The sequence below is a fragment of the Podarcis gaigeae genome, assembly GCF_964106915.1.
Source record: "Podarcis gaigeae genome assembly, chromosome: Z".
Taxonomy (NCBI): Eukaryota; Metazoa; Chordata; class Lepidosauria; order Squamata; family Lacertidae; genus Podarcis; species Podarcis gaigeae.
The window spans coordinates 20,186,736-20,330,351 of record NC_139691.1 but is presented as its reverse complement, the minus strand read 5'-3'; the positions used below and the strand labels follow the sequence as shown (position 1 = coordinate 20,330,351).

The 143,616-nt window shown below is 44.1% G+C and overlaps 5 protein-coding genes across 12 annotated transcripts; 1 reads left to right on the top strand and 4 right to left on the bottom strand.

The window, feature by feature from the left end:
* Positions 1–34,837: 34,837 nt before the first annotated feature.
* Positions 34,838–49,892, bottom strand: EDA2R (ectodysplasin A2 receptor). 8 transcript variants are annotated; one of them, XM_083722368.1, is made up of 9 exons: positions 49,782–49,892; positions 48,027–48,150; positions 45,657–45,767; positions 43,994–44,172; positions 43,180–43,265; positions 41,986–42,150; positions 40,256–40,402; positions 38,671–38,753; positions 34,838–35,393 (listed from the first exon to the last, which is right to left on the bottom strand). In XM_083722368.1, exons 2-9 carry the CDS (start codon positions 48,072–48,074, stop codon positions 35,307–35,309), a joined length of 906 nt encoding a protein of 301 aa, XP_083578494.1. In that variant the 5' UTR covers positions 48,075–48,150; positions 49,782–49,892; the 3' UTR covers positions 34,838–35,306. The 8 variants fall into 8 exon arrangements, with proteins under 8 accessions (XP_083578494.1, XP_083578490.1, XP_083578493.1 ...); XM_083722364.1 differs by having other exon boundaries at positions 38,242–38,753; positions 49,782–49,883; XM_083722367.1 differs by having other exon boundaries at positions 49,661–49,853.
* A 2,083-nt stretch (positions 49,893–51,975) lies between these two features.
* On the bottom strand, positions 51,976–60,520 carry LOC310836656 (uncharacterized protein). The gene is made up of 2 exons (XM_083722295.1): positions 60,396–60,520; positions 51,976–55,450 (listed from the first exon to the last, which is right to left on the bottom strand). The coding sequence occupies exons 1-2, from the start codon at positions 60,400–60,402 to the stop codon at positions 53,628–53,630; spliced, it is 1,830 nt and encodes a 609-aa protein (XP_083578421.1). The 5' UTR covers positions 60,403–60,520; the 3' UTR covers positions 51,976–53,627.
* A 2,384-nt stretch (positions 60,521–62,904) lies between these two features.
* YIPF6 (Yip1 domain family member 6) lies at positions 62,905–71,309 on the bottom strand. Its single transcript, XM_083722558.1, has 7 exons — positions 71,198–71,309; positions 69,772–69,900; positions 69,002–69,080; positions 68,420–68,462; positions 67,443–67,568; positions 65,621–65,778; positions 62,905–64,627 (listed from the first exon to the last, which is right to left on the bottom strand). Exons 1-7 carry the CDS (start codon positions 71,252–71,254, stop codon positions 64,512–64,514), a joined length of 708 nt encoding a protein of 235 aa, XP_083578684.1. The 5' UTR covers positions 71,255–71,309; the 3' UTR covers positions 62,905–64,511.
* Positions 71,310–71,402: 93 nt separating this feature from the next.
* On the top strand, positions 71,403–97,787 carry LOC310836709 (diacylglycerol O-acyltransferase 2-like). Its single transcript, XM_083722434.1, has 9 exons — positions 71,403–71,747; positions 74,925–76,119; positions 84,927–85,055; positions 86,432–86,539; positions 88,421–88,491; positions 89,239–89,443; positions 90,793–90,967; positions 93,444–93,646; positions 95,025–97,787. The coding sequence occupies exons 2-9, from the start codon at positions 76,080–76,082 to the stop codon at positions 95,177–95,179; spliced, it is 1,086 nt and encodes a 361-aa protein (XP_083578560.1). The 5' UTR covers positions 71,403–71,747; positions 74,925–76,079; the 3' UTR covers positions 95,180–97,787.
* Positions 97,788–100,271: 2,484 nt separating this feature from the next.
* On the bottom strand, positions 100,272–104,280 carry P2RY4 (pyrimidinergic receptor P2Y4). Its single transcript, XM_083721082.1, has 2 exons — positions 104,226–104,280; positions 100,272–102,224 (listed from the first exon to the last, which is right to left on the bottom strand). The coding sequence occupies exon 2, from the start codon at positions 102,219–102,221 to the stop codon at positions 101,166–101,168; it is 1,056 nt and encodes a 351-aa protein (XP_083577208.1). The 5' UTR covers positions 102,222–102,224; positions 104,226–104,280; the 3' UTR covers positions 100,272–101,165.
* Between the last annotated feature and the right edge of the window lie 39,336 nt (positions 104,281–143,616).

Here is a 143,616-nt window from a genome sequence, read left to right as displayed (position 1 = left end):
GCATCAATGGAAGTCCATTGCCCAGATCAAGGGAAGTGATAGCCTTGGCCAGACCCCATCTGGAGTTGTGTTCAGTTTTGGACACCCCATTTCAGAAGGACATTGACAAGCTGGGACCTGTGCAGTGGAGAGCAACCAGGATGATGAAGGGTACAAAAACCAAGACTTGTGAGGCATGGGGTGGAAAGGGGGGTGGAAGAGATGACTGAGGGCTCATCTGCACATCCTTACATGCTATATTTTCTAGGCACAGATCCAGAATTGCCAGGTCCAAGCAGAGCCCCCCCCCTTATTTATTTATTAAATTTGTATACCACCTTTCATGCGAAGATCTCAGAGCAGTTCACAGCTTTCCCCTGGAAAACCCTTTTTTAAAAAAACAACAACCAACAACTGCCGAATCATAAAAAAAACAGCAATCCATGGAAAAATTGGTTTCTGTTTGCTCTGATTCAGTGGTCAAATGGTTTTCTGCAGAAAGTGCAAAAGGAAAGAAATCTTAAATCTGTGCCTACAAATGGGGTACAAAAGGAAGTGTGGTTGAGTCCTAAGAGGTGACATGAGAGCCACATGGGCTGCCATATGGAAGATGGAGCAAGCTTGTTTTCTGATGCTGACTTGGGAGGACCCAAGTCAATGGGTTCAAATAATGAGAAAGAAGATTCCAACTAACCATTAGGAAGGACTTTCTGATGGTAAGAACTGTTTGATGGTAGAATGAATGAACTCAGAAAGTGGTGGACTCTCCTTCCTTGGAGGTTTTCAAGAAGAGGACACCTGTCAGGAATTCTTCGGCTCTAATCTGGCATTGCAAGGGGTTGCACTAGATGACCCTTGGGGACCCTTCCAACTCCACAGTTTTATAAGTTTATGATCTGTTGGAAGCAGCCATAGATCAGTGTACATCCCCACTCAGGCTGCGGCTGGAAACTTATTGCCTTGCCAAACAGAACAAAAAGAATAATTGATTGGGACAGTCGCAGAATCTTATGAGCATCCTAAATAACATGACTTGGACATCTGAAGAGGGAGAGGGAGTTCAAAGGCATTTGGGCATAACCACATGTGATGCTGTGAGGAGTCTGAGAGAGGAGCCAAAAGAGCATTAACTTTGGGCTACTATTTCTGAGTCTTGGAGCGCTGCAGAGTTTCTGGTGCTAATGAATAGCCCATGTGCACATTCTTCCTTATGGTGGTTTCCGTGCTTGGTTGACCAGCGCTCCTCACTCCTCCGCCACCCTTTTCATATAAATAGCATGTTTCCAAAAGCCCAGTAGACATGAAAGGACGCATTTTACTATAAAACTTTAGAGGAGCCTGCTGGATTGGCCCTTCTCGTCCATCATCCTGTTCTCACAGTGACTGAACAGCTGTCTTAATGGGAAGGCCAAAAGCAAGAGCCCTCTCCCTGCCTGTGGTTTCCAGCAACTGGTCTTCAGAAGCATTGCGGCCTCAAACGTTGGAGGCAGAGCACAGCCATCCTGGCTGTTAGCCATAGATAGCCTTCTCCATGAATTTGTCAAATCCTCTTTCAAAGCCTTCCAAGTTGATGGCTGCTGCTGTATCCTAAGGGAGCGATTTCCATAGTTCAACTCTGCATTGTGTGAAGAATTCCTGCCTTTGTCGTTTCCTGGCCTCAATTTCTCACTTGGGTGAGAAGAGGTAGCACAGCTTAGATTATAAACATCACGCCAAAGCTCTCTGCAAATGCTTGGAAGAGGCTACACATGAAGAGGAGTGGTTAATTCCTTTGCTGCAAGAAGTCCTTGTTCTCATATGCGACAGAATTTCTATGGGAGTGAATTTTGTCTTGTCAAAGGGATGTTAATCGAAGGCAAAGTCTCCTACACCCAGAGACAGTTGTAGGGAGATAATTGGCTTAAGCAATGGACCTCTTTACATTTGATATCACCTCCTTTGCGATATCTCCTGTGATCCCTCTGTGCCCATGAGAAGACTCCGGCCCTACCAGTTTTAACACTCTGTGCTCAAGAATGAAAAACTAGCTTGAACATCCTTTTTGTTGCAGGATCACTTCACATAATTGCTTTGGTAATAATGACTTCCAGTCTGTCTGAAATATACTCTGTCATATCCCCTAAATCATATTAAATGGACCCATTATGTTTGTTGATTTTATAAACAATTTCCTTTCAGTATAACTATTCAAACTGCATTATTAACTAAGACATTAACTGAAACTCTAACAATCTTGCATACTTTATAATGTTAACAGTAGAACTCATGGACATCCAGTGAAGCTGAGTGTTGGAAGATTTGGGATGGATAAAAGAAAGTCCTTCTTCATGCAGAACATAGTTAAAGTATGGAACTCATTTTTAAGGAGGCCACAATGGCAAACTTGGAGGGCTTTAGAAGAGGAAAAGACAAATTCATGTCTTTGTCCATGGAGTTTTCTTGGCAGGGATACTGGAGTGGCTTGCCGTTTCCTGCTCCAGGTGGATCACGTTTGGTCAAAGCTCTCCACTATGACCTGTTCATCTTGGTGCTCTGCTCGGCATAGTTCATAGCTTCTCTGAGTTATTCAAGCCCCTTCGCCATAGCAAGGCAGTGATCCATGAAGGGGTATTATTTATTATGGTGCTGGAGGAGACTTGAGAGTCCCATGGACTGCAAGAAGATCAAACCTATCCATTCTTAAGGAAATCAGCCCTGAGTGCTCACTGGAAGGACAGATCCTGAAGCTGAGGCTCCAATACTTTGACCACCTCATGAGAAGAGAAGACTCCCTGTAAAAGACCCTGATGTTGGGAAAGATGGAGGGCACAGAGGACGAGATGGTTGGACAGTGTTCTTGAAGCTACCAGCATGAGTTTGACCAAACTTTGGGAGGCAGTGGAAGACAGGAGTGCCTGGCGTGCTCTGGTCCATGGGGTCACGAAGAGTCGGACACGACTAAATGACTAAACAACAACAAGAAGACAAATTCATGGAGGTGCATAAGGCTATTGATGGCTACACTCAGAGGCAGCAGTGCTTCTGAATACCAGTTGCTGGAGACCACAGGAGAGGAGAAAGGATCTTGCGCTATGATTCTGCTTGCTGGCTTCCTGCAGCCATCTGTTCAGCTACTGTGAGAACAGGATGCTGTACCAGATGGACCATTGGCCTGATCCAGCAGGCATTATGTTCTTAATCTGGATCCAGATTGGCATGAATATAGAGAAAGATTATCAAGTGTGTGTAAGAGAGGAAACACACATGAGAGCAAAAGAGGAGTGTGTCAAGGTTCAGACTGACTCAGAGATCTGATTCCTCCCCAAATACAGCATGGTATCTTCACTTCTGATCCATCTCCTCCCTTCCAACTACCACTGTCTGAGCTGCTTTTTTATAAAGGTTTGCTTAAACATTTTCTTCAACTGCTCGGATATAATATCCCAAAAACTCTTAATTATTTTGCAACCCCAACACATGTGAAACAGTGTCCCTTCTACCTGTTTACACCTCCAGCAAGTGTTAGATATCAATTTGTACATTTTGGATAGTTTGCTGGGAGTTATATACCACCTGCATAACATCTTCAAAAGATTTTCCTTTAGTGTATAACAGGCTGTATATTTCCATGTTTTGTTCCATAATCTTTCCCATGCCGATAATTGGATGCTTTTACCAAAATCTTTTGCCCACTTAATCATTACCTCTTTCACCTCCTCATCTTTCACCTCCCATTCTGAAAGGAGTCTATACAAACTAGAAATTATTCTTTTCTTGTTTTGTATTAGATTATCTTTTTTTTATTCTTCCACTGCAAAACCTTTTTTGTTGTCTATCCTAAATATCTCTACTCATTGATGATATTGTAGCCAGCCTGTCAGGTGATGTTTTATTTCCTCGTATTTTTTTTTACTTTCAGTTTTTTATCTTCTTCTAAGAGGCTTTTATATGTAGCCCAATTTGTATCCATATTTTTTCTTTTCACTGCAATCGCCTCCAAAGGGGAAAGCCACCAGGAGGTTCTGGGTTCTAATAGATCTTTATATTTTCCCCCATGCCTTATATAGTGGCTTCCTTATGACATGATTTAGGAAGCCTCTGTGAATTTTTACTTTCTTATGTCCCAGGTATGCATGCCACCCAAAACAATTATCGAAACCTTCCAGATCAAGTAGGTCTGAGTTCTGTAGTGTCATCCAATCTTTTAACCAACTTAAACAAGCCGATTCGTAATAAAGTTTCAGGTCTGCCAGTGCAAGTCCTCCTCTGTCTTTGCTATCTATTAATAATTTATGTTTAATTCTCAGTTTTTTGTATTGCCAAATAAAATTTGAAAGGCCTTTCTCCCAAGACTTGAAACATCCTGACACCTCAATCACTGGAATCATCTGAAACAAAAACATCATTTTAGAGAGAACATTCATTTTTATTGTGAATATTCTCCCCCAGAGTGCTAATTTCAGCCTATTCCATATTTCTAGGTCCCTTTTTTATTTCTTTCCATATTTTTTGCATAATTATCATTAAATAAATTGATGCTTTTATTTGTTAACCAAATTCCCTCATTTTTATCCTTATTAACTATTATAAGTCCCGAAATTATTCACAGTTCTTCTTTCTCTTGTGCAGACATATTTTTTTTTGCTAATGTTTTGGTTTTATTTTGGTTTATTTTAAATCCTGCCGCCTTTCTGAATTCAGAAAATCTATCTAATATTTTTAATATGCTTTCTGCCAAATTTTCAGTGGATATTATGAAATCATCCGCAAAGGCTTTTATTTTGAATGATTTTCTTCCTACTACTATTCCTTTTATCCCTGGATCTTTCCTTATTGCAATCGCTAATGATTCTAACACCATAATAAACAGTAGCGGTGACAAAGGGCAACCTTGCTTAGTCCCTTACCTAATGTTGAACTCTTCTGTTATTTCATTATTAATGATCAATTTTGCTCTCTGATTTTGGTATAGTGCCTCAATGCCTCTGCTGAAGGTTTTCCCAGAGCCCATAATTTCTATATATTTTTTCATATAACTCCAGGATATATTGTCAAAGGCCTTTTCGGCATCCACAAGCATAAAAATTGCTTTTTTGTCTGTTCTTGTCTGAAGATATTCTAAAAGATCTATTATATTTCTTGCATTGTTGTACATACTGTATGTCTACCTGGCAAGAAGCCTGCTTTGTCTTTATTTATTATCTCATTAAGTGTTCTTTTTAATCTGTTGGCTAGAATGTCTGCAATTATTTTGTAATCATTCTTTGGTAATGATATTGGTCTATAATTTTTGATTAGCATTGGATCTGTTCCTTGTTTGGGGATCAAAGTAATAAAGGCCTCTTCCTATGACTCAGGTAATTTCCTGTTATTTAAAATTTCATTCATAGTTGTTTTTACTGGACCTGCCAATACTTCTTCTAATTTCTTATAGTACACTGCAGATAATCCATCTGGACCTGGTGACTTCCCTATTTTTGCTTTGGAGATTGATTGTTGGATCTCCATTGTTGTTATTGGAGAATTTAGCTGTTCAATTTTTTCATTTGCTATCTTCGGTAGTCTATTTTGTAATATGCATCTTTCCATCTCCTTCTGGTCTTCCTCTTATGCCAGATATAAATTCCTATAATAATTTGTAATTTTTCCCAGTATATCTTTAGGTTCCTCTATTACTTTTCCTCCATCTAGCAGTCTTATCCTTTTGTTTTTTCTTTAATTGCCAGGCAAGCATTCTGCCTGGTTTGTTGGCAAATTCAAAATTTCTGTTTTAGCATCTTTATCTTCTGTTCTATTTCATAATTTAAGATCATGGAGAGTTGCATCTGTAGCATTTTGATATTTTGTTTTGGTACCTCATTTTTCACGGTTTTTTACTAATTCCTTTTCATTTTCACTTAACCCTTTCCTAATGCGTTTCATTTCCTTTCCTTTCTCTCTTCTCTGAATTATGCTTTGTAGGATTAATAATAATAATATAGATGGGTGGGGTATAAATAATAAATTATATCATCATCATCACATTCCTATTGTCTGTTCTCAATTTCCCTTGGCTATCTCTGGAGGAGAGGACCCAAACCAATGGATTCAAATTACAAGAAAGGAGATTTTGACTAAACACCAGGAAGAATTTTCTGAGGGCAAGAGCCATTTGACAATGGAATGGACTCCCTTGGAAGGTGGTGGACTGTCCTTCCTTGGATGTTTTTAAGTGGAAGTTGGGTGGCCCTCTGTCAGGGAATCTTTAGCTGTGATTCCTGCATTGCAGGAAAAAATGGGACTACATGAGCCTTGGGGGTCCCAACCTTACAGTTCTGTATCTTTCAAAATCTCAATGTCAGTTCCTTCTGAAGCATCTCCTGTGTCGCAGCCAGTTCTAATGTTGCCTCTTGTACCTTTTTAAATTCCGTAAGTTCTTTTTTATTTTTTCTTGACCTTTCCTGATCTCTTTACAGTCACTCTGATTTTTTTCCAATGCTTCTTCCTGTTTAGAGGTTTTAATTTTCAATTCCTTCATATCTGTGTCTAGTTCCTTACTTTTATCAGATATGCTTTTAATCTGCTTGAGAGATCCATTATCACTTTGTAATTCTGTTCAGTCTTATTCCCCATTAAATCTAATTTTTTATCTAGAGCTTTAATATTATCATTTATATCTCTTTTCATCCCTAAAATGAAATCCTTAAGATCTGTGTTAGGGTCAGTCTCTATGGCCGAAGCGCTTCTTGATTGTATTCCAGGTACTGCAAAGGTTGTTTCCATTGACGCCTGTAGCTTCTTTGTTGCCATGTTGCAATCCCCATGAATCTTAATTTAATATTATTTTCTACTCTTTATATTTTCCCTAAGTATAGATTCTATAATTTACCTTATTATTTTTCCAATTGAGGGGAAATTGTGAGGATTTCAGCTCCTCACTATTTCATTCTATTTCTAGGGCAGGTTTCTTTTTCTCTCTACTTTTAATTGATTTTCCCTTTTCTTTCTTTCCCCTACTTCTCCCTATTCCTGTCTGTAACCACCCTTCTCTTCCTTTTCTAACCCTTTCCTTTTCCCTTTCCTCTCTTTGTCAAAATTTCCCAGTTATACAACCACTTTCTTTGACCAGTCAGTATAATACAAGTTAAACAGTAAAAGTTATAGAAGGAAGCAAACCAAAGTCCATTTAAGGTGTAAGTTTTTATTTTTCCCACCAGATGGCACTGTTTGTACGATGCTTCTGTTAACTCAGTCCTCCTTTCAGTATTTCTGTCTCAGTCGTTTCCTGCTTAACGCTCCTCCTTTTCCTTCCATCCGCTCCACTTGTCACAGCATGAGGGTATTTGCACCATGAATCATCATTTTATTGTGCACCATTTTTACTGTTTTCTGTCCCCTTCTCCTCTCTCTTAAAAACCACTTTATACTCTGTTATTTCCTCAGCCACCAGCTTTCCTCCCTCCTTCAGGTAGTTCACCACAAGTTTCTCCCACCTTTCAGAAGGCTGATAGTCATACAGTTTATATTATGAAGATGGCAGTAAAGGTTACTTTCCTTCTGCCTCTTCACCGATCTTGTCCACAACGTTGTAACTCCTTATTATCCTTCTCCTTCTCTCCCACCATCTGGAATAAATGCAACAAAATCTCAGCCTGTCCTTCCCTCCGCTCCCATTGACATGAAGATGTGTTCAGTAAGCTCAGTGTCTTACTCTGCATTCTGTGACTCACAAATTCTTAATTAATACCTTGTTGTTGTTGTTGTTGTTGTTTAGTCATGTCTGACTCTTCGTGACCCCATGGACCAGAGCACGCCAGGCACCCCTGTCTTCCACTGCCTCCCGCAGCTTGGTCAGACTCATGAACACTGTCCAACCATCTTGTCCTCTGTCGTCCCCTTCTCCTTGTGCCCTCCATCTTTCCCAACATCAGGGTCTTTTCCAGGGAGTCTTCTCTTCCCATGAGGTGGCCAAAGTATTGGAGCCTCAGCTTCAGGATCTGTCCTTCCAGTGAGCACTCAGGGCTGATTTCCTTAAGAATAGACATGTTTGATCTTCTTGCAGTCCATGGGACTCTCAAGAGTCTCCTCCAGCACCATAATTCAAAAGCATAAATTCTTCCGCTATCAGCCTTCTTAGTAGTCCAGCTCTCACTTCCATACATCACTACTGGGAAAATCATAGCTTTAACTATACGGACCTTCGTCGGCAAGGTGATGGCTGTGCTTTTTAAGATGCTGTCTAGGTTTCTCCCAAGAAGCAGGCGTCTTTTAATTTTGTGACAGCTGTCACCATCTGCAGTGATCATGGAGCCCAAGAAAGTAAAATCTCTCATTGCCTCCATTTCTTCCCCTTCTATTTGCCAGGTGGTGATGGGACCAGTGGCCATGATCTTAGTTTTTTAGCTTCCGAATTGTTAGCCAAGTGCTGCACGTACCTTCTTTGAAGTTATTTTTGTTTTGCTGTTTGACTGTCTTATTGTTTTAGTCTCAAATTGTGGAAAAATCTGCAACTTGGCTGTTCAGGGCTCAAAGCATCTCATAGAAATGGAAGGCTCCGTTTTTTGCGCTGAGATTCTGCCTTTCTCTCCATCACCTTACAAAGTGCAGGCACAGCTAGGAAGCCTTTGGTTCAGTCAAAGCTCAGAACCCCTTCCTGAACCTTTTTAGGGGGCTGCGTCACCTTAGCTCCCTCCTTATACCCCTTTCTATGATCTAGTCATCCTGCTGAGCTCACTGGACGAACTCACAACCTCATCGCAGCCACGACAAACCAGATGCCTGAGAGAGAGTTACTTACTTACTTACTTATTTCATAAAACTTATACCTCGCTTGGTTGCTAAAAATACCCCCCCCACACACAAAGCAGTTTATAAAATATAAAGTGATGTTATAAAAAAAAATATAAGAAAGGAAAGGCACTGGGCCCAGATGGACTATCAGCTTCTTTTTACAGTGGTACCTCGCGTTAAGTACTTAATTTGTTCCAGAGGTCCGTACTTAACCTGAAACTGTTCTTAACCTGAAGCACCACTTTAGCTAATGGGGCCTCCTGCTGCTGCCGCGCCACCGGAGCACGATTTCTGTTCTCATCTTGAAGCAAAGTTCTTAACCTGAAGCACTATTTCTGGGTTAGCGGAGTCTGTAACCTGAAGCGTATGTAACCTGAAGCATATGTAACCCGGGGTACCACTGTATAAGTCTTTTGAAGATGAACTTTTACAGCTCTTGCAACTGACAATGAATGTTTTGACTTTTAAAAAAAATTATTGACCTTTTTTTTTTAATTGAATAATGGCTGTAAGTTATTTACAGAGTTTGAAAAGGATTCTACAGGATTTTATTTATCATTATCAAGGTAGATTCTTGCTTAAAAGACAGTTAAGAGATAATGTCAGAAATGTGATAGATATTTTGGAATATCTGAATTACAGTGGTGCCCCGCAAGACGAATGCCTCGCAAGACGGAAAACTCACTAGACGAAAGGGTTTTCCATTTTATGAGCTGCTTCGCAAGACGAATTTCCCTATGGGCTTGCTTCGCAAGACGAAAACGTCTTGCAAGTTTGTTTCCTTTTACTTAACACTGTTAATACAGTTGCGACTTGACTTCAAGGAGCAACTAATAGAACGCAGTGTACATAGTAGCCTTTTTTGAGGTTTTTAAAGACTTTGGTGATTTTTGAAGCTTTTCCAAAACTTCTTTTGCAGCCATTTGGTAAGTTAAGCTTTTAAAACTTTTTTTGGGGGGGGGTTGGATTTTGGGTTGGGATGTTTGGAATTCAAGGACTTGGTGTTGGGGGGGGGGGTTTGCAAGAATCTGGAAGCTTGTGTTTTTTTCTGCATTTTTATGATTTTCTGTGACCATTGGGGCACTCTGCTGTTTTTTTAAAAAAATTCTGGATTTGAATTTCTGTGTGCTGGGTGGCTGGGGGAACAGTTGGGGAGGGGTTTGCAAGAATCTGGAAGCTTGTTTTTTTTATCTGCATTTTTATGATTTTCTGTGACCATTGGGCCACTCTGCTTTTTTTAAAAAAAATTCTGGATTTGAATTTCTGTGTGCTGGGCGGCTGGGGGAACAGTTGGGGAGGGGTTTGCAAGAATCTGGAAGCTTGTTTCCCCCCCTGTATTTTTATGATTTTCTGTGACCATTGGGCCACTCTGCTGTTTGTAAAAAAAAATTCTGGGTTTGAATTTTGAAATGCTCTTTACAGTATGTGTGACTTTAAAGAGCACTTAATAAACTCTTGTTGTACCAAATTTGGCTTTGTTTGGACTTTTTTTGACCATAGGAACGCATTAATTGATTTTCAATGCATTCCTATGGGATTTCGTGCTTTGCAAGACAAAAAATTCGCTAGACGAAAAAATTCACAGAACGAATTAATTTCGTCTTGCGAGGCACCACTGTACCATAATGAGAGACAAGCTCCGTTGATTATTTTGCATGCAGCAAATGCATTTGACAATGTGAACTGGGTATTTCTGTTTGAAGTCTTGAAATAAATGAATTTTGGAGATTATTTTTATTGAATGGGTAAAATCAATTTATACATCACAGGCAGCCCAAATAATTGTTAATGGATAATTGACAAAACCTTGTGAGATACAGAAGGAGAAAAGGCATTGTCATTGTCCTTGCTCCTTTTTATTTTGGTCTTGGAAGTTTTGCTTAGAGACATTAGAAAAGATGAAATAATTCTGGGGGTAGAGAATAAAAAAGAAACTTAAACTTTTGGGCCTTGTCTGGTGATTTGATGATGGTTTTGGAAAATCTACTACGGGGAACATAGAACATAGACTTATGGATAAATTAAATGAGTTTGATACATTGATACATTAGCAGGTTTCAATGTCAATCAGTAGAAAATGGAAATGTTAACAAAGGATATGACATTAGAATATCAAAAGCTTTTGAGATGTTTTGAAGACATGCTTTCAAACTGAGAAAAAAATAAAATATTTGAGAATTATCATGACAAATGTGAATTATATATTGTTTCAGAACATCTTAAGACATAGCATGGAAGGACTTATTATTACCTACTACTGAAGGATGGTTGTTGAAATGAATGGATTTGGCTGAGATGGCAACGTTGATGTGTTTAATTAGAGAAAAATCACTGCTGACATTTATTAATGATTGGAAATTGCTTATGGACTTTATGTACAAAAAAGGAAAATGAGCTTGTGGTATTTGGGTTTGAAGACTGAAAATAGATTGGTTTGTGGAAAGTACAGTAGAAGACTTGGATGCTATCAGTGGCAGAGCTTCATGCTTCATGCTCTGGCACTGGGGGGTGGAGAGCAGGTGGGGTGGGGCTAGTGTGCATCCTGGGGGAGGGGCGCCCTGCCCGCAGGGGCATGACACGCGTCCTGGGGGCGTGGTGCGCTGCCTGAGGGGGTGGGGCGCCCAACATGGGCGGGGGGGCAGCCATGATGGCACCCTGCTGGGATCACGCTGCCGGGGGCAGTGCGCTTCCCCCCCACTCCTCTTCTTCTGTCAGTGGATGCTATTATGGAGCAAGGATTTGCATAAGTCTATAAAACTGATACAGTATGTGGAAATTGGAAGTCTTTTCTTTTTCTTTCTTTTCTTTTAGTTGTTATCTTTTTAAAAAGTTTGGTATCTGATGTTAACTTTTGTATGTTGCTTTTCCTTTCTTTGTTTTGTTAAGCTTTAATAAAAATAGCCTTCTAAAAAACAAAACCACACACACAAAATAACCTTGCCCAAGAAGAGGAGATTGGCAACTGGTTAGATTTTTTTGAATCAAGAGAGGGTTTCTGGAGTGTGTGTGTGTGTTTGTGTTGTGTTCTATTGATTTTCAGTTACAAACAAATTGGATATAGAAAATAAGATAAAAGATAATAACATCAGCAATAAAAACAAGTTAGAGTACAGACCCATCACAAAAAGGGGAGAAAATATAAAAGAAGCAATCCCAGTTGTCATTCATTGAGCATACAGTAGCCAGATGAAAGTGTCATTCCACAATGTTCTGTGTGTTGAGGGTGGAAGGAAACCATGCTCAACAGAGTGTGCATATTTAATAAAAATATACCATGTTGCATAAAGATTTGTACTTTTCTTTCCAGTATGATGCTCTCATTGTAAGACTAGTAATTTGTCCATAAGTATGTCAAAGAATAATTTTAACGAAAAGGTAATATTAGGTCTGGATAGTTTTTTCTAGAATTGAGCAACAAAGCCATCTGGGCCAGGTGCTTTATGAATGACCGCTCTCCACATCAAACGGAGGGCACCCTTTGCATGCAGCATCCCTGATCCTATGTGACTCCCAGCAGAGCACTCCTGGACCATCTCCCCAAGTCGCGAACCTTGAGGTTCCCACCAAACCTCAGTTGAAATAACCAATCGCGACTGGGGAGGCGGAGCAAGGGGAGCTGACCAGGTAAGGGTAGGACTCTTTAAGCATAAAAGGGGGTAGAGCCTACCTGGGAGCTCTCAGTCGGCTGCTGTTAAAGGACCAGGAAGGAATTTTCCCTGCATTGGCAGGTTTCGCCTTTCCAGTAGCAAAACGTCACAACTTTGGCAGTTTTAGGCCTTGGGCGGAATCCTTTAGTCTTTCTTCCCTAAATGGGGAGGGGGGAGGCGTGAAGTGGTGACACACGTGCCCCCTGCACCGGTGATTCCAGGGTTCCCTGTTAAAGGGGGTTGTGTTGAGGGGAGTCACTGGCCATATGCTGAAAGGTTGACAGTGCACTCCGCTGTGTTGCGGTGAAATGGGGAATGGGTTTGTGGGCTCTGCTTAAACATACCGTATTTTTTGCTCTATAGGATGAACTTTTTCCCCTCCAGAAATGAAGGGGGAAAGTGTGTGCGTCCTATGGAGTGAATGCAGGCTTTCGCTGAAGCCTGGAGAGCGAGAGGGGTCAGTGCGCACCAACCCCTCTCGCGTTCCAAGTTTCAGGAAGCTATCCGCAAGCCTGTGGAGCCCAGTGGGAACTCCCGCCGGGCTCCGCAGGCTTGCGGATAGCTGCCTGCAGCCGAAGCTCGGGGAGCATGGCGCTGTGCACCCCGGGCTTCGGGCAGCTCTCCGCAGGCACCCCGCCGCCCTGTGGAGGCTTGAAAGACTTTCCCTGAAAGCAGGGCTTCCCACCACCAGCAGCCCCACAAGCTTGGGGGGCAGCGGCAAGGCCTGCTCTTGAATGCACCTTGAACGCACCTTGTTTTTGAGGGGGGAAACAAGAAAGATTTCCCCCCCTATTCTCCCCCTCCTATGGTCCGGTGCGTCCAATAGAGTGAAAAATACGGTACGTCTTCCAGACCCAGCCCAATCCCCAGACAGATTGGTTAGCCCTGATGTTCTCCAGATCCCTGGCTGGGTACTGGGAGGGATAAATGCCCAATGCCTAAGCTAAGGTCTTGTTACATCTGAAAGTTTAATAAAGTTGTGGCCAATTTTAATCCCATAACACATTGTCAGGAGTCATTATTCCACCCGGGGGCCACCTGGGGTCTTGGGATCTCCGCCTGGGCATGCAAATTTCATACATTTGATCCCAACTTCTATTTCTTCTAAAGTGAAAGGCCAGTCTAGATATTCTTTATGACGTGGAGTAAGTTTTTGGTATTTGAATAATATTTTAAAACTCTTTAAGTCCTTCTTTCTAGATTTGGTGACTTTGCTTTATATAGTCTGGAATAGAAAAACTGAAATTCACTGAGGATCTCAGGGTGTTTAAAGATCTTTTTATCCTTTTGCCTTTTAAGAGATTTTATTGTTCTCTCCGTTTGTTTTTTATGCAATTGTCAAGCCAATAGAGACAGGTTTTTATTATTAAATTCAAAGAAACAGGGGCATGATCAAAGACATTTAGTTTTGTTCTCCTCTCCCTCTTTTCTTTATTTGGTGCCATCCTACCTCTTCAAAATCACTGATTTTTCTGCTGTCTCCTGCTCTTTTTTGGGTTTAGAACCTGGGTGGCGCTGTGGGTTAAGCCACAGAGCCTAGGACTTGCTGATCAGAAGGTCAGCGGTTCGAATCCCCCTGACGGGGTGAGCTCCCATTGCTTGGTCCCTGTTCCTGCCAACCTAGCAGTTCGAAAGCACGTCAAAGTGCAAGTAGATAAATAGGTACCGCTCCGGCGGGAAGGTAAACAGCATTTCCGTGCACTGCTCTGGTTCTCCAGAAGCGGCTCCCTCAGCCGATAAAGCAAGATGAGCGCTGCAACCCCAGAGTTGGCCACGACTGGACCTAATGGTCAGGGGTCCCTTTACCTTTACCTTTAAGCAATACCCCAACCCAAGAGTCATTTCAGCGGCCTCATCTTTTGTAGCTGGAGTAAATTAGGGTCCTGTATAAAGGTTTTTAGCCAGTCTGTTCTTGGTGGGGGGCCCTAAAAAATTTTTCCCACAGGGGCCCAAACCTGCTCTCAGACACCCAACTCTCCATATGCTCCTGAACTCTCTTTTTGCCTTTTGCCATATGTCCCATATGAGGAACGCTTTATCTCAGTGTTCTCCTGTCAGTTTCCCCCAGGTATTACCCATTACACTAGAAACATGATGGCCACAACTGATGACAGCATTCCAGCTGAATAACTAAGCCAACCTTGCCTATTTCCACAAAGAGTCACTTGCGTCGATCCTGGAATGCTCCCATCTGCCATGCAGCCTCTTTGCAAGCAAACCAAAATTAGTTCTCGGAATCTTTCTGTCTGTTGCCTTCTAAAGATAATCATATTAAATACCTGCCATATTGCATCATATGAATAAGAATTTGCCGGTCACTTCCTTGAAGAGGATGGGAAAAAAATAGAGAAGCACCTTTAGGACTGCAGCCATAAGTGCATAAGAAGAGTCTGCTGGATCAGGCCAGTGGCCCACCTAATCCCGATTCCTCTTCTCACAGTGGGAAACTTGCAAGCAGGATTCAAGCACAAGAGCACTCTCCTGTGGTTCTCAGCATGAAGTATTCAGAAGCATTGCTGGTTCTGAGTGTGGAGGCAGAGCAGAACGATAATCTATATTGTCATTGTCCCATACAGAACAACGAAATTAAAAAATCTACACCAGACATTCAAAAACCAACAAGCCTGCTATCCCAGCCTGGTTAGCCCCCTAAAAACTCTGATACCCCATAATTAAATACAATATACTCCCATAGAGACTACCTTACACTGTGTTTAAAACCAAAATCGCATTTGAATAGAAACTGTTTCTCAGGTGGCTAGTCCTAGTCTTTATAACCCTGTACCTTCTTCCAGAAGGCAGAAGCTGAAAGAAATCATTTCCGGGGTGCGCACTATCCTGCACTATCTCTGCAGCTTTCTTATGGCACCTGGAAGCATAGATTTGATCCAAGGTGGGAAGAGTGCACCCAATTATTCTCTCTGCAGTCTTTACAACGCTGGACAGTATTGTTTTCCCCCTGACCATGCAGCTCCCAAACCACACACAGAGACCATAAGTTAATACACTCTCAACAGTACAATAGCTATTATCAGTTGATAGCCCTCTCCTCTTCTATGAATTGTTCAATCTTCTTTTAGAGCAGTCTAGGTCATTGGCCATCACTGCCTCTTGTGGGAATGAGTTCCATGGTCTAACTCTGTGCTATGTGAAGGAGGATTCTCTTTTAGCTGTCCTGAATCTTCATTGGATGTCCATGAGTTATGAGAGGGGGAGAAAAACTTTTTTCCTATCCACTTTCCTCATGCCACATATAATCTTATAAATTTCTATCATGTCACTACTCACTAACCTTTGTTCTAAGGAATTGGGATGATATTACCATATGTGGTGGCACAAGATTTCTGGGCAAAAGGCCTTTCAAACTCTCTTCCATAGTGCAACAAATTATCCCTCCAGACCAGGGTCCAGCACTGCTTTTCCTCTTTCAAGAAATCATGCAGAACCAAACTATCCACCTATCAACAGTGGCTAGGTTGGAACTGGGCCAGAACTGAAGATCTTATTTCTACCTCACCTTAAAGGATGGTGAAATAGGATGTGACAGTTGGCTGTTATAAAAAATAAAATAAAAATTACAGAGCATAATAGACAAATTAGGGTTTATCCACAATTACCTTTCATCTGCTCATTGCAGGCACAGTCCACCATTTCATAGAATTGTAGAGTTGTAAGGGACCCCGAGGGTCATCTACTCCAACCCCTTGCAATGTGGGAATCTCAACTAAAGCATCTTTGATAGATGGCCGTCCAACCTAGACTTAGAAACCTTAAATGAAGGCAAGTCCACCACCTCTTGAGGGAATCCATTCCACTCTAATAGCTCTTACAGTCAGAAAGTTCTTACTGATGTTTAATCAAAATTTCATTTCTTGTAATTTGGATCCATTGGTTTGAATCCTACCCTCTGGAGCAGAAGGAAACAAGCTTGCTCCATCTTCCATGTGACAGCCCTTTAGATAATTGAAGGTGGCTATCATATTTCCTCTCAGTCCCCTCTTTTCCAGCCTAAACATACCCGGCTCCCTCAACCATTCATCATAAGGCTTGGTTTCCAGACCCTTGATCATCTTAGCTGCCTTCCTCTGCACATGTTCCAGCTTGTCAGTATCCTTCTTAAATTGTGGTGCCCAGAATTGGACACAGTATTCCAGGTGTGGTCTAACCAAGACAGGAAAAAGTGATACTATCACCTCCCTTGATCGGGACACTATACGTCTGTTGATGCAGCCTAGAACAGCATTAGCCTTTTTTGCTCATGCATCACACTTTTGACTCATTGTAAGCCTGTGGTCTACTAAGACCCCTAGATCCTTTCCTAGGTTTTCCTCATCTTCCATTTGTGCAGCTGTTTTTTCCTGCCTAAGTGTAGAACCCTACATCTGTCCCTGCTGAATTTTATTCTTGTAGTGCCAAACTAAGTCCACAGTTAAGTTATGACACATGTGCCTTGCATGTAATATTTTTAACTTGAAAAATTAATGATGATGATGGTGATCATCTATTTTCTTCAATCAGCTTCACAGCCAGTGGTGGTTTTCTTTTTTTAAAGACCTGCCTTAAAAGGACTACTTGGTTTGTCCCGGTAAGTTGCATCCCGATTCCTCTGAAGGGCAGAGAGGACTTGCAGTGGCTCATCAGAGGCCTTGGTCTCCCATGAACAACCTGAGCAAACTCTGTGACCCTGATGAAAGTTGTGTGCTTTGATCCTCTATTATGAAGCTTGTGCTTGCTCACTCGTGAAAAGAACAAAGGAGTCATTCTGTTTGCCTTTTCTTTTCTTTTCTTTTCTTTCTTTTCTGCTCCAACAGAAACATAACCTGGAATATACATGGCGGTTGAAATTAATTTCATATCAGAAGCAAAAACAAACACTAAACTCAGCTTATTAAAGGTGAAATTAAATGAGTTATGGGGTAGGGTGAAAAACCTGCCTCTTGATGTCAGGCAGGCACCTTTGCTGGATCGGGAAGTTTATAGAGAGTTTTAATCTGTTTTTTGTTTATAGGAATTTCAACTTTTCAAACATGTTAAATTATTGTTGTTGGGGTTTTTTGCTGACAGTATTACCTTTTTTGTAAATTGCTTTCAGGGTGTGTGAGTTGGTTTTCTTGTAACAACTTTAGTGGTATGTAAATTTTATGAAGTAAATTAAATAAATATTCAACTGCTTGGCTCAGAATAAGGCAAATCCATTTGCTTCAAGTGAATAGAATTGCCCAGCCCAGATTCCTCCACCCAAGAAATATGGAAAACACCACCTGCATCCATCTTCCCGTTCATCTTCCTTGCAAATATTCCCAGTTTTCTTAGCTGTCCTTTGAAAAAGGGATCCATCTCACCTTGCCCAGCAAGACATTCTGCATACCCAGGCAACACAATATTATAGTGTGTGTGTGTGTGTGTGTGTGTGTGTGTGTGTGTGTGTTGCAGTTGGGGACCTGCCCAGCCAGAGTTCAATCCTGATTAATTACAATAAGAAACTTGCCCATTCCTGTTCATTTGTTTATGGTTTTCTTTCTTTTTTACTGGAACGAACAGGGACCACTGCAGAAAGAGCTCAGATTAGTTTGGCCAAGTTTGCCTTCAGAGATCCAAGACATTCAGCTTTTGACATTTGAAGCATCCAACTTCAGAAATTCTTCTTTTTCCAGACTATTGGGATACAAAAGAACAGGATATTGGAGAGGGCCAATTGTATTTTTTTATTATTATTACATCTCTAGCCCAACATTTTTCTCCAAGGAGCTCAAGGTGGTATAATACATGGTTCTCCCCTTCCCCATTTAATCCCCACAACTACCCTGTGAGGTAGGCTAGGTTGAGAGTGAGTGACTGACCCAAAGTCACCCAGTGAGCTTCATGCCCATGTGGGATTTGAAACCTGGTCTCTCCCAGGTCCTAGTTCAACAATCTCACCACAACACTACACTGGCACTCAAGCAATTAAGAAAGGGCAATAGCATGGGTGGGTGGAAGTCACATCATGTGGATCTGGCCCACATACAGACATTTGGCCATAGCTCAGGAAATCTGTTCACCCTTGAATTATACTTGGGTTTACGGATACTCTTGGCCAGCAGGGGTGTATGTGCAAGGAGGTCGGGGGAGAAGCAGCTTTTGCCAAGGAAATGCATCTTCCCTGCCCAAAATAAATCAAATAAATTAAGAGCGTTTGGACAGATATCCTTTTTTCTTTTTAAGTCTTTCCATTTTCAGATTGAAATGTTGACTTCTCCCCCTTCTCAGACTTCTTAGAATAACCAGGATTCCTTCTTTACTCCCCCACAAAAACAACAAACACAGATGTGGAGAGTCTTATTAAGTGGTGGGGAAGTCCAGAGCATCAGCTTCAAGGTGTGCACTGGTCATGCCAAGGGAAGGAATAGTCCCACTCTCTTCTGCCTTGACACACCACACCCAGAGTACTGTGTCCAGTTCTGGGTGCCACAATTTAAGAAGGCTTAGAAGACGCCCCTTATTGTGTTCTAAGTTCAAAATGAGAGATTCTTCACAAGCCTGGATAAGAAATATGCAAGAGAAAGATGAAGAGCAATTTAGCCTGGAAAAGAGGAGACTGAGAGGAGATATGATAGCCATCTTCAAATATCTAAAGGGCTGTCACATGGAAGAGGGAACTTGCTTGTTTTCTCCTGCTCTGGAAAGTAGGACTCGAACCAACAGCTTCAAGTTACAAGAAAGGAGGTTCTGACTAAGCATCAGGAATAACTTTCTGACAGTAATAGCTGTTTGGCAATGGAACGGACTCCCTTGGGAGGTGGTGGACTCTCCTTCCTTGGAGGTTTTTAAGCAGAGGTTGGATGGCCATCTGTCATGGATTCCTGCATTGCAGGGGGTGGACTAGAAGACCCTTGGGTAGGGTTGCCATATTTCAAAAAGTAAAAAACAGGAGACCCTGAAAGTTGTTGAGGTTTTTAAAGTAAAATCTAGGCATTTTTGGCATTATTTAACCTCTGTTGCTGGTTTTCCAGCACATTGGAACGATTTCCAAAAAAATAATCCAGGATGCCATTTTCAGAGGCAAATACCAGGACATGTCCTGGAAAATCAGGACATACGGCAGCCCTACCTTGGGTCTCTCTAGGATTCTATGAATTCGGGGTTTTTGAAAGAGTTGTGTCAGAAGTTCCAAGCTGTGCATTTAGTAACCATCTATACTTTCTGCCACTAGAGGGGAAGAGGAGGAGGAGGAGGAGTTTGGACTTGATATTTCACCTTTCACTCCCCTTAAGGAGTCTCGAAGCGGCTAACAATCTCCTTCCCCTTCATCCCCCACAACAAACTGTGAGGTGAGTGAGGCTGAGAGACTTCAGAGAAGTGTGACTAGCCCAAGGTCACCCAGCAGCTGCATGTGGAGGAGCAGGGAAGTGAACCTGATTCACCAGATTGCGAGTCCACTGCTCTTAACCACAAGTTGCAGCTCTGAAGCCAACAATGGCCTAAAAACAAGTTGCAGGCATTTCATCCCAGTTCAGTTAAGTGGGCAGACACCATTCCTTGAACAGAGGCAGATTCTTACAAGGTTGATTGGCTCACTGTTCAATAGTGTGCTTGAGTCTGAGGGTGTGCTTATGGTCCAGGCAGCTGTCGTCCTTTGCCTTCATCAGGCAGTACTGCAGGCAGTTGATTTGGGCAGAGGAAACAAAACCCATGGAGTGGAGAGAGAGGAAAAGGAATCATATAATTGTGGGGATGGAAGGGACCCCCAATAGTCCTCTAGTCCAGCCCTCTGCACTTCAGAAATCCCAAGACAGGTGGTGGAGGTGATTCTGGAGGAGTGGAATGAAGCCATGGAGAGATGGAGAGACATCTTAATTTGGGAGCATTAGAGCTGAGAGAGAAAGGGCTCTGTGTACAACTCAGAGTAAATTTAGAGGGAAAAGCTATCAAATCCCTGGCACTTTTCATGGGGGAAAATGGAAGAAGCATAAATGGAAGCAGTAATTTTTAAAGACAAGGACAAAGAAACATGGAAAACACAAGAGGAAATGGGAACAGAAGATACAGCACTGGATGCAAATTAATGGATACATAACAAGAAAAGAGCTATGGAATAATATCTCAATATATGATCACAGAGGAGAGACTCTTATATAGACAAAGTCAGCAAGACTTACTGTTGTTTAATATGGTGAGATGGTTGTTCAAGTTATTGGAGGCAAAGGTATTTGTTTGATTAAAAAAAAAAGCAATTGCTGACATTTATTCAGTGCTATTTTTCTAGAAAATGAGGTGCCAGATCTCAACATGAATACCTCCCTCATTCTCTTAGAATGGCAATGGCTCCCACCTGATAGGTGCCATACTCCCACTTCAGAAGTGCTGGAACTGAGTTCCTGTGAGTCCCCCCTGAAAAAGCCCTGCATTTATTAATAACAATAATTAGAGAACCCTTTTGGACTTTTTGTGTGAAAAGGAAAATGAATGAATTTGAGACATTTGGCTTTGAAGATTGAGAAAATAGAACAGTTGGATGTCATTCTAGAGTGAATATTTTGTATAATTTCTTTTATGTAACTTACAGACAGAAAACCAAAAGTCATTTTTATTTTTCCTTTCTTCTTTCTTTCTTTTCTTTTGTTTCCTTCTTGTTAGCTTCTTTTTCGCCCCCTTTTCTTTTGTTTTCTGTTGTTGTTGTTGCTTTCCTTTAGTATCCTCTGCTTTGGGCCTTTATTGGGGTTAAGGATTACACACACATGAAGGTGGTTTGATGGTTGGTAGAAAGGCCCTGAGTAAGAGGCAGGGAAAGGAAGACTTCCCAAGGTGAGAGACCAGGAGCAGAAAGGGAAGCTCCCAGGTGAGTGCTGGGAGGTTTCACCACTTTCTGTGTGAGAAAAAGGTGAAAAGCTACCTTTGACAGAGGGCTGTGCATTTCCTTTTCCCTTATTCTCTCCACTTTTGTTTTTGTTTAGATTAGTTTATTTTGTTGTATTGGACTGTATTATGAAAAAGTTTTAATAAAATCTTATTTTAGAAAAAGGAAGAGCGTTCTTAGAGTGAGAGGGCTTGGAAGGTGGTACACTCTCCTTTTTTGGAGACTATTATAGAGGGTGGATCTCTCACGGATTCTTTAGCTGTGATTCCTGCATTTCAGGGCATTGAACTAGATGATCCTTTGGGTTACCTTCCAACTCTACAATTCTATGATTCTATATTTTAGGGTAAGTGGCTGCTTGGTATAGACAATAGGCAATTGACATTCATTCATTCCCCAAAAAATTCAAGGAGTTCAAGGCAGTATTCATGGTTCTCCACCCCCATTATCTTCACTACACCCCTGTGAGATAGGTTAGGCTGAGGACCTCTCTGGCAGCAACTGGACCAAAGTCACCCAGTTAACTTAGTGACCAAGTGGGGATTTGAACCCTGGTCTCTCTGAGCTTCTAAGTCCCATGCTCTAGCTACTATGCCACACTGGATTAGGAATCAGCCTTGCTGTGGGGAAGGTAACTGGGGAGCTGCCCTGCCCCCTGTAAGGGCAGGGCTCCACTAGCAAAGTGCAGATTCACCTGCCAACAGGTAAATGACTAGTCCCCTTTGGCAGTTTCACATCAAGCAGGAATTAGCTCTAGAAGGTGGAATGGAAGGGATCTTAAGAACAAAAGAGAAGAGCCTTGCTGGATCAGACCAATGGCCCATCCAGTCCAGCATCCTGTTCTTCCAATGGCCAACCACATGGCCATGATGGGAAACTCTCAAGCAGGATCTGAGCATAACAGTGCTCTCCCTTCCTGCGGTTCCCAGCATTGCTGCCTCCACTGTCAATGCAGAACATAGCCATCATAGCTGGTAGCCATCAATAGCCCTACACTTGATGAATTTGTCCAGTCCTCTTTTTAAGTCATCCATCTTGGTGCCCATCACTGTTTCCTGTGTGAGCAAGTGCCACTCTGCACATGTATAAGTCCTTTAAAAAATTTAGCCCAAATTCTAATGTTCATCTCCATTGGATGCCCATGAGTTTTGAAGTTATGAGAGAGGGGGAGAAAACTTTATCTGCTTTTCTCCATGCTGGGCATTATTTTATAATCATCTATCATTCCACCTCTTACTTGCCTTTTCTCTAAGATTAAAGGTCTCCTTTCCTCATGGGGGAGTCGTTCCATCACTTTGATTAGTTGCCCTTTTTCTGAACCTTTTCCAACTCTACAATATCCTATGCTACCTTCTTATCTCTACAGCTGCAAGATGACAAGCTATACTTGCTGAGAACTTAATCCACTCCTGCTTTGGATGTGTCTGACCCACTAGCAGCTTGAACAGGCAGAGACAATGTGAAAGGGGTGCAGGGCTGGTGGTGGGGGGAAAAGCTGCTCTGGGTCAGCCAACCTCCATAGTCCTTTTAGATCACACTGATGAAAACAGAGGCCAAAAGTTGCTATTGGGAGGAGACAACTTATCTGCCTCTGATGTTAGCTCCAACTGGCTATTTTCTGGCTTTGGAACAAAATTCTCCATAATAGTTTTCTACTTGAAACAAGCCACTGCCTTCACTGCGTAGGGGTAAGGCTTTCAAAGTGAGCTGCCACCCTCTGCTGGCTTCATTCTCTTTCCTTCTTTCCTTCTTCATCCAGGGGGAATTGGCATGGATCCTACAAATATTCCTGTTCTCCTTACTCCCTTGTGGGCCAAGAAAACAAAGAGAAGCACCCCTGCATCCAGCATGTTGCATTTCAGATTAAGTCTGAAGCCTTATTCACACCTGCTTCTTTGTGGTTCAGATCCTGCTTCCTTTTAAATGTTTATCCCAGCTGTAAAGCAAAGAGGAATATTAACATGCCTGCCTATTCAATGCCTCACTGCTCAGTCAGTCATCAGTGCAAAGAGCTGTTATGTACCACCCCAATCTCTGAGCTGCAAGAGACTCCAAGTGTTCCAGGTACTTATCCAGGTTCAGTTTTCTTGGAATGAAAGTTAGCAGAGGCCACAGCAGAGGCCACAGTGTCTTTAGGAAATATGATTTTATTTGCACACATATACAGCCTGAGCAGAAGTTCTCCACTAGTCACAGCTTTGGATCCAGCACAGAGCAAGCAGGTCTCAGTGTCTTCAGCTTCCAGCCTGCTTCCAGCTTGGCTTACACACACAACACTGGCTTCTGTTTTCTGACCTAGGAGCTAGGTGAGGGGGGTGGAGGAAAGACCCACCCATCAGCATAGAGGACTCCATTGCATGGTTGCATCTCTTGCAGCCCAGATCATTCTTTTGGGATGCCATGAGGACACGTCAGTGGCCAGCTAAGGCCATTTTCTTACAAAGTTCTGACTAGTTCAGCAACCTCCTCTATTTGAGTCTAACCTCTACTGCGTATAGGCCCCCAAGAAATGGAAGTGTCTCAGCGCATCATCCAGACTGAACCCCCCCCCCCCCACAAAACCTACGACAGTATATTTCACTGAGCAATGTAAGATATTGTGGAAGGATGTGTGGATCCAGAATTGGCCTCCACAGTCACTTACAGACTCCTTGTTAAAACTGTGTTTATGGAAGACAAACTTGCTCGGCTACGAGTGATCTCCGAAGAAGAAGAAGAAGAAGAAGAGTCTTCACAGAATGGGCTGTACACTGAACGGCTGCATAAAGAGATATAATTATTCTATTATAGTCTTGGCAGGCCTCTTCAATGCATAAGTGGGAAGAGATGATAAGTGGATAGTTGGCACCTTAGGGGTAGAGGAGGAGGATCTTGAATTGCTCTCCTATTGAGGGGCTGATAAATCAATCCAGCTGCAACACAGCTGTTCAAGGCTCCTTTTAATTCTGTTCCAAATCATAACCTGGCAAGGCGCCTGAAGACAGTGATGGTGGTTTCCCCCCTCTATTCTCTGGCCCCCCAATTCAAATCACTGCCACAGATTGTCACTTATCCGCCTGTTTTGGGTTGTCACTTATCCGCCTGTTTTGGGTTGGCAGGTTTTTTGAACTTTGATTGAAAAATGGCAAAGCTTCAAAGGAGATCTTCAGACCTTTCAGCATCATTGCAACAAATACTTTTAACATTTTAAAATCTAAAGCTTGGGAAGTTAGGTTGAAAAGTTTACAATAGGACATTAGAAGAGTACTGCTGAATTAGGCCAATGGCCCCACCTAGTCCAGCATCCTGTTTTCACAGGAGCCAACCAGATGCCCCAATGGAAACCCACAAACAGGACCTGAGCACAAGAGCCCTCTCACCTTCTGTGGCTTCCAGCAACTGTTATTTGGAACTGTGGAGGATAGAGCATAACCATTGTTGCTAATAGCCATTGATAGCCCTCTACTCCATGAATTTCTCTATTATTATTATTATTTTTTAAAGCTATCTAGGTTGGTGACCATCACTGCGCCTACTGTGGGAGTGAGTTCCAGAGTTTAACTATGTGCTGCATGAAGAAAAACTTTATTTTACCTGATGGGTTTTGATTTGATCAGGACATCCTTGAAGGACAAAAGGGACAGCAATAATACTGAATTAATAATTTAGTAATATGAATTAAGAGAGAGAGAGAGAGAGAGAGAGAGAGAGAGAGAGAGATACCCCATTAAAAACATCTGCGGTCCTTCTTTTTGGTCCCGCTAGAGTATACTGTTGCATCAAATGATACAACAATTCTCTGGGAGCTATCAAGTATATTGCAGCCCTTACTTGCAAACATTTCAGATTATGCTTGGCAGAAGTATTTCTATACCATTTTCTAGTTTTGACTCCAAATCCCAGAGTCTAACCAACAATTTCTTGCATCTTGGCCAAGAAGTGAAAGTTTACTCTCTTGTTTCAAAGTTCAGAGCTAGTGGCCACATCATAATAGCATAAGAACAGCCCTGCTGGATCAGACCAATGCTCCATCAAATTCAGCATCCTGTTCTCCAGCAGTGGCCACCTAGGTTCAGATGAACACCCTGTAACAACTCTACTCAAAAGGGCACAGGTGATTAGTCTAGCCTTGAGAGATAAAGATGAGCTGCATTCATGACGTGAGCCAGGCTGGTGTTCATCACAGTCACGGCTGTGAAGAAATAATGCAGCAAGTCCTTCATTGTAGGGGGTTGGAGTAGATGACTCCCAGGGTCCCTTCCAACTCTATAATTCTCTAATTCTCCAATAATAATGGTGATGATGCAGGTTGAGCTGTCTGTCCCCCTACAAACTCTCTCACACACACTCAAGCTTGATCACAGATTCTTTAGCTCTGATGATATGACCCTTGGGAGTCCTGTCCAACCCTACAGTTTTATGATTCTAAGCCAGCTCACTGAGTCACCACAGGGGGGCCTTGACCTGGTTTTAAGAATCCTCAGCACAGATGCCTGGTGTCACTGGAGCAGCCTGTAAAGTCAAGCAGCTTGTGAGGCATGTCACGAGAGATTGGTCCTGTGGCAAGTATCTGTGCTTAGGACTATGACATTTCTCCAGAGAAACTTTCCACTTGATTTATCTCTCTGTTGAAGCCCAAGTGCAAACAATAGTCAATGCCAAATGTAAAAAGAAGATTTAGAGCAATCTTTAGTCACCCTCTGCTGGCAAAAGGGATGAAATACATCTTGCCCGGAAAACAAGTTTGTTTAGATGGACTCATTTCCTTCAATTCTTCTCTCTCTCTCTGTCTCTCTCTCTCTCTCTCTCTCCTTCGTAAATATTTTATTAATTTTCAAGAAAACAGAAAACAATACAGAGCTGAAATGGAGCAATTTTTGTTCATAAAACAGCGTTATTTAGTGTTGGTATGGTACAATATAATGTTGAAACGTTCTCACTCTTTCCAAAAGCGTTCCACTTTTCCAGAATAATCCAGTTAAATTTAAGCCATTTTCTTTTATGCAAAAAGCATTTTTCATGCCATAGGAAGCAAAGTGAGTTTATAGATCATGATTTACAAGAACAAACACATATATCTATGTTATGCATTGTTGTTGTTTAGTCGTTTAGTTTTGTCCGACTGTTCGTGACCCCATGGACCAGAGCACGCCAGGCACCCCTGTCTTCCACTGCCTACCACAGCTTGGTCAGACTCATGTTTGTCGCTTCAAGAACACTGTCCAAACATCTCGTCCTCTGTTGTCCCCTTCTCCTTGTGCCCTCCATCTTTCCCAACATCAGGGTCTTTTCCAGGGAGGTGGCCAAAGTATTGGAGCCTCAGCTTCATGATCTGTCCTTCCAGTGAGCACCCAGGGCTAATTTCCTTAAGAATGGATGCGTTTGATCTTCTTGCAGTCCATGGGACTCTCAAGAGTCTCCTCCAGCACCATAATTCAAAAGCATCAATTCTTCCGCTATCAGCCTTCTTAGTAGTCCAGCTCTCACTTCCATACATCACTACTGGGAAAACCATAGCTTTAACTATACGGACCTTCGTCGGCAAGGTGATGGCTCTGCTTTTTAATATGCTGTCTAGGTTTGCCATCACCTTTCTCCCAAGGAGCAGGCGTCTTTTAATTTCATGACTGCTGTCACCATCTGCAGAGATCAAGGAGCCCAAGAAAGTAAAATCTCTCACTGCGTCCAATTCTTCCCCTTCTATTTGCCAGGAGGTGATGGGACCAGTGGCCACGATCTTCTTTTTTTGATGTTGAGCTTCAGACCATATTTTGCGCTCTCCTCTTTCACCCTCATTAAAAGGTTCTTTAATTCCTCCTCACTTTCCACCATCAAGGTTGTGTCATCTGCATATCTGAGGTTGTTGATATTTCTTCCAGCAATCTTGATTCCGGCTAGGGATTCATCCAGCCCAGCCTTTCACATGATGAATTCTGCATATAAGTTAAATAAGCAGGGAGACAATATACAGCCTTGCTGTACTCCTTTCCCAGTTTTGAACCAATCAGTTGTTCCATATCCAGTTCTAATTGTAGCTTCTTGTCCCACATAGAGATTTCTCAGGAGACAGATGAGATGATCAGGCACTCCCATTTCTTTAAGAACTTGCCATAGTTTGCTGTGTTCGACACAGTCAAAGGCTTTTGCATGTGTCCATGTGTAGAGTCGTCTCTTCTGTTGTTGGAAGAGTGTTTGTGATGACCAGCATGTTCTCTTGACAGAACTCTATTAGCCTTTGCACTGCTTCGTTTTGATCTCCAAGGCCAAACTTGCCAGTTGTTCCTTTTATCTCTTGATTCCCTACTTTAGCATTCCAATCCCCTATAATGAGAAGAACATCCTTCTTTGGTGTCACTTCTATAAGGTCTTATAAGTCTTCATAGAATTGGTCAATTTCAGTTTCTTCAGCACCAGTAGTTGGTGCATAAACTTGGATTACTGTGATGTTAAAAGGTCTGCCTTGGATTCGTATCAAGATCATTCTATCATTTTTGAGATTGCATCCCAGTACAGCTTTCACCACTCTTTTGTTGACTATGAGGGCCACTCCATTTCTTTTACAGGTTTCTTGCCCACAGTAGTAGATATGATAGTCATCCGAACTGAATTCGCCCATTCCCGTCCATTTTAGTTCACTGATGCCCAGGATGTCAATATTTATTCTTGCCATCTCATTTTTGACCACCTCCAACTTACCCAGGTTCATGGTTCTTACATTCCAGGTTCCTATGCAATATTTTTCTTTACAGCATTGGACTTTCCTTTCGCTTCCATGCATATCGGCAACTGAGCGTCCTTTTGGGTTTGGCCCAGCCACTTCATCAGCTCTGGATCTACTTGTACTTGTCCTCCGCTCTTCCCCAGTAGCGTGTTGGACACCTTCCGACCTGAGGGGCTCATCTTCCAGCGTCATAACTTTTATATGCCTGTTGTCTTTGTCCATGGAGTTTTCTTGGCAGGGATACTGGAGTGGCTTGCTGGTTCCTCCTCCAGGTGGGTCAAAACGTTTGGTCAAAACTCTCCACTATGACCTGTTCATCTTGGTCAAAACTCTCCACTATGACCTGTTCATCTTGGGTGCCCTGCTTGGCATAGTTCATAGCTTCTCTGAGTTATTCAAGCCCCTTCGCCACAGCAAGGCAGTGATCCATGAAGGGGATGTTATGCATTAAATCTATGCAAATGAAGAAAAGAAGGCAAAAAGGTAAAAATTGCCTTAGTGATCTATGCTGTTTGCATAACTTATTTATGCTGTTGGCCCCCTTATTTCAGGCATTATGAAGGCACAGTATGACAAGAAAACAATGTAATGTTATACCACAATGAATTACAGATTTGTACATGGTAGATGTTGTCTCTGTTGCTAATTTATAAATGAATCCCAGGCTGTAATAAATTTGTTCGTTTCAGAAATGCCATGTAGCACCCTCAGTTTCTGTGTTAGTTTTTCAATAAAAATTATAAACCACTCATTATTACAACAATGCCACAGTTCCACTATTCAGAGCCTTACACTGTTTAGCAGCCATCAGCAGGTATCCTATTATTTTCTTATCTTTAAGATCTGTGTTCAAGTCAGCAAAGGTATTGAGAAGTGCCAGTTGATTGCCTGTGATGTTATATTCCTGATCTCCCCCAAAACCAAGGTCTAAAACTATTGCACATGGGGGCAAGCCCACCATAGATAGTATTAAGATCTTGTGTAGTAAGCAAACTGGTGTGAAGTACCAGCTCAAGCATGCATATTCATTGGAGATGGTGGCCATGGGTGGCTTATGTCCACAGACAGCTTTCCGGGTCATGTGGCCAGCATGACTAAACTGCTTCTGGCGCAACGGAACACCGTGACAGAAACCAGAGCGAACGGAAACGCCATTCACCTTCCCACTGCAGTGGTACCTATTTATCTACTTGCACTTTGTGCTTTTGAACTACTAGTTTGGCAGGAGCTGGGACAGAGCAACGGGAGCTCACCCCGCTGTGCAGATTGAAACCACTGACCTTTTGATTGGCAACCCAACAGCACCACCCACATACATTTTACCTTATTTTTACAAGTATATGATATTGAGTCCTCAGACACCAAATAAAGACACATACCCCTCTCAACCATTCCTGAGAAGGCTTGTTTCAGACTTTTGATCATCTTGGTTGCCTTCCTCTGCAGACATTCCAGCTTGTCAATATCCTTCTTAAATTGTGGCACCCAGAACTGGACATAGGACTCCAGCTGTGGTCTGACCAAGGCAGTACTATGACTTCCCTTGAAGTGGACCCTAGACTTCTGTTGATGCAGCCTAGAATAGCATTAGGTTTTTTTTTTTTTTTTTGCTGCTGCATCAGATTTTGGCTAATGTTCAGCTTGTGGTCTACCAAAGCACCTAGATCCTTTCCACATGTCCTCCTGACAAGCCACGTGTCCCCTGTCCTATATTTGTGCAGCTGGTTCTTCCTGACTAAGTGCAGAATCATAGAATTATGCCTACTGAAATTGTTAATGATTTTCTAGAGTTTCCATCTGGGCTGAAATTACTTAAAAGCATCCCTCTTCTCTAGCTTACTTTAACATTTTATTCAGCTATGCAGCTTTAATTTAACAAAGAGATCAGTCTCAGGGTGTACCTGAGTAGACAATTCAGAAATGTAATATGACTGTTAATTTGCTTTGATAAACCCGCATATCTGAAATTACCCCTTTGGGAATTTTGTTTTCAAGAGGATCTGTTTCTATGTGACGGCTAGCAGTTCAGCTTGTGCATTTATTTAAAACTGAACACCGAGTGCTTCATTTAAAAATGAATCCATGAAATTAATATTGATCCAACCAAAGCAAACACAAGCACTGTGTGACAAGTTCAAGAATCTGAGCTTCTGAGTTAATTTGCTTCAATAAAGATTGACTTGAAGGGATTCTCTCTTCCATTCAAGTCAATTAGGGTGATGAAATTAGTTTTAGTTGAATCTCTGGGGCCAGAAACCTCAAAAGTTTCAAAAGAAATAAAAGCACGGATTTACTAATGAAGCCTTGTTGGAGCCTGCTGTAATTTCAAGGAGCAGGGTCTAATAGAATCATAGAATTGTAGAGTCAGAAGCGACACCCCAGGGTCATCTAATCCAATCCCCAGCCATGCTGGGGTATCCTTGGGTTATGTACTGAGTTGAATAGGATCCAAAATGCAGCAGTCTGATTGGTCCTAGAACAATAGGATCCAAAATGCAGCAGTCTGATTGGTCCTAGAACAATGCAGCAGTATGATTGGTCTGCAGGAGCCACCCTATCCAGCTCCAGAGGGAAGTGAATCCACAACCTGATTGGCCTACAGGAGAAATCCGGAATTAACCAATCACGTGCAGCCCATTGTGTAAATAATGTATATATAGCAGATACTTTGGGGAAACTTTCATTCCTCCTCACCACTATGAGCTGAATAAAGAGCATAAAATCCACTCCTTGACAGGTGATCATCCAGCCTCCATTTAAAAACCTCCAAGGAGGAACAGCCCACCACTTTCTAAGGTTATCAGTTCCAGTATCAAATGGCTCAGTCTGCCTTTAAAATATCAATTGCTCTTCACAGAGAACTCTGGGAATTGTAAGCTCTGCAAGGGAAACAGGGCATCTCCTAACAATTCTCAATACCCTTACCAAATTCCAGCTCCTAGGATTCTTTGGGGGAAGCTGTGGCTGTTTAAAGTGGTGTCATAGTGCTTTAAGTGTATGGTGCAGCTGCTGTATACCGTGGGCCGGTTGTGTGTCACTTGAGAACAATGCTGTTGAAAACAGCCACGTAAGCTTCTGTTCTGTGCTGGTTTGCTCACTTACAGAGCCAACAGTGTCATGTGGTGGTTAAAGAGTGTTCAGCTAAGAGCTGGGAGAGCAGGGTTCAAATCCCCCTACTCAGCCACGAAGCTCACTGCGTGTGACCTTGGTCCAGTCACTGCCTCTCAGCCTAACCTCCCTTGCAGGGTTATTGTGGGGATTAAATGAGGAGGTGGAGAAACATGCATGCCACCTGGAGCTTCTTGGAGGAAAAATGCCAGGTAGAAGTGCAGTAGATAAATCCAATCAGCTCTTCATTTTGGGGTTTGTGTGGAATGAAAAATTATTGGAGAACATATTTTAAATCCACACACTACAAACTGTGACCTGTTAGACAGGCATGGAAGAGGCTTCCAGCATTCTGGCATTTGCACCAGGTTGCAATGGGTATTTAGTTTGTCCTATGGGGGAAAAGATCTTTTGAATCCAGAAACCCTGTCCTCGTTCCTTCTCAACCATAGCAGCTGGAGCAAAATCTGCTTCAAGATTTATAAATCTATAAAAAGCAGTACATTTTTTTTAAATATACCCCTTGCAATGCAGGAATCACAGCTGGAGAATCCCTGACAGATGGTGATCTGACCTCTGCTTAAAAATCTCCAGGGAAGGAGAGGAAAGGGAAAGTGAACAAGAATCTGTCAGATCTTAACTTGCAAAAATGTATAAAACAAAAAATAAGGAATGTTGGAAATGTAAAGAAAAGGAGGGGAATTTCGATCATATGTGGTGGACTTGCAGTAAAGTGAAAGCTTACTGGGAAATGATATATAATGAGTTAAAGAAATTGTACAAGAGTACATTTGTTTAAAACCCAGAAGCGTTCCTATTAGGTATAGTAGGTGAAGAAATCCCAAAGAGAGATCAAAAACTGTTTATGTATGCAACTAGGGCAGCAAGGACTCTTTTAGCCCAAAAATGGAAACAAGAAGAAATACCAACGGTTGAAGAGTGGCAGACGAGGATGATGGAATATGCAGAATTGGCGAAGCTGACTGGGAAAATTTGAAACCAGCATGATAAAGCTTTCTGAAAGGACGTGGGTAAATTTGTACAATATTTGAACGACAAGCAAACAATTAACAACACTAGCAGGATTGATCTAAAAGACTTGTAATGATTATGATTCATACCTTCTTATATTTATGTAAAAATGTGACAATTGAAATGATGAAAGATAAGCAGGAAAAAATACAAATGCTATGACACAGAGAGGAAATATGGTAACCATGAAGTGGGCGGGAGGGATGTTGAACAGCTCGTAAGAGCAAAATTTAATGTGGAAAATAAGGGTGTATTTAAATATTACAAAATGGAAAACTAATAATTGTTATATATTTTTAAAAAGAATCTGTCAGATCTCAGTCACCATCTGATTTCAGCATCCATTGCCAAATTACTTGTTTGGGAGTGACACTAACTGTGACCATGCACATTCCTACCACACCCACACATCCACATTCAGGTCATTGAATCATTCACACAAAATACAGTGGTACCTCGGGTTAAGTACTTAATTCGTTCTGGAGGTCCATTCTTAACCTGAAACTGTTCTTAACTTGAAGCACCACTTTAGCTAAAGGGGTCTCCTGCTGTTGCTGCGCCGCTGGAGCACGATTTCTGTTCTCATTCTGAAGCAAAGATCTTAACCCGAGGTACTACCGGTATTTCTGGGTTAGTGGAGTCTGTAACCTGAAGGGTACGTAACCTGAAGTGTTATGTAACCCGAGGTACCACTGTAGTCATATTTGGGATGAAACATTACTGTTCTATACAATATGGGGTTGCTGGAAAAGAGAAGTAGGGAGAGAGGGAGGTAAAAAAAAATTACATTGTATATGTGCAAAGCTTTTGTGTCAGCATCACGTAGACAGGTATTTTATTTTGCTGGCACTGCGAAAGTACAGAGGGCCCAAGGCATGGTTGGTTGCAGACACCTACCCAGCCCTATTGAAATCAGTTGGAGTTACTTCCAAGTAAAAAACCACAGGCTGCCCACAACCTTTGAGAAGAGAACATTTCCACAGTACAGAGATAATCACTTCACAAAAGGACCTGCTTTTAACTTCTCTTTCTTGAAGAAGAGGGTAATTCTTTGTGGACCCTATATTTGCAATTGCACAGTTCAATATGCACATACACCATGCTAAAGCGTGGTGTTGATAATGCCAAGGTTGCAAGTTCGGTCCCTGTATTGGACAGTTGCATATTCCTGGTCCCTTCCAACTCTACAACTCTCTGATTCTATGGGCAAGTTTACAGGGGATGTAGATGAGGATACTAGAACAGGCCATCTTTTTCAGAGTGAACCTCAGTGCTTGGAGACAGCAGTTTGCAGGGATAGCTTAAAAGGCATGGGCTTGGGGTGCAAATTTAATTGCATACATGTGTGTGACAGGGTTGTGGTGGTGCGAGGAGATGGTCAGAGAAAGCTGGCTGTGATATGGTCCTGTCAAGATACTGGGAGCAGGGGGAGCAGCCAGGCTGGTCTTGTGCCATCCTTGAGTCTGGATTATTTGCTTCTTCCTGGTGCAAATTAGCCAGATGACTCCAATTAAGCTTCATGGCATCAGGGGCCCACTTCTGATCTTATTCTTTATCCTATGGTTTTAAATCTGAGGGGCATTGCAAGGGATTGAGGAAATACTCTGAGGACATGTATCAATCAATAGGAGTATGATATTGAAGCTGGAAGGCTTCCTAAAAATGAACAGCATTGATCGTGCATTATAATATATGAACCTTACCATAAGATTGCATTTCTGGTTCTGAGGCAAGGTATAGTTTCCATCTCTCTTAATCAATACAACAATTAGGGGATTCAACTAAAACAAGTAGAGGATTTATCTTTGCCCTTTGGGGATTTTTTTTTAAGGGGGGTATTATTGTTTCCAGAATCCCAGTAAATGAACCAACCAGTAAAATGAGAGTGCAGATCCTGTACAAACAGTGGAATGAATTGGATGAACAGTAAACACTTAAGACATTACAATATACACCGATATATTTTGCAAATCCCTTTTTTAAAAAGTGCCACAGAATTGCACATACACAGCTGAATTTATAAAAGAAAATGGCAACGGCAAAGATACTCTGAAACTACGGCCTTTGATCTTGTCTACAGCTGCCAAGAATCTACTTTGTACCTAAGGTGCCAAGAAACAAAAATGTAATGCCTTGCCAATGGAGATCTGGTTGAGCCAAAGCTGCTGTTCAGTTTTAACCAGTGCTCCCCCCCCCCCCGGGGGAACGCATACCCCTAAACATTTTGTGAATCTAAGCTTGGCCTCATTGAGGGGCAGTATTTCAATATGAGTAGGAAAATGAGAGTACCCCTAAACACTTTCTTTGTAAATTTCTCAACAGGCTTTCCTAAACGTTTTTAGCTGGCACCAAAAAGAGTAGGTAGGGAATTCTCAAGATGCTGCCACACTAAAATATTTTTTGAAGGGAGGGTGGAAATAAGGGGAAGTGCTCCCCTGCTCAGAAAAGCACCCCAAGGTGGTTTGAGCATGTTCGATGGCCACAGATTGTTGACTGACTGTATTTGGGGGAGAGGAACAAAAACTGAAGGGTGGGGAAGTGGTTGGAGCCCTGAATAGAAGTATTACACACTGCAACGTTTTGCTGCAGGTGCTCCTTATTGGAGATTTAATCATTTATTATCATCCCACCTTTCCTCCAGGGAGATCAGTGTACATGGTTCTCCCCCTCCTCATTTAATCATCACAACTACCGTGTGAGGCAGCTTAGGCCCAGAGTGAGTGACTGGCACCCAAGGCCACCCAGTGAACTGTCGCACAGCGGTAAATTAATCAACGCAGAGTCTTCTTCATAAACAGAATTAAACTTTACTGAAGAAAATTAACTTGTTCATAAACAGCATAGTTAAAGAGCATACACAGAGTGCTCATAGTAGCTATCTGACTCTTCACAGAGGTGTAGTCTTAACTACTGATTAACTAGAGTCCTGGAGCCACTCTTGTCTGCCTTAGATTTACATTCACAGTAACACATTACAACAACAGCACAGTTACTACACTGGGCCTGCCTGCAAACAGGCTAAAATTTATAGAATGAGTGATCCTGTAGATAAATTACAATGATTCAGCAGTTTGCTTTTAACAATTATCAGTTTTCAGGCTTGAATGATTGTGTAGGCCTTGCGTTACTTATTCTGCTCTCAAGAACCTTTGTCTCATGACTTGAGCCTCATGTCCAAGTGGAGAATTCAGCCCTGGTCTTTCCTAGGTCCTAGTATGACATACTGACTCTGATGTCACATTGGAGCACAACTGGACTACTGCTTCAGCTGGCAAATGGTGCACACTTCTTCACCTTGTGTGGCATCGTCAGTCTTGACTCCGAGGTTCCAAACATCACTCTCCTGATAAGGGGAAAAATAAACAAATCAGCTAGTAGGAAATACTTGCAGGGCAATCTTGTCAACATCACTCTGTCAGCACTAGGGGTGGGCAAATCTTTCTTTTTTTGTTTCATTCTGTTTCCTCTTTATTCCAAGTTCAGTTCTCAACACTTTGAATGTTTGTGTATATACACACACACGCCCCTCAGGAAAACTCAAGTGTTTTAGTGCAACTTCTTCCCATTATTCCCATTTCTATATGACTAACACACGTTCTTGCAGAACAATTTCCTCTTAGTACAATGAATTTTTGCACCTGACTTTCACCAATACACACAATTTTATTCATGATTTATGCTGGTATGTGCTTTTTTGCACACATCACTTGGCTAGAGAAGTCCAGGTTTTGGAGGATGGCTGTCTCAGTTTTGAAACCTGTGTGTGAGGCAGGTTTAAATCAAGTTTCTCCTCTGTCCCTAGTCAGCATCCATTCTTACAGAGGCAGAGTGGGTGCCATGTGGCACCTGTAGGAGTGGGAAATCAGGAGCAGGCTTGCTTCCCAAAACACTTCTGTATGTGCCTAACCCAACTGACATTCATAGTGTTAACAGGTATAGTGACTGAGATGCTCACAGAAGTGTAGAGTCATCTAGTCCAAGCTCCTGCAAAGTTGCTTATATGCTGTTCAGCTTTGGACCATTATTTGCTTTGAGCACAACTTTAGAAAAGTGGCAAAGAAGTATTTAAGTACTATATGAAGGCCATACCCGCTAAGAACTAATGTATGTGCACGATCACCTTACACCATGTACACCCGCTCAATCCAGTTAACAGTCGAGCATTCTAAAACTAAAGTGGTGATTTTGGGGAAGAAGAGAAAACCTCACAGATGGAGTTTGGACAATAATTCCATTGAACAACAATGCTATTATAAATACCTGGGCTTGGGTTTTAATTCAAAACTGTCCTGGAAGCCACACCTCCTCGCAGCTAAACTGAAATCCTCTCACTTGATTCATTCTTTATTACGGTTTGCAGAGGTCAGGGGCGGGAGTTTAGTTGCCCCCACAGTTAAGGTATTTCAAAAGAAGATTGTGCCACAATTATTGCACGGTGCAGAGATTTGGGGATATAGATATAGTAATGTCTTCCCGTTAGAAGTGGTGCAGAAAGGTATACCTGCCCCCTTTTTAAGATCTGAAGCAGGGCTAATTTCCTTACAAACCAGTGTGCATGTAGCGCTAGCCCTATTCTGGCTGAAGTTGGCTAGCATGAGTAATACTAGGCTCCCTAAAAAATGCTTCCTAGAGCAATTGCAATCTATGCCCCAAAGCTCTTGAGCAAACTCTGTCAATAAGAGTCTCCATTATTATGGGTTTAATGTGGACTCCCTATCAAATTTTACCTCTAACAGAGTCAAACAACTCATCAAAGAAAATTTTTATTTAGTCTCTAAATGGAGGGACCTTCATTCACTGTCCCAGATGTCATATTCATCCTGGTATCCAATATATAAAACATATTTTGGGCTGGAGCAATACTTTATTAATCTCATGCTGGCACTACTTAGAAAAGCATTTACAGCTTTGTGTTTTCAGTGTATGCCCTCCGCATATCTAAAGGGAAGATTTAATAACACCCCTGTGTACCAAAGACTCTGCATCTGTGAGTTGGGAGATGTGGGGGATATTCAACAGTATTTGTTATGATGCTCTTTATATACATCCCCTAGAAAAAAAAAATCCTTGATTACATTCTTTGTTCTCTCTCCAACCGACCTCCCCTTGAGCAAATATCTATTTTGCTGGCTGGCAATAACATATTTATTACTGCACAGGTTGCAAAATTTGCCTTGGCTGCAAGTAAGCTGTGAGCTTAGCACCAATACAAGTATCATTAGGGGAAGTGAGAAGTAGAGTGTTTAACATATGTAAATATGATTTTTGCATTATTGCATGTTTGATTTGCTGTTGTTGCCGTTCAGTTTTAAATTATTTGTATCCTACACATTGTGACCAATTGTAATGGCTTATAGCTTTTAGCAATAAAGATTTCATTCATTCACCCACGCAGCCATTGTCATTTGCAGAACCAGAACTGTTACAGGTGCCACAAAATACTTCTCTGCATTTCCCAGAAATCTATCCTTTTGTGTGCCAACATCTACACTTCAGAACTCCCTGCTTATTTACATCAAGCAGGTACTAATAGAAACATTTTTGTTTACACAAGCCTACCCTGATGTGCAGAATGCCAAGATGAGCTTTAATCTGGATTTCATTTTATCACTGATTATTTTCGATATTATTTTTAAACTGTAAGGTAAAGATAAAGGGGACCCTTGACCATTAGGTTCAGTTGTGACCGACTCTGGGGTTGCGGAGCTCATCTTGCTTTATTGGCTGAGGGAGCCAGCATACAGCTTCCGGGTCATGTGGCCAGCATGACTAAGCCGCTTCTGGCGAACCAGAGCAGCGCACGGAAACACCATTTACCTTCCCTCTGGAGTGGTATCTATTTATCTACTTGCACTTTGACGTGCTTTCAAACTGCTAGGTTGGCAGGAGCAGGCACCGAGCAACGGGAGCTCACCCTGTCACGGGGATTCAACCGCCGACCTTCTGATCAGCAAGTCCTAGGCTCTGTGGTTTAACCCACAGCGCCACCCGCATCTCTTTTTTTAAACTGTATTTACCAGTAATCTCTCTTTTATTCTTTTCGTAAACAATTTCGGTTTTTTACAGTCAAGTAGCCTATAGAAATCTGCACATCAAAACAGCCAGAATAATATTAATAATAAAAAAGGGCAGCCCCTTATTTTCCCTTCTATAGTTTTTTGCTCAAGAGCAGAGAAAGTTGGGTGACTAACCGGCTGCTCCCTGCTTTCAACTGTAAGGTTTTGGAAGGATGAAAAAGATTGAGGAGAGAGCCAAGCCTCTGCTTCTCGGCAGACAGGACATTCAGCAGTTGTAGGGTTCAGCTCCAGCCCACTGCTGCTCCCTGCCTCAGCAGCCCCTTCCCCACGGTGATTCTCTTCTCTTATGGTGGCCAGGATGTCAGCCTGGGTGGAGAGGTTCTGCAGGTCCAGCTCCGTACACTCCACGGGGGCATGAGGCCAGTGGTGTAGCCTCTCCGTGGCACATGAGGAGACAGGGGCCACTGGAGGGCCACTGGGGGCTGCACCACAGTCCTGTCTAAGGTCTGTCAAGGAATAGTCGCTGTAGCCAGAGTCCCTGAAAAAGAGCTGGTGCTCCGCAACGCTCCTGCCCAGAGGAGCTTGGTTGCTGGCAGGAATCACCTGAGCAAAGTCCCGGTCGGGCTCCTGGAAGGGGCAGTGAACCCCAGGAACTCTTGAGACAAAGTGGACAGCTTCAGCCAGACCTTAAAAAATCAGGGGGAGGGGAAAAGAGACAATTTAAGAACATGGAGCAAGATGTTGTTTAGAATTATAGAACTGTAAGGTTGGGACCCCGAAGGCTCATGTAGTCCCATTTTTTCCTGCAATGCAGGAATCACAGCTAAAGATTCCCTGACAGAGGGCCACCCAACTCCCACTTAAAAACATCCAAGGAAGGACAGTCCACCACCTTCCAAGGGAGTCCATTTCATTGTCAAATGGCTCTTGCCCTCAGAAAATTCTTCCTGGTGTTTAGTCAAAATCTCCTTTCTTGTAATTTGAATCCATTGGTTTGCATGCTCTCCTCCAGAGCAAGAGGAAATAAGCTTGCTCCCTCTCCCATGCGGCAGCTCGTCAGGTATTTGAATATGGCTTTCATAAATGCTGTTGAAATTAGGACCCCACCCCCCTCTGCAAATCTCTCAATTTAAAGGCACTGGTTTCCTACAGCCACCTCTCCCTGGTCTCCCAGGAAAGGGAAGAGGAGAAGGTAAATCACCTCATGGATCTCTATGTAGCTAATTCCTCCTCCCAACACCAATGGATTTTCCCTCTGCCTTCCCAAATTGGCAACAGTCTCATCTGTACCTTTGCAAATAAAAAAAAAAAGCTATTCAAAGCAATGGGTCTTCCTGATCATGCTTCCCTTTCCTTGAGTTTCTTCTAATCCAGGGGTACACAAACTGCAACCCCCGGGCAAGATTTTTCTGGACTACAACTCCCATCAGCCCCAGCCAGCATAGCATGTGGTCAGGGATGATAGGAGGTGTAGTCCAACAACATCTGGAGGGCCGCAGGTTGTGCACCCCTGTTCCAAACTAAGAAGGCCAAATTGCTGTTGACTTCTCTCGCAGGCTGTCATTTGCATCTCACCCTCATGATCCTGCTGATATTTTGGTCATAAGAGCCCTGCTGGATCAAGCCAATGGCCCATCTAGTCCAGTGTCCTGTCCTCACAGTGGATGCCGCAAAGAGAAACTCACAAGCAGTCCCTGAGCACAAGAAGCCTTTCCTCTCTTGCAGCTTCCAGCAACTGGAATTCAGAAGCACTGCTGCCTGCAACTGTAGCAGCAGAGCACAGCCATCATGGCTAGTAGCCATTGATAGCCTTCTCCTCCTCCATGAATTTGCCCAATCCTTTTTTTAAAACCATCCAAGTTGGTGACCACCATTGCCTTCTGTGGCAGGGAGTTCCAAAGTTCAACTGTGTAGCATGAAGAAGCCCCTTTTCTTTTATCTGTCCTGAATCTTCAAACATTCAGCTACATTGGATGTCCGAAAGTTCTATTGTTAAGCATGCTAGATTCCTGTGTTTGAATAAGATCCTAAGTATTTGGATACATGAACTATATTGCTTAAAGAAGCGGAGACGGAGAGACAGACAGACAGAGAGAGAGAGAGAGAGAGAGAGAGAGAGATGGAGAAACCACAATTCCTTCACCGCCCGCCCCCTCTGGGCCTCAGAGCATCACCATTAGAGTATTACCTTCCTGTGGCCTTTGCCAAGGACTCAAACGCTTGATGGCTACAGAGAAGGAGTTGGACAGGAACGTGCGGCAAGGGAAGCCAGCAGACATGGCAGAATCTTGAAATGTCCCCTCCTGGTCAGATAAATCCTGACTACTGTGGAACGCTTGAAAGATAAAAAAGATACAGAGGAAAAACACTGTCAACACACACACCTAGTCATCAGCGATGTAAGGAATAAAAAAAAACAGGAATATCAGTCTTGCAAGTAAGTCTTCATACACTGAGAAACTGATACTACATAGCCAGGGACATGGGTGGTGCTGTGGTCTAAACCACTGAGCTTCTTGGGCTTGCCGATCAGAAGGTTGGCGGTTCGAATCCGCATGACAGAGTGAGCTCCCATTGCTCTGTCCCAGCTCCTGCCCACCTAGCAGTTCGAAAGCACACCAGTGCAAGTAGCTAAATAGGTACTGCTGTGGCAGGAAGGTAAATGGCATTTCCGTGTGCTCTGGTTTCCGTCACGGTGTTCCGTTGCACCAGAAGCAGTTTAGTCATGCTGGCCACATGACCCAGAAAGCTGCCTGGACAAATGCCGGCTCCCTCAGCCTGAAGCAAGGTGAGCACCACACCTCATAGTCACCTTTGGCTGGACTTAACTGTCCAGGAGTCCTTTACCTTTTTACCTTGACTACATAGCCATGATGTGAGTCAGTGTACTGTGGTGGATACAGCACTGGGCTAGGACTTTTGAATCCCCACTCGGCCATATGAAGGCCACTGGGTGAGACTTTTGGGTCCAATTGCTGTTTCTCTGTGTCTAACCTACCTCACAGGGTTGTTGGATTAAGTGAGGAGGAAGGAGAACTGCATGTGCCACCTTAAGCTCCATGGAGAAAAGGGTGGGATATAAATTCAGTAAATAAAACAAATGTGTGTTTTATTAATCCCACCTGACCACATTCTGACTATCCACAGAGCTTGTCAAAAAAGGAAAAGAACTAGTCCAGTTATTATTGTGATTGGTAATTAATTACCTATTATAAAGTAAGGACATATGTAACTTAGGACAACCTAGCACCTTTCTTTTATTACAACTCAGTTATTATTACATAATAAGAAAAGCACTGCTCAAACTATAGAAAGCACTTCACAATTAGCATTTTCATTTTTACAACAGCCCAACATGATATGCACCTATTATACCCATTTTTGCAAATGTGGAAACTGAGGACAAAAAGCAGTAACTTGCACCAAGCATCCAGAGGGGAGGTGCAAAGAATAGGTCCTCTGGGTCCCAATAGCCTGCTAGCTACTCTCCATTCTACCTGCTCACACCACACTTAGGAGGTTTAAAGAGCCCTGGGGTAAGAGACACAATTATGGGGCTGTCTAGGATGGTGCAGAAAAGTGGGGAAGGGTGTAGTCAGCAGCAAGAAATGCCAAATGAAGTGGAGAAAGCAATAGAACATATTCTGTAGAAGTGAAAAAAACTCTTGAGAGGTGAGACCTCTCAGCAGGACCAGTGAACCACATCAGTGGCCCATCTCACCCAGCATCCTGTTCTCACAGTGGCCAATGAGATGCCCCTAAAAGGAAGCCCACAAGCAGGACCTGAGCACAAGGGGACCCTCCCCACCCTCCTGCTATTCAGAAGCATGACTGCCTCTGACTGTGGAGGCAGAGCCACCATGGCTAGCAGCCACTGGAAAGGAAGGGGGTAAGAGTTTCTGCACAGGACTGACTCACCATGCTGGCAGTGGTTCTTCCAGATCCGTTTGCAGTAGAGGATGGTGACGGTCACCAGTGCCAACCCAGTGATGATAAACGTGGTGAGGGTCAGCACCACAAAGAGCAGGTCCTGAGTAGCAGGTATGGGATACTTCACCGGCACTACGCTCTCTCCAGAGTCGCCTGCAGACACATCAGTGAGGAATGAACAGCCACAGATGCTTCAGTATGCTCATTAGTAAGGTCACAGATCCCAGTTGCCCTTCAGTAAGCATATTGGCTGGCCAGGAAATGCAAAAAGGGGGGGGGGCTGCATCTTTCCAGACTGCAAAACTGAAATTCGTTGCAGCCCTCCATCTCAGAAGGTTTGCAGAAAACAAAACATTGAAGGAATTGGCAGGGCCACCCAGCAGGAGATGAGCTTCTTTACTTCAGGGTGCATTAATCTGCAGGCATGAGGAGCCGGCGGCAAAAAACCCTTTCAGTGAGGACATGTGTTGCTTCTATGGGTCAACAGCTGCTAAAAGCTCCAAGCTCCATCTATGGAACTCCTTGCACTGACGGGGACAAGGGAGAGTTAGGGCCCAATAAAGTGCAACGTACTGTGTGGCGTAGTGGTTAGAGTGTCAGACTAGGACCTGGGAAAAGACCAGGTTTCATATCCCACACTTGGCCATGAAACTCACTGTGTGAGACGTTGGGGGTCAGTCACTGCTTCTCAGACTAAGCTACCTCACAGGGCTGTGGTGGGGATTTCATAAGAGAACTGTCTATACACCACCTTGAGCTCTTTGGAGAAAAAGATGGGATATAGAAATACAACAAGTAACCTGAAAATAGATAGGGCTTCTAAAGCAACGCTGTTATAATTTTACACAAGTAGAAACTGTGGTCTTGGATACAGCAAAAATAGCTTGCGAGAGGGTAATGGTCTGAGTCAGGTTTCCAGGGGCATGATTTATAGTCTCAGTGAAACTTCAGTGATTTCTTCGCTTGACCAGCAGAATAAGTTATGCAAAATGTGAAATTTTAAATACATGCATAAATTGATACAGATTGTAGAATCTTGCGTTCCCTGCCCCCACCCCCTTAGTATGGAACTTCTTTCTTTTAAAGCATTTCCCCCCTCGCTGCTGCAGTTGAAACAGTTCTAGAATGAAGTGGCATGATGAAATTGCAATCTGATGGGCAAAAGACCTAGCAGGTACTTACAGTCTAGCTCAGAGGAGGGGGTCCGCCTTGTGCAAGGAATGCATTCCTGAGCCCTGAGCCCTCCAATTTGAGTTTTCCTGTAGAAACTGTCAAGAGGAAGAAAAATGGAGCAGACAAGTTATGAGAGCCATATGTACCAAAAGAACCTGAGTAACAGAGGATGCTCTGTGCAGTGGTCATTAGCTCAAAGCCGCCATTGCTGCTGTTTAAGTATTTTTCCAACACTGGCTCTCTGTGTCCCTCAACACTGCGGTGCGAAGGACCAATCCATGCACTCAAATTGTTCCCAATGCACAATTACTACATCCTATGCTGGGTGAATCAATTGGACGAATGCTTCACCATGCACCCAGTTCATGTTCAGTTGCACCAAAACACAAACCAGTGGACAGAGCTACTCTGATGAGAACCTTTTATTTATTTCATAAAGTTTATACACTAAAACAACCACCTCAAAGCAATTCACAAAGAGAACAATATAATTATCTTCAAAAAAACAACTCTTTCAAACATTTAGAAGATAAAAATAAGCAATTAACAAAAAACAAACAAAAAACCCCCACCAACGGTTTAAAACAGACATCAACTTTTTAAGCATCTGGACATTTTGCCTAAACAAAAATGTTTTCAGCAGCTGTTGAAAAGAGTACAGTGAAGGTGTCCCTCTGATGTCAACAGGCAAGGAGTTCCAGTGTTGGTGCTGCTGCACTAAAAGATTGAATTCTTACAAATGTGAAATGGGTATTATGTGGCACTTGTAAGATTGCCAGTTCCACAGGTCCTGTGTTGCTCTTGGAGTTCACCTTGTACTTACCCGGGGAAACACTCTCCACAGGCTGCATTCAAGATGGAGGAGCAGTTGTGTCTCTGGATCCGGTTGAGGAGACTGCATGAGACGCAGGGCTTGCAGCCAAGGTGGCTCAAGTTGTTCTTGAACCTCTTGGGCGGGCATGGAACACAATGGGCACTTCCCCCTTCACCATAACCACACTCCTGTCGAAACACAGGAACAAAGCCATTGACTATAGCTGCAGCCTGAGACCTTGTCCCCCCCCCCCACCAAAAAAGAGCCAGATGAAATGCCACAGGCAGAAGGTTTGTCATCCTTTTCTAAGTTGTTTTTTCCCCTTCTTCTTAACTATCAGTTTCTAAAATACATATAAAAAGCAATCCCCATGTACCTACTGCTATCCAATAAAAATTCAATAATTATACAATGTAAATGACACGGTTAAACACAGTTTGTAAATAGATCCGAATTCATTGCATCCGTTAGGGGTCTTCTACCTGAACCGGTATGGCATAGTGGTTAGATTGCTAGACTAGGACCTGGGACACCAGGGATCAAATGCTACCTCAGCCTGGAAGCTCACGGAATGGCCTTAGGAGCTAGTCACTGCCTCCCAGACTATGCCACCTCAAAACATTGTTATGGGGATTAAATGGGGAGAAGTAGTACGTAAACCGCCTTGGGCTCTTTGGAGGAAAGGTGGGATACAAATGTAAATAAATAAATAAAAATAGTAATAGTAACAACAACAACAACAACAACAACAACAACGGTTCCATTTAACAGATTACACCAGTAATAGAAAGTAGAAACTTTGTTCTTCCTGCTGAATGCAGCTCTAATAATCCAGACCTGCATTTCCTCTAAGGACATGATTTAATTTCTACCCATTTGCAAAGCTAAGGTGAGGGTGAAGGAATGGGTTTCTGTGTAGCAAGTTTAAAACTGACTCAACCCCCCCCCCTTTTGTTCTTTCAAAAGGGAGCATTTTAAAATGCGTAAAACTTGAGCTGTTGAGCAAAAGCAAAATAAGGACACAATTGCATAAACAAGCTCTCTTCTTTATCAGTCACAGCAAGGGATGACCCTGACTCTTTAGGGGAGCAAAGAAAACACGTCAATACTTTATCTTATGTGCTCACCACAAAATACGTAGGGACCGATGTCCAGGAAAAGAAACCCATTCCTTCAAGGGAATGCCTCTGTATAAGCCAGTGTGATTTATAGATCTGTGGACTCCACTTATGTGGGTTCCCAGCAGCTGTTCCTATTCCAATCAAATAAGAGCTGTCTCCAATATTGTAACTGGAGTGATCAATTGAAAAAAATCTTCTACACCAGGAATCTCTAACCGGCATCCCACAGCCAGTGGTGTAATGTGTGTGTGGTGGGGGGGGCATGGTCCCAGACACAAAATTCTGAGGGGGTGCAACCAGGCACTCCCACAGGGATATCTGCCCCACCCTGGTGGGTGGCAGAACAACTCAGGCCCATGGGGAGCTGGGCTCCATCTTTTGTGGGTAGGTGGTGCGGTGCAGCACAGCCTCACTTGGCTCCAGTGAGATGGAGCACTCTGGCACCGACTTGCCCGTCCCAGGTGCTGGCAACCCACACTATGCTGCTGCCCAGAGCGGAGGGGGCCAAGCCCAGAAGGTATTATTGATAGCCCTGAACAGCTTCAGATTACCTTGGAAGGCTCCGTTCCAGGACCACATTTCAGACAAGGGCTGCATCTCCCCTGATCGTCCAGGTACTCATCCTGTTGGCATTTGAGTGGGTTCGCAGGCAACTGTGGTACCTGTCAGAAGGAAAAGAGGTCTGCATTAACTTGCATCTGTCCTTAGCTTAAGGTTGTGATCTTTCCCAGGGACCTGGATGATTGTACAAAACAAAAACCAGCACAACAATCCTTTTTTCTTAGGGCTTAACTTCCTAAACTCCCAACGTGCCTCTGCTTGAACACACAGAAACTTTCAAATCACTGCAAGAGACACCTTTTGGTGCATAATGATGGAAACCCCACAACCATGGTACTGCTGAATATCAGTTATTTGGAGACCTGCAAAAGGGGCACTTTATACACGTCCTGCCTTCAAGAACACCCAGTTCATTAAGTGCATAAGAAGACCCCTGCTGGATCAGGCCATGACTCATCTAGTCCAGCATCTGGTCCTCAGTGGCCAACCAGATGCCAAAATGGGAAGCCCACAAGCAGGAAACGAGCATGAGCCCTTTCTCCTCCCGTGGTTTCCATCAACTGGTATTCAGAAGCATTGCTGTCTCCAGCTGTGGTGGCAGAGCAGAGCCATCATGGCTATTAACCACCGATAGTCTTCTCCCTCCAGAAGCTTGACTAATCCTCTTTTAAAACCATCCAAGTTTGTGGCCATCACCGGCTCCTAGGGGACTGAGTTCCATAGTTTCACTATGTGCTGAATGAAAAGAGACTTCCGTTTATCTGTCCTGAATCTTCCAACATTCAGTTGCATTGGATGCTCAAGAATTCTAGAGTTATGAGAGAGAGAGAGAACTTTTCTCCATGCCATGTACCATTTTATAAACTTCAATCATGTCCCCTCTTACAGTCATACCTCGGGTTGAAGTAGCTTCAGGTTAAGCATTTTTGGATTGTGCTCCGCGGCGACCCAGAAGTAATGGAGCACGTTACTTCCAGGTTTTGCCGCTCGTGCATGCGCAGATGCTCAAAATTACACCACATGCATGCGTGGAAGCGGCAAATCATGACCCGCAGACGCACGGAAGCGGGTTGCGTTTGCTTCAGGATGTGAACGGGGCTCCGGAACGGATCCTGTTTGCATCCAGAGGAAATAATAATAATAATAATAATTTTATTATTTATACTCCGCCCATCTGGCAGGGCCTCCCCAGCCACTCTGGGCGGCTTCAAAAAAATATTAAAATATTGTAATACATCAAGCATTAAAAGCTTCCCTAAACAGGGCTGCCTTCAGATGTCTTCTAAAAGTCTGGTAGTTGTTGTTCTCTTTGACATCTGGTGGGAGGGTGTTCCACAGGGAGGGCACCACTACCGAGAAGGCCCTCTGCCTGGTTCCCTGTAACTTGGCTTCTCGCAGTGAGGGAACCGCCAGAAGGCCCCTGGAGCTGGACCTCAGTGTCCGGGTAGAACGATGGGGGTGGAGACGTTCCTTCAGATATACCACTATACTTGCCTTTTCTCCAAACTGAAAGGTCCCCAACACAGCAACCTTTCCTCCCAGGGGAGTCGCTCCACCCCCTTTGGTTGCCCTTTTTTTGAACCATCTCTACCATATCCTTTTTAGGTGAGGCAACTGGCACTGTACAGAGCATTTCAAATGTGATCCCACAGTATATTTGTATAAGATTTGTGATACTGGAAGTTTTGTTTTTTTCATGGCTTTTTGTAATGATGTTTCCCTTTTCCATGGCCGCCACACCCTGGGTTGACACTGCCTCTGAGCCTAACCTACATTGCAGGGCTGTTGTGAGGATATGAAATTTATATACTGCCCTCCATTACAGGATCACAGAGTGGTTTAATGTTTAAAGACACGAAAATACATGGCATGATAACAAACCAAAGGCTTGGGATAAGAGGAATAAATGAGGGAACAGGGGGTATCATGAACTCCTCCTTGAGCTCCTTAGGAGGAAAATATGGGATATAAAAGTACTCATCCCCATCATCCTCCTAGTAAATTTTTAATACATTTGCAGTGCAATCCAATGCATGTCCATTCAGAAGTAAGTTCCACTGTGTTTAAATGGGACTTATTCCCAGGGTTGTTGTGTTGTTGTTGTTTTTTTTTTGGGGGGGGGGGAGATTATAGCACCACAACCTTATTTTGGCTTTTCAGGAGCTTATCACCTCTGAAACGATATTCTAGCCCACTGATAGCTTTAGCTCTTATGAATTTCTCCAATCATTAGAGGCTGTGCTCTGTAACTCCCATAATGAAGATTTAGATATAATCCTCCAACACTTGCCCTCCCCTCAGCTTGACAGCTCAAGAGAGTTTTATGCAAAGGAGCAGATAACAATGGAGAAGATTCTTACATTGATAACACACGCCACCATAAGCATTAGCCACACTTCCTTCATCATCTCAAACCCAGCAGTTCCTCAGTCAGAAATGCAGCTGGCCAGGCACCCTTGTGAACTTCGTTCCTTAGGATCTAAACTATGAAAGAAAGAAAAAGGGGAAAGAGTAGGGGGAAAATTAAGAATTAAGGTTTTTCCCAGACAGGATGATCCCCCCCCCCAAAAAAAAGTCTCTTGCACCCTGAGATACAAAGCAACTTTGTTGTGACAAACAACTTTCAGCATCACAAATAGCTGTGCCATTCTTAATCCCTGCTCAAATTTTAGTTAGCAAGTCTCAACAAATGAAACTGATCTGTATAAAATGTAACTTGAAAAGAGACGTTGCACATACTTTTGTAAACCAAGAACTCTTTAATAGAAATACATTTTAAAAAAATTAGTTAGCAAGCCAGGAAGGAGCAAAGCATGCATTGGTTGCATTTTTTAAATTTAGGTGAAGGTCACAGTTTAAATAAAACCACGCGTATTACTGCAGATAAGGAGAAATTGTTTAGTTCTCAGTCACTACCAATCTAGATATCAATCTACAGTGCATGATATAGTATTACAATCATGGCCTTGAGGATTTATCTCATATTTTTCCTGTGACATGTTGTTACGAATTTATTGTCCAGCCTTCACCCAAGGTCCCAGGGTAGGTCACAACAGGAAAATGCAGTATTCATTTGGAATATTGGTACTGAAAGTGTTTGGCAGACAGCCTAATTTGGAGGGGTGTGGATTCCATAAACTTTAAGTTTCCAAAGGGTCTAGTAAAAAAACCTTGATGCTACATCATGCTTTTTCTGGTATAATCTCCCTGTTTTCCTTTTCTAATAATTTTAAAACATCAATAAAATTTACGTTTAAAAAAATATTTAAAACGGTTTTTAAAAACTAGCAATCACAAAAATTGTCCGATTCTAAAAATAATAGTGGCTCTGCTTCCGTGGCTTCCAAATTCGTGATGTGCGCTTTTGTTGTCAACTAAACCCCACCACCTGTCATTCCAGGATCCGACCTGTCGGGTTCAAAGAGCCAGAAAGCCAATAAATTCCCTGGAATGAAAGATTAAGCCCCTCTCCTCCACCGACTCAACGCTGCAAGCCCGGGCTTGCCCAGCAGCCCAGCCTCTGGGAGTCCACGTGGACCCGCTTCATCTCCCCTTCGCCTGGCTGCCCTCCAAGCCTGTAGCTCAGGGCTCGATTCCCGAAGAAGCCTGGCCGGGCTCCCAGCTTTAGGAGGCAGGGGCGGGATACATTTCTTAAAAAGTGAGGGATGTAGAGAAGGCTCCTTTCTCCGTCCCTTTTTTCTTTCCTGCATTGCACGGGGTTGTCTATTTGGTCTTTGGGTCCCTTCGAACTGTTCATTTCTATGATTCTATGAAAGCAGTTCCTGCCTGCCCGCAACTCCGCTCCCTCCCCATACTTCTCCGGCTTGTTTTCCCCGTCTAGAAACCGGGAAAGCCAAAAACTCCCGTCTCTCCTTCCCACGCGAAGACAGGCAGGCAGGCTGTGGCGATATGCCTAGACGCGCCCGACGGGGCCTCAGCCAGAGCACTGTGCACACGTTCTCTAAACCCGCGGGCGTCCTCCGGACCCGATTACCTGGGGACACGCAGGACGAGCGAGTCAGCCCTCGGAGTCAAACCGAACCAACCCCAAGGCAGAGACTGAAGGTGGTGCGGCGAAGTTCCCCAGGCGCACACCTGTCAGACTGAACGTTTACCTGAACAGCAGCGAAGGATATATCTCTGGTCTGCTGCATCCCGCGGCGGAGACAAATAGAGAGAGACTGCCCTCCCATTGGCTGACGGCTGAGCCGCTATACGGAGTGCGCTTCCCGAGGGGTGGGGCTTACCGACCAATCAATGGAAGGCGAAGAGGCGAGATAAGAGAAGCCGCTCTCCCATTGGCTGTTGCCCAAGCGCTATGCTGATTGAGCTTCCCGAGGGGCGTGGTTTACCGTGCACACACTGTAAGGATAAGCTCGCTTGGTTCTTTATTATTTTATTCTTATTATTAAATTTTTATTGAATACAAAAAAAATCAAATAAGAAAAGAAAGAAAGAAACAAATTTCATACATATACACATGAGTAGAATTATTTATACATCTATAAAGCAATATTCAAAAAGAAGAGGAAGAAAGGAAAAAAAGAAAAGAAGTAAAAAATAGAAATTTAGAAAATAGAAAAATGTTCACCATAAACAACAATTTCAGATCTATAAAGGTAAAGGGACCCCTGACCATTAGGTCCAGTTGTGGCCGACTCTGAGATTGCGGCGTACAGCTTCAAGGTCTTGTGGCCAGCAGGACTAAGCCGCTTCTGGTGAACCAGAGCAGCGCACGGAAACGCCATTTATCTTCCCACTGGAGCAGTACCTATTTATCTACTTTCACTTTGATGTGCTTTCGAACTGCTAGGTGTGCAGGAGCAGGGACCGAGCAATGGGAGCTCACCCCATCATGGGGATTCGAACCGCCGACCTTCTGATTGGCAAGCCCAAGAGGCTCAGTGGTTTAGACCACAGCGCCACCCGCGTCCCTTTTTTAAACTGTATTTACCTGTAATCTCTCTTTTACTCTTTTCGTAAACAATATCGCTTTTTTACAGTCAAGTGGCCTATAGAAATCTGCACATCAAAACAGACAGAATAATATTAATAATAAAAAAGGGCAGCCCCTTATTTTCCCTTCTATAGTTTTTTGCTCAAGAGCAGAGAAAGTTGGGTGACTAACCGGCTGCTCCCTGCTTTCAACTGTAAGGTTTTGGAAGCATGAAAAAGATTGAGGAGAGAGCCAAGCCTCTGTTTCTCGGCAGGCAGGACATTCAGGAGTTGTGGGGTTCAGCTCCAGCCCACTGCTGCTCCCTGCCTGAGCAGCCCCTTCCTCACGGTGATTCTCTTCTCTTATGGTGGCCAAGATGTCAGCCTGGGTGGAGAGGTTCTGCAGGTCCAGCTCCGTACACTCCACGGGGGCATGAGGCCAGTGGTGTAGCCTCTCCGTGGCACATGAGGAGACAGGGGCCACTGGAGGGCCACTGGGGGCTGCACCACAGTCCTTACCTGCTAGCTATTGATATATGCAATGGATAGGCACGGCTTCCACACAGGAAGATTCCTCTAGCAGTACACTTTTATGAGTGCCACATAATATTCAATATGCACTTGTAAAAAAGTGATAGTTTTGCGCAGCAGCACCTACAACTTTTGAACTCCCTGCCTATTGTCATCAGGCAGTCACCTCCACTGCGCTCTTTCCATTTCTGTTTAGGCAAACCTGCCCAGATCTGTAGAATGCTGACAAGTGTTATGATCCAATTTTTAGCTTATCATTTATTTTAATTATTTTCTGAATGTTTTAAATAGTTTCTTTTAACTATTTTTACTGATAATTTTGTTGTTTTATTCTTTTTGTAATCTGCTTTGAAGGTTTTTTTGGTGTTTTTTTTTGCAATGGAGTGGTGTATGAATTTTACAAAATAAATCCCTAGCAGAAAATAACCAAGCTAGGAAAGCAGACAGTGTGTCAAGACAGTGAATCTCTATGCTACCAGTATACGTGTACCTTAGAGCAGCAAAGGCAGTTTTGCTAATGCTGTGTATAGGTGGGTGAGCAAATAAGTTGAAAAAGAACAGAAAAGCTCCATTTGATTCCCCCCACCCTTCCCCAGGGCTGGACATCCTGGCACATGTCAGGGATCCATGACACAACTGCCCCTGAGAAGAGGGTGACTTGACCTTTCAAAGTCCAGATGCTGATGCAACTGTCCTTCTGTATCCTTGGGATGTCCCTGGCGTTGCATCAGCTGAATGACATTTTGCATCCCGTTTTCTGACAAATGCCAGAATTTTGTTTTAACGGTAAAATTGTCCCAGGACAAAATTTGAAAGGGCAAAGGAGAAAACATAGAGGCAAGATAGTTGTGAGCAAAACTGGAAGTCATTTATTGATGACTGTGGAGTTCCATTAGTTCCACAAAGAAGAGGAGGGTAGGGGGTTGAATTACTCTAATAAAAAATAAGAATATTTACAATAGAAGAACCTTAACCTATAAATCTTAAGCAGAAAACTTGTTCCTCTAGCAGTGCCCCCCACCCCCCGTTTGTGTGTAATAAAGAGAGAGCTCAAACCAACTTTGGAAAGCAACCAAGGGATACTTAGAAGTTGGGGGTTGAGCAATCCCTAACTGGAGCATGACCTGATTCAGTTATTTTCCAGATTATGGACTCCATAATTAAGATGCTGTGTGACCTGCATATAATCGATACAACAATATGCATTAATGCATCTCAGTAAAACAAGTAAACACAGACACTTTGCTTGCATGATCTCCAAAGGTCAATTAAGCCTCACTAGCTCGGCCAGCAGGAGTTGCCGGAATATGGCTTAGTGGCACCTTCCCCACCATTTCCACTCCACTTTGGCACGTGGCACTTCATATCACAGCCCATAATAACCTCCCCCTTCCTGAGTACGTCTACTTTTTCTAGTTTGTTTTTCAGAAACCCTTGTTGTTGGCTGTTAGGGAGGAGATGGAACATAGTAAGCAGAGATTACACTTTGTCACTAAGGACCAGCACCTCAAATAGACAGCCTTGGGCCAAAATAACCACCTCCTATCTAAATGTTGGGGATTCTGACCTGTCCACTGCACCCCAAACCCTGGATGTTTCAGTGTCCTATCTACTGATTTGTTTATTTATTGCAATGCACTTTCAGAAGCAAAAGGGGAGCTGGCTTTCATCACCTGAGGGCTGCCTTGACCCTTGTTTGTTTAGGAACTGTTTGTGAGTTCATTTAGACCTAGGGAGGTTTACTGTAAGGCATCAGCTGCTGTAAACAGAAGTGTGATTCCAACAGTTTTGTTAATGATTGACGGCACTTTTCTTTCCACTTCCTACCTGCAAAATTCCAGCAGATGACTGTAAAGAAGACCATCAACACAACTTTGTCCCTTGCAGAGGATCAGGAATGGTACCCCTAACAATGAGTACCTAACAATGAGTACCCCTGTTGGACCCCAGGGGGTGGGGGCACCTATTCTGTTCCAGACAAGTGCAGAGCAATGGTGAAGGAACAACAGGAATGAGAAGAGGTTGCTAGGATGAGACATTCTGCAAAAGAAATCACTGGTTTCTTGCCACCTTAACTGTGCTTTCTCACACTTGTAAATTAGTCTCTCGTAATTGGAGAACAATGGCAGCCTCATGGGTAGCTAGCCTTATAAGATGTCAGTCTTGATGCAGCATTGGCTGAAAGGGATAGGCCACAAATTGGGAAACTTTCAGGTTGGTGGATATTTTATGTCTTCTTTCCCTTTGGAGTGAGATGGTCAGATCTTGGGAACTGCTGCTGCAGCTGCTGCTACCCACCCCAAAGACTTTTTTGAGGTTTTTCTCCCTGGGGATGTTAATTTGCAACATCCCTTACATCGTCCGTCCATCCAACATTAATGGAAGTCTCTTTTAATCTGTTCATGTGTGCGTTGGGTCCAAAGATCTGGATAACATTCAGTTCCTGTCCACTTCTTAGTTGTTGTCCAAGGATATGATAGATCACCAAAGCATTTCTAAGAGCTCTCAGGATAGCACATGTTAAAACTGGGCACAATAATTTTGCATATGTCTAAAAGATCATCTTCCTCCTCTTTTCCCATATCCAAAAGTCCCTTCCTGAGGCTGGAGTTTCCCTCAGCTTTTCTCTCCCTCACCTCCTCAGCACATTGCTGCTCTTCCATTACTGGTAGTGACTCTTCTGGGCTTCCTGGGGTCCTCCTCTGTGTGATAAGCTTTGGATCTTTCTGTGGTGAAGACACAGATTGCCCAGGTAGCGCAGGCTTCACTAGCTTCATTGCAAGTGGGTAGACATTGCAGAGCCACCAAGGGTTTTCAGCTGGGGTGGCTAGCTGGATCGGGGGATCAGGTCCTTCTGTGGGGACACTGGACTGCACTACCCACTCCCTAGCTTGGCAAACCCCAGGAGATGATGGCGCTCCTTCAGAGGAAGTGGATGTCCCCAGCCGATTCCACACAGAGGTTGGAGGTTTTGCAGGTGACAAATCTGCCTGCTGCCTTGTCAGTGGGGCGGGTGCTGGAGATGACTTTGACAGGGGGGAGGGTGCTGGTGGTGACCCTGGCAATGGAGTGGCTGCCAGCTTTGGCAGGGGCTTTGGCAAGGCGGTGGACACTCGCCTTAGCGGAGCCAGGGGGGCCAGCCTGAGCTTATGTGATATCTTCGGCATAGGTCTTTCCAATGTGGCCTCTGTCTTTGCAAAACTGCTGTTGGCAGAATTTAGTGGAGAGATGTTTTTAGCAGGCATGGAGATAATGTGCTTCTTCTTGCCCAGGGGATGGAAGACTTGCACAGACTTTTTAGCAGGCATGGAGATTATGTGCCTCTTCTTGCCCAGGGGATGGAAGACTTGCACAGACTCTATCATCTGCAAAGCCAGGTTGGTTCTGGGGACTGCCTTTGAGGGCACATCATTCTTTTCTCCCTTTACCCCAGCCAGGTTCCTTTTAGCTTGGGCCTTCTCTCTACTCTTAGTTTCTCCAAGATTTCCCCCCAGCTTGGAATCATTGTTTGCTGTCTTGGATTTGCTGCTGTTCAGCATTTCCTCACTCATTCTTAAAGCTTCCTGCTGGAGCCCAATGGTTTTTGCCTTCCCCTTTCTCAGAAAGTCTTGGCAAGGCATCTTTCTCTCCTCCTTGCATTTCTCTTCCTGGCTTTTCTGGCTGGGATGGCTTCCTCGAGAGCACTTGGCGCTCAGCCCTTGTTGAAGACGCTGGGAAGAGCCGCACGCCTCCAACTCTAGACTTGTTCTGGGGAAATTTCCCACCAGTTTGTCTTCAGTCAAAATGGCCTTCCTCTTCCCCTTTATGTTAGAAAACGTAGAGTCTGGCGCCTTTGACACCACAGACTTTGGATCAGTGTTCCGGCTCTTTCCAAATCCCTCTTTCCTCAGTTCTGGCTCTGCAGAGATCCTGAGGAAATGACTTGAGGGCTGTCCTGCCAATGTATCCACACACATTCCCTTGGCTCCTGTAACACTAGGAACCTTGCTATCATCTTTGATTTGCCCCTCACTCTGCTGTTGGTTTTTACTGGCTTTGTCACATTTAGGTCTTGCCTCCTGCCTTACAGTTGCTGTGGCTAACACCTGGTCGCTTCCTGGGGCTTCCCTGGATGTCCCCTCACTTGCCTCGTTGGAACCCAGAGGTGTGGAAAGACATTCTGGAAAGAGCGGCTCAAAGGATGCAACCAGGTTATTGATCTCAGGGCAGTCACTGAAGAGATCATCTGGCAGATGGAACAAACCCCCAAGGTGGCTTCCTTCAGCTGCCAACTGAGGGTTATGTGATTGGTCCCCCTCATGTGTCTGAGTGGCTACCACTGAAAGAAAGACAAAAGGAAGATACATTAGAAGATATAAATAGCCATCTCCTCTTCTATGACTTGGTCTAATCCTCTTTTTCCATTTTTTTAAAATTATTATGCAATAGAGTCATAGCAAAGAAAATAACATAGCACCAAGCCCATGGTGTCATCTTACATGGTCTAAATAAATAAATAAATAAATAAATAAATAAATTTTATTTATACCCCACCCATCTGGCTGGGTTTCCCCAGTCACTCTGGGCAGCTTCCAGCAAATAACAAAATACAATAAGTCACCAATACAAACTACATAACCAAACGGAACAATTTCCACATAAAAATAAAGATACAAAAATTAATACAGTGGTACCTCAGGTTACATACGCTTCAGGTTACAGACTCCGCTAACCCAGAAATAGTACCTCAGGTTAAGAACTTTGCTTCAGGATGAGAACAGAAATCGTGCTCCGGCGGCGCGGCAGCAGCGGGGGCCCCATTAGCTAAAGTGGTGCTTCAGGTTAAGAACAGTTTCAGGTTAAGAACAGACCTCCGGAACGAATTAAGTACTTAACCTGAGGTACCACTGTATAAGTAATATCAATTAATATCAGTAACAACAGCAAAAACTCCCAACAAAACTTCCCTCAAAATACCCCAGTCCTTGCTGGACAGCAGCCACGGCAGCAGTCCTTATGAGGCCTGTCAGGTGCTGCCCTGGGCCAGCTGGAGAGTGGCAGGACCGGGGCCCTCAGGTACTCAGCATTGGCAGTCCATATAGGTTCTCCACAGACAGGTTGTGAGGCTGCTGAAAGAGCTTTCCTTTCTTTTCCCCTTATGTATGAAAAAAGGGAGACCAGGTTTCATCAAAGGTATTTTCCTTTATAACCCCATCTAATCCTCTTTTAAAGCCATCCAAGTGGACGTAGGTGGCGCTGTGGGTTAAAGCCTCAGCGCCTAGGACTTGCCGATCGAAAGGTCGACGGTTCGAATCCCTGCGGCGGGGTGCGCTCCCGCTGCTCGGTCCCAGCGCCTGCCAACCTAGCAGTTCGAAAGCACCTCCGGGTGCAAGTAGATAAATAGGGACCGCTTACCAGCGGGAAGGTAAATGGCGTTTCCGTGTGCGGCTCTGGCTCGCCAGAGCAGCGATGTCACGCTGGCCACGTGAAGTGTCTCCGGACGGCGCTGGCCCCTGGCCTCTTAAGTGAGATGGGCGCACAACCCCAGAGCCTGTCAAGACTGGCCCGTACGGGCAGGGGTACCTTTACCTTTTACCTTAAGTTGGTGGCCATCACTGCCTCCTGTGGGAGCAAGTTCTACAGCTTTAACAATGCACTGCATGAATAAACCCTTTCTTTTATCTGTACTGAATCATCCCACATTCATCGCATGTCCACGAGTGTTATGAAAGAGTGAGGGAAACTTCTCTGTGTTCACCTTCTCCATGCCGTGCATCATTTCAGAAACTTTTATCATGTCACCTTTTCCTTATCTTTTCTCTAAACTAAAAAGTCCCAAATGCAGCAACTTTGCCTCATGGGGGAGTCGCTCCACCCCCTCAATCATTTCCAAACCTTTTCCAACTCTTTTCTGAGCTGAGGTGACCAGAGCAGTTGCACAGTATTCCAAATGGGGTCGCACACAACAGATTTGTATAGTGGCATTATGTGCCCTGTACTTACTAAATTTTGGAAGAAAGTGCTGGACTGTATAACTATGTGTGCAGAAAAAGTTAAAACTTTCAGCGGATAATATTCTTTTGAACCATATTGTACAGAAATGAACAACAGGACAAAGGAAATGGATTCTACGCACCCTGGTGGCGGCCAACAGACTGATATTGATTAATTTGTGGTCAGGGGCTACATATCTTCCAGACCCTTGATCATCTTGGTTGCCTTCCTCTGCACACCTTCCAGCTTGTCAATATCCTTCTTAAATTGTGGCACCCAGAACTACACACAATTTAGGAGGGTTCTCACCAAAGCAGAATAGAGTGGTACTATGACTTCCCTTGATCTGGACACTATATTTCTCTTGATGCAGCCTAGAATAGCCTTAGCATTTATTTATTTTTATTTTTTGCTACTGCATCACACTGTTGACTCTTATTAAACTTGTGGCCTACTAAAGACCCCTAGATCCTTTTCACATGGGTAAGCCAGGTGTCCCCCATGTTGTATATTTGTGCATCTGGTTATCCCTGCCTAATTGTAGAACCTTACATTTGTCCCTCTTGGAATCATTCTGTTAGTTTCGGTCCAGTTTTTCAATCTGTTAACATCATCTTGAATTCCCAATTCTGCCTTCTGTGGCATTAGTTTGGCGATGACACCCAGTCTGGTGTCATCTACAAATTAGATGAGCATCCCCTCAATTCCTTCATCCAAGTCATTTATAAAGACCTTGAACAACAGTTTGTTGCTGCATCTTTTTTTTTTTTTTAAGATTCCCAACAGCAGCTTCATAATCTTACCACTTTTACTTTCAACCACTCGTTACTGTATACAAATAATGGCTGATAACTTTGCTAGAATATAGGCTACTAAAAAGAATGGCAACCTCATCTATAGATGTAACAGCCACCCCAGTTTTAGATCCCTTCTACACAGGCTACTAGTAGAGAGATAGTATATGGAAACCTTTAAGATTCTGTACGTCCTCTCTGGAAATAATGAATACATGTCTATTCTTCTAAAGATGTAACAAAACAGGTGATCTGGTCTTCAGAGCAGTTATGCATCTCTCTCCCTCCCACCCCCCCACACCCCATCATTCATATATACATCTATATCACTATAAACACTATGTTACACAAAGGGAGAAGTATATATACACACAGACACTGCATTTGGGTTTAAATGAATCCATTGCTTTTTGCAGTCTGATCGTATGCATGTTTACTCAGAAGCAAGCCCTACAGAAGCAAGTCTACAGTTGCAAGCACAGCCGAGTTCAGTGGCACTTTTTCCCAGGTAAGCATAATAGGGGTGCAGCATCCTTAATTTATAAGCTTATTTTTGCTACATGTGAAGAAGATTGGTTATAAAAAGAACTGCAGCAGCAAACTTCCTTTTTGCAGCGTTTGCAAAATGTGTTCATCTCCCACCACCACCCTGCTGGAAAAGTACCAATCCCACTTTGCTAAAGGGTCAGGCTAACCCTGCGCTATTCCCTATACCTTTCGCTGTTTACCTAAAAAAGTGGGGAGATGCCTCTCCGTTCCTTTGCTCATCATGGTGTCTGCTCATTATGGTTCGAGGCAGGAAATGAAAAAAGAGGTTGGGAAGAGCATCACATGCAAACTGGCAATTGTTTATGTGCCATTTCTCTCCCCTTGCAACTTTATCAAGAGAAAGGCGGGACTGAGAGAAATGGGAGGCAGATCAGACAAAAAAAGGGAGGCAGCTCAGCTTAAAATGAAACTATTCTCTCCAAGTAGCAGCAGATTGAAGTCTGCAATCTCCTCCTTTCTCTAGAGCAGAAGCATTTGTTCCTCATCCATTGCTTTGTGCGGCCTGATCCTATGGATGTTTACTCAGAAGTAAGCCTGCAGAATTCAAGAGGGTCTTACTTCCAAGCAAGAGTGGCTAAGTTAAAACCTGATCACTTAAGGCCAGTTCTACAGCTTGGTTTTGCTACACATGAAGATGATTGGTTATAATAAGAATTGCAGCAGCAAACTCCCTTTTGGTAGCATTTTTGCTGGTTCAAGATCAGCTTCATGGCTCAGCAAGGATTTGAACCCTGGTCTCTCCCAGGTCCTAGCCCACTCTTCTAACCACTACAATCCTACTGGCTCTAGGTGCATTCCAAAGTGTAGGTACTGCAACACTAAAAGATGAAGCTCCTACGAAGACAGAATGGCGATTATGTGGCACTCATAAGAATGTCCGTTCCAAAGATTGAAGTGGCTGAGTGGGCACAGATGGTCCAAGTTGAGCTGGGAGGCAAACTGGTCCCAAGAAATGTACACTGAGGGCTCAAATCAAGTCAGCAACCGAAAGAGGGGCACCCATGGAAACTGCGGTTGTATGAACTGGTTTGCCACCATCACAGTATAACCCCCAAGATTCTACGCCGTCAGAGAATGTTATGATGCAGAAGAGGATGCAAAGCAATGGGCAGTTGGGCTATTGGATCAGTGAGTGCCAAAGTAGCTGGTAGTGGGCCCTGAGAGTGGTGGGAACCTGAATCAAACTCCTCTTCTTCTTTTTGCCTGTTCTACAAATGCACATTGGCTCTTGTGCAAAATGAAATAAACCCACACGTTTGAAAGTACTTATGACCTAGTGGGAACATCTATTGCCCACCAAAATCCATGGAATAGGCCTTAGGGATGGCTAACCTCAGCACTGTTGGCTGTCCCTAGGACTTAGTAAAGGTAAAGAGACCCATGACCATTAGGTCCAGTCATGAGCGGTGCTCATCTCGCTTTATTGGCCGAGGGAGCCGACGTTTGTCCGCAGACAGCTTCCGGCTCATGTGGCCAGCATGACAAAGCTGCTTCTGGCAAACCAGAGCAGCACACGGAAACACTATTTACCTTCCCACCTGAGCGGTATCTATTTATCTACTTGCAGTTTGACATGCTTTCAAACTGCTAGGTTGGCAGGAGCAGGGACCGAGCAACGGCAGCTCACCCCATCACAGGGAATTCGAACCACCGACCTTCTGATCGGCAAGTACTAGGCTCTGTGGTTTAATCCACAGCGCCACCGCGTCCCTACCCTAGGACTTAGCTGTGACTAATTTGGGTAGATTGTGCCCTTCAGCTTTTGAACCAAAACCTCTTTTCTCTTGTCTATCCCAGTTTCCATGTATGCAGGTATAAGTTGCCCTAAGACTTCACCTGTTCCCTAGATGCAAACCCTCAATCTCACTGCTTGCTTCTCAGATTCTCTCTACCCCCCTGGGACAATGGAGAGTCCCTTCTAAGCACCTAGATAACACTATTTCCTACCTGCCATGATGACAAGAGGATGTTCCCTTTATACAGGGGTGAAACTGGATTGTGGGTCATTAGGCTTGTCTCACCAGTGCTTACCAAGGAAGCGTCCGGTAAGGAGTAGACAACGGAATTATGATGAAGCAAAAAAAAAAAAAAAAAAAAAAAAAAAGTTTGTTGCTATCTCTATGGCAACCCTGCAGATGCTGAGTAAGGGGCCAGGAGAATCTTAGAATCAGAATTGGATGATGGAAGATGATGTCATTCAGAAGGCTGAAGAGTGGGCCGGAGCTTAGGGTGGGGGGAGTGTGATCGGACTACCCTACACACTAGGCCATTCTTCTTTGCAGGCTCCTTGGGAAGTCCTTTGTCTTCAGCCTGATTTAAGACGGCATTGGGGAATGGGACTGAGAATTTGTACGCACAGTTGTGTGAATTCTCCTTTGGGTTTTGTCTGAAGGGAAGACCAGCATGTGGCATATATTAAGTGCCAACTCCACGTCAGGTTCAGGTGCTAGGTACAGTCGGATCCAGCTTTATGTAGCTGTGTAGTTATTCCATGTTATCTTTTGGTTTCTGTGTTGCAAGGAGAGGATTCCCATTACAAGAATCCAGCTGTGCTGTGAATTGCAAGGTCTCGAGTTCAAATGTCCCAACACAGATTCACTAGATAGCCTCTGAAAAGGCCACTTTTTCAGGCTGTACTTTTTTCAGTCTGCTGCATGGGCTGGGGCAAGATTAGAAGATAATCTTTGCTCAAATGTGGGGAGCACCCTGGAGAGCCCTCTTTGGGATCGGGGTGGGTCTCCTCAGTGTTGTTTTGTTGAGGCTGCTCAGCTGCTGACACGCAGGGAAGTTTTCTTGAGCAGCCTTAACAAGCCTCTGGCTCATGGCCCACTTTCTGTCAGTTTTTTCTTTTTTCCACAGGATTTCACTCATGATCAACGTGAAATTCCTGCCTAAAAGACAATTAATTGAATCTTGGTGGACATGTGAAAAAGCTAAAAACTATTGAATACAAATACCTACACTGATACGGAGGATTTTGAAGGGCAATTTTCGTGCTGGGACTTAGATAAACAATTAGAAAGAGACTATGGATCTTTATTTCAATACACGGTCACAATGGTAAGTCATATGCACAAAGATGGAAAGATTCATCATTACCTACAGCGGAGGAATGGTTGTTGAAATTACTGGACTTAGTTGGGATGGTGGAATTCATGTTTGCTCAGAGAAAAATAATTGTCTACATTTACTAGACTGGAAACTTCTTTTAGACTTTGTGTAAAATAGAAAATGAACTTACATGGGTTTGATAATTGAAGAAAATATTGGTTTATAGAAAGTGGAATTTGGGGTGTTATCTTGGAGTGGATGCTTCCAACCATTTTTTAGATATAGCTGACAGACGAAGAATCAAAAGCGCTCTCATCTTTCTTTTTTTAGTTTTTATTTGGATTAGTTTTTTATATATTTGATTCAAAAATATATTGCATATTCTTTTGTGTATTCTTTTTGAAATTTCAGTAAGAAAATAAAAATTATTAGCACACAGAACTTGCATGTTCATTTAAAACTTCCTTGACTCAAACCATTAAAGTAGGCTTTTTTCTTCTGCTTTCCCTTCCTTTCTTCTTGAAGGCAGAAAGCAGTTAAAGCATCAAATGTAAATTTCCACCAGCAGTTCCATATCTTTTTGTTATAAATCATAAGGCTCAGAAATAATTAAGGGAGACTTTTGTAGATCCCATGCCCATTAGGGCTCTTACACGGCTTTGGGACCTAGGTGCTGATTCCTCAGCTCGCAAATCACTTAACCCCCATCAGAATTCCCAAGAGCTGACAGCTTTTCGGCCTCTTGAAACAGAAAATGGCTTTTTCAGAACCTCCCATTCACTCTTTTTTCCAGAGTAAATTCAATCGCCAAGACTTATGTCTGGCTGTCATCATTCACCATGTAATGATCTCCACTGGCAGCTCACCAACAAGACATTCAATTCACCATGTTCCTCCTCCAACATGCTCCACAACTGAAATATCTTCATTCTGTCTGAAAAACACTTTGTACATGTTATGTACTGAGTTGACTAGGATCCAAAATGCAGCAGTCTGATTGGTCCTAGAACAATGCAGCAGTATGACTGGTCCACAGGAGCCACCCAATCCAGCTCCAGGTGGAAGTGAATCCATAACCTGATTGGCCTACAGGAGAATCCCGGAATTAGACAATCACGTGCAGCCCATTGTGTAAATAATGTATATAAAGCAGATATCGTGGGGGAACTTCCATTCCCCCTCACCACTATGAGCTGAATAAAGAGCATGAAATCCACTCTCGACTCTCGAGTATATTTCAGTACACCTCAGTCATGTTGTTTGTTCTAGGAATCATGGTCCTTAAAAGACAGAACCTTGCCCCTGATTTGGGAGTGTTGGTACAAAGATCTACATTTGAAAATGAAAGCAGTTTTTGTTTTGTTTTTACTCAGCAGACTTTGGGACACAGAATAGATTCCAAACACCTCTTTCAGCATTTTATTTATAAAAGTTTGCAATTAAAACAATTTACACCTTTTGCTCCCCAACTGAAGCGTGCATACACACACACACGCCAGCAGTGAGCTATACACAAGACTGGAGTTACAATTAAGATGGGTAGAGATTTCTTTTCCTGCCTCCAGCAAATGGCAAGACAGCAGGCAGAGGAAAACATGGATCATATATTTAGTGTTTTTGGATAACATGTTTTTGGATAACAGGTTTATTAAGGCAAATGACAAAAAATAAAATAAAAACTGCTCTAAATGGAGATGGGATGTGGGAACTGCTTGCCCCACATCCCTACTTCTCAACCAAGGGGAAATGCAAAGAAGAAGAAGAAGAAGAAGAAGAAGAAGAAGAAGAAGAAGAAGAAGAAGAAGAAACCAGTCTCCCACAAGCTGTGTTCTGAATGCTGAAGTCCTGACATATTAAAAGGTATTTAACACCACTTGGATCACTTGGGACATAAGACTGGGCAGCTTTCCCCTGTCAATTTCTGACTTGTTAGCCACCACACACACACACACACACACACACACACAGAGAGAGAGAGAGAGAGAGAGAGAGAGAGAGAGAAAGGAAGGGAGGGAGGGAGGGAGGGAGGGAGGGAAAAGCATACTGATATTATTTGCTTATTTTTTCTGTCCCTTGTCCACAAGATTGTTAACAGTTAACTTGAGTTCTGCTGGAAGGTCAATAGTGGGTTTTCTTTTGCAGTTAGAAAAAGTATAATCTGTCCAATAAATTGCAAGTAACACATGGTACTCCCAACACAATGTAACCTCTAGACAGCATAATTCAAGCATTCTTTTCAGAAGTCACTTCAAAATATATTTGCATTTCAAGAGAGATAATTCCCTGTACGGAAGGAACCACTAGGCTTGCATCACAGCTCCACAAAGAATTAGGAGCGGCAGGGGCAAATCTATCATGGACGTGCTAAGACCACACAAACAAGCCTTTGCTAAACTAACATCCTCCAGATGTTGCTGGACTACAATATCCATCAGACCCAGTGAGCATGCCTGTGCTGGTAGGGGATGATGGGAGGTGTAGTCCTATAGTCTCTGGAGGCAACAAGGTGTGTCATGGTTGGCATAAACTATTGCATCACTTTGCTTAACTTCAATGGAACACTCTCCTAGCATTCTCCCATCAACAAATAACAAGCATTTGAAAATGTCCTGATGTACAGAAGACAAAGCGCCAAGTGTTCTGATAAGCTGGTTAAGGATGGGTATCTTTTGCTATCTGCCTTTATCAACAGCTTTGATGGATCGAGACAGGATTTCTACTTTCTTATGCATCAGCAGCATTCTTCAAAAAGGGCAACAATACCCTTTCGTGGGTATTTACAAGAGTAAGAGTAAGCAGACAGACATCAGTTGCATTCTCAGAGGAATCAGAAACACAAAAGGGACCTTCAGCACACTCCTGGAGACCAGTCCTGCCTTTGTCCAACACACAGCATAAATACAGGTAGATAAATTAGAGGGCAACGTTGGGGAAAGCCAGCAACTGAGAGGCTTAACAGAGACAGAAGCCACCTTCATTCAGCTTTGGGGTCTCTCCACTGATTTTGTGTCACTATGGGGCAAAGGTGAGGATCATCCAGCTGATGACGAAATAGAAAAGGAAGATGGGGTAGACTGCCAAGGCTTTGCGATTTGGGGGCTGGCTGTCTGCCAGGAAAGCGGTGGATGCTGAAAAGAAAGAGAAGGAATATTTAGAATATACACTAACAGATGAAAAAGCAGAAAATTGTGGCTGTATCCAAAGCAGCCCCAGCAACACCTACATTTATTCTGTGTCCCACATGCACCCCAAAATCTTCCCAGGAGGACACCTCCCAACCCTCCAGAGCTTATGTGAAGGTGTGCAATGGGGAGCAGAGGGGACAGGAAAGTTCCGTTCCACTGTCACATATCCCTTGCATTAATGGAACGGGAACACTGGACACCAACCTAAAATTTTAGATTGCATCTTAAAAACATAAGAGTCTGCTGGATCAGGCCAGGGTCTCATCTAGTTCAGCATCCTGTTTGCAGAGTGGCCATCCAGATGCCTGTGGAGACCCTCAAGCAGTATCTGAGTACAAGAGCAACTCTCCCCCTCCTGTGGTTTCCAGCAACTGCTGTTCAGAAGCGTTGCTGCCTCTGACTGTGGAGGTAAAGCATAGCCATCATGGCTAGTAACCATGACTAGTCAATAGCCTTCTCCTCATCCATGAATTTGTCGAATCCTCTTATAAAGGTATCTAGGTTGATGGCCATCACTGCCTCTTGTGGGAGTGAGTTCCATAGTTTAACTCTGAACTCTGAGATGGAAGGACTTCCTTTTCTCTGTCCTGAATCTCCCAACATTCAGCTTCACTGGATGTCCATGAGTGTTACGAGGGAGAAAAACTTTTCTCTATTTGCTTTCTCCATGCATTAGACCACAGAATGCCAGAGTCAAACATGCTACCAGCTGAACGAAATGCTAACCTGAAGAAAATGTGGGGGGTGGGCATCATTGCCACACAGACGAGCTCCACTTCTTCTGTAATGTTTTTAAGCAGCTCTCTCCTAGCTACTTACTGACAGTGCTGGACAAATCAAAGATATGAATTGGAGGACGCAACCCTGCTGAGCTCATGGGGGGTTTTGCAGACAGGGCTGAAAAGGTTCCAGACTGCACTTCCTTCTCAAACATACCTAGCGTGGACCAGGCAAACATGGCCACCACGACTAAGAGACGCACAATGAAGCCAGGAGTATCAGAGCTTGCTAGTAGGACAAGCCTGCAGACCAGGAGAGCCACCGTCAAGGGGAGGATGCAGTAACCCAGGACACAGAGGCTCTGAAAAAAAGATCTTGGGAAGGAAGAAACAGCATTAAATTCTGTGTGGGTGGGGGGAAGAGAAAGGGCAGGTGTATTGCACTCACTTCTGGAGCACAGATGGTCAGCTTCTGGATTCTGGTCTCCAGACAGCAGTCCAGAAGCATATTGGGGAGCATAAATTACCCCTCATGAACGGCCAGAGGCTTCACAACAAAGCTTATGCCATCTCACCTTAAGGGCTTTGTGGTTATGCGGTTCGAGAAGCACATATGACTAAGTGGCAGGGCAGCAGCTCTACTTTGGAATTCCCTGCCTATTGATGTCAAGCTCATGCCTTCCCCGCTCTTTTCAGCACCTGCTAGAAACATTTGTGTTTAGACAAGCCTACTCAGGCACGTAGAATAATGATGTATGTATGTTTTAATCTGTTTTTAGTTTATTGATTATTTAAAAAATGTTTTAAATACAGTCTACTCCCATTTTGCGCACATTCAAAGAACACGTGACTGTGCACACACATATCACCACAAACCCAGAAGTCTCAGGAAAAGCAGGCGTAATGGGGTGGGTTTAGGCACGCTCTGCCAATGCATGTGATAACCTGCAACTTAATCTTTGCCTGTAATCTTTTAAATTGTTGTTACCCAAAAATTTGATTGTTTTAGTCTCTTTGTAACCTGCTTTGAGGTTTGTTTTTACAATCAAGCAGTGTATAAATTTTATGAAATAATAAGCATTTACATACAAAGATGGACACTGACATTTGAGTCCATGGGACACTGAAGCATAGTTTTGCCTCTTACAGCTGAAAAAGATTTCCTTTTCTCCAGAACGTGCAAATATCCAGCAGAAAGGGAGACTCAACAGAGTCAGTTCTCAAATGAGAATGCACATGGTGCAGCCTAAGATGGCAGTCTGCATCTTTGGCAGAGGCCTCAATGGATTTTATTTTTTTACAATATTAAAAAAGGTTTATTAAATAATCAACATATTTAACAACAAAAGAAAACAAGGAGCCAGTTAGTGGCATGCTATTAAGAGAGCCATTGTACATGGTTGGATAGAACACCGGAGCGTGAAGAGGTTCAGTTATTTTATTTTTATCTCATAAAATTTATACACCGCTGCATTGCTAAAGAAAAACCTCAAAGCAGTTTGCAATCTAAGATCAGACTATAAAAGGTTATTGTTCTAGCATGAACAGAGAGCACTAGTAATAGTGGGCATTAGTATGTAATCAGTACCAAATAAAGTATAATTTGTTGGGGACCAAATATAACTTTATTTGGCTAGGTAGTGCCTCTTGAAATATGTATCATGCACAAACTTTTCTAAAATTGGGATGCATAGGGCCTTCTGAAACCAAATGGGAATGGGAAAGTCCAACGTAATTTCTGCATCCCTGAGTGATAGTCAATTTAGCTGCAGAGAACAAATATATAATAAAGAGTTTTACAAACTAGTTCTGCATTGCCCTATTCGGATATTGGAAATGAATGTGGCTTGGCATCAGGGTTGACTAGGTTGCCTACAATCTCAGGGATTTCTTGTTTTTCAAAGGGACTCTTCGTCGTTACTCAAGCAAAAAAGGAAGATGTGGGGAACAGCTTTGCAAGGAGGGCTGCCTCTCTCCCGTCTCCCCAGACCCTTGCCACCAGAGAACATGGTTTCAGCACCCACCCACCACACACTCACATGGTCCCTCCAAGCAGCTTGGAATTCAGTGTGATGACAACGGCTCCAAACCAAATGATGACGAAGACCTCTGCAAACTGGGGACCTCTGTCTTCCGTGCTATTTGCTGCTCCTCCCTGAAGCATTCTGGGAAAGCGGGAGAAACAAGGGAATTAGATCAGCAGCAAACAGTGGGCAAATCTGGAGAACTGGTGCGTTGGTTTAGGACTGTCAGACTAGGGACTGGGAGAGACCAGGGTTCAAATCCCCACTCAGCCATGAAGCTCACCAAGCCAGTCACTCAACCTGACCTACCACACAGGGTCGTTGGTGGGATTAAATAAGGAGGGGAAGAATCATGTATGCCACCACAAACTCCTTGGAGAAAAGGGCAATATGCTGTAATTAAGTTAAATAAGAAGTCTGGATTGCATGCAGTTACTTCTTCACTGCCCTCTATATCAAAAGAATTCACTGCCACATTGGTGCCGAATCAAGGGATGTGGCAGTTGAGCCAATGTAGCATAATGGTTTCAGCGTCTAGCTAGGACCTAGGAGAGACCATGGTTCAAATCTTCCCATTTGGCCATGTAGCTCACTGGGTGTGACCTTGCACTCTCAGCCTAACAGGGTTGTTGTGAGGACAAAAGAGCAGGGAGGACCAGAACCTTGTACACCATCTTGAGCTCCCTGGGAGGAAAATTAGGATATAAATGTAATAAATAAAAAATACAAGTTTACCCTCTGCCAAAAAGGAGAAGCCCTTGTGCAGCTCATAGCCTGTTGCAGCAACTGCCAAACCCAGATTAGGCCCTATATGAGGATCCTGAGAATCATAATCTTTAAAAATGCTGGCTTAAAAAAATATTAGTGTGGCATTGTTTTATTCATATTCTACATTGCTTTGGTTTATTATTGTAGCTTCAGCACTGCATTTGGCTGTTTCACCCAACAAATCCCAGAGCAACGAAGGGGAAGGGAGGAATGTTGGTACTTACAGGGCAAGTAAAACACACAGGACTAGAGGACCCCATAAATCCCCTGGAAGAAAAGAAAGAGAAAGAAAACCAATGAAGGGGTGGGGAGCTAAGGGAAAGCATGACTTCCTTTTCCTCCAGCCACTCTCTGCCTCCCCAGTCACTCTTGATTGTAGGGCATCAAATTGTTTATTTATTCCCCATGCTTTGTCCTAAGGCCCTAGGGCATGTTACAACATTTAAAAAGAATACTAAGAAGAGTATAAACGACTTACAACCACAGAAATAAAATGGGTCTGTATCCTCTGAAGGCTACACATTGAGCCCCCTCAGCACCCCAAGGTCTGTAGGGAAGAAGGTGGCCTTTGGGTCCTGAGTCGTTTAGGCACAAATGTCCCTGTATCACTACATTAAGTTTCAAATGGAGAATTTAACCCACCAAATATTTCACCTAAAACTTCTCTTCCCTCCCCACCACACCTCTGAATTCCTCATGTTACTCCCTTGCTTGAAAAAAATGCTGATTTTTAGACAGGTTAGTAAGACAAAAAGGTGAATTTATTTCCACAGTTTTCAAAGCTTTGAAATGAATCTAGCACGTACAGTCTCTCAGGAGGGCACTGCTCTTTTTGGGATACATGACATGGACGAATTTCTTCCCAACTGCTTTCAGGTCCCGCATCTGAAAAGTGTGAGGAATGGGCTGTATTACTGGGCTGTACAAATTTTCGGGCAAAGGACGCTATTAGAGCAATGCTAACCCCCTACCCCGCCCCACAAACTGACAGGCTGGATGGGGTCAGAACATGGCCCAGGTCCCTCTCTGCCGGTTTCTATCAACAGAGTGCTTCCACTGAGCTGAATGCATGGTGAGCAGAAGCTATCATCAGTGGTTGCTGGTGCAGACCCACAAAACAGGGCATTTGGGTGGTAGAGCTGGGCTGACCATTGGGGGTTGAACCCGGGACCATCTGCACACAAGGTTCTACCACTGAGTTATAGCCCACCCCTTGACAGATGGCATGCCATGTTAACATTAAGATATTGTGTTACACACAATAAGATTGAACTGTGATGCATGTTTTTTATTTTCATGACTTCTGGCAGGGTCCCTGCAACAGGGTCAAACTAAGCTTACTCTCGGGTTGTGCCCTATGGCACAATCTACTTATTACACACCCATCAAGTGAGCAGTGTGCCAGAGCCACTTAAATTTCCACATTATTAATTACTGTAAAACACATCTTCGGTTGAAGAGGTGATATGGTTTAGCCAATCCCCGAAATTTACCTGCATAAATTGCAAGCACTTTGGAAAGTCAGAGAATACCATTTTAAGATATTCTTTAAAATTTCTACCCCTCAGCCACTTACAATTGTGTCCTTAACCGGCTCATCCAGGGTGGAGTTGTCTTCGTCTGGGGAACGAGATCCCACAGGAACTGTGATTTCTCCTTCTACTGGAATATCTTCCGATATTGACACATCTGCAAGGCCTGCAAACTGCATATTTTCAACACACTTTTAATTATTGTTATTATTAGCTTTTATGAAACACCTTTCTGCAAGGCACCCAAGCCAGTTTACAATTTTAAAGGACTGAAACAAATGATATAACACTTGAAGTTTAAGGATGCAAAAGCGGGGAGGGGTAGCATTCTTGGGGAAAACAAAACATACAATGTATGGTTATGATTGCTTTTTTAGGTCAGACTAAAGTTCTACATTGAATAACCAAACTGTAGAGCTGGAAAAGGACCCTTAGGGTCATTGAGTCCAACTTCCTGCACATCTACTTGACAGGTGGTCATCAAACCACTGCTTAAAAACCTCCAATGAATCACAGAATTTTAGAATTCTAGGTACCCACAAGGACTATCTAGTCCAACTTCCTGCAATGCACCAACAGGCTGGACACCTGCAGAACATGGTGCTGTTAGGATTCCAGCATTTGCCTACCAGATATATGCATCTTCTAATTAGGAGCATCCTATTTTACGCTATTGCAGCTCTCATAGAAATTTAATAAATAACAACTGTGGGGGTAATTGGTTTTTTTTGTTACTATGTTATGTATTTTTGTGTTTTTATATTGTAAAGAGCCCTGTGAACCTTTGATGGGCAGTATAGAAAGTTAATAAATAATAACAACAATAATATTCACTGATAAATATAGATTCAACAAAATTTGGGGGCCTGTTTCCTAAAGTTTTTTAAACTATTTTTAATATTGCGTTTCAATATTAAGCTCATTTCAATTTTTGTGACCCACATATGACTGAAAGGCTAGTAATGATTTGCAGAAATATTTATAGATAATGCTGATGGCAATGCAGATTGCAACCACAGAGAGAGGGAGGCTGCAGTTATCAGCCCCCACTCGCCTCTTTTCAATTTAAACGTAAGAACACAACAGCCTTGTTGGGTCAGCTCGAAGGTCCCAGCCTCCATGGGAACCAACGAAGGAGGAGGGTGGAGGCACAAAGAAGCCCGGAGCTGCCCTTGCCGAGTATTTGGCTGGTGCTCAGAGGTAGACTGCCTGGGACATGGAGGTTCGGCTGCCCTTGGTCTTCTCCCTCCCTCCGAGAGCGCTATCAGGGGAGGAGAGTGGGGTCACAAGCATTTTAGTCGGCCAGGAAGTCTTGGGGACCAGGAGCGCCCTGCTTCTGACGTCATCCCACCTTGTGGCAGGGAGTTCCGTCGGTCAGCCCTGCGCCTGAGGGGGTCTCACGCCCTCCCCGCGGCCTTCTTCAGCCGGTTCCCCTTCCCTCCCCTCCCTTCGCCTCTCCTCCCGACCCACCAGCGGCTTTGTGCCTCCATCACCCCGCATCGCTGCCGCTTCCTCGGCTGCCGCCATCTTGGACCCAGCTACTATGGAGCGACGACGTGGCCAGCAACCACGCCCCCTACCGCGTGTGCGTCATCATACCGCGCCATCGTTCAGGCGCTTCTGTTATCATAGCAACGGAGGAGGCCTAGGTCTGAAGCCAGAGGCGGGGTGCAGGGCGCGGGCCGTTGGTGGGGAAAGAGAGAGCCGAATTTCTCATAAGGGAGCATAAGGGCCCCTCTTCTACTCTCCCACGACTCTGAGTCACACGCACACTATGTTCCCCCAAGTTTTGAAATATGACAATGAGAGACAGCGTCCCTTCCCCAACCTGGGAATTTGGACTATAACTTCCATCACTGTCGGCCAGGACGGCCGGCGGGCTGATTGGACGGCGCTGGACTGGTGGGGCGGTGGTAGCGCTGGTGGGGCCTGATGGGAGTTGTAGGCTGAGGAAGGTTGATGGACATTTTTAACATTACGCCACCTTTCAGGTTATTAATCTCACGAAGGTAGCTCCCAGGTATTATACTGTTATTGTTGTTGCTAATCTACCCTCTCCACTAATACAGATCCATAGTATTATTGGATTGCAGAGGTACAAGGGTACCGAGCAATGCAGGAATCCAGCCATCGCAGGAATTGCCGAATGGGGGTCCACCTCTTTTTGATCGGCGAGTCAGAAAATATAAAATCCCACATGAAACTGCTGAATCAGCAAGAACGTGAACGTGACTTTTCCTGAATCCTGATTAATTTTTGAGGGTTAAAAACACAGGAGCTACAATTTATGCTTCAGATCCATAATCATGGCTTTCAAGAGTGTATTTCCAATAATAAAACCACACTTCTACAAAGTGGAAAACGAAGGGTACAAATTTATTTATTTCAATATTGATTACATTTCCATCCCAACTTTTCCTTCAAGGAGCTCAAGGCAGCATACATTATTCTCACCATTCTCTCTTTTTTTTAAAAAAAATGCTTTTTATTAAGTTTTCATTTCAAATACACCAACACCAACAAAATACACAGATATTTAAAATCTTTTTACATCTGTCTTATTTTACACTCCGTGGAGCAGTTGACTTCCCTCCTTCCCTTCTGCAGGTTTTCTTATTCCAATCTAATCCACAGTTCCTTAGTAGTAACTAAGCCATGACATAAGTTTTATTTCAGTACTGCTAACGTCTTCAAGTTTCTACAGTTCTCACTTATATAGACCATAAATTTACTCCATTCTTTTTGGTATCTTGTTTCCTCCTGACTAAAAACCCTATGGGTCAGTTTTGCTAATTCCGCATATTCAACCATCTTTGTCTGCCACTCCTTCACAGTTGGTAATTCCGGTGTTTTCCATTTCTGGGCTATCAGAACTCTGGCATATTCTCACCATTCTCATTTTGCCCTCACAACAACACTGTGTGGGGTAGGTTAGGTTGAGAGGCAGTGACTGACTCCCAAGGTGGTGCTCAGTAAACATGGCCAAGTAGCAGGATTTGAAACTTGGTCTCTCCCAAGTCCTAGCCCAACACTCTGACCATCACACTAGCACTGGGTTAGGTCACATTTTTTTCAGTAAAAAAAGAATAGCATCAAAGTTCTGTATCTTAAACTAGCATCAGTGTCAGGATGCATATTTATTTCTTTTACTATTTGCCAGAATTTTGCTCCATTTATGCAACATTTTAAAAATTGCTTTCCTGTTTTTAAACCAATAGTCAGGCTAGTCTATTGGTTTAAAACCAATATTGGTTTTTAAACCAATAGTCAGGGGGCACTGTTATACAGTAGTTCCACTCCTTCCTCCTGGGCCGTGTTCAGAAAGTGGTGGTAGGGGATGAGTGTTCAGGCCCCTGGGCTCTCAGGGTTCCGTCCTCTCCCCCGTGCTTTTCAACATCTATATGAAACTGCTGGGAGAGATCATCAGGGGGTTTGGGCTGGGTGTTCATCAGTATGCAGATGATACCCAGCTCTACATCTCTTTCAGCTCAAAACCAGTGAAGGTGGTGAAGGTCCTGTGTGTCTGGAGGCGGTTGGAGGATGGATGGCGGCTAACAGATTGAGGTTGAATCCTGACAAGACAGAAGTACTGTTTTTGGGGAACAGGAGGCAGGCAGGTGTGGAGACTCCCTGGTCCTGAATTGGGTAACTGTGCCCCTGAAGAACCAGGTGTGCAGCCTGGAGTCATTTTGGACTCAGCTAGCTATGGAGGTGCAGGGCAGCTGTTTATCTGTCATTCTGTGTCCAGGGCAGCTGTTTATCAGACCCTACCTGCCCGCAGACTGTCTCACCAGAGTGGTGCATGCTCTAGTTATCTCTTGCTTGGACTACTACAATGTGCTCTATGTGGAGCTACCTTTGAAAGTGACCCGGAAACTACAACTAATCCAGAATGCGGCAGCTAGATTGGTGACTGGGAGCGGCCGCCGAGACCACATAACATTGGTCTTGAAAGACCTACATTGGCTCCCAGTACGTTTCCGAGCACAATTCAAAGTGTTAGTGCAGACCTTTAAAGCCCTAAACAGCCTCGGTTCAGTATATCTGAAGGAACGTCTCCACCCCCATCTTTCTACCCGGACACTGAGGTCCAGCGCCGAGGGCCTTCTGGCGGTTCCCTCGCTGCGAGAAGCCAAGTTACAGGGAACCAGGCAGAGGGCCTTTTCGGTAGTGGCACCCGCCCAGTGGAACGCCCTCCCACCAGATGTCAAAGAGAAAAACAACTACCAGACTTTTAGAAGACATCTGAAGGCAGGCCTGTTTAGGGAAGCTTTTAATGTTTAATAGACTATTGTATTTTAATGTTTTGATGGAAGCCACCCAGAGTGGCTGGAGAAACCCAGCCAGATGGGCAGGGTATAAAAAATTATTATTATTATTATTATTATTATTATTATTATTATTGTCAGCGGCTCTGGCCTTGACCCACTGAAAGCCCCCAGAGCCTCCTTTTGTGCATATTTTTATGAATTTGTGGGGTGCCCGGAGTCTCCTAAGTTCTGATTGCCAGACACTGTGTTTAGCATGGGTAAAATACAGGCAAAACAAATCCTCCGGTGTCCAGGCCAGCCTGAGTCATTAAGCAAATAAAGACAGTGTGATGACTATCAACAAGGCAAAAACTCTCTGCTGGAGGCAGAAGGGTAGAGCCTGGATTGAGAGATAGTAAGAGACAAAAAAGGCAGAGTTTTAGGAGGGAGGGGCGGAATTGGAGTGGGCTGTGATGTAAGCTGAAGGAAAGTTAGTTAACATTTGGAAATCAGTTTGTCAGCTAGAGAGAAAGCAGGGTCAGAGCACAATTGTGGACTGGCAGTTTTGGACCCAACATTGCAGCCGACGAGAGAGAGCCTGTTTTCAGTGTAATGCTTTGAACCCCTCCATAGTATGCTCAGGTTGCATATACAGTGGTACCTCTGGTTACATACGCTTCAGGTTACATACACTTCAGGTTACAGACTCCGCTAACCCAGAAATAGTACCTCGAGTTAAGAACTTTGCTTCAGGATGAGAACAGAAATTGTGCTCCGGTGGCGTGGTGGCAGCAGGATGCCCCATTAGCTAAAGTGGTGCTTCAGGTTAAGAACAGTTTCAGGTTAAGAACGGACCTCCGGAAAAAATTAAGTACGTAACCTGAGGTACCACTGTATATGTAAGTAAACTATAAACATGCAATCTCCTGTTTTGTGTGCTTTCACAGTATGTGAACATGCATGCATAGACCAGTTTTGGATCCAGAAGAGAGCACAGCGGAGCAGGGTGGGCTTATGTGTGCTCTGTCAACATACCGTACATGATGACCCAGAAAGTAGTCCCCAAGCAAAATGGGGGTTGCTTACATCATAAAGACACCACTGTCTCCGCTGTGCCTCATTTCAAATGACACGTGAGCCTGGGATAAATGCCTGTAACCCCTGGAATCTTGCACAGCTGTGGAGATTGGGGTGGTGTGTAACAATATGATGGAATGATCTGTCAAACCTCTGTTATATTGTAAGAAGAGAGATATGTTTAATACTGCTAAGCAGAAAGCTTCCATTCCTGTTAACAGGCATAGATTGTTTTCCACACATTTGTCTAATCATTGTTAAAGCCCATCAATCCTAGTCATTTATCTCCACTAATGCAGAACCATAGAATAGTAGATGTGGAAGAGACCCCAAGGACCATCTAGTCCCTCCAGTCCAGGAATCATAGCTCAACAATCTTACAGATGGCCATCTAACCTCTGCTTAAAAGCAATTAATTAATTGGGGGTTGAATGGCTTTCTGCCCTGAGATTTGTCAGGAGAGATTGGTGTTTGTTCTTTCCTTTCCTCTCTCTTGCATTTCAGCCAAAACATGGAATTTGGTTTGAGGAGAAGAATTCAACAATGGGATGATCTTGGCTGCCTTTTAAAAATTTAGCTATGATTACTGCATTGCAGTGGGTTGGACTAGATGACCCTTGGGATCAATCCCAACTCTACATTTCTATTATTCTAAACCTCCTCCATGGAGATCCCAGGGACTACATTTTACACGCGAATCTTCTGCTAAATTCTTCATGTAACCCTTAAAGAATTAAAACACTTTCACTGGGTTCTTTACAAAAAGAGTCATATTTGATTTACCCGTTCTACATCCTGTGTTCTCTGAACCTCTGTGCTTCCCTGTCCTACCTTACCTATTTATTTTTTTCCAAAGAGGAAGCAGGATTAGGATTTGTTCACTGCCTCACCCCTCCTACTAGTTTAGCTGTCCTGGAGCCTGAACGTGGTCAAAAGCTCAACTCCAGAGTTCATTGCTTTGCAAACCCCGCCAGACCGAAGTCTGAGAAAGGTTGCAAAAGGGTGTCCGGGTGTCTGAGATCGCCATGAAGACTCTCATTGCTGCATATTTCCAAAACCAGAGTGGTAAGGAAAAAGCCAGCATAAGATTTAAAGCTATAGCAAATATGTCTACCAAAAAGGTCCCTTTAAAAAATCATTGGGTGATGTGTGTTTTCATGGTAATTGTGCAACAGCTGGCTGTTTCCTGAGTAACACATTTTGATTTGGGGGCATAAAACAAGTCTCAAGGGTTTTAGGAATGTCTGTGGATGGAATCTGGTGATCTGGGATTGATCCCAGGGAAGATTGAAGTGTATTTCTAACCAGTTTAACAAAAATACAATTGCATTAAAAAAGAAATCAGATGGCAACCTTTACAGATTGTAGAGATGCTGTGGATGTTATTTATCTTGATTTCAGGAAACCACCTATTTTGTCTTGCAAGCAGATGGCTTCTTGATGAGCATATGTCCATTCAGTGCCACAGCACCTTGCAGATGAATGAAAGGGACTAGTGTAAGGGTCTGCACTTAGGCAGGAATAATCAGATGCATAGCTATAGGATGGAGGACACCAGACTTGAAAGTGCAAAAATGATTTTGTAGACCACAAGCTGAACAAAAATAAGCTGGTGCTATTCTAGGCTGTATCAACAAAAGTCTAGTGTCCAGATCAAGGGAAGTCATAATACTTTTTTATTCTGCCTTGGTCAGACCCCACCTGGAGCACTGTGTCCAGTTCTGGGTGCCACCATTTAAGAGAAATATTGACAAGGTGGAACATGTGCAGAGGAGGGTGTCCAAAATGATAAAAAGTCTGGAAACCCAACCTTGTGAGGAACGAGTGAAGGAGTTGGGCATGTTTAGCTTGGAGAAGAGGAGATCAAGAAGTGATATGTGAGTCAACCTCAGATATTGAAAGGGTTGCCCCACAGAAGACAGAGCAAGCTTGTATTCTGCTGCCCTGGGGGGGTTGGACCTGAAATGATGGATTCAAATGACAAGAAAGGAGATTCCAACTAAACATTGAGAAGAACTTTCTGACGGTAAGAGCTGTTTGATCATGGAATGAACTTCATTGGGAGGTAGTGGACTCTCCTTCCTAGGAGGTTTTAAAGCAGATGTTGGTTTTATGGATTCCTGCATTGCAGGGGATTGGACTCGAATATCCTCAGGATCTCTTCCAACTCTACAATTCCAGGATTCTATGATTCCCTCCCCTCCCTCCCTGTTTAGCTCCTGAGTTTTTAAGTTAAGTACTTTTCTCTAAGAGGGGATTGGTTGGCAACCTCCTTCATTATTTTAGTCTATATTGGGCTGTGACATCTGTGGCAGTGGTTAATGTTTCACCATATTTTAGCCATGAGGAAATAAAATGCCGATGTGGGAGTCTCGAGGCCAAGAGGCGGGAAAGACCTTGACCAAATACTTTCCTTATCAGTCACAGTAGGACAGGATGGGCTCTGAGAGACCAGATGGGCTAAAATTCTTCAAACTTCCCTCTCCTGCAGGTAGGATGTGGGGAAGCGGGGATGGGACCTTCAGCCAGTCACAACTTGGCCATGCTTGTGAGATGGAATAAGAGGTTTTTTTTTAGAGTTGGAAGGACCATCAAGAGTTATCTAGTCCACCCCCTGCAATGCAGGAATCTCAGCTAAAGCATCCATGACAGATGGCCATCCAATCTCTGTTGAAAAATCTCCAATAAAGGAGAGTCCACCACTTTCCAAGGGATTCCAACAACTCTTACTGTCAGAAAGTTATTATTGATGTTTAGTTGGAATTTCCTTTCTTGTAACTTGAATCCATTGGTTCGGGTCCTACCTTTCAGAGTAGGAGAAAACAAGTTTGCTCCATCCTCCATGTGACAGCCCTTTAGATATTTGAAGATGGCTATCATATCTCCTCTCTGTCTCCTCTTCTCCAGGCTAAACATGCCAACTCCATTAACTGTTCTTCATAAGGCTTGGTTTCCAGACCCTTGATCATATTGGCTGTCTACCTATGCACATGTTTCAGCTTGTCAATATCCTTCTTAACTTGTGGTGTCCAAAATTGAACACAGTATTCCAGGTGTGGTCTGACCAAGGCAGAATAGAGCAAGACTATTACCATATTGGCCCGAATATAAGCCATACCCAAATGTAAGCAGGACCTTGAAAATTGGAGAAGAAAAAAGAAAAATCCACAAATATAAGCAGCTCCCTTCCTTGCTCCTTCTTGAGAGGATGGGGCACTACGCATGGGGCAGGCACTGCTTCGCCATGCTCCTGGCTCTGTTTGCCTTGCGCTCCTTGCTGCATACCGTAATGTTGTAAATATAAGCCGCACTTTAACTTTTCACGTTTGGAATTTGGGGGGAAAGTGAGGCTTATATTCAGGCCAATGCAGTACTTCCCTTGATCTGGACTCTAGTCTTCCATTAATGCAGGCTGGTATGGCATTAGCTTTCTTCGCTGCTGGATCACACTGTTGCCTCATGTTAAGCTTTTGAGGGAGTCCATTCCACTGTCAAATGGCTTTTACTGCCAGAGCTGGACTCTTCTTCTTTGCAGCTGGAATCCATCAGTTTGGGTCCTATCCTCTGGAGCAGTAGAAAACAAGCATGCTCCATTCAACCTTCCAGTAACCCACCTCATAGTGTTACCAGAAATCAAAGCTTAAATTACCAGAGCTTTTAACACCTTTTGAAAACAGGCATTAAAATCCCTTACTGATGAGAGAGACCCCATCTGAAAATTTCCAGATCATATTGCAAGAAATCTCAGGGGTGCATTGGACTCCCGAAGGTCTTAACAGGTTGAAGAACACCCCGCAATATCTGGGACTCAGAACCATACCAGTCAGTGATGTTCAGATCCTCTTGGCAAAATTGATGATGCCACCTGAGGCCTCCCAGTCTCTGGGCTCCCAGACTCCTTGGCGCTGCATCTCACCTTCTGACTGGACCCCCCCTTGCCTGGGCTCAAGAACTACTACTTGGGGGCAGAACTGGGCTACTGTCTCGTCACCTGAGCCAGCTGCCTAGGTTAAGTTTCTCGGAACCTCCCTTGCTTACTCTGGGTACCCCCTTTCTGTCCTCACCCTGGCTCAAGCCTAGCAGAAGCTCCAGTGCTTTGATGCTTTGCTCCTGCTCTATGACCACTTAGATGGGATCAGATCCTGGATCCAGCCCCAACCTGTGGCCAACCTTGTTCACCTGCATCTCTGAGTCAGAGTACTTGGCTCAGTGGAGTCAAGGTGGGGATGCTCAAATGATATTTCGTTTCTGCAGCCATATAGCCTTTGCATCAGTCCTGGGCTATGCAGGGAGTGCATATTTATTGAGCGGGCCAGGGAGAGTTTGGACATCTTGGATCCGCTTCCCATATGCTCTGTGAAATTTTGGAACATTCTTTGGGGAGGGTGTGAAGGTCCTCTTCTCTCCAAAGCTGGAGGCTTGTGGTCTGCTGAGTATTCCAGAGCCTGGGAGCTGCTCCCAAGTCCTTGTCTCCTGTGGACTTTTCATTAGTGCTCTTTTTTTCAAGGAATCAACCCCCTGGCTGCCTCCAGTGCATTAGCCATTGAGGGGCATCCTTGAACCAAATTTCAGTCTCCAAAACCCCAGGAGAATAAGAGCTTTTCAGCAGCAGAACTGACTCTCTCAGATGGTGGTGGACTCTCTTCCACTAGAGCTTTTAAAACAGAGGTTGGCTTGCCATCTGTTAGTGACTCTGTGATGTCTGCGTTGCAGGGGGTGGACTAGATGACAATTTTGAGCACTTCCAACCCTATAATTTTGTGATATGAGGCTATCAAAATATCCATGTGAATATCTCTCTTTACATATATAATTTTTTATTAGTTTTTTTTAACAAATCATTTTCAACAGTAATTAAACATACTTTTACATCTTATTCAATTTTTTGACTTCCATCAATCCTGTCTGAAAATTTTCCAATCTAATCTCTCTGTATGCATTTCTTATCTTCCCTATTACATTTCAAACTCATAACCAATATCTCTATCTTTTTCTACTGTGTAACACTTTGTATATTTCTCCTTACAAAACTTCTTGTAGTCCTACTAGCGTAATTTGTTGATTACAGTTTCTCTTCAAATAATTCATATACTTCTTCCAATTTTCTATAAATCTCTGGTCCCGCAGGTTTCGAATCCTTCCTGTCATTTTGTCCAGTTCTGTGTAGTCCATTAATTTCATCTGCCATTCTTCTTTCATCGGAATTTCTTCTTGTTTCCATTTCTGGGCTAACAATACTCTTGCTGCAGTTGTTGCATATAAAAACAATTTAACATCTTGCCTATTAATGTCCTGACTTATAATACCAAGTAAAAATGCTTCTGGTTTTTTAAAAAATGTATATTTCAAGATCTTTTTCATCTCATTATATATCATTTCCCAAAAGTTATTTACTTTTTTACATTCCCACCACATAGATAAAATGTTCCTTCTTTTTCTTTACATTTCCAACATTTATTATTTGTCTTATACATTTTAGCTAATGTCACTTGTGTAATATACCATCTAAACATCATTTTCATCATGTTCTCTTTCAAAGCATTATAGGCTGTAAATTTTATCCTTTCATTCCACAACCTTTCCCATTCTTCAAGCTGTATATTATATCCAAAGTCTTTTGCCCAATGCATCATTACCGATTTCACTTCCTCATCTTTCAAATGCCATTCCAGCAGTATTTTATACATTTTAGACATTGCTTTACATTCATTGTTTAATATTTCTATTTCAAATTTTGATTTTTTTTCATCAAATCCTTTTTCCTTTAAATACTCTTTATATTTTTCATTGCGATAGTGCAACCAATCATTTACATATTCTTTAACTTCTTCATATGGTTTCATTTTCCATTTATTTCCTTTTCCCCGCAACAAATTCTCATAGGTAATCCAATTTTTACTCATATTTATCTTTTTCACACTCATAGCTTCTAATGGAGATAACCACCACGGTGTTTTATGTTCTAATAAGTTTTTATACCAGTCCCATACTTCATATAAAGACCTTCGAAATATGTGATTACCAAATCCTTTATGGATTTTTGTTTTATTATACCATAGATATGCATGCCAACCAAATCTATTGTCATAACCTTCTAAATCCAACAAATCTGTATTTCTTAACAGCATCCATTGCTTTAACCAACAGAGGCATACTGCTTCATAGTACAACTTCAAGTCTGGCAGGGCAAAGCCCCCTCTTTCTTTAACATCTGTTAACAACTTATATTGTATTCTTGGTTTCTTCCCCTGCCAGACATATCTTGAAATTGCTTTTTGCCATTCTTTAAAAATTGCTGCCCCCTTGATTATAGGAATTGATTGAAACAAAAATAACATCTTTGGTAGCACATTCATTTTTATAGTTGAAATCCTTCCCCCAAATGATAATTTCATTCTTCCCCATATTTCCATGTCTCTCTTAATTCCATTCCACACCGGTGTATAGTTATTTTGAAATAAATCTATGTTCATTGTGGTTAACCAAATTCCTAAATACTTAACTTTTTAAACTACTTCTATACCAATTCCCTGCTGCAACATAGCAACCAAGTCTTGTTTCATATTTTTAACTAATATTTTAGTCTTGCTTTTGTTTAATTTAAAACCTGCTACTTGTCCAAATTGTTCTATTTCTTTAATAACTTCTTTGGCATTATTTAATGGTTCTTCTATAGTTAGTACCAAGTCATCTGCAAAGGCTTTCACTTTATGTTCTTTCTGGCCAACTGAAATTCCTTTTATTTATCCATGTGAATATCTCAAAGGGGAGTTCATCACTGTCATGTTTGAGGGTGTCCTTTTTACTCCTGGCATTTTGTATGGATCTGAGGTATTATTTTCTGTGCCTTGGTTGATCTGAGCCCTTAGGTCATCAACAGGGAGAAGATATTGAATTGTGCCACTTTCACCAGTATAACTGCTCAAAAACTATGGCATCTTTTAGTTTTCCTCTGCTTAGGACAGAAGCTTAGTCAGTGCAATTCTCCTTCCGTTTGTGTGTGTGTGTGAAAATAGCACCTGGTGCCATTTTCTGATGGAGGTATGGTTAATTGGATATGCATAGGAACATTCATTTTTGGAGGCAGGAGGTGTCATTTCCTTTCTTTTGTTGTTGGTATACCTTTTCTCATGCTTTGCAGTCTAGAAGTTTCCACTTTCCACACCTCGCAGATAACCAGCCTAAACAGTTATGGCTTCCCGCCAGATACCCTCTCACCAGAGGATCCTGGGAGCTGTAGTTTGTCCAGAGTTCTAAGTGTTGCTATAGGAGGCCTTTATCCCCTTCCCAAAGTTATAATTCCCTGGAATGAGGAATTGTCTGTTAAATCACTCTGGGAATGGCACAGCCCTTCTCTGCAGTTGCCATTTTCTTATATAAATCAAGATGGATATGTGCAATTCTGTGGCACTGGTTTGTTTTTTTTAAGGCATTTTCAAAATATCTTGGTGTGAAGACTCACATCTGAAGCATTTACAGTTCACCCAATTCATTCCAATGTTTGTACAGAAAAGATCTGCACCTTTGTTTTACTGGTTGGATTATTCACTGGGATTCTGCAAACAATGATACCCCCTTCCCCAAATCACCAAAGGACAAAGATAAATCCTCTACTTGTTTTAATTGGCTCCCCTAATTGTTGTATTGGTTGAGATACTGTAGATGAAAGCTATACTTGGCCTTAGAACCAGAAATGCAATCTTATGGTAACATTAGTATATTATAATACACGATCAATGTTGTTCATTTTTAGGAAGCATTAGAGCTTCAATATCATCATCCTTCCATGGGATGATACATAAATATCTTCAACCTACAATCCTCAGAGTCTTTCAACTTTATCCCCTTGCATTTCTCCTTAGGCTTAAAACTGTAGGATAAAGCACAATATCAGAACTGGGTCCCTGATGCCATGCAAGCTTAACAGCAGTTCCCTGCTTAATCTACAATTCTACAATTGTATGGTTCATGCAATTCATAGATGGCACCTGGCTTTTAGTAGGAAATTCAAGTACCTATAGCCCCCTGTGCTGGAGTGGTCCCTTTCAGCTCTACAACTCTAATTTTTTAAAGCAATTTCTGCATTACAGGGGGTTAAACTAGGTGACCCCCTGAGAGTCCCTTCCAACTCTACAGTTTTGTAATTCTATGATCCTTTATGCAAAGCAATGCCTGTTTGCATCTCTATCATCTGCCCTGACCTTCCTTACTCTCACCTTTATCCTCCTGCCAACTGTCTGAACAAATATCAGTTCATATCATGCCACTATTTCTGGCTGCCAGAGTTGGACACCACCCTCCCACCCACCATCCCAAGGGCAGGTGGCGGGCCAGGGTGAACTTATTCTTGGGTCGCCAACCCTTTTCTTCATCATTGTTGTCACACTGCTGGGATATGGCAATACAAGAATCTAGGGAAAGAGTCAACACTTAGGCAGGAATAAGCAGATGCACAATTATGGGATGTGGGAACATCTGGCTTGAAAAGAATTTGAGAGTCTAGGTAGACTTCAGGCTTAACATGAAGCAACAGTGTGACATAGCAGCAAATCCCCCAGGTGAGAATCTAGGTGGCATCAACAGAAGATGTGTGTCTAAATTAAAGGAACTCTATTCTGCAATGGTCAGCCCTCACTGGCAGTCCTGTGTCCAGTTCTAGGCACCACAATTTAAGAAGGATATTGACAAGCTAGAAAGTATGCAAAGGAGGGCAACCCAGAAAATAAAGGGTCTGGAAACCAAGCATTAGGATGAACGGTTGAGGGAGTTTAGGTTATTCAGCCTAGAAAAGAGGAGACTGAGAGGATATATGAGAGCCAGGGCTTTTTTTCAGATGGAGCTGAAAGGTGGGCACCAAATGTTGCCATTCTAAGAGTACAAGAGAGGTGTTCATGGTGAATTCCGGCACCTCTTTTTCTAGTAAAATAGCACTGATGATAGCCATCTTCAAATACCTTAAGTGATACACAGAGGAAGATGGAGCAAACTTGTTTTCTGGTGCTTCAGAAGGTAGGACCCAAACCAATGAAGGAGACCCGAACAAGAAAGATTCCATTGGGTATGATTTTCTGATGGTAAGATCCATTTGACAGAGGAACAGATGACTGTGGAAGGTGGTGGACTCCATTAGATTTTTTAAAACCAGAGTCTGAATGCTCGTTTATCAGAGATTCCTTAGCTGTGATTCCTGCATTGCAAGCATTGGACTAGATAACCCTTGGGGACACCTTCCAACTCTACAGTTATATGATTCTTCGGGGCAGACCCTATTAGAGTGTATGCTTAGTTCTGTAGATGGGCAATCATTGTACGACTATTCCTTCCCTTGAGCTGGGCACAAGAACTCCATCGTTGCAGCTGAGATTTGCATGAGCCATTTTTGCTGCTACATCACACCATTGACTCACCTTAAGCTTGTGGTCTGCTAAGACCCCTGAGATCCTTTTCGCATTGAATGCTGATGCACACAGAAACGCCACGTGTCTCTGTTTGCTGAAATGCCATGCTTAAGCAGCATACGTGTCGCTGGCTGGCTGGCTGGCTGCTGATGCACACAGAAATGCCAGGTGTCTCTGTTTGCTGAAATGCCATGCTTAAGCAGCATACGTGTTACTGGCTGGCTGGTTGGCTGGCTGTCTTCCTAGGTAAAGAGGGGTGATTCTGTCCATGACCTTTCCTGCCCTTTGTCCTGCATGCTCCTGTTGTCTGTATGTCACTGGATGGCGCAACCTGCTTTTCTCAAGGGTGGAATCCACCAGATGTTTCTGGGGATTGGTTCAGTCACTGAGGGCGTCTCCCAATGGTGGGAGGGTGGAGAAAAGCTGAGCAAACAGGTCACTGCAACCTGGTCTGGGTGTCCTTTTTCTTTCCAGGGATCCATGCCAGCATCCAGGCTGCTCTCCGCATGCTGCTGGCTGTGCCATGGCCTTCAAAACGAGATTTCTTGGCTGGCCTCCAGCTCCTGTCAGTCCTCCAGTGGATTTTCAGCTTCTTGATGCTGGGTGAGTAGAATGTGACTCTTTTTCTGACTGATGACCACCTTGAGAAAAGGGACAGTGTCATGTGGTGGTTAGAGTTTCGGTCTAGGACCTGGGAGACCAAGGTTTGAATCCCTACTCGGCTACAAAATGCACCGGGTGTGATCATGGGGACCAGTCACTGCCCGTCACCTTAATGTACCTCACAGGGCAGTTGTGGGGATTAAATAAGACTAGGACCTGGGCGATCAGACTTCAAATCCCCCCTCAGCCATGAAGTCAATTGGGGAAGTTTGGAGGCCGGCCAGCCACTGCTTTTTGGCCTAAACCACCTCACAGGTGGCCCTGTCACGGATGCTTTAGTTGAGATTTAGTTGGACTTCACTAAACAACCCTCAGGGTCCCTTCCAACTGTACAATTCTGTTAATCAAGACCTGAGAGCCTTGAAGGAGTAAAGCAGGAGTGGAGAATACTGAGGAGACACTGAAGAAACCGGTTTCCGTTGCATTGGTGACATAGTGATTGTTGGGCACTTTCTTTTTCAATCCTTTCTAGAAAGATATATAAAACAAAAGTTTTCTCTACCTGTGAGTTCCATCATAATTCAGAACAGAGGTTTAAAATACACATTTGCCAGGATAACACAATGGGAAAAGACCTCCAAAGGGATGGCTGGTTTGACACATGTGCTTTGGTTAAGCTATCTCTCTGGCCAAACAGTTGCCCTGAGACCACAGAGCCAAAGATCAGCTCATATTATCCTCACAGCAACCCTGTAAATTAGGCTGGGCAGAGAGATGGTGACTTACCCAAGGTCACATTCAAAGAGCTTTGTGGCTGAGCAGGGGACTAGAGCCTGGCTCTCTGGGTCTTAGCCCAGCTCTCTAACCATTATACCAGTTTGGCTCTCAAAGGAGCCCTGAGCCATATAGAGTTCGAAGTAAGTAAGCATACAAATGAATGAATGATTGAATGGAAAAAATGAATGAATGAATGAATGAATGAGTAAGTGAGTAAATGTATGCATTTGTAAATGTATGTATTGTTACAAGCCTCTCTGAGCAAAGCAAAATTCCAGGTGTTCCAAGCACTTACCTAGGGTTCAGTTTCCTTGGAATGAGGGACAGCAGAGACTGTGGTGTCATTTGGCTTTACGGTTTATTTACACATATATACAACCTGACCACAAGCATTAACACCTCAGAAAGTATTGCTTCTTCCTTACTCACAGCCCTGGATTCTAGCAGAAATCAAACATGTCTCTGTGTCTCAGCTGCTGCTTGCAGCCTTCTTTTAGCTAAGGTCTCACATAACACATGGGATATAAATGCAATAAATAAATTAATAAAGTGGCTTTAACTGAGCTAAATAAGCTATTTTTTTTCTTCCTCTCCCTCAGGGATGGTTTCCCTGATTCTCCTTATCTATCTGGCTTTCACCAGTTTCTGGCCCATTTCTGCTCTCTACCTGGCTTGGCTTATCTATGACTGGAATACACCTGAGAATGGTGAGTGAAGAAGCATCCTGGCTGTTTAGAGGGATTTTGTTTGAAGGTACAGCTCTTTTTTTGTGTGTGCATTTGTCTTTAGGCATTTTGTTCTCCTTGAACATTAACTGAGGGTGGTTGCCACAGTAGTACCCTTTGGACCCTGCTTTCACAGGTCCATGAAATCATATAATTATGTAGAGTTGGAAGGGACATCTAGGATCATGTAGTGACCAGCTGCTGCAATGTAGGAATCACAGCTGAAGAATCCCTGACAGATGGCTGCTTAAAGGACTTCAAGGAAGGAGAGTCCATGGGAGCCCGTTCCACTGTTGAATGATTCTTACCCTCAGAAAATTATTCCTAATGCTTCCATGATGGAGAATTGCCTCAGCTAATGTTTTTTGTACACTGTGGATGAAAAATGGGATTCTACAATTCTGTGATTCTGAGATGAACGACTCGAGAATCACCTTTGTATCTGAGATGTTGGAATGACCATTCCCACTGATAGGAAAAAGGGAAACCAGGTTAGCAGGAGGTTTGTTTCAGCCACATGACTGCAAACACTCTGTGCATTCCTTGACAGTACTCCCAGCCTAGCCCATAATGTTTGCCCAGCTTTGTCACAAACCCAAAGTCCATCCAACGTCACTCCTCAGAGGTCTAAGTATCACACCTGACAACAAAGAGAGGAATCCCACAAGAGCAGCTCTCTCTTGTGTGGCAGGCTACAGAACGTGACATTTCTGCAAGAGAAGGGGCAAAGCAAACTTTTGTAGTGGTTCCTGCATCACAGGTGTTTGGACTAGATGACCCTTTCAGATCTCTTCCATCTCTGTGTGATTCTGTGACCCTGTGAACAGGTCCAGGGTCAGGCAGTGTTTAGTTTCCTTTGGATGACACTCATAAGAACACAAGAAGAGCTTGCTGCATCATGGCAATGACCCTTGCATTCCAGCATTCTTTTCCCACAGTGGCCAACCAGATGCCCCCAAAATGAATATCTGTTTTCACAGAATCATGGAGAGTTGCAAAGGGCCTCCAGAGGGTCATCTAGTCCAGCCCCCTGCGATGCATCACTGGGCTACTTGGAAAGGCAGGCACATAGCTATGGTGGACTTTACTTTCATTGACACAACAGTGAATATATATTTACAAATTGGTGGTGGGAGGTATGAAGTATGACCTGGTTTAGAAAGGTTTAGAAACTCAGGACCAGTTTACCTGAGAGATCGTTTTACCCCATATGAGCCCTCTTGACTGCTTTGATGCACAGAACTGACACCATTACAGGTGCCACATAATCCCAGTCCCACATTTTAAAGAAATCAGTCTATTAGTGTGGTAGCACCTACACTTTGGAACTCCCTGCCTCTTGACATCAGACAGGTACCTTCCCTGTACCTTTTTCAGTGCCTGTTAAAAACATTTTTGTTTAGGTAAGCCTACCCAGACATGTAGAACATTAATGTATGTTTTAATCTGGTTTTAGTTTATTTCTGATTTTTTTATTGTTAGAATGTTTTAAATACTTGCTTTCAGCTGTTTTAACCAATGGTCTTATTATTTGGTTCTCTCTGTAAACCGCTTTGAGGATGGCTTGTTTTGTATTAACAATCAAACGGTACAAATTTTAATGAAATAAATAAAGGCCATAAACCCTTTGCTTTTTAGGAAGTTCCTCCCAGACCAAATTTGAGGCACCTGCAGCAGACCCAGATGGAGGGGTCAGTGGCAGCAATTGCTGGACAGCAGACTTGTGTTTCCATGTACAAGGGTTCCTGTCCCCCCCCCCCTTTTAATTTTTCCTTCTTTTCCTAGAGTCATTATCACGTTCTATAACTCTTGGTTGCAAGGGCACTCAGAGGCTAGAATAAATCTGTTTTCCCATTTCTGCAGGTGGGAGAAGTTCTATTTGGGTCCGGAACTGGTCCATCTGGAATTACTTCCGAGATTATTTTCCGATTCAGGTAAGCACCAGTGTGTGGTACAAGGGTGCTTCTGGGTCTTCCCAGCTGTGGTGAGGTTGCAAGCCAAAAAATCATAGAACCGTAGACTTGGAAGGGCCCCATGACTCATATAGTCCAACCGCCTGCAACACAGGCATCACAGGTCAAGAATCCCTGACAGGTGGCCTTCCAACCTCTGCTTAAAAACTTCCAGTAAAGAAGAGCCCATCACCTTCTGAGTGAGTCTGTTCCATTGCAAATGGCTCTTACCTTCAGAAAATTATTTAGTCTGAATTATTGTTTATTGCCCTTTGAATCCATCAGGATCCTCCCCTCCAGAGCAGCAGCACAGAAGCTGCCTTTGTCTTCCATGCAACAGTCCTTCAGATATTTGAAGATGGCTCTCATGTTCCCTCTAATTCTCATTTTCTCTAGGCTAAATATACCCAATTCCCTCAACCATTCCTAATAAGGCTTGGTTTCCAGGCCATCTTGGTTGCCCTCTTCTGCACACCTCCCACCTTCTTCATATTCTCCTTAAACTGGGATGCTCAGAACTGGACACAGGACTCTAGGTGTGGTCTGACCAAGGCAGAATAAAGTGGTCGCATGACTTCCCTTGATCTGAGCACTAGACTTCTGTTGAAGTAGCCTAGAACTGCATTAGCAATTTTTGCTGCTGAATCTCACTGTTGACACATGTTAAACTTTTGGTGTACTAAGAGCACTTGGTCGAGTTTGTCAATATCATTCTTTAATATCATTCAGCTGGTGAAGACTCATGACCTGCTCCCCAGCCACAACTACATCATTGGGATCCACCCTCATGGGATCCTCTGTGTTGGAGCTTTCGGCAACCTTGTCACTCGAGCCACCGGCTTCCATGAAAAGTTTCCTGGGATCAAACCCTTCCTGGCCACACTGGCTGGCAACTTCCGATTGCCTGTCTTCAGGGAATACCTAATGAGTGGGGGTGAGTGTCTTCTTCTGTGCTGTCTCCATTGAGATCCTGGAAAAAGCTGACAAGTCGGGTGCTGCAGGATTCTGTTCTGGGCCCTCTTGTTCAACATATTTGTAAAAATGTCTTGGATTAAGGAATTGAGGGGGTATTCATCCAATTTGCAGATGTCACCAAACTGGGAGGGGTAGCAAATACTGCAGAAGACAGGATCGGGATTCAGGATGACCTTAACAGATCTGAGGACTGTGCCCAAACTAACAAACTGAATTTCAATAGGGACAAAAGTAAGGATCTAAAGCAGAACTTTTCGTGTTGGTGACACACTTTTTAGACATGCATCATTTCTCAACACAGTTATTCAGTTTTACTAGCAAATTGGAGATTAAACTAACCCCTTTTCAGCCCCGGGAGAAGTATAGGAAGCGTTTGCGTGACACACCTACACACTGCAGCTGACACACAAATGTGTCATGACACACAGTTTGGAAAGCTCTGGTCCACACTTAGGCAGGAAGAAGCAGCTGCACAAATAAAATATGGGGGACACCTGGCTTGCCAGTAGTACATGAGAAAATGATCTAGGGATCTTCGTAGACCACAAGCTGAAAATGATTCAATAGTGTGATGCAGTAGCAAAAAAACTAATGCTATTCTAGGCTGTATCAACAGAAATCTAGTGTCAAGGTCAAGGGAAGGAATAATACCACTGTATTCTTCCTTGGGCAGACCACAACTGGAATACTGTGTCCAGTTCAGGGCAGAATGATATTGACAAGCTGGAATGCATACAGAGAGAGGTAACCAAGATGATAAAAGGTCTGGAAACCAAGCCTTGTCAGGAACAGGTGAGGGAGTTGGGGATGCTTAGCTTGGAGAAGAGGAGACCTAGAGGTGACATGAGAGTCATCTTCAAATATCTAAAGGGTTGCCCAATTGAAGATGGAGCAAGCTTGTTTTCTGCTGCTTCAGAGTGTGGGATGAACCTATGGATTCAGGTTACATCAAAGGAGATATCAGGAATAATTTTCTGACAGTAAGAGCTGTTCAACAGTGGAATGGACTCCCCTGAAAAGTGATGGACTCATTTTCCTTGGAGATTTTTATCAGAGGTTGGAGGGACATCTGTCATGGATGCTTTAGCTGTGATTCTTGCATTGCAGGGGGTTGGACTACATGACTCCTGATGGTCCCTTCCAACCCTGCAATTCTATGATTTAATTCCCTGTGCAGATGTGTCTTTATTATATCATCAGCCCTTTAGGTCTAAAAAGCTGAAAAAATGATTTGGGCATGCAACAGCCCTGCAAGTTGGTGGGGATGATGATGACTTCTAACTCTCTTCTGATTCTCTGGCCCTTTAGGTCTCTTCCCTGTGACCCGTAAGGCAATAGAATACCTCATATCCCGGAATGGGACTGGGAATGCTGTAGCGATTGTAGTTGGTGGTGCAGCAGAGGCCCTCTCCTGCCGGCCAGGAGTGACAACGCTGATCCTGAGTGAGCGCAAGGGGTTTGTTCGGATGGCGCTCCGACATGGGTACGTACCACCAGTTGAACATTACATTCCTTTCCTAGCTGACAGGTGGCAGAGAGACCTCAGGATGGCCAGAGACTTAAGATTCTAATGGTATTTGAAGAGTCCTTCAGATGAATCAGAAGAAAGGTACCACACTGGCCAACCAGTGGCCCCTGGTTTGGACAAGGCAACCCGTTACGTTCCTTCCAACTCTATATTTCTATGTTTCTATGAAACTGGCAGCAATATTCAGCAGCACATGTATTTTGATTCTGGAGGGTCAAGGAAGCTACTATCATGGTTGTTGTAGTTGTGGGTAGCTCCTGCACAGAATCATAGGAGGGTCTCCTAAGGGACATCTAGCCCAACTCAAGAATTCCTGGCAGACAGTCAGGGCCGGATTTAGGTTTGATGAGGCTCTAAGCTACTGAAAGTAATGGGGCTCTTTATATGTCCAGCTGTCCTTTGTCAACAACAAATTGTTGCTTTTTTTTGTACTGAATACATGCTATATGGTAATTTATGGACCTAATAGGTCCATACACAACACAAACACTGTTGCTGTATGTAGGTTTTATTTTATTTGTTTTTAAACTTATATTTTGAAAATGTACATTCAGGTTTTTTTTCCCCTTTTAAGTTTTTTTGGGGCCCTCGATTGCAGACAGCAATCCAACCTCTGTATAAAAGGTTCTAAGGAAGGAGAGTCCACCACCTTCCAAGGGAGTCCATCCCACTGTTGAACGACTTTCACTACCAGAAAGTTCTTCCCAATGTTGAGTCAGAATCTTCTTTCTTGTCATTTGAACCCATTGGTTCAGGTCCTCCCCTCTAGAGCAGCCGAAAACAAGCATGCAACCCTTTCAATATTTGAAGATGGCTATCATGGCACCTCTTTATCATCTCCAGGCTAAACATCCCCAACTCCCTTCATCATTCTTCACAAGGCTTGATTTCCAGACCCTTGCTGCAAATAACAGGGACCTGGTCGGTCACTGCGAGAAGAGGATGCTGGACTTAGATGGATCACTGGCCTGATCCAGCAGAGCTCTTCCCGAACCTGCAGGCCCAGAGGCAATCTATCTTGATTCCTTATGGCATTTGGCCACTGTGAAAACAGGATGCTGGACTTAGATGGGCCCCATTTGGCCTGATCTAGCAGCCACACTCTTTTCATCTTCTTGTGTGTTAGATTTCTGAGGGGAGTTCTTTATTCCTGGGGCAGGGGGCTCTTGATCATAGAATTGTAGAGTTGGAAGGGAGCTTAAGAGTCAACTAGTTTACCCCCCCCCCCTTGCTGTTTAAGAATCACAATCTCATGTTTTCTCATGATTTATTGTTGTTGTTTTTTTAAATGTATTTTATTAAAGATTTCCTTAATTTACAAAAGTATGTGCAATGTCTCTCTCTCTCTTTCCCCCCCTCCAAGTAACATTTTTACAGATCAGTTTCATTTGTTGAGACATTCAGAAAAAGAAGGGGAAAGGGGGGTGAGGGTGGGGTCCGGTGGCGATGTTTCTATTACAGTGGTACCTCAGGTTACATACGCTTCAGGTTACATAGGCTTCAGGTTACAGACTCCGCTAACCCAGAAATAGTGCTTCAGGTTAAGAACTTTGCTTCAGGATGAGAACAGAAATCGTGCTCTGGCGGCGCAGCGGCAGTGGGAGGCCCCATTAGCTAAAGTGGTACCTCAGGTTAAGAACAGTTTCAGGTTAAGTACGGACCTCCGGAACGAATTATCGTATTTTTCGCCCTATAGGGCGCCCTGGCCCATAGGACGCACCTCGTTTTTTGGGGGGAAATGAATAAAAAAAAAATTATTCCCAGCCCCCAGAACAGGCTGCCGCCCGCAAGCCCTGCGAGCCCGCGGGAACTCCCGCCTGGCGCGCAAGGCTTGCGGACACCTGCCCGAAGCACGGGGCATCCTCCAGAGGGCGCCCCATGCTTCGGGCTGCAGCCTGCTGCCCGCAAGCCTTGTGAGCTCACGGGAACTCCTGCCGGGCTTGCAAGGCGTGTGGATAGCTTCCTGAAGCCTGGAGAGTGAGAGGGGTCTGTGCGCACCAATGCCTCTCACTCTCCAGGCTTCAGCGAAAGCCTGCATTTGCCCCATAGGACGCACACACATTTCCCCTTCATTTTTGGAGGGGAAAAAGTGCGTCCTATAGGGTGAAAAATACGGTAAGTACTTAACCCGAGCTACCACTGTATACTTAATATATGTGGGGTTTTGTGTCAACGTTGCTTGTGCAGGTTCTTTGCTGTTCACTTGTGTTCCTTTGGTAGTGAGAGAGGTTGGGGTTGGCCTAAGGTGTGGTTGTTCATTTGTGATTGGCTGTGGTGATCTTCGTGTGAGTGGGTGGGTGTTTTGGATCAGGTTAGCCATATTGAATTGTATGCTGTTGGTGGATTTTTGTCATTGTCTTGTTGGGCTGTGTATGTGATTGTTTTCAGGTGGTTTCTGTCTTAACATCCCTCCATGCTTTCATTCTTCAAGGGCCCATCTGGTTCCTGCTTTCTCCTTTGGGGAAAATGACCTTTTCCAGCAGGTTCTCTTCAAGGAAGGGAGCTGGATGCGGAGAATCCAGGACAGATTCAGAAAGATCCTGGGCTTCTCCCCCTGCTTTTTTTATGGAAGGGGATTCTCCTCTGTTCGTTCCTGGGGACTCCTTCCTTTCCCCAGACCAGTCACCACTGTCAGTGAGTATTTCCTGACCCCAGAGGCGTAGCGGGGGGGGGGGGGCGGCGAATGGGACCATGGGGGCCCCAGGGGCAATTTTGAGACAGGGCGCAAACAGGAGCCCCCACAGCAGGCTTCTTCATAATAGCCGAGCTCCACACCAGAAGGAACACTGCCTTGGCTGCAGCAACTGTGCCTGGTGCAGTTCTGCTCTCCCCCACCCGGTCAGGCTTGATCTGGGGGAGGAGAGCTGCCACCCACCCTCCTCGGCCATGGCACACCTTGCACCCAACAGCAGCGGCTCTGCCGCTGGGTCACTACTGACCTGGCAGTGGAGAGCATCCCACCTTGGCCGTGGCGAGGTGCGCTTGGCCGCAATAGCTCCACATTTGTTGCCGGGTCAGGCCTGACCCAGTGGCAGAGAGTAGGGGAGAGCTGGCAGCCGCTTCCCCACCCCTCTCTTAACCCTGAACTGTGGCTCATGGAGGGTGTCCGTCACGCTACCCTCGGGGGTGCTCCACCCACCTGCCCCAGGCAGCGCGGGCATATGCTCCACCGCTGCCTGACCCACCCACACCCTCAAATGGAATAGCTGTAGCTCACTGCATTGTGGCTCACAGTAGTCTGTAGTCTCTCACTGAATCATGGGTTTTGTAATCTGAAATCTCTCATTGCACCATGGGGTTCATAGTTTGTATATCATTGGGGAAAGGCTGTAACTCAGTGGTAGAGCATCTGCTCTGCATGCAGAAGGTCCCGGGTTCAATCTCTGCCAGCATGTCTGGATAAGACTGGGAAACAGTCCCCTTGCCTGAAACCATGCAGAGCTTCTGCCAGTCAGTGTAGGCAATACTGAGCTTAATGGACCAAGGGTCTGACTTGGTCTAAGGTGGTTTCCTATGTAGTATTATTATTAACCATTTTATTTCTATACGGTTTTATATTTATAAAGAAAAAAATTCTAAAAGCGGTTCACAACACATTAAAACATAAAATAAAACAATGCAGAATAAAACATTACTTAAGGAAGTCATATATTAAATTATACATTCAAAACAATATAATTAATAGGAAATGAAAATATAATCTTAAACATTACAAAGGTGTCAGCTACGGAATGCACATTTAACTCATCACAGTTAAGAGAAAAATTCAAAAGAAAACATTTCTAAAGGAAGTCAAATATAAAATGCACATTCAGAATAGCATAATTAAAGAGAGAGTAACATATGTACCCTGAGGGCTCCGCATCATCTCACCTTGGTCTTGCAGGTGAGTTGAACTAGATTACCTTGGGTGGATCTCCCCAGCCCTACACTTCTACTATTCTATGAGGTCCTCCTCCTTTTTTTGTCCTTCTGCACATGTTCAGCCTCTCTTTTCTTCTTCCCTCCTTAGTTGGAGAGCCCCTGGTGGTGCCCAGGATGGAGAACCCAACCTGTGAGATGGTGGATCACTACCATGCCATGTACATCCGTTCTCTCCGCAAGCTCTTTGATGACCACAAAGCCATGTACGGGTTGTCAGAGACGGCCGAGCTTCAGATCCTATGACCGAGATTGGCAAAAAGGGGGTGGAGGGAGGAGACAAAGGTGCCAACAGGTTCCTGCCCCTCATCAAGGGCTCCCTCACCTCTTATACCAGGCCCATGCTTGCCATGCAGAGGTTCCAGGTCCCCCAGCAAAATAGCTTTAAAAAGGATTGCCTGTTTTGCCCATGGACTCCCTGATTTTCCTATTTGGCCACAGTAAAGAAACTGTGCTAACAGAGGGCAGGAAATTGAGGCAACACCTCTTACCTGCTGCCAGAAATAATTATTTGACAAAAATGGGGGGGGGGGGGAATTGAACACCATCCATGAGAGAATCATATAACCATAACATTGTAGAGTTGGAAAGTACCCTGTTGGGTCATCTAGTCCAACCCTCTGCAATGCAGGAATCACAACTAAATAACCCCTGACAGGTGGATAATGGATAACTAAAATATGGGACATAGTATGCATGATTAAACTTACACAATTGATGAGAACTAGAGAGGGAAGGCAACAAGATAGTGTCTAAAAATGGAGTATTTTTATAATGTTCTGGAGTAATAAGATAAACCCACATGTGTTAGTTGTCACCTTGTGATATTAATTTATTACATTTGATTTTGGAAATGTGTTCCTATGTGCTTAGCTCTGGCTATCCCCTATGTATTTGGCATCTGCCATTATACTTTGTTCCGTTTTATTATAAATAAATGTATGTTTTGTTAAAAAAAGGATTGGCCAGTCGACGACAAGGAAAAAACCTACTGCCAGCCTGAGTAGATAATACTGAGCCACATGGATCAATGGATTTCTTTACGCAGCATGTAGATATACTTATTACTCTAACCTAGACATCTTCAAAAGAAGGTTCGACAAATTCATGAAGGAGGAAAGGCTATACTCTGCCTACATCATCGGAGGCAGTGAAGCTTTTGAATATCATTTGCTGGAAACCACAGGAGGGGAGAGTGCTCTTGCACTCATATCCTCCTCATAGGTATGCCATGGTGGCCACTGTGAAAACAGGACACTTTGGCCTGAAACAGCTGTTGCAGGTCTGAGCTTAGTTTCTTATGATTCCTAAGTGGAATCTGCATGAATGGAGCCAATCTAACACTGAATGGGGGGGGGGGGGGAACGGTCTTCCAGTTTGGAGGTAGTGCTGTGAAACATGTCTTTCATTTCTCTCCTGACCAACAAGCTTTCAAACTACTGAATTATCAGGCTGCTTGGACAAAGACTCTGGTTATCCGTAAAAACCCCCTCCTATTATATATTATTTCCTTCTGACAAGGTATAGCCATGAAGAGCTAGAGCTAATGAGGGGTAGCTTCTTCAAGTTCAACTGTGTCACTATTGGTTGAGTCAAAGAAAATGGCGGAGGAGGACTCGAATACTGATTTAGTGAAAGCGATCCTGTCTCAAATACAAGTTCTGAAGCCAATCCAAAAAGTCTTGGCAGAGCTTAAGAATGATCCGAAGCAGATGCAAGATAGATGGTTCACTATGAAGATCGTTTGAATATCCATGAGACCGTTACTCAAGCTAGCCATAATATTCTGGATAACTGAATTACCTGTTTGGAGTCATAGTTACACTGGAAAAATCAGTGTATAATTGGCATTGAAAATCCTCCAACTCAAGCAAAGTATATGGTGCAGAGCATACATACCCTGCAACATTTCTCTGATGAAAACAGGGACGTCCCATTCCATAATAATTTTACTATTTATACCCTACCCATCTTACTCAGTTGCCCCAGCCACTCTGGGCGGCTTCCAACATATATAAAAACATAATAAAACATTAAACATTTAAAAAAACTTCCCTATACAGGTTTGCCTTCAGACAGTTTGGGGGTTGGATAACTCCATACCCTCCGGCATTTTTCCAATGAAAATAGGGACATCCCACATACCCTCCAACATTTCTCCAATGAAAATAGGGTCACCCTAAGGAAAAGTGTGACAATCCGGGATCAAATCAGGGATGTCCCTGGAAAATAGGGACACTCGGGGCCTGGACTATATGGTGGATTTTTTCAAAAAGCTTCTCTCTCTGGGAGGGTACTTCCCAATTGAGATAGAACACGTTATCTTAATTCCTGTAACAAGCCAGAGGACTGAAACTCTTTCCAATATTAGGATTGTGCAATTTCTGCATGTCACTGCAAGAGACAAGATTCTACATACATTTTCCCAACAATCAGTAAAATCTCTGCTGAAATGGAATCAAAATTAGATAGCAATTTATCCTGACTTTAGTAAAGAAATGTCTGAAAAGCACAGACTTTCCACAACAGCACCAACTCCTGCAAGGTCAGAACAATTCCAATATTTCATGTGCTTTCCAGCTACATTCTGCATTAACCATGAAGATCAAATTCACAAATTTGTCAGTCCCTCGAATGCAGAGGCCTTTATCTTAATCAAATTTGCAGATGATCAGACATGATGATTTAAGGAAGAAATGTAAATCTCTGAAGATGTACTGGAGAGGTTTCATTTTGAACGACTCTGTATTTTCACTTTCTTTTTTCTTTCTTCTCTCATTTGTTTTCTCATACTGACCCATTCTGATAAAAAGCCTGGGCATACTGTCAATAAAAGAAATCAGCATTTTGCCAACTTGTATATCAATTTATTCTGATCCTATTTCTTTTCATAGAACCACATTTTCTATTTTAAAAAACGGTGTATCAATATTGTCCAGAAAATATATGCAGTAGAATTGAATTTAAATGCTAAGCGAAGTGCCTATGGATGTTCTGCACCTATGAGTGATATTAGAAAATCTGATATATGCTCAAAGATGGAAAAAAAGATATTACTAAATGTTTGTTAAATGGTCCAAGTCATAAAATAAAGTGGTATTTGGAAAACCTTGATAAAGGGGGGGGGGCAAAATAAAATTATTGGATGAAGTTAGTTCATTTTAATGTAAAAGGGTTGTGAGAATCTAAGAAGCAAAATGTAAGTTTAGCATATTTAAAATTGTTAAGGGCAAATGTTGCTTATTTACAGGAGATTAATCTAATGGAACAGGATAAATTATTATTAATGAAACATTGGGTGGGATAAGTTTATCTTACAAGTACTGTGGCAAATCCTAAATGTGGCCATTTTGATCTGAAAAGCATTTTCAGCCAGGTTATTACTGATGCAAATTGGTGTTATTAAATTTTATGCGCAAAAATAGAAGAGATGGTAATAGCTTTGGTTAATGTTTATGGACCTAATTTGGATTCTCCTGAAATGTTTTGGACACTTGAATGAGTGTACTTACGATAAATTGAAAATAGAATATTTTAATTAAGTATTAGAGGTACTACTCCTCCCCTAACACCTCAGTTCTTCAGTTGTTGATAGATGGAAAGGCGAATGATCTGAAAATGAATATTATCCCCAGATTAATCTATATTTTGAGAGGAATTCCGCTTCATATATTTGGAAAATATTTTCAGAAGACAAATCCTTTCTTTAGAAAATGTCTATGGGGTTCTTCACCTCTGAGAATATCTTTACAGAAAATGCAGCTACAAATTAATGAAGGAAGATTTGGTGTTCCAAATATGGAGCTGTGCTACATTGCTTCCTTAATGGCAAGTATTAAATACTGGAAACCCACCAATTGGTGTTAAATTTCCAATCTGGACAATTTTAGAATATATTGTACATTTATGGCACCTTTGCTTGGAAGGACAGTATTAGGAATAAAATATTTTAGAACTCGGGAATCTCTGGAAACAATTATGTCAGTTAGAAAGATATGGAATATTATGTCTGATAAAAAGTAGGTTTGACTCATGTTCTCATGCTAACTTGACTTTGTGGGAAAACCCAACTTTAAAAATTGGGGAGAAAGATGGCAATTGGAAAATTTGGATGGAAGCAAGCCTATTGCCTTTGGGTCAACTGACTTTTAACATACACTGTTCCATGAGATAAATACCATCTATTGGATATAACCCACAGGCACTACTTGCAGCTCTTAATAATGATATAGTGATATACTTTTTCTTTTGTTTGTTTTTTCCACTTTCATTTTAAGTTGTTCAATTAAACTGTTCTTTAAAAAAACCCACAACAGAATGCAGGAGAGTAGGAGTGGGAGAAGGCTACTGTTTTCAAATCCAGCTTGCAGGCTCCCCATTGGGGCATATGGGTGGCCACTGTGAGAACAGGAGGCTGGACTAGTTGGGCTATTGGCTATTCTCCTCCCTCCTTACTGAATCCCCCCAACAACCCTGTAAGGTGGACTAGGCTGAGAGGCAACAACTGGCCTAGAGATCACCCAGGTGAGCTTCATAGCCAAGTAGGGATTTGAATCCTGGTCTCTGCCAGGTCCTAAAAAAGGTAAAGGGACCCCTGACCATTAGGTCCAGTTGTGACTGACTCTGGGGTTGCGGTGCTCATCTCGCTTTACAGTGGTACCTCGCAAGACGAATGCCTCGCAAGACGAAAGAGTTTTTCGTTTTCTGAGTTGCTTCGCAAGACAAATTTCCCTATGGGCTTGCTTCGCAAGACGAAAACGTCTTGCAAGTTTGTTTCCTTTTTCTTTTCAATGCATTCCTATGGGAATCCGTGCTTCGCAGGATGAAAAATTCGCAAGACGAAAAAACTCGCAGAACGAATTAATTTCGTCTTGCGAGGCACCACTGTATTGGCCGAGGGAGCCAGCGTACAGCTTCCGGGTCATGTGGCCAGCATGACTAAGCTGCTTTTGGCGAACCAGAGCAGCACACGGAAACGCCGTTTACCTTCCCGCCAGAGCGGTACCTATTTATCTACTTGCACTTTGATGGGCTTTCGAACTGCTAGGTGGGCAGGAGCAGGGACCGAGCAACGGGAGCTCACCCCATCGCGGGGATTCAAACTGCCAACCTTCTGATCAGCAAGTCCTAGGCTCTGTGGTTTAACCCACAGCGCCACCCGTGTCCCCTGCCAGGTCCCATTCCACATCTAATCCCCACAACAACCCTGTGAGGTAGGCTAAACTGAGAGGCAGAGAAGGCCTCCAAGCTCACCCAGCAAGTTTCACAGCTTCTCCTGCTTTCCCTGTGGTTTTTTTTTTAATGTTTAATGTTTTATTACATTTTCACATATGTTGGAAGCTGCCCATAGTGGCTGGGGCAAACCAGTCAGGTGTGGGAGGTATAAATAGTAAAATTATCATTATGGAATGGATGTCCCTATTTTCATCAGAGAAATGTTGGAAGGTATGGGATTCAATAGGGCCTTAACAGACTGGAGAACTGGGCCAAAAGAATACCAGCAGGAACAACCTAGGTAGGAATAACCAGGTGCACAAATATAGGGTTGGGGGATACCTATTTTGATAGCAGTCCATGTGAAAAGGATCCAGAGGTCTCAGTAGACTACAAGCTCAACCTGAGCTAATGCTGTTCTAGGCTGCATCAACAGAAGTCCAGTGTACAGATGAAGGGAAAAAATAGCACTGCTCTATTCTGCCTTGGTCAGGCCACACCTGGAGTCCTGTGCCTAGTTCTGGGTACCAATATTGACAAAGCTGGAAACTAGGCAGAGGAGGGTTACCAGGATGATAAAGGGCCTTGCAGCCAAGCCCTGTGAGGAACAGTTGATAGAGTCTTTATATCAATAGAAATGGTCTCCCTGAAAGTTGCATAAAGTTGGAAGGACAGGAGAGGGCAAGCATCCATCAAAACCAAATGTTATCTAGTGCTGGAATAATGCATGGAACACAATCAGAAGCCCTTCAAAACTGACTTCCAGAAAGATCTGGAAACAGCTAACTATTAAATTAACAGACATGGTTAAAGAAGGAGAGAGGTTTAGATAAGTCAGTATAACTCTGTGTTGGAAGACTTATAAAAACATAGATTTGTAGAGTTGGAAGGCACCCCAAAGGGTTTTCCAGTCCAACCCCTTGCAATGCAGGAATTCCCGCTCAAGATTCCCTTACAGGCAGCCATTCAAACTCTGTTTAAAAACCTTCAGAACAATGAAATGGAGCACATCCCACAGTTAGATTTCAACCACAAGCTGGGAAATGGGGGCCAGAGTCAGTGCATGCCTGGTTCTGGGCCTTTTGAACAAGCCCTGGTGCAGCTTTCCCCTGTAGAGGTTCCCAGCAAGGAAGTAGAGGACGGGATCAATGCAGCTATTGGCACTGGCCAAGGGCCTGGTGATTTTGTAGGCCACATTCACAGCGTTGAGTGTGCGACAGTCGGCCTTGAGCAGCCGAGAGGTGTAGTAGGCAGTCCGCGTGATGTGGAAAGGGAGGAAGCAGATGACGAAGACCACCACGACCACCACAATCATTTTGACAGAGCGTGCCTTGTAGGCAGGGACCTCCTGGCCAGAGTGAGGCCTCCACAGCTTTTGGGCCATCTGGCAGTAGCAGATGAGGACAACCAGGAACGGAAGGCCAAAGAGGAGGGCCATCACTGAGGAGCTGTAGCGTACGTAGTGGCCAAATTCAGCTGGCTTTGTGGTGTCATGGCAGAGGGTATCGTTTCCCCGGGCACTGATGGTGACGAAGACCAGGTTGGGGATGAGGCAGGTGGCAACCACCGCCCACACTCCCCCACAAATCAGGTGGGCGTGCCTCGTTTTGACCCACCTGAGGGCCTGGATGGGATGGCAGACCGCCACGTAGCGGTGGATGCTGATGCAGGTGAGGAAGAGGATGCTGCTGTAGAGGTTGGCATAGAAGAGGAAGCGCACCACCTTGCACATCCCCTCCCCAAAGGGCCAGTTGTTGCAGTTGGCATAGTAGTAGACCAGTGTGGGGAGAGAGAGGACGTAGAGGGTGTCGGACAGGGCCAGGTGGAACATGTACGTGGTGGTGGCATTCCAGGGCCGCATCCTGGAGATGAGTGCCCACAGGGAGTAGGAGTTGAGGATGAGGCCCACCACACAGACAGTGGCATAGGAGACAGGCAGGAGGATGAACTTGAACTCCTCATTGAAGATGCAGTTCTCCTTCTCCTCTCTAGTGCTGTTACCACCAGTGGCATTCCCAGCCCTGGGTGTGGTGGTGAAAGCCGCCATAGGAAGTGGCACCATCAGGCTGCCCATCTCCTGAAAATCAGGGAGAAAAAAATGCTTCACAAAGGCTGGTGGCCATAAGCTTCTCGGGTGGAGACGCAGAATAAGCACCTGACCAGAAATTATTTAGCTGTGATTCTTGCATTGACCCTTGAGGGTCCCTTCCAACTATACAATTCTACAATTCTATGACGATGATGATATTATTAGAACATAAGAAGATCCTGCAAGATCAGACCAATGGCCCATCTAGTCCAGCCTCCTGGACTAGATGCCCTTTGTGGGAAGCCTGCAAGCAGGATTCAAGCACAAGAGCCCTCTCTCCTCCTGTGGTCTCCAGCAGCTGGCATTCAAGATCGTTGTTTCCTCCAATTGTGGTGGCAGAGCATGACCATCCTGGCTAGTAGCTAACACTAGCCCTGTCATCCTCCAAGACTGTGTCTAATCCACTTTTAAGCAATCCAGGTTAGTGCCCATCACTGCCTCCTGGGGGAGGGAGTTCCATAGTTTAACAATGTGATGCATGAAGATGGACTTCCTATTAACTGTCCTGAATCTTCAAACATTCAGCTTCATTGGATACCCACAAGTCCCAGTGTTTTGAGAGAGGGAGGAAAGCTTTTCTCTGCCCACTTTCTCCAGGTCATACATAATTCTATAAACTATCATGTGATCTAGTACTCTCATCATCACCATCACCATCATTTCATTTATAGGCCATCTTTCCTCCAAGGAGCTCTAGGTGGTATACATGTTGTTCCCTCTCCCAGTTTTATCTTCACAACAACTCTGCAAGGTAGGTCAGGCTGAGAGGTGGCAGCTTACTCCAAAGGTCACCCACTGAGCTTCAGGGCCAAATGGGAATTCTAATCCTCATCTCTCTCAGGTCCCCATCTGTCCCTCTAACCACTGGCATCACATGGGGCTGGCCTGCCCCACCCTTCCATTCAGGTGTGAGGATTATTAGAAAAATGATTGAGATCCTGGATGCCAGGCCCATGAAGCTAAAGAAACCCCTGTTTTCGCTGCTGTCAGTGAGGACATTGTGGTATAATGGTCAGAGTGTCAGACTAGAAACTGGGGGGTTGAAATCCCTTATCAACCAACCACATGCAGTGGCGGAGGAAGCCGCTCGGGCATTTGAAGCAGCACGCCCAGGGATGAGGCGAGGCGCTCATAGGGGCAGGGTGCATCGTGGGGCCTCCAGAGTCTGCCTGCCTCCTCCCACTCAGCTGCCCTACAGCTGGGGGGGGGGGAGGCGGCAGGCGACCTGTTTGGGCAGTGCAGAGCCTGCGTGCACCCAAGCCACTGTGTCTCTCGCAGGAGAGATGCATGGCTTGGGCGTTCTGCAGGCCCCGCGGTGAGTGCTGCCCAGCATTCTGTCACCCTCCTCAGTGGTGACACCTGGCGCAGACTGCACCTACCACACACCCCTTCCTCCACCCCTGAACACATGAAGCTCGCTGAGTGATCTCGGGCCAGCTACTGTCTCTTTAAAGCAAGCCAGGTTTTCTTTTTGCGCTGAGAAAGGGGCTGTGAGAGAAGTTCCTTCAAAACAACCACCCCATCACGTGCCCAGAGCGTGGAGGGAGATGGAAAACTCCTCTCCTGCTGCACATGTTCAGATATATAGGGTTGTGGGTGCTGTCCTACACACACTAACCTGGATGTAAGTCCCAATGAGCTCAATAGGACTTGCTTCTGAGTAGACATGCATAGGATTGCACTGAGCTGTGATTCCTGCACTGCAGGGAAGTGGGCTAGATGAGGTCCCTTCCAACTCTACTGCAAGGAGGTAGAGCTCTCCTTAATTGCAAGTTTTTAAGCAGAGGTTGGGTGGTCATCTGTCAGAGATTCTTTAGCTGTGATTCCTGCCTGGGTGGGTGGGATGGTGGTCAGACTAGAGGACTCTTGGGGGCCCTTTCCAGCTCTACAATTCTATGATTCTATTATTCTAGACATGCATAGGATTGCCCTAAAGGTGGAGGAGGCTACAGCTAAGGGAATGTGGGATTCCCTTATCCCCCTACTCACCTTCCGTCTTGAGGATTCGAGCAGAGTGAGAAAACAGGAACAACTTCCTGGAGAAACCTGCCCTGAATGTCCCCCGCCCTCTAATTCAAGCTGCTCAAATAATCCCGCAGAGGTAACAAAAGAGCCTTTGTGAGAATGGCTGGCCCCTCTAGAAAAAGGATTCTTAATTGGTGTCGCCCAAATGCAGGGTCACCCAGGGAAAAGTAATGTCTCAAAGGGATCTTTGTGCTGCCGCAAAATCTTGTGGAACTACCAAAGGCAACTGTAGAATGCTGGTATTTCCCATCTGGTCCACGAGAGTGCAGCCGCTTTGCCCCTTCCCCTATTGATTGAGAGACAATGTTGCTTAGTGGTTAGAGTTAGGACCTGGGAGATGCAAGGGTTTAAAACCCCCACTTGGCCATGAAGCTCAATGTGTGTGACCATGGAGGCCACTAATTGCATCTTTCAGCCTGACCTACCTCACAAGGTTTTTGTGGGGATGAATTGAACAGTGGGGGAACCATGTAAGACATCTAGTGATCCTGGGAGAGAAAAGACATATCTCCTTAAATATGGGGAACCAATCTAGTATTCACCCATGGTTGGGGACTACAAATCCCATCTTTCCCCTGACCATTGGTCATGTTGGCTAGGGCTGGTGGGAGTTGTATCCCACAACCACTGAAAGACACCATATCAGCTAACTGTACTATGCAGGATGACCAGCCTTGGTTTGCGAGATGACCACTGACCATCCACACAGGACAGTAACCTAATAGCAGCCTGGTTTTACAACCCTCAAGCCAGCCTCGTCTGTGCAGGAAGCACCTCCCCCTTCCCCTTGTATAACTAATTGCATTTGATGAAGCTAACTACGCTGATGATGCCTGGTTCCCTGCTCCCCTGAATGTGAACACGCTGACCTGTCTGAACTCTTAATTTACAGGCTGATTCAGTTTATCAAGGCAGCCCCAGCTAATCTTGGGTAGATAATAACCAGAGCCCTTGTCGGCTAAATCGATTAAGCATATCTCATTTGCAAGATAAGCTCCAATTGCCCTCACAGCAATTAAGATGCAGCTTGGTCTCGTTGTACCCTAGCAAAAGAGCCCGCTGGGGCTGACCGCTCAGGGTGAGGAGAATTGAATGGGCTTCGTTTTGTTCCGGAGAAACCAGAGACACGGCTGTGACTTTCAATCTGGCATGTTCAGCTCATTGAATATGTTTTGGGCTCTCATAGAATGCTCCCTCCTGCTATGGGGAGTTTCCTTATTATGGCCAATTTTTGAAGTCTGAAATAAAATGTGTTGTATTCTCTGTTTTTTGAGTGGTGTAGATTCCCCCACTCCCCTGATTTTATTTATTTTTGATACATTGAGTACACTGTTTAGCCCTGATAGTTAATGGAGTAAAAATATATTAGGGGTTGGACTAAATGACCCTTGGCATCTCTTCCAACTACAATTCTATGATTCTGTGATTCATTGGGGGTTTTAAAGCAGAGGTTGCCTCTCCATCTGTCAGGGGTATTTTTTAGTTGAGATTCCTGCATCAAAGCGGGTTGAACTAGATGACCCTTGGAGTCCTTTCCAACTCTACAATTCTGATTCTATGATTCATTGGAGGATTTAGGAGTTGGGGATTTGGATCAAGTGAGTTAGGGGAGGAATTAGCAGCCAGCAGCAGTTCTAATGAGCTGATTCTAATGAGCTCCTCTGGGAGCTCGTGACCTGGACTTGCAAATGGGCATTTGTGAGGGCGTTTTGAAGGGGAGGCCCAGAGAACCAAGAGACATAGAGAGCGAGGGAGCTGCTGCAGTGACCTGCAACACCTCTGCCATGTTTGTCTTCCTGCCTGAGCATGTGCAAAGCTACACCTGCAACAAGTGCAAGCTGGTTGCCTTGCTGGAAGAGAAGGTCCAGCAATCTGAGGCCCACCTAGAAACACTTTGAGCTACTGGGCAAGATGAGGAATTTCTCAGTGGAGCAGAGAGTGGACTGTCCTGGAACAGTGATGTGTGTGCAAGGTGGAGGAAAATCACCCATTGCAAGAGATGGTCTCCTGGAGGTACGTGATGCACAGAAGCAAGTCTGTCAGGAGTCATGCAGTGTCTCTCGAGCTGCAAAATCGATTCCATGCCTCATCTCAAATTCTGGGCCAGAGGAGCAAGGACATTAGTCACAGAGGTGGCTGTGGAAGGTGCAGTGCACAGAATGATTTCTGCTACTCCCCAGAGGAGGAAGACACATGAGGTGGTGGTACGTGACTCCCTACTGAGGGGCACAGAGGCAGCAGTGTGCGGAGGGAACAGGATGTCCCAGGAGGTGTGCTGTCTTTCAGGTGGAAAGATTAATGATGTGACAGAGAAGTTGGCAAGTCTTATAAAGCCCACTGACTACAGCCTCTTCTTTCTGATCCATGTGGGTGCAAATGACACAGCCTTTGACATATAGTAAGAGACTATGACATGAGTCTGGGCAGGATGGGACTCTGGGAGTAATCTAGTTAAACCCCTCTGAAGAAGAAGAAAACAACCTTGCTCTGTCTTTCACACAGGAGTCCTACAGGTATTTGAAGATGGCGTTTAGAAGACATCTGAAGGGAAGTGTTTAATGTTTTATAGACTATTGTATTTTAATCTGTTGAAAGCCGCCCAGAGTGGCTGGGGAAACCCAGCCAGATGGGTGGGGTATAAATAATAAATTATATTATTATTATTATTATTATTATTATTATTATTATTATTATTCACCAACAGAATTTGGACTAGTCTGAGATTATCCTCCTAACCATTTCCAGAGCTCCTAACCAATTTTCAGAGGATTATTGATCATGTGGATCACATCTCCTCTTTCAGCTGGTAACTTTAACTTTAACCCTGCATTGCAGGTGTTAGGCTACATGGTCCTTGTGAACCTTATAACTCTACAGTTCTATGATTCTAATGAAGACATCATGTCAAAGGCATTACTTTACAGGATCCTTAGTGGTGAAGTAAGACACCTGGCAAGGGTTTTTAAAAGCAACCATGCGGTGACTTTGTTTCCATTCTTTGTCCTGAACTATTGTCCTTGGACTGTCTCGATATTTTGGCTAATGCTGATTCTTCTCAGGAATTGAAATACAATTTAAGATTCTGTCTCCAGTTTTCTTAGGGGAAATTCATTGAAATTTTTATGCACAGATGCTATCATACTCCTTTGCAAATGGAAAAACTGTTCCATATCACCTAATTATTGAAAGGCTTGCAATAAACTTGGCATGCATTATCATTTAGGGTGGGAAAGGAAGTTGGTGCAAGATTTTTGGAATTTAATTTTGACGGAAATGACCAATATTATGAAAGAAACTCTTGTTTGTTGTCCAAAATTAATGTGATTGACATACCAATGGACATACCAATGTAGATGTATTATCCAAAGAATTGGTCTTGTATATGATCTTGGCAGCTTAAATAGTCATTGCAACTCAGTGGAACTCAGCCCTAAATCTTACACTGGACGCTTGGTATCACTCACTCCGGAATAGAGCTAGCATTGAGAAAATTATGCCTAGTTCCACAAGGACTAGAACCTCCAGACACTTTTTATATGATTTGGCATTCCTTTATTAAATATGCAGTGGAACAATCATGTTCAATACAAGCCTTCTCACAAGCCTGGCAAATCTGGAATGAGACTTGATCCTCAGATTACACTGATATTCTTTACTTGGACCTGGGGTAATTTTACCCCAGGTGCAGCTTTGCACAGTCTATATGCCTATTTTATACTTTTGTTTTTCATCTTTTAATTTTCAGCTGCTGCTATGACTGTTCTCTCCGTTTTACATACATTATAAAATGATTTTTTATAAAAAACAAAACAAAAACCCAATACTCTATCCAAAGGAAATGAACAGATAGCCCAATTTGAACAACAGATGGCAGTAGAGGACTGTGTTAAATGGTAGCTATAATAATTCTTGAAAGCCTAGCCAAGGGTTTTTCCTGTGGGGTTTTTTTTTTTTTTTTACAGTATCTACAGAAATAAACATCTCTTGCAATTCAGCAGAAGAGGCCTGTCCATGTGAGGGAAGGAGAAACAGCCAGAGACCTGGTCCTGTTTTCCCTCTCCCCTTCCTCCTCAGGGGCATTTTGGGGATCATGAGAGAAAAACAACCTCATTTCCAGAACAAATTGGGGAAACGAGTTGATAGAAACAAAAGATGAGGTTCAAAAAGAGCCAGGTTGGCATCTAGTTGGGTCCAAGGTCACCGTCCTCTGGACTGTTTTAACACCAACGACATGGAGTGTCCATGCAGGCTACTTGCCAGTTTGAGCCACACAAAACAATTACAGCTGGATGGGTGGCCCTTCCGACATCCTGGAACTTTTGAGGGCTGGTACTACATGTGGTTCAGAAGTGCTTCAGTGCTCCAGTGCCATTCCTCTCTGGGGTGAATTCCCTGTGTCCTCTCAGCCCCATCAAGGATCTTGCACCACCAGGGACAAGACATGGTCCAAGTGAAATGTCACTGGATTACCAAAAGGTCTGTGTTATCAGCTAGAGGTCCCTTCCATCCCTTCCAACTCCACAGCTCTATGAATCTATAATTCTATTTTTCTTGAGCCGTGATTCCTGCATTGCAGGGGGGTTGGACTAGATGACCCTTGGGGTCCCTTCCAACCCCAGTTCTACAATTCTGCTATTCAGTTTATTCTCCTGTTCTCCCCACCCCCACATCACGAAAGACACAGTCCCAGGCTCAGGAAGCAAGCAAACACCTTCAAAATCCTGCCGAGTCATTTGCTTTAGTATTTAAGTTCTTTCTCTTATCCTTAAAGGGCTGCCAGCCACGATAGCTATGCTCTGCAGCCAGAGGCAGTAATGATTCCTAATACCAGTTTCTGGAAGCAACTGGGTCCTGCTTATGAGTTTCCCACAATGGGCATCTGGTTGGCAACTGTGAGAATGGGATGCTTGACTACATGAGCCACTGGGCTGGTGATCCAGCAGGGCTTTTCCTAGGCTCTTAAGTTTTGCTAGCATGCCTAATAAATTCTGGCCTGTTCAAGTGATTTTGCTCTCCAGTCCTGTTAGGAAATCAATCTAAACTGCCTCTAAATGTCTTTGTGGTGGGGTCATTGGCTTTGACGAAGCCAGCAGCACTCAAAGGTGTTCATTAACAGATGAGAGAGCCAGTATGGTGTAGTGCTTAGAGTGCTGGGCTAGGACCTGGGAGAGACCAGGGTTCAAAAACCCACTTGGTCACAAAGCTCACTAGGTGGCTTTGGACCAATTCCTGGCTCTCGGCCTAACCTGCCTCACAGGGTTGTTGTGGGGATTGAATGAGGGGGGAGAAAAATTATATAGGCTGCCCCAGCTAGATGGACTCTCTCGGCATCTCTTTCTCTGTTCTTCTCATCAGCTTCATCCCAGGCACACAAAGATGTGAAATCTATATTTATGCCTTTCATAATAATTATTCTTTCACCAATGCTTTCTTCAACGGACAAAGCCTTCTGGAGACCAAGGGGGGAAAGCAGCCGAAACTGAAAAGTAACAGTTCCCCCAGGACAAATAAAAAGAAAAAGAAAACCAACTTCAAACCAGCAGATGCTGCTTGAAAGCCCCCATGCAGGAAATATCTGCAGAATGAATTGGGGGGTTTATGAAACTTGGTTTTTCGCAAGTTTTTACAAGAGATTTCCTCAAGGAGCAAAGGGGAGGAAGGGAGGGAGGGAGGTGAGAGATGGATTGGATTCTAAAGGGTCTCCCAGGCAAGGCTTTACATTTTCATAAATGAGGTGGGGGAGGACCATGCAGGCCACCATGAGCTTTTTGGAGGGAAAGGTGGGATATAAAGGCAATAAACAAACAAATAACTACCCAGGTGTGCCTGCTTATAGGATGTGCACCTGTCACTGAGTGGGTTCATTTGTGCATAGAAATATACATATACATAGATTGCTATAGATAGATAGATGATAGATAGATAGATAGATGGCAGATAGATGATAGACAGATAGATAGATGGTAGATAGATAGAGCTAGAGATATTCATACATTTGTTGTGAAAGCAAGAAAGAACCTCCATTAAGAATTATCCCAACACTTGGACTTTGCACAATTCCAAGGCTTCTGGAATTTGTCCAGCGGTAAACCTGTGGAATTTCAACCCAAGGAATAAATGCATTTTTTCCACAATAAGATCTCAGCTCTTCTCTGCTTCCTTTCCAAGTACTAAGAAGCTTGTGGGGAACCAGGCAGCCTTGCCCTTGCAGCAAGCCCACGGAGTTGGCTGGATCGCATTCTCCAGATTATTTATGGTCTGGCATCTGCTCTGATAAGAAATGCAGACAGTTCCTCAAATGCCAGGTCACTTCCAGAGGGCCGGAGCAAATGCCACAGCCTCTGTGAAACCCTGGAAAAAAATGCTCACCAGCTCAGTCGCATGTGGGACGCTCCAGGGAGTCGGGTATGTTTAGCCTGGAAAAGAGGAGATGGAGAGGAGATATGATAGCTATCTTCAAATAGCTGAAGGCAGAGCTGGCCATTGATGAGGTGGTGGAAGCACAAGAGTGGATGTCCTGTCTTACCCACTTCTGGCCAAAAGGAGGCGTTCTGGAATATGATGGTGCCACTTGTCTTCTGTGTCCCTGGAGTGGACAAGATGAGCAGCATTGCCTTGAGGAGTGCCCTGGTTCTTGCAGAGTTTGGTGGTGGCGATTGTGTTATTCTGGCAATTGTGCAGGGGCCAGGGAGCGGCACATTTTGCCTCTGGTGGTGAAATGGGTTGGGTCACCCTTGTCACATGGAAGACGGAGCAAGCCTGTTTTCTGTTGCTCCAGAGGATGGGAGCCGAACAAAGTGTTTCAAATGACAAGAAAGGAGATTCTGACTGAACCTTAGGAAGAACTTTCTGATGGTGAAAGCTCTTTCCAATAGGAATGGATGAACTCAGAAGGTGGTGAACTCCTTCCTTCTAGGTTTTTAAGCAGAGGTTGGATGAATCCCCACTTGTTGGGGATTCTTGAGCTGTGATTCCTGCATTGCAGGGGGTTGGACTAGATGACTCTCAGGTCCCTTCCAACTCTTCAGTTCTATGAGTTTTCTAGCAGTGTGTCAGTGGATATGATAACTTCCCCCCTTGCTTCCTCATTCCCTTCCTTTCTCCCTCCTTTTTGTAAACAGCATACATGTTCTGGTATCTCGACCACACGCGGATTGAAAAGCTACCAAATCAAGTCACCCTCCCCACTCCCTTCCCTTGGCCAGCTGAGGATTTACAAAACCGCATGACCCAACAGAGAGTCACAGGCATGTGAGAACAGTTTGGAACAAAGATACTCCAACATGTGGTGCTGAGGTTTGGCCTGCGCCTTTAGAGTTCTTGGTGTGGTTTCATTTTATTTTTTTTAATAGTGTGCTATAAAATAATGTTCTATATTTTTATGGCAGGCGAGAGAGCAACAGAGGGAGGCTTGCATGGGAAGGGGAGCCAGAATGAAGGAGGGTTTTGGAGTGACTTCAAGGTCATTTGAGACAGCTCTGGAAGATGTGGGATAATAACATAATAACAGCCTGCTGGATCAAGCCCATCCAGTCAAGCATCTTCCTCTCACAGTGACCAAATGCCCTTAAGAACCTAGGAATCTAGATAGACTGCCTATAGGTCTGGAGGCTCCACAAAAGCATCAGAAGAGTCCTCCTGGATCAGCCCAGTGGCCCATCTAGTCTAGCATCCTGTTCTCACAGTGGCAAAACAGGAAACCTATCAGCAGGACACAAGCACAAAGGCTTCCTAGATGTGAATGAAAAACAGGTGTTTTTCTTCTTTTTGTTCTCTGAGAAAGTGACCTGTCCAGGTGAACCATCCTCTTTTTATGTGGACATCCCATCACAGAATCATAGACTTGTAGAAATGGGAGGGACCCCAAGGGCAATCTAATCCAACCCCCCTAATGCAGCTGAATGTCGGAAGATTCAGGACAGAGAAAACAAAGTCACAGTGCACTGTGGAACTCACTCCCACAGGAGTCAGTGATGGACACTAACTTGGATGGCTTTAAAAGAGGATGAGTCAAATTCATGGAGGAGGAGAGGGCTATCAATGGCTAACAGCCAGCATGGCTGTGCTTTGTCCTCCGCAGTTGGAGGCAGAAATGCTTCTGAAGACCAGTTGTTGGAAGCCACAGGAAGGGAGAGTGGCCTTGTGCTCTGGTCTTGTCTTGCTTTCAGGTTTCCCTTTGGGGCATCTGTTTGGCCAATGTGAGAAAAGGATGATGGACTAGATTCCAGTGGCCTGATCCATCAGGATCTTATGTTCCTATGAATTCAAGAGGAAAAAAAGCATTGAACATGGGAAGGGCTCCTCTGTTGTGTCAGCTCCTTCATTTGTGTGTGGCTCCCCATGCCTGGATCAAGAAAGAATCACTGCATGTTGAGCCCTGTAGTCCCTGTGGAGGTAATTAAAAGATGGAGGTGACCAGTTCCAAGAAATGTGTCCTAGGCATGCTCTTGCAGGTACTATTTGCTCTGGCAGCATTCCTGTTTTAACTGCCTCTGTGCCCCCTGCAGCACCTCTGCTTCTTCAATCCTGGAGGTGTGTCAGCCGCATCCCATAGGTTGATATAAATAGATGCCAGGATCAAAAGGTTGGTAGGAGCGGAGGGTGAAGAGGTTCCTGGGCTGCCTGAAGGAAATGCAGTGTGCCTTTACAAAGAGATGCTCTGCTGCCAATGGAGCCACCTCTTTGGTTGGAGGAGGCAGGAGCACCCCACAGAACAAAGCATGAAGGATGGTTGTTAGAAGCAGAGGGGAGAACAAGGGTGTTGAGTTCAGGAGGTTGCAACTACAGCTTGCTCATTGCAGCCTTTTCTAGAGAGGGACCAACATTTGGAACCCTGCAGCTGACAAACTTCTAATAAAAACGAGTCAGGACATCCCAGAGCAAAGGTGATCCCGCCAACACCACTCCCTCTTAGGAAGTTGCCTTATACGAAATCAACCTATTGGTCCAGCTATCTCAGTATTGTCTACTCTGACCAGCATTGGCTCTCCAGAATTTGAAGCAGAGGTCTCCCTCCCAGCCCTACCTGGGGATGTCATCAGGGACTGAACTTGGGGTGTATTATTTAGCTATGGTTCTTGCATTGCAGGGGGCTGGACTAGATCAGGGGTCAGCAAACTTCTTCAGCAGGGGGCCGGTCCACTGTCCCTCAGACCTTGTGGGGGGCCGGACTATTTTTTTTGGGGGGGATAAACAAATTCCTATGCCCCACAAATAACCCAGAGATGCATTTTAAATAAAAGGACACCTTCTACTCATGTAAAAACATGCTGATTCCCAGACTGTCTGCGAGCCGGATTGAGAAGGTGATTGGGCCGGATCTGACCCCTGGGCCTTAGTTTGCCTACCCATGGACTAGATCACCCTTGAGGAATCTCCCAACTCTGCTGTGATTCTAGGGCCTTACCCACACTTAACCCCTCTCTCTTTTTCTATTCTTTTATTCCTTTTATATTTTTCTTTTTCTCTCTTTTTATTTTTTTGTTGTTTTCCTGGGTGTCCTCTTCTCTGGGCCATAACTGGGGCTGTACCACATGAAGGTTATTGATGGTTGGTAAAGGAGCCTGAGTGAGAGGCAGGGAAAGGAAGGCCTCCCAAGGTGAGAGACCGGGATGAGAAAGGGAAGCTCTCAGGTGAGAGCTGGGAAGGTCCACCACTTTCTATGTGAAACAAGGATTAAGAACTTCCTTTGAGAGAGGACTCTGCATTTTCTCTTTCCCTGTTTTTGTTTTTATTTAGATTAGTTTCTTTTATTGTATGGGGGAAAAACCTTAATAAAATATCATGAAAAAAGACCCATTATTTTTCAATGTTAGGGTGTGCCTGGGCATCCCTGGCACATACCCTGTGTACACATATGCACCCTATCCAAAATCACAGCTGCCCAGTGTCTGTGCCTGCTCCAAGAGGGCCTCCATCTACTCTTTCCAGGTCTAGGAGTGCAGGATTAAGAATGTAAGAAGACAGCAGGAGAGGGCTATTGATGGCTACTGGCCACAGTGACCTTGCTTTGCCTCCCACAGTCAGAGGCAGCAATATTTCTGAATACCAGTTGCTGGAGACCATGGGAGGGGAGAGGCTGCCCTTGGGCTCAAATCCTGCTTGCTGGTTTCCCACAGGCACCGTGGGAATAGGAACATCGACTAGATGGGTCCCTGGCCTGATCCAGCAGGCTCTTCTTACTTTCTTCTGCGTATCAGATGCTTAAACTACAATGTATTAGTGGTAACCAGTGTATCTCCAGCTCTCCTGCAGATCAGCTCTGAAGAGGAATTGCAAGTGCAAAGGCTCCCAATTTGCCAGCAGACAGCAAGGTCCGAAGGCTGTGGTTGCCCCTCATTTGGCAGCCACTTTAAATCTTCAAAAAGATGGACCAAGCAAAATGCATTCTGGTCCTTTTAAACATGCTGCGTCTCTTCCTCTAGCACAATATATAGGCAATGGATAATGCTTAATAGTCCTCTGGCACGGTGCCCAACCCGCAAAGGGCATTGAGTCCTGGTGCTTAATAACTTATTTATCTTCCCTGATTGCAGGAATGATGACAGTTTTCATTATGAAGCTGCGGGGATAATTTGCTAGCCTTTGGTAGGAGCTGAATAAACACCAGCCAGCTCTGGGAGGACAATTTGATTCAATTACCTGGGCCTGGCAGAGGTGGGACGAAGGAAGTTCTCAGCCCTTGGTTGCCCTGCAACATTCAAAACCCATAGTGATGAATGGGTCTTTCTTGTGTTTTCCGAGAATGGGCAGGAGCAGGAAACCCATTAGAGGCCGGAGGCTGTGAGATGGATGTCCTAGCAGCGGAAAGGACAAGTGTGTGTGTGTGTGTGTGCCTGGGGAAATTTCAAGCCTCCGTTCATCAATAACCCAGTGGGCAATTCTTTACTTGTGCTTTCTGACAACTGTACCATTGTCTGCTTTGTTTTGGGAAGGGCAAATTTATCCCCTCTAAGTTGCCAGGAGTTTTCCCTTGCCCCATAAGATCTGAGCAAAAGGACATGGTAAGAACATGAGAAGAGCATGCTGAATCAGGCCAATGACCTATCAAGTCCATCACCCTCTTCTCACAGTGGCCAGGCAGGTGCCCCAGTGGGGAACCCACAAGTTGCACAATAATCCCCTCCCCTCCTGTGGTTTCCAGAAACTGGTATTCAAAATCATTGCTGCCTCCAACTGTAGTGGCAGAAAAATAGCTGTGATTCCTGCATTGAAGCGGGTTGGTCTAGATTATCCTTGGGTATACTATGCTTCTATGATTCTATGGACCCCTGCCTTGGCTGTCAGAAATGCTTTGTTATGGCCCCACTTCCTCCAAATCCTATTTCACTACCACCCACCCAGCCTCCTTGCGGCGACTTTGTAAGTCTTGTCATTCTTGAATCAAAGGCCTCCAAGCTCTTGGGTGGTATCTCGTTTGCTGCCCCTCATCAACTTCTTAGAAGAAAGTTGCTAGAAAAAGAGGAATAAAAATAAAAACTGGTTTCTATTTACGACTCGTTTCCCTTTGTTTCGAGCAAATTTATGCCACGCTCAAATTATCCACCAATTCCTCTTCTTTTTTTTAATGGATGCATGACTTCATTAAAATTATTCTAAAAGGTTGGGTATGGGGGGGGGGGGAGAATAAGTGTCTATTTCCACCTTTCCCCATCTGATTAGAAACCATCTGCATTTCAAAACAAACCATCATTATTCAGACCAAATGTTGGCTGGGCACTTGTTTCAAGTCAGGGTAACTGAACATTTGGCTAGGCGGGAGAACAGCTCCTAGCTTTTGCTAGGATGAGTCAAGATTAGGTTTTTCTCTTGGGCTGAACTGCTGACAAGGGGGATCCAAAACCTGGCCTATATAGCATCTTAAGCGTTTCCCTCCTAGGGGTGCAGCAATAAAACTGCTAGCACATTTGCAAAGCTAAACAGGGTCCGGTGTGATTTCAAATTCGATGAGGGATGGTATTTCGAGATTGCTGCATGGCAAGGGGTTGGACTTGATGGCCCTTGGGGTCCCAGCTCTACAATGCTATGATTCTGAGAGGCAGCGTAGTGTAGTGGTTAGGGTGTTGGACTAGGACCTAGGGGAGGCTAGGGTTCGAATCTCCACTCGGCCATGAAGCTCCTTGGGTATGACGGGGGGGCACTCACTGCCTCTCTGTCTAATCTACCTCACAGGATTGTTGTGCGGATTAGAATGTCAGGCTACTGCCCTACTGACTTTTGACCATAACATCCAGTCTCAATTAAAAACTTTGTGACCACTTTTTTGTTTGTTTGTGAAGTGAAGTGAAGTTTTAATACATAATAGCATTTAAAAGCAAAAAGCATTTTAAAGCAGTTTTTTTTAATAAATGCAAGCGGCAATTTTTGTTTGGATATACTGAAATTTCTTCATTGGAGGATTTTAAACAGAAGTCAGGTGGCCACCTGCAAGGGATTATTTAGCTGTGATTCCTGCATTGTAGGCAGCTGAGGTAGATAGAAAACCCTTGTGCCCCCCTCTGTCCCTACAATTCCATGACAGAAAGAATCCTTCAATGAATCATTCCTTTGTAATACACTACAGTGGTATCTCGGGTCAAGAACTTAATTCGTTCTGGAGGTCCATTCTTAACTGGAAACTGTTCTTAACCTGAGGTACCACTTTAGCTAATGGGGCCTCCCGCTGCTGCTGCGCTGCCACTGCATGATTTCTGTTCTCATCCTGAAGCAAAGTTCTTAACCTGAGGTACTATTTCTGGGTTAGCAGAGTCTGTAACCTGAAGCGTCTGTAACCCGAGGTACCACTGTATCCCCTTCCAGTCAGGTTTTTCTTTTAAAGTTGTTGGACTCCTCTTCCCATCTCAAAAGGGGACTCTGCTCTTTTCCTCAGGAGATGGGTTTTCCAGTGGGGTGAAAATAAATGCCTCTTTCACTTGCCTTCCCTGCTGCAGGCCATTGTCTGGAATGAACCCCCTTTTGCTAACCAATTTAAATCTGCTTTGCTCTGACACCCCACTCACAGAGCATGGAAATGTTTGGATCTGGAGCAAAAAGCAAGCAATTAATTAATGGTAAATGTACACCTAATGTACTCTGCCTCCCTATTCTAAACAACTCATCAAAATGATTTCATACAAATTTCCCTTATGTGGGTGACTGATTGCAGATGGTCCATCCCGATACATTTTTCCTTTCCCTGCTGGGGCCCAAAAGCTGATGTTTTATTATTTCTGTTTGGTGGTTATGCGAGAGCAAGGCAAGTCAGGGGGAAATACAGGCAACTTCCCTCTTGCTGAAAAAATAATTATAGAATTGGAAAGGACCCCAAGGGCCATCTTGTCTAACCCCCCCTGCAAAGCAGCACTCACATCTAAAAGACCCCTATCCAATGGATCAAAGAATTATGCAGTTGGAAGGGTCCACCAAGGATCCTCGGTCCAACCTCCCACAGTGCAGGAATCACTGAAAGGAGTGGTCCTATTCCTTGCCTTGATCTGACACTTGGCTTCTGTTGATGCAGCCTAGAATTGCATTAGCTATCCCCATCCCCCCACCCCCTGCAATTGGAGGTTTTTAAACAGAGGTTGAATGGCCATCAGTCAGGGAATCTTGAGCTGTGATTCCTGCATGGCAAGTGAGAGGACTTTTGGGGGCCTCTTCCAACTGTACAGTTCTAGGATTCCGGAATTCTGCCACTCTCTCTGACATGCAGCTCTATTGCTGCTAATGTAAGCAGGGGGGGGGCAGAGATTACGCCTACAATGGTAGCAAATATTCAAGGTGTTATGTACTGAAGTTCTCACCCTGGGCCCGCAGGGGGATACTGTAGATAGTTATGCAAATAAGGGATCGAAAGTGACATTCATTGATTGGATAGTTTTAGAAAATTGTTACAGTTACATTGTACTGGAGCTCTATATAAGCAGGCTGACTGAACCCTTCAGCTCAGTTCTGTCCTGGCTTGTGAATAAACAAGAGTTGTTTGAAGAATCACTGTGTCGTCTGATATGTTCACCCACAACTTAACACAAGGCATATTATATTTTTTTCTACAGTATAAAGAAGTCTCTAGATTTTTGCAGCATAAAGTGAAATGGACCCGGACCCAGAATTCAGTGGTTCCCATCCTGGAGCAAATCAGCTGAGGCAAGAGTGAAAAATGAAGGCTTGCCCAAAGATTGCTGATTAAGTCTCTGAAAGGGTTCCCGAGTACTTATTTACTACATCCAACACATAGGATTAATAAAAGCACACACACACACACACACACACACACACACACAGACATGCACACACAAACGTGTAGAGGAAGTGGATTTCAAACAACCCCTGCTGATTACTTTCAAAGAAATGTGGGTGCTGCCATGTCCTCCATTAGGCAGGTGTGATCAGAGCTTAGGGCATATGTAGATCTTGTGTGCAACAGCTGTGAAAAAGGCAGATTCCATGCTAGGGATCATTGGAAAGCAACCAAAAATAAAACCGCCAATTTCATAAGGCCCTTATACAAATCTAAGATGTGACCACATTTGGAGTACTGCGTACAGCTCTGTTTGTCTCACCTGGAAAAGCAGATTGTAGAGATGGAAAAGGTTCAGAAAAAGGCAACCCAACCCAAATGGTCAAGGGGATGGAGCAACTCTCCTATGAAAAAGGGTTGCAGTGCAGGAGCGAAACTAAGCTTTATTGCACCAAGGTCAAAGACCCGTTGTGGCACACACACAAAAACCTCATGCACATTTGCCCGCGCGCGCGCGCGCGCACACACACACACACACACACACACACACAAGCTGTGAGCCTCAATGGCGCCCCTCTGGAGGCTTCATCCAGGGCAAAAAAATACCCGGCTAGCCCCCCCATAGCTATGGCTCTGTGAGCACTGGGGATTTTTTAGTTTGGATGGAAAGGCAAATAAGAGGCAACATGATGGAAGTTTATAAAATTCTGCATGGCTTGTAGAAAGCATCCATGACTGATGGTCATCCAACTTCTGCTTAAGAACCTCCAATGACAGTCCAACACCTTCTGAAGAAGTCCGTTCCACTGGGGATCTCACTGGTACTCCAAGAATTCTCAAAGATTATAGAAAGAGGCCCTGAGATCACATCTTCAAGCTCCTTTAGTACCCTTGGGTGCAGATCATCAGACCTTGGAGATTTGAGTTGTCAGGGGTTCATTCAGATGAGCCTTGGGTGTCCCTTCCAGCTCTACAATTCTATGACCCTAGACTGTTTCCCCACAGCCTGCATATGACTCAGCAGGACTTAGAGTGAAAATGTCCTTCATTGAGACCAGGGGCTCCAGCCCTATTGGACCCCCTAAATATTTTTCGGGTAGGGGCCAGGTCCCCCCAGTGTCCAAAAAGTACAGAGGTGAAGCGTGGAGTCAAGCATTCCACAGTGTGGCTCCAATGCCTGGCTTCTTTTCCGCTTCTTCCTGCTGCAGAGGAGAAAGAGGGTTGAAGCAGCCTCCTGCACCGGGAGGAAATGAAGGAGGAGCCACCGTCTGGCTCCTCCCCATATCATGCATGATGTCACACACATGATGTTGCCCCCCCCCCCATTGCCCTCACATTGCTGGCACCTCTGGTTGAGACAATTCCTACCCCTACCGTCCGCACCTGCCAGCAACTCCAAGTTTGCAAAGTGAAATAAATATTAAGATGGAGTTAAGCAGTAATAATAAAAAGGGTCTCTGATGGGCAAACAGAATCCAGCTGTGAGGGGAGCTCCATCCTGATGCGTTGCAGCTTTCCCCATCCATCCATGAAGAAACCCAATGGATTTTATTGAAACCAGACCAGCTGCCTCATCGCATGAGGATTTCTTCAGACAATCCGTCATGTCTACAAGCCCTTGGGGGGTTGTCCGAGCATTAGGAGCGGAGAGAAGAAGTTGATGGAAAAGATACAGACTGGCTGACTTCTCCAATAAACCCTTGTTACATGGACACACACACACACACACACACACACACACACACACGTATCACTGAATCTTAGAATTGTTAAGAAAAGATTCCAAGGGTCTTCTACTCCAACCCCCTGCATTGTATGGCTCAAGAATCCCTTTCAGATGGATTTCCAACTTCAGTTTGAAAACACCCCAAATGTCACCTAGTCCAACCTATTGCATTATAGGAAGCAAAGCTAAATAATCCCTGGGATATTGAAAACTATTTTTTTTTTAAGTGGCAAGAGTCTAATTATCCTGCAGAGTGGTTCCCCAACCCAAACCCCACGGATAATACAGTATTTCATATTTTCTATAGCACTGAGTCCCCTGAATAAACTGCTTATTAAATAACATTTAGCTTCAACTCAGCTTTCACATTCGTCTCTACAGTCCCCACCGCAGCAGTGCATATATGAAAAGGACAGTAGGGTCTTCGTAGATCACAAGCTGAACATGCAGAAGCAAAGAAAGCTCATGCAATTCTAGGTGGCATCAACAGAAGTATAGTTTCCAGATCAAGAAAAGTAATAATACCACTCTAATCTGCTACAGTCAGACCACACATGAAGTTCCTGTGTCCAGTTTGGGCGGTCTAAGAAGGATATTGACAAGCTGGAAGGTCTGCAGAGGAGGGTGACCAGGATAATCAAGGGTCTGGAAGCCAAACCTGATGAGGAATGGTTGAGGGGGTTGGGTATGTTTAGCTTGGAGAAGAGGAGACTGAGAGGAGATATAATATCCATCTTCAAATATCATTTTAAATGGCTGTCACATGGAAGATGGAGTAAGGTTGTTTTCTACTGTAGGACCAAAACCAATGGATTCTAAGGACAAGAAAGGAAATTCCTACTGAACATTGGGAAGAACTTTGAGATGGTGAGAACCTTTCAACAGTGGAATTCAGTCCCTCAGAAGGAGGTGGAGTCTCCTTCACTGTAGGTTTTAAACAGAAGTTGGCGGGACATCTATCATGGATTCATTTGTTGTGATTCCTGTATTGCAGGGGCTTGGACAAGGTGACCCTTGGGAGTCCATTCCAACCATGCAATTCTGTGATGATTCCAGCTTGTGCAGACAGATATGTAAGGGTGATGGTGACAAAAATACTTTGAATTAATTAATTCATTCATTCTCTTGGGGAAATGCAATGCTTATTAGGAACAAGAGCTAGCACCCAAGCTCCTTAAACAATATGAGCCCCAAGACAGATATCTGAAAATTGATAGGGCCTTCCAATGGCACCCTCTCACACTCTCCTGCCCCCCACTTCATTTTTTTCTTCTCCCCATACACCCCCACTCAAAACTGCATATTGCAAATCCACCATACTTTTAAAGGAAGCCCTCCATTTGGGGGTGGGGAGGGCAGGATGGTTAAGAACATAAGAAGAGTCCTGCTGGATCAGGCCAATGGCCCAAGTAGTCCAGCATCTTCTTCTCACAGCAGCAACTCAGATACCTATTGTGGGAAACCCTCAAGCAAGATCTGAACACAACTGAGCCTTTCCCTCCTGTGGTTTGCAGCAACTGGTATCCAGAAGCATTTCTGCCTTCAACTGTGGAGGTAGAGCATAGCCATTGTTAAAACCCATCAATAGCCCTCTCCTCCTCCATGAATTTGTCCAGTCCTCTTTTAAAGCCATCCAAGTTGGTGGTCATCACTGCCTTCTGCAGGAGAGAGTTCCTGTTGACATCCTTCGGGGATCATGCCCTTCCAGCTGTGGCAACCCCCCGATCTCTGGTGCGACATAAATCAGCGACTCAGATTTCAAGAGCCTGAGCATGCTATATTAGCAGAGCATACACACAACAGAAGTTCCCAGCAAGCTGGTATGTAAACAGACATGTGACATGTAACAATCCCATGTCTGCTCCTTCAGGTGGAATAGAATTTTCCAACAGTTCCATATTTCAATGATGCACTGCATGAAAAAGTTATTTTTATGTGTCCCGAATCCTCTGCATTCAGCTTCACTGGATACCCCTAACTACTAGTGATATGACAATAGGCATAGGGTATTCAGAACAGGAAGGCATATTTAGGGTGGGGCAGGAGAGTAATCAAATGCATTTATAGCCAACATTTTATTGCATTTATATCCAACCTTTTCTTTCCTCCAAGAAGCTCAAGATGGGGTACATGGTTCTCTTCCCCCACCTCATTTAATCTCCACAACAATCCTGTGAGGTTGGTTAGGCTGAGGGAAGGCAGTGACTATCCCTAAGGATAGTGAGCTTCATGGCTGAGTAGGGATTCGAACCATGGCCTCTCCCAGGTTGTAGTTTGATGCAGTAACCCCTGCACCACACTGATTCTCCTTGAAAGAAGAACATATAAACAGACAAGCCACTTACTCACCCATAATGATTTTTTAAAGAATTATTATTAAAACACCTAACAGCATTGTGGGTGTATAATCATGCCCTTGCATGCTATCTGGGAACATTTCCAGAATACCAGGCCCTAAAGCCAGCTTGCAAGCTGCTGTTTCCCTCCCATTTCTCTGGTTCCTGCTCTCTCAAGCTGCTATAAGCCGAGGAAGGATGGCTATCTGTCAGGGATCCTTTAGCCCCTGCATTGCTTGGGGCTGAATTAGATGATCATTGGGATCACATCCAATGCAATGATTCTACCTGCTTCTAAATCCTAAACTTTTGTCCAGCTGCTGATCCAAAATCCATTGTCTGGCTCCAAAGGCAAACCAAAGGCAAGCTTTCAACGTCAGCCGCACACCTGGATGATGCAGTTATAATTCATAAAGCTTGGGTGGGGGCAGGCAGTGGTGAGTTGATGGGCAGGGGAGGGCGCCTCCTCTTCCTCTCCACTTCTGTGTCTCCAGCTGCTGCAGGATAAATCAGACTTGAGTGTAAACCCATCTGTAGTTAAATGGCAGCAACTTTCCCTAAGTGCATTTTTCCTTCCCCGTGTATTTTTAATAAAGGTCGCTCTGTGCTTACTGGCAAAGGGAATCAATACCAGTTCATTACTTGTAAAAGATCATGCTGGTCCATAATGACTCGGAGTCTGAATATATAAACACATGACTTGTACCTTGACAGCCTCCCCCTTCCCACAGTAGAAACATAGAACTGTAGAGTTGGAAAGGACCCCCAAGAGTCATCTAGTCCAACCCCTTGCAGTGCAGGAATCACAGCTAAAGAACCCCTGACAGCTGGCCCTCCAACTTCTGCTTAAAGGAGAGTGCACCACCTTATGAGGGAGTCCAGGTGGGTCAGTGGCACATACCTGTAAACTGTCTGGAGCATGCTGTTTTGGGGGCTGTGCTGGTGCATGAAAGCATGGTGCCCAAAAATGTGCAAGATCATGGCCGGCGAAATAGCGGTGCCCCAAAATGCACAATTTTAGGTGCCATACTCTCACATGGGTCACGTGACTTGCACAGAGTGCAGCCCGAAAGACGTGCATCTGGTTTTCTGCTGAGACATTTTGAAGGGTATGGTGGCACCATTCACATAACAAAAACTACCACAGATATATCAACATTTTCAAAAGTAGGTTGTCCATGGCTTAGCTTTTGAAAAACAGGGGGTCTGCAGTACTTTGCTAATTGGGAACCACTGCCTTAATCCATTTAATTTCAGTGTATGCCGACTGTTTATGTTAACCTGGTTTTGCATTACAGACGGAGAGGGGAAGTGGGTTTATTTTTAGATTTCAATGCCACCCAAAGTGGGGGGAAAGAGGAAGGCAGTTTGAAGCATATCGGGCCATGAAGTATTCAGAGGGGCATGCAGTGGTTAGAGCAGATGCAGAGATAGGGGTCAGTTCTGTGCTTCTTCCTGATCAATTTGCTCATTAAGTCCAGCAGCAGGAACGGATGGAGACGTTGTGGTTGGACCATGTTTTGCAAAGCCTCCGTTCAGTCAATTGGCTAATGGATAATTAAAGCCACTTTGCTCATCTATGGTCTATGCTTCCTCCCCTACTGCCCCACCCCCTGGATTGTGAAAATTGCTAGTTTCACCAGAGTCCTGAGCTCTTCTTGAGATTGAACTGATATTTCAGGCAAGTAGGAAGCCCTTGCTCCAGGGAGGCACATTTCCCTTGGAGAATATATCCATGTAGAATCTGCATCCGGTGGGTACCAGAAGCAGACACCATGGTGGGATAGTGGGGTTAGTAGAACCTTTGAATTAGAAGATTTGTCTGTCCACACAAGGCTGCTGCTTCATGGAGGTTTGCAGTAGGACAAAGTAAAGGGATGATATCCTTCTCAAAGAATCTGCAATAAGAAGATTTGCCTAGCCCTGCAAGACTGCTGGCTATGATAACTGTGACCCAGAACCAGCACACAGGCTATCCTCATTATCAGGAGCTGGACATGCCCTGAGCATCCAGAAGGGTTGGCAGCACCAACTTAAGGTAAAGGTAAAGGGACCCCTGACCATTAGATCCAGTCGTGACTGACTCTGGGGTTGCGGCGCTCATCTCATTTTATTGGCCAAGGGAGCTGGCGTACAGCTTCCGGGTCATGTGGCCAGCATGACTGAACCGCTTCTGGAGAACCATAGCAGCCCACGGGAATGCCATTTACCTTCCCACTGGAGCAGTACCTATTTATCTACTTGCACTTTTTGGCGTGCTTTTGAACTGCTAGGTGGCAGGAGCAGGGAACAAGCAACGGGAGCTCACTCCATCGTGGGGATTCGAATCACCGACCTTCTGTTCGGCAAGTCCTAGGCTCTGTGGTTTAACCCACAGCACCACCTGCGTCCCAGCACCAACCTAACCCTGATCTATTTGCCGAGGGTTAGCATGTACATGGACCCCTATGTGAATCCTAGTGAGGTCAGTACGCAGTGTCACAGATATGGGTGAGCTAGGCGGGTTTTTTACCCTGGGTGAAGTCTCCAGACAGTGCCATTGAGGCTGGCTCTCTCTCTCTCTCTCTCTCTCTCTCTCTCTCTCTCTCTCTCTCTCTCTGTGTGTGTGTGTGCGTGCGCACACGCAAATGCACTGGGGGGGCCTGCCGAACTGGGTCTTTGCCCGGGTGAAATAAAGCCTAGTTTTGCCCCTGCAGAATAGCTTACCCAAGTCACTCTGCTTTCACCAACATTGGATCAACACCTTCTCTACAACTTTAATTTTCCATGGAGTGGAACGTCTGTTTCATATGTTCACAACTAAAAGCAAATGGATGTCAATTGCAAATAAATTTAGCATTGCAGCAGGTTGCACTAGATGACCCTTGGGACCCTACAATTCTATGATTCATTGGAGGTTTTCAAGCAGAAGTCGGATGGCCATCTCTCAGGGATTCTTTAGCAGTGACTCCTGCACTGAAGAGGGATGGGCTAGATGGCCCTGGGGGCTACTTTCCAGCTCTACAAAGATTCTATGATTCTAAGGGGAGTCTAATGAGGAGCTGACAGAGACTCTCCTGCAGTTTCAGAGTCTCCAGCCTTTGCAATCCCACCAAGGGCAGTCTAGTGCTGAACCCTCCTTGCACACAAGGCAAATACACTTTTGTTGACTCTGGCTTTTTTGCAGTTTGGAGGCTGATGTTAACTGAATGGAGGCCACAGCGGGGAGAGGTGAGTTTGATCTCCGTCAGCGGCTGGAAACAGCACTCTGTTTTTAATTCTTTCATGACATGCTAATTTTGTGAGATGACAGACACATCGCTTTAACAACCCCAATGGCAAACCTGGGGGATTTTTTAACTTAACACAGAAAAGGGGATGTATATCAGCATACCAGGCCTGAGATGAAGTACTGACTGAAAGAGAAATTGCCACTCGAAATTCTTTAGATGCTGCTTCCCATTGAGGCAACAAGAAAAGAAGCTTCATCCGTCTTCCATATGAATAGGGACATATTGAATGTGCTACACATAGTCAGGAATAACCATATGCACAAAAATAGGATGGGTGTCATCTGGTTTGACACCAGCACACGAGAAAAGGATCTAGGGTCTTAGGAGGCCACAAGCTGAACGTGAGCCAACAGCGAGATGCAGCCCTGCAAAGGGCTAATGCTATTCTAGACTAGTGGAGTCTAGTGTCAAGATCAAGAGAGGAAATAATACCACTCTGCCTTGGTTGGCCCTGTCTGGGTGTCCAGTTCTGGGTGCCTCAGTTTAAAGAGGATATTGACAAGCTGGAATGTGTGCAGAGGGTGACTAAGTTGATCAAGGGTCTGGACACCCAGCCTTGATCAACAGTTGAAGGAGCTGAGTATGTTTTGCCTGGAAAAGAGGAAAGTAAGAGGAGACAGGATAGCCATCTTCAAATATCTCAAGGGCTGTCACATGGAAGATGGAGCAGGTTTGTTTTCTCCTGCTCTGCAGTGTAGGACTCGAACCAATAGCTTCAACTTACAAGAAAAGAGATTCTGACTGAACATCAGAAATAACTTTCTGAAAGTTAGAGCTGTTCAACAGTGGAACAGATTCCCTCAGGAGGTTGTGGACTCTCCTTTATTGCAGATTTGTAAGCAGAGGTTGGATGACCATCTGTCATGGATGCTTTAGCTGAGATTCCTGCATTGCAGAGGTTTGTACTAGATGACTCTCAGGGTCTCTTCCAACTCTATGATTCTATGATACTATGATTCCATAAAAGGGTAACCAAACCAATCAAGGGGGTGGAGCAACTCCTTTGTGGGGAAAGGTTGTAGTGTTTCAGGGGGCAGATTAGTTTAGAGAAAAGGTGAGGAACAGGTGAAATGATAGAAGTTTATAAATACAAGTGACCAGAGACATTCCCCCCCCCTCTCTCCTAACTCCACAACTTGTGGACATCTAATGAAGCTGATTGTTGGAAGATTCAGGATAAGTAACAGAAAGGATTTCTTCATGGAGCTGAAAGGTGGAATTTGCTCCCACAGGAGGCAGTGATGGCCACCAACTTGAATGGCTTTAAGCAGTGCTTTTTTCATTTTAAAATGTTTAGGGGTACTCTCATTTTCCTACTCATATTGAAATACTGCCCCTCAATGAGGCCAAACTTAGATTCACAAAATGTTTAGGGCTATGTGTACCCCTGCGTCCCCCCAGAAAAAATTGCAGTGGCTTTAAGAGAGGATTGAATTGATTCATAGAGGGGAAAGCTGTTGATGGCTACTAGCTATGATGGCTGTACTCTGCTCTCCACATTTGGAGGCAGCAATGCTTATGGATACCAGTTTCTGAGAGCCACAAGAGGGGAGAGAGCTCTTGTGTTCATGTCCTCCTTGTGACCTTCTGGTTGGTCACTGTCAGGGCAGGATGCTGGACTGTATGGGCCTTTAGCCTCATCCAACAGGCTCTCCTTATATTCTTATGAAAAGTGTGGGAGGGGAGAAAGTGCTCTTGTGCTCAGGTCCTGCTTGCAAGTTTCCCACAGGCCTCTGGTTGATCAGTTTGAGAATAGAATGCTGGACTAGATGGGCCCCCTTCGGCCTGATCCTGCAGCCTCTTCTTGTGTCCTAATGTTCAGATGATCGGGATGTCATGGCCAAACTTTGTATATCAACAGTCTTTTTCATTGTAGACTGTAATGTACACCACATCCATAAGAACATAAGAATAAGCATGGATGTGTTACAGAAATTGTAGCAGAAGTTCACAGACATGGCCACCAGGACTTGTCAGTCATGATACTTTCCCCCTGGTTGTTGATTATTTTTACTTCCTCTGACCGATAGCAGACATTGCGGGGTCTCTGGTCCCTTGAGAGGGAGTTGAGCTGTAAAAAGTGAACCCTGTTAGTTTTTAGTGTTCTTGTTTTTTTAAACAAACAAACACAGATTTACTTGAGATTCCTGCATTGCAGGGGTTGGACCAGATGACCTTTGGGGATCCATCCCAACTCTACAATGCTATGATTCCATGGTTCTATGACACTCAGCATGCCAGTCATCATTTAATATTCAAATAGCATTCTGAATCATTTTCCCCCTCCTGTCCTAGATGCATCACTTCCATCTGTTCTTTGCAGCCAGCAGTGAGATAGATGACTTTTTCTCTAGGGCTCAAACTCAACAGAGTCCTAGAATTCCTCTTGGTTTTGCAGATGAAGACCGTGTCTCAGTGGAATGACAGTGTTCCTGCAAAAGCAGCGTTTTAATATATTCTGCTCAGTTCACAACTGCCGATTATTTAAAATAAAAAAGCAATAACACTTAAATCAGTGTGCCTTTATTTGGATCTGTGATATATTTTTAAGCTTTAGGCTCTCCTTCTTCCTGGACGAATGTCTCAAACTGGTAGGATCCAAAAGTACCTTTCTATCTTTTCTTTGGTCTCCCAATATCTTTCCTGGAAACTCCTTTCTGAAGCTCAATATCTCTGTGTGGCCTTGTTAGTGAGGGAGGCGTATTTCGCAAACAAAATGCATTAACAAGCCAGCAACAGCCCTCATGCATATTTCATGCTTAACATGCCCTCATTTCCTTCTCTTTAATGGATGCTCTCCTTATTAGGTCTCTGCTTGTTTGAGCAGGATACCTTTTCCGCAGGACATAAACGCAGATCCCCTGTGAGGCCGGGAGGCAGGTACTTAGGCAGGTGATTCAATAGCCCCAGACACAGGCAGTGTTCAAGCAGCCAGAGTGGGAAGGCTCTGTGCATTGAATTTCCGTTAAGAGCTCTTCGTCTGGCTGCGGCTGTCTAGCCCTCCTCTAGCACTGAACACCGGGGATGATTTTCCTGTTAGTGCCTAGCTCAGCTCAGGTGCAGAAACTGGGGTGGAGCACTCCTTGTGGGTCTCAGTGTAACACAGGAATGTATGGAAGATATATGGTAGAGTTAAAAAAACAAAATAGACCACAAACTGATGTGGACAGGAAGTCCATTATTAAGTCCTGAGAAATGAAATCGACCAATTCATCCATTGGTAGCAAATAGAAGGACCTGGCAAGTTAAAAAAAACAACTATGAAAGATCTCGCTGCCTGAAAGTGGGCTACCTGCTACAATGAGTGAAGAAGAAGCCCCTTCCCAGAGAGAATGTGTCATCTGGCAGAGAGCTGGTGCCAGGCTTGGCCTAGGGTGTTTTGCTGCTTGAGTCAAAACAGAAAATGCCACCTTCCTGGTACCACCTCCTCCTCCTCTTCCACCCACTGCTGCCACCTCAGGCTACTGGAGGTGGCCTAAGGAAGCCCCAGTATGCTGAAGGCAACAGGGGAGGAAAAAATAAGGCCATAGGGGAGCAAGCAGCAAAAGACGAGGAGTGCTGCAGAGGCAGCAGTGGGTTACAAGCACAGGAGGTGATTGGAGACATGCTCCTTGGAACTTCCTCACCATCCTCATGGGTAGGGCAACCCTGGTTGGTGCTCAGCAGCCCCTTCTGATGTTTTTAATTATTATGATTTTACCAAACTTCATGCACTGTTTTGATGAGCTTGCTGTTGTCTGCATTATTTATATGTTACTGTGTTTGATATCATAGTGTTTACAATCTCAATAGGGACGAATGTGAGGTTCTGTGCTTAGGCAGGAAGATCCAGCTGCACAAATGCAAGATGGGGAACACTTGGCTTGCCATTAGGGCATGTGAAAGGGATCTCGGGGTCTTAGCAGACCACAAGCTTCACATCAGTCAACAGTGTGATGCAGTAGCAAAAAAGGCTAATGCTGTTCTAGGCTGCATCTGGAGATCAAGTAAAGTTACAGTCCCACTGTATTCTGCCTTGGTCAGACCCCACCTGGACTACTGTGTCCAGTTCTGGGCACCACAGTTTAAGAAGTTTATTGACAATCTGAAATGTGTGATTGGGCATAACATTATGTTTGAGGACTGGGAAAGGTTGTGGACCACTGGGTTGAACTTCACTGCATGTAATGCTTTGAAGGAAAATGTAATGAAAATGATATATAGATGGTACATGACCCCAGTTAAACTTGCCAAAATATACCATTCGTCTGATAATAAATGTTGGAAATGTAAGGAAAATGAAGGAACATTCTTTCACCTCTGGTGGACCTGCCCTAAAGTGAAGGCCTTCTGGGAAATGATATATAATGAGCTGAAAAAGGTATTTAAGTATACTATCACCAAGAAACCAGAGGCCTTCCTCTTGGGTATTGTCGGCCAGGGGGTGTTAAAGAAGGACCGAACATTTTTTATGTATGCAAGAACAGCAGCAAGGATACTTATTGCCAAGAACTGGAAGATTCAAGATCTACCCACACTGGAAGAATGGCAGATGCAGCTGATAGACTATATGCAACTGGCAGAGATGACCGGCAGAATCCGAGACCTGGGAGAAGAAAGGATGGAAGAAGATTGGAAGAAATTTAAAATTTATTTACAAAAATATTGTAATCTGATTGAATGTTAAGAAGGATGCTTGATCATAAATAATTGGCCACCACTAAACTAGATTGAAATTAGATGATAAGTGAGATTAAGGAAAAGACCAATCCTTTGGGAGAACTATTAGATCATATTTAAATGAGTGGATATAAGATTGAAAACAAGATGATAATTTGCTTGGAAAAACTTTTTAACAATGTAAGTGGGAGCGGGAGACGTGAGGAAGTCCAAATGAGTTATGGAATTTTGTGTATGACATAAGCATTGTTGTTTGTTATTTATGCTTTTTTCTTATAAAAATCCTTAATAAATATTTATTAAAAAAAAAAAAGACAAGCTGAAATGTGTGCAGAGGAGGGTGACCAAGATGATAAAGACTGAGGAATGGTGATGGGAGTTGGGTGTGTTTAGCCTTAGAAGAGAAGGAGAGGTGATACAACAGCCACCTTCAAATATCTAAAGGGCTGTCATATGGAAGACTGATCAAGCCTGTTTCTTGCTGCTCCAGAAGATAGGACTCAAATCAAGGGATTCAGGAGATTCTGATTAAACATTAGGAAGACATTTTGTATGGTAGGAGCTGTTTGAACAGACTCCCTCTGAAGGTGGTGGGCTCTCCTTCACTGGAGGTTTCTAAGCAGTGGTCTGATGGCCATCTGTCAGGAATACTTTGGCTGTGATTCCTACATGGAAAGGGGTTAAAATAGACGACCCTTGGGCTCCCTCCCAATTCTATGATTCTACAATATCTGCATATGTCCCCCCCCCCCCATTGCTATTGCAATCATTGTGAGCTTTGAAGTAAGGCAGCTGCTGTTGGAAAATTGGAAAACAAATATTAAATCAAATCAAACCAAATGCCATCTTTCACATGCATCTAGCTCTGGAGTGGAACCCTTCAGTCCACTTCCCAACATGCTGGGGAAATTGGCTTTGCAGAAGATCCTGCGGGCAGCAGTCATGGTGTGATTATTTTATTTCACAAAGTCTATACACTGCTTGATAACTGAGAAACCTCAAAGCAATAAAACAATAAAATTATCAGTAAAAAACCCCGCTCTATAAAACATTCACATGATAAAAAACCAATATCCAACTAAAAACAGATTAAAACATACGTCAACATGTCTGGGCAGACTTGTCTAAACCAAATATTTTTGTTTTTATAGCACATGCCAAAACTAGGACAGCAAAGGTGCCTGCCTGACATAAGACCGCAAGCAGTTCCAGAGTGTAGGTGCCACCACAATAAATGATTAATTTATTACAAATGCTGAAGGAGTGACATGTGGCACCTGTAATGGTGCCAGCTCCACCAATCAAAGTGGTCAAGGGAGCATATATGGGGTAAAGTAAGCTCACAGGTAAACTGGTCCCCAATTCAGCTGCTGCTCCCCCTCCCCCTCTCCTTCCAGTGTTTGATGGGTGACAGTGGAATGGACTCCCTCAGAAGGTGACGAGCTCTCCTTCATTGGAGAGGAAGCAGAGGTTTAAGCAGAGGTTGGGTAGCCATCTGCCAGGGATTCTTCAGCTGTGAATCTTGCACTGAAGGCGGTTGGACTAGATGACCTTTGGGGGTCCCCTCCAACTCTATATCATATTCTATGATTTTATTATCTAAGCAGGCAAAGGTAGCATGTCTGCAATGTTGTGCCCTTCCCGGGGCACTAAGGAGGGCTGGCAGCCCAATCAGCCCCTTTGCTTCATTCTTCAGCCGGATCCTATCTGCGGCTAGCATCTCTCACCACAGGGTAGGCTGGAGAACAATGTGGGTCTGTGCAAGCAGCAGGAGGGGGCAAAAAGCATATGGGGCCCATCTAGGCCTTGTAGCCCATCCAAGCTGGTCTCTGTTGTTCTTGGCAGCCCCCAAACTGCTCCCTCCAATGGAGCAGGATGAAGCCCATGGTCCTCAGCACTTGCCGAGGACCATCTGAGGGCAGCCCTTGTTGCTGATCTAATTATACAAACAATTTTCTCCTGCTTCTCCAAATAAACACAGCGAGGGTTATTGCGGGACGCAGCATGATGGGAAATGAGAGGGAGGCGGCGGCTGGTTAATGGGCTCCTTTGCTGCAGGGGTAAACAGATTGTTTGAAAAGGCCCTGGCTGGCCCCCTCCCCGACATCTCTGAGCTCCCCCTTCCTCCTCCATTTCTTTTGCACCACCTCCATTTTCTCTCTCCATTGCAAACACACACACATACATTCGTGATGCAATTCAGCCAGATTTCTGGGCTGCAAAAGGGGCTTTAAGTGCGGGGTTTTCTCCTCTCCCCCCCCCCCATGTTAAGGATTTGCATTCTGAAAATTAGATTATGATTCTGTGTGCAAAAAGGAGAAAGGATGGATGCTGGGCAGGGGGCAGGCAAGAGAGAGGTTGAAAGTAGTAGTATTAGGAATGTGAAAAAAGCCTGTTGGGTCAGGCCAATAGTCCACCTAGGCAGGAACCCTCAGATGATCCTCAGATAGGGTGGGGGCACCATATGGCTTGAATGCACCATATGTGAAAAGGATCTAGGGGGTCTTTGTAGACCACAAACTTAATACAGCAGCAAAAAAAGGGCTGATGCATTTCTAGGCTGCATCAACAGAAGTTGAGTGTCCAGATCAAGGGAAGTCACAGTATAGCAAGCAGTGCCTCCTGTGGGAGGGAGTTCCATAGTATAACTGCACTGCATGAATAAATACATTTCTCTGTCCTGAACCTTTCAGCATTGTTCGATGTCCATGGATTCTACTGTTAAGAAAGAGGGAGAAAAACTTTTCTTCATCTGCTCATTCATGCCTTTCATAATTTTATAAACATCTTTCATGTCCCCTTTTAGTCACCTTTTTTGGAAACAAAAAGTCACAAACTCTGCAGCCTTTCTTCACAGAGGAGTCGCTCCATCTCTTTGATTGCTTTGCCTGCCCTTTTCTGAACCTTTTGAATCCTTTTGAGGGTGAGGTGACCAGAACTATACACAATTTTCCAAATGCAATGAAGTCTTTTCTTGCCCGTGTAGATCATAGTATTTGTAGAGTTGGAAGTGACCTCCAATGGTCATCTAGTCCAACCCCCTGCAATGCAGGAATCACAGACCTTATTGAATCCAGATTTCTTACTGGAACTGACCAGGAGTGAACAAATGTGGGGACATTTCTACCCAACTCTAGCTGAAAAGGAATGGTGGGCATGTGGAACTGAGCCCACCATCTTCAAATGGAGTGTGCTTCCACTGTCAGTGTGGTGCACTATAATACTCTGAGGCCATAGCTTACTTCTTGCTTGCCAGCCCCAAATTGCTCACCCTGAACCCTTCTGTGACAGCACACAAGCAAAATAAATGGATTCCCATCTTGAAAGAATCGCTCATTCCAACTGTGTTCCCTTGGTAGTGCTTTTGGCAGCGGGACGCTCTTGGCCTGGAGTCTGTTTTCATTATAACTCTGCACAATTTATAATTGTTTCAAAAATAAAGCACTAATTGCGGCCACCGGCTTGCTCCATGCCTCGCTAACCTTCCTAATAACAGGCAGAGGATCATTATCTGGCGGGATTGTGGGACGCCAAAGGTCTGCTTCTCCCATTGTGGGGAACAATGGAATAGTAGAGTTTGAAGGGTCCCTAAGTATCATCTGGTACACCCCCTGCAATATGCAAATCCCAGCTAAAGAATCCCTGACAGTGGTCACTTCTCCTCTGGTCACTGCTGTAGACACGACCTGACTATCTCCAGGAACTGCGTTTGTCTGCAAGTGATTCCTACACACCACAGTTGTTGATGCTGCCCTCCTTCATGTCACATCTGCAGATATCTTTGTAACACAGAGTTGGTCTGTCAATGGGCCTGGTCCATGTAGCCAGCTCCCTGTAGAGCATGTCCTTGGGGATTCTGCCATCTCCCATTCTGTGGACACGACCAAGCCAGTGTAGATGTCATGGAAACAGGAGTGCAAACATGCTGGGAATGTGGGCTTTGGGAGAACACATCTTTGTTTGAGACTCTGACCTGCCATGTGATGCTCAAAATCTTCCTGACGCAGTACATGTAGAAGGCTTTGAAGCATCACTCCTGACATCTGTTAGTTGCCCTCCACTCACTTCCATAAAGCAGCATGCTCTAGATGCAAGCCTGGTAGACCTTCATCTAGGTATTGGTCATTAGTATCACATTCTCTGATACCCTTTTGGAGAGGTGAGCCATTGCCAGAGCTGCCTTGCCAATACACTTGTCCAGCTGAGTATCAATGGAGAGGCTGCTGGTTATGGTGGAACCATGCAGACAAAATTGTCTATCACCTCAAGTGTTTGGTCACCGATGCTGATGCATGGAGTGCTGGCAATGTCCTGATCCAGGATGTTGGTCTTTGTGAGGCTGATGGTAAGGCCGACCTCCCTGCAGGCTTGGGCAAAATGGTTGATGAGCCTCTGCAGAGCTTCCTTGGAGTGTGCTGTAAAGGCTGCTTCATCTGCAAACAACATCTCTCAGATACAGACCTATCACACTTTTTTCTTTGTGTGGAGACATGCAAGGTTGAGCAGACTGCCATTGCTCCTTGAACGGATGTAGACACCATCTTCAGTCAAGCTGAAGGCATATGAGAGCAACAGGGAGAAGAATATGCTACAAAGAGTTGGGGCGAGAACACAGCTATGTTTCACATCACTTTTTATAGGGAAGGCATCTGAGGATGAACTGCCATAATAGATGGAGCTGCATATGTTCTCGTGGAAGGATGCAATCATCTTGTGGAGCTCAGGTGGACAACTTATTATGTGGAGCAGTGTGAAGAATTATTTTCCACTGACGGGGTCAAAGGCCTTTATCAGGTCTATGAAGGTGATGTGGAAGGAGATTCTTTATTCTCAGCATTTTTCCTGCAGTTAGTGCAGTGTCATGTCAACCATTGACCTCTGGCGTGTTGATAGCTCTAGAGAATCAACTGTTCATTGGTGCTCAGGGAGCTCTGTCTGAAAAATATGAAGTTATCCTCTAAGGCTGCCCATGTATCAAGAAGGAAATTATTTTAGACTCTGCAAAGGCCATCCAAGGTCAACCATTTGTTTAGCCAGGAAGTTTCTGACTTGGGCTGATTTCTTTTGGTTGGCAAAGAAAGGGTCATTTTAAGTTCTACTACAATCTGCGACATCAACCCAAGAACATAACATAAAAAGAGTCAGCTAGATCAGACCAATGGCATCCAGCATCCTGTTCTCACAGTGGCCACCCTGATGCCACTTTTAGGAAGCCCACAAGCAGGATTTGAACACAAAGGAAACACTCTCCCATCCTGTGGTTTCCAGCAACTGGTATTCAAAAGCATTGCTGCCTCTGACCATGGAGGCAGAGCACAGCCATCCTGGCTAGAAGCCAATAGCCCTCTCCTCCATGACTTTGTCTAATCTTCCATTAAAGCCATCTATGTAGGTGACCCTCACTGCCTCCTATGGGAGCAAGTGTCATAGTTTAACTATTCAATGCATGAAGAAGGACTTTCTTTTATCCATCCAGAATCTTCCTTCAGCCATTCAGGATGTCCATTGATCTGGTCCACAGTTTTCTAAATGAGATTTCTCTGGTTTTAGGCTACACACATTTGGGCTATACAAACATTTTAAAAGCTTATTTGCGCATATAAAGATAATTAAATAAGGTTGCTGGTTTGGATTGATAGCTTTTACATTGCACTCAGTGTGATGCACTTGATCCAAAAGCTGCAGCTAGTGCAGAATGCTTCAGCGTGATTGCTGACAGGAGTGAGGTCTTGTCAGCATATAGCAAACCTCCTCAGAGATAATAATAATAATAATAATAATAATAATAATAATAATAATAATAATTTATTTATACCCACCCATCTGGGTGGGTTTCCCAAGCCACTCTGGGTTGCCCATTTGCCAAACTCAAGGTATTACTATTAGCATTACAAAACCTTTAACAACAGTTTGCCTGCAATATGGCCTTACCCCCACATGCACCCCCTTGATTGCTTCCATACACAGAACTGGCTCTTTTGCAAGGGCTGCATGATACCAGTTATGCATTGGTCATTTAATGTAGTGGCCCTTACAATTGGAATTCTCTGCCTCTTTTCAGCAACTGCTGAAACAATTATTTATTTATTTATAGATATTTAGAAAGTTAATGCAAGTCTTCAGCAGTTTTTAGACCATTGTTATGTTAGCTTTTATGTCTTCAATGATTGTCATTAATTTTTCTGCCTCTTATCATTTTTCTAAACTGCTTTGAGGTTTCTGGTAATGAAGCGGTGTGTGTGTGTGTGTGTGTGTGTGTGTGTGTATGAATGAATGAAATAATAAAATAAAAAATAATGGTCCGATCCTGTCAAGGGTTGGCATTTCAAGTAGAGAGCAGAAACCCAGGCCAATTAACCACACTCCCTTTCCAATTATAGAATTATATCAGCATTGCAAGTGGTTGTGCAAAACCTTAATTTCAAGGTATCCAACTATATCCAAGAAAGTCAGCATGGTATAGTGGTTAGAACAGGGGTAGGCAACCTAAGATCCGGGGGCCGGATGTGGCCCAATCGCCTTCTCAATCCGGCCTGCGGACGGTCCGGGAATCAGCATGTTTTTACATGAGTAGAATGTGTCCTTTTATTTAAAATGCAACTCTGGGTTATTTGTGGGGCAGAGGAATTCATCTATATATTTTTTTCAAAATACAGTCCAGCCCTCCACATGGTCTGAGGGACGGTGGACCGGCCCCCTGCTGAAAAAGGTTGCTGATCCCTGGGTTAGAGTGTTGGATTGTGACCTGGGAGAGACCCCCCCCACTTGCCCATGAAGCTCTCACTGGGTGTGACATTGGGGGCCAGTGACTGCTTCTTGACTGATCCCACCTTATAGAGTTTTTTTTGGGGGGGGGGGCTTAACTGAAGAGGGGGGCAAGAACCATGGATGCCACCTTGAGCTCCTTGAAGGGAAAAAAGGTGGGATATAAAAGCGATAGATAAGTGCATCCTGTTTGATTCCCATCAAAGCCAAATCAGTCTGAATTAAGCAAACAGGATGAGGAGCCCGTCATAGAATCAGAGACTTGGAAGGTACTTCCAAGGGACACTTAGTCCAAACCCCTGCAATGCAGGAATCACAGCCAAAGGATCCCTGACAGGGGGCCACCCTGTGGAAAAACTTCCAATGAATTAAAGCAACATGGATAAAATGCAAAAGCTAAAAACGTATTAAAAGTAATAGTTGTTGTTTTTTTTAAAAAATAAAACTCTAATTGAATAAAAGCAATATCAAAAAGAAATCTATTAAAATATAGATAATAAAACAGAATATCCGCCACTGAATGTAGCTGGTAGCAGCAGCAGCAATGGAGTTAACCGGTGTACCTATCTACGAATGGTCTAGTTGCAAAGTTCATGAACTTTGGGAATTTTTGCACTCGTGGAATGAATTGTGCTGGGCATCTTGGGCGAAGGTCCATCTGTCATCCCAAAGACCAGCCGGGGTATTTAGCTGTGATTTCCCTAAATAATCACCATTAATTAACAACATGGCAGTGTTTCCTGTTCAGGATCAAAACTGCAAGGAGGGTGGTTTAGTGAGAAAGCGCAGCTTGAGGGAGAAAGCAAGGAAGTGTCATTTTTCAAAGTGATGGGTGGTGGGGGCTAGGGGTGGGGTGGGGGGGGGGAAAGTGGAGCACAGTGAAAGAGAAAGGACCAGATCTCCAGATAAAGGTTTTTTAAGGCTTTAAAGTCAACATCTCCACCGCAGAGACCAGGAGGGGTGAAGGGAAGAGTAGGGGCCTGGGTGGGGGGGAAATTCTGAGTGCAGAGGACTTGTACCAATGGATTGCTTCACATGGCAGAATAATAGACAGGACCATGGAATTCTGGGATTGAAGGTGTACCCAAGGGTCATCTAGTCCAACCCCCTGCAATGCAGGAATTACAACTAAAGCATAACAGATAACCATCCAAGCTCTGCTTAAAAATCTCCAGTGGAGGACAGTCCACCATCTCCCAGGTAGATTATGGAAATGGAAGGTACCTTCAGTGGCCATCTAGTCCAACCCCAACAATGCAGGAAACACACCTAAAGAATCCCCAAGAGGTGGCCACCCAACCCCTGTTTAAAAACATCCAATGAATCATTGAATTATAGAGTTTGAAGAAAACTCAGGGGTCATCTAGTCCAACCCTTTGCAATGCAAGTTAGTGGAACACACTCCCACAAGAGGGAGTGGACTCTCCTTCCTTGGAGGTTTTTAAGCAGAGGTTGGATGGCCATCTGTCAGGGATGATCTAGTTGAGATTCCTGCATTGCAGGGGGTTGGACTAGATGACCCCCCCAGGGTCCTTCCAACTCTAGAATTCTATGGTTCTAAGACCCCTAGATCCTCGTCACATGTCCTACTGGAAAGCCAGATGTCCTTCATCTTATAGTTGAACAGCTGATTATTCCTGCCTAAGTGCAGAACCTTCCTGTTGTCCCTATTGAAATTCGTTCGGTTAGCTTCTCTTAAGGTCCCCTTGAAACCTCATTCCATACTCTCAGGTGTTAGCTACCCTTACCTGTTTATTGTCATATGCAGATTGGTGTATCAATTAGTTTAGTGAAGTAGGAAGCTTTGAAGATGGGGTGGAGTGGTGGGGACTGCTGTTATAGTGATGCTTTGTGAGTCCATGTGCAGTGCAGGGAGGTGATTGATCATCCTGTGTGCAGGGCTGTTAACAACTCTTAGTAAGTGGAAATTTAACATCATAGATGTGTGGGACTGGATAGTATCTCTAGGCTGTGGCTTTGGGAGAGTTTAAAGGAGGGATTGGGGGCAGATATTAGCAGATTGGTGTCTCAGTACCGCAGATGGAAACACATATCACCTTCAAATATCTGGTGGTCTGTCCCAGAGAAGACAGAACAAGCTTGTTCTCTGCTACTCCAGAGGTGAGGACTGTGGTGTTCATACAGAGCCCCCGATCATCTCACAGACTATTGACCCAAACACCACTAATCCGCCGCCACCAACCAGGTCCTCCCCGGTAAATCACGTAGTCTCTGTCAGGTTCTTAAGTTAACAATGAAGATTGTAATTTATTGCAAACACAAATAAACTTTAAATGCATTCGAAACGCTGTTACCCTTTACCCTTTTAGTCTTATTTTAACTCTTCTACCTCCCCTCACACAAGAACCAACTGCACTAACTGTCTCTCTGTTTCCATCTGTCTGCCAACTGCTTTCCCAACTGCCTTTTCCCAACCAACCAACTAACTAACTAACCAACCAACCAACCATCTAAACCTTGGGCTAAGACCTTTTATAAGCAGGTAGGCTCCGCCTCTGGCTTTTCTATTGGTCTGCCTATTAACTCTTTCTCTCCCCCTGTACAGACATTTTCAAACGAATGGGCAAATGCCACAAGGACCTAAACCAATGGATTTAAGTAGCAGGAAATGAGATTCCAATTAAAACTTATGGAGGACTTTCAGACGGCAAGAGCTGTTTGGCAGTGGAATGGACCACCTTCTAAGGTGGTGGATTCTCCTTCACTGCAGGTTTTTAAACAGAGGTTCGATGGCCACCTATCAGGGATTCTTTAGATGCTATTCCTGAATAGCAAGGGGTTGGACTAGATGACTCCTGGGGTCCTTTCCAATTCCAAGTCTGCATGATTCCGTGGTGTTAGCCTGTCACACCCTTTGTCCATGAACTGGGGGAATGGCGTGATTTTGCAGACTGAGCTTCATGTGGATTATTTTATGGGAAGCCTTCCACATAAAGGGGAAATCGGAGGAAAAAAGGGCTCACAGCTGCTCGGGGACTGCAACGATGAGCAATAATTGCTTTGAATTTGGATTCGTAAGGGGGATATTTGGCCCAGTGCTCAGTGAAGATAAAAAGCAAAAAACACCAAAGCCAGTTGCAGCTGTTTGCAGGGAGCAAAAGGGGAGGAGGAAAGACTCCTTTCATTGCTGCCATTTGAAAATCTGCTTGGCAGCCTCTCAGTCCAACAGCGAAAATGAGCCGTTGCCAAGAGAGAAAAAATTACAAACAATTCTCCAATTAAGGTTGACTCAGAATCAAAGTTGGTATCACTTGTTTTCAATAATCTTTGAGTGGGTGGTTTGGGGGTTTCACTTTAGAGTGGATGCATCTGTGCCCCAAAGTTTGCAGCTTCAGGAGATACTACCCAACTCTCGTAACCTTAGCAACTGGATGACATGGAACTTCTACCCCAGAAAGGTATGCCACACATCTGAACATAGCCCTGTTTCGGGAAGTTTTTATTCTGTTTATTCTGTTGGGAGTCACCCAGAGTGGCTGGGGAAACCCAGCCAGGTGGGCAGGCTATAAATAAATTATTAATGTTGTTGTTGTTATTGTTGTTGCCGGGATTTGGCTGCTGGAAACAATGCCCAGGTGGAAAGAGCTTAAATATCCAGGAAAATCTGGGCCTATGGCAACCCTTAAAATAGCTCAAAAACAACTTCTTCTTCTTTATAGACAACAACGTTGTGTTCAGATTTTCACTTTTTGTAATACGGCAATCCTAGCATAGAATCACAGAATTGTAGAGTCGGATAGAACCCTAGGATCATCTAGTCCAACTCTCTGCAATGCAGAAATCCCAGCTAAAGAATCATACCATCAAATAATGGTATGATTATTTGGACCCCAAGGATCATCTAGTCCAACCCCTTTCAGTGCAGAAATAAAACCTAAATGACAGGTGGCCACCCAACCAGTGTTTTGAAACCTCCAATGAAGGAGAACGGGCCAACATTCAAGGAAGTCTGCCTCACTATTGAACAGCTCTTACCATCTGAAAGTCCTTCCTAAAGTTTAGTCAGAATCTCCTTTCTTGTCATTTGAATCTGTTGCTTTGGATCTTTTCCTCTGGAGCAGGAGAAAACAAACTTGCTCTGTCTTCCATGTGACAGCCCTCGAGATATTTGAAGATGGCTGTCCTATCTCCTCCCAGGGTCCTCTTCTCCAGGCTAAACATCCCTAACTCCCTCAACCGTTCCTCATCAGGCTTTGTTTCCAGACCCTTGATCTTCTTGGTTACCCTCTTCTACACATGTTCCAGCTTGTCAATATCCTTCTTAAATGATGGTGCCCAGAAAGGGACACAGTAGTCCAGGTGGAGGGTGAATGGTGTATTAGGGGAGGGGTAGTACTTCTGGTGAGAGACATGTGCTTCTTCTGGGGTAGTTTATTACCTTTGGTCCCCACTCTGCATTCATTGTTCATCTGTGGCTCCTACAAGCTGTCAGCAGGCAACAGTAGTCACACTCTGGGAAATGGCTTCAACTGGCTAGCTAAACCAGGTGAGGGTAGCTGATGGGTCTCAAATCCTCAGTTAGTTAGGGATTTTCCCTGTGTGTGAAGACAGACTCCAGCAGATTAAGCAGACAAGACCAATAGTGAGTCCAATGGTCAAGAAGGCAGTTTCTGCATGTGCCATAGAAGGAAGTAAGGGGCAGATGGGGCTTGTCAACCTGGGAAGAGAAGGGAGCCCACCGAGGAGGAGGAAAATTCTGATTCTAAACCTTTGCTGCCTTGCAGAATAACTTCAGAAGAAGAAAAGGCTATGGTGTAAATCCTACACAAATCCAGAGTAGAGTCCCTAAGATGGTTGGATGGCATCTCTTTCAGCCAAGCTGGTGCCAAATGTATTGCTCTGTTTTCCTTTTGAACCACATCAGCAAGGCCAGTCTTGCCATCTGGACAGCCCCGGACCTTCATACACACTGCCCAGATTTGTGCCCCAGAGAGGTCACTATGGTGCTGCCAGTGTGAAGGAGCATCCCATTGCCTCTCCATGGCCTCTCCATGGCTGCTGCTGGCCTCCTCCTTTGGGCAACCGGGCAGGAAGAAAGAGGCAGTGGAGCACAAGGAATCTTGATTATTATTATTTTTTAATGCCTTGTGTGTCTGTGTCCCTTTCTAAAATTTTATTGGTTTGTGTCTTTCTTTATGCAAATCTACAAGCAAGCAGGTCTCAATCACAAGAGCACCTCCCCATGGCCCCAGCTACTGGCACTCAGAAGCACCACTGTCTCCAACTGTGGAGGCAGACCCCAGTTTGTCTAATTCTCTTTTAAAGCCATCCAAGTTGGTGGCCATGACTATTTTAGTTACTTGTTTTATATATATATATATATATATATATATATATATATATATATATATGTTCCACCCTTCATCTGAGGATCACAGGATGGTTTACAGTACCAAAACACAGGAATAGATACCATAATGAACAAACAAAACTAATAACTCTTGTGAGAGCAAGTTCCATAATGTAAATATATTCAGATCCTTAAGTCCTGTAGTCCAGTGCCATAATGGGAACTGCATGGCTGAGACCTGGAAGCTGCCATGCCCAGGCTCAGAACATTGGTCCTTCTAGCTCAATATTGCCTGCACCAGAGAGACCATGTTTACTATAGTGACAATTAGATGCTTTTGCAGACGCTCAAAGATCTCTTTATTTACCCCATTGTTTCCTAGCTGTTGATCATTCCCTTTCTCCTCCTCTCTCTTCTTTTGGTTCGGTCAGCTATAAATGCTGAAATTATATGTTCTGTGTTTTGTCTATATGGATGTTCTAATCATTGCTATTCGTTGATTTATCTTTTCCTTCCTTTCTTTTTTCTAAAATGTATATATGAACTGCTTTGAGATTTGTCACCTGTAAGTGAAAAGTTGCATATGTCTCCTAACTGAATAATAATAATAATAATAATAATAATAATAATAATAATAATAAGTATGTATAGTTCCACATGGCTGGTAACAGCCCAGAGTTAAAGAGGGTCAAATGAAGAATCCAAGGTCTTCCATCCATTTTGGGACCCTGCCTAACCCTGCTTAGCTTGGCAAAAGTGCTAGCAGCCCTTAACACTGAGCCACCAAGGAGAGGAGAAAAATGATGACGAGTCAGGTGCATGTGTGCAAAGAGCATCAGGCTGCCAAGAGGTGTGAAGGTAAGGCCTCCCTGTCATAAACTGGCTGATTTTTGTCTATGTGTGTGTATTTGTGTGCATGGAAATGCTGCTCCACCCCAGGGCCAGATCAACCTTGAGGCTAGGTGAGGGAGTTGCCTCAAGTCAGTAGGCTCTGGAAATATACCCTCCAACTTTTCTCCAATGGAAACAGGGATGTCCTATTCCATCATCATCATTTTATTATTTATA

Excerpts from the sequence above, each read along its gene's own strand:
- YIPF6 (XM_083722558.1), bottom strand. The coding sequence starts at position 71,254 with ATGGCGGCAGCCGAGGAAGCGGCAGCGATGCGGGGTGATGGAGGCACA. Across the intron at positions 69,901-71,197 it reads ATGGAGGCACAAAGCCGCTG|TTTGCAGGCCTTGCAGATGT; the intron begins GTGGGTCGGGAG and ends GAAAATATGCAG. Across the intron at positions 68,463-69,001 it reads CAGTGCCCTCCTGAGAGACT|GGGATTTATGGGGTCCTCTA; the intron begins GTACGTGCTAGA and ends CTTTTCTTCCAG.
- LOC310836709 (XM_083722434.1), top strand. The coding sequence starts at position 76,080 with ATGAAGACTCTCATTGCTGCATATTTCCAAAACCAGAGTG. Across the intron at positions 85,056-86,431 it reads TTTCAGCTTCTTGATGCTGG|GGATGGTTTCCCTGATTCTC; the intron begins GTGAGTAGAATG and ends CCTCTCCCTCAG. Across the intron at positions 89,444-90,792 it reads GGAATACCTAATGAGTGGGG|GTCTCTTCCCTGTGACCCGT; the intron begins GTGAGTGTCTTC and ends CTGGCCCTTTAG.
- EDA2R (XM_083722364.1), bottom strand. The coding sequence starts at position 48,074 with ATGATGAAGGAAGTGTGGCTAATGCTTATGGTGGCGTGTGTTATCAAT. Across the intron at positions 44,173-45,656 it reads CTGGAACGGAGCCTTCCAAG|GAGTGTGGTTATGGTGAAGG; the intron begins GTAATCTGAAGC and ends GTGTTTCGACAG. Across the intron at positions 35,394-38,241 it reads TTGAAAGCAGGGAGCAGCCG|GAGAGTGATGTTTGGAACCT; the intron begins GTTAGTCACCCA and ends TCCCCTTATCAG.
- P2RY4 (XM_083721082.1), bottom strand. The coding sequence starts at position 102,221 with ATGGGCAGCCTGATGGTGCCACTTCCTATGGCGGCTTTCACCACCACA.